This window comes from Cupressus sempervirens, chromosome 9 (assembly GCF_028749045.1).
Source record: "Cupressus sempervirens isolate cs-2001-9-10 chromosome 9, ASM2874904v1, whole genome shotgun sequence".
NCBI classification, from domain to species: Eukaryota; Viridiplantae; Streptophyta; class Pinopsida; order Cupressales; family Cupressaceae; genus Cupressus; species Cupressus sempervirens.
In genome coordinates, this window is record NC_143126.1 from 452,234,906 (window position 1) to 452,379,084 (window position 144,179).

At 34.8% G+C, this 144,179-nt stretch overlaps 1 protein-coding gene across 1 annotated transcript; it reads right to left on the reverse strand.

Moving 5' to 3' along the window:
• Positions 1-24,070: 24,070 nt before the first annotated feature.
• On the reverse strand, positions 24,071-119,404 carry LOC149539268 (uncharacterized). The gene is made up of 8 exons (XM_089800598.1): positions 118,961-119,404; positions 117,041-117,985; positions 116,551-116,854; positions 116,117-116,396; positions 95,871-95,978; positions 95,444-95,722; positions 46,565-46,708; positions 24,071-24,704 (listed from the first exon to the last, which is right to left on the reverse strand). The coding sequence occupies exons 1-8, from the start codon at positions 119,256-119,258 to the stop codon at positions 24,516-24,518; spliced, it is 2,547 nt and encodes an 848-aa protein (XP_089656724.1). The 5' UTR covers positions 119,259-119,404; the 3' UTR covers positions 24,071-24,515.
• Between the last annotated feature and the right edge of the window lie 24,775 nt (positions 119,405-144,179).

A 144,179-nucleotide genomic window follows, 5' to 3' on the forward strand; every position in this document is an offset into this window, starting at 1 on the left:
TATACCTGACCATTGTGATGTAGTCACATGTCCTCTATGATTAGTTTGATCCAATGATTGTTATTGCTTTCCAATTTTCTTGTGTAGAACTAAGGTGAATTGTGTGACTTTTCTGGTATAACCTTTGAGTCTTCAATCAATTATTTTTTGATGCTTTCTAGTTGCTTGTATAGGATTGAGGTGATTGTTGTGTCTTATCTTCTGATGCTTTCCAGTTGCTTGTATAAGACTGAGGTGATTGTTGTGTTTTATCTTTGGATGCTTTCTAATTGCTTGTATAGGACTAAGGTGATTATTGTGTTTTATCCTTTGGTGCTTTTCAGTTGCTTGTATAGGACTGAGGTGATATTGAGATTGGTTTTTAGATGCTTTCCAATTTTTTGTAAAGGACTAAGGTGAATATTGTGTTTTATCTATAGGTGCTTTTCAGTCGCTTATAAAGGGCTGAGGTGAAAATTGTGATTTTATGAGTTGTACTATTATGAGCCTAGGGTAGGTAATCTATGTGTACATTGGGAAGTGGCTTGCAATGGAGGCCAGAGCCCAAAGTGGCTTCCTTGGTAACTCATTGTAAGTTGTTTTAATAAGTGATAACATTTCACTAAATGGGTTTAAAATGAATTAATAAGATTTAGCATTTTCCCTCACCCATGCTATGAGTGCTAGCTCAGGCTAGGATAGGAGTAGAGAGGATGCTTGGTTACGACCTTGCTTTATTAATATGTCTTGTCTATACGAAAGGATATTGGTGTCACATAGAGACACTAGGGGGCTAGAGTTTAGAGAGGCTACAAAGGTAACCTTAGATTTGGCTCATGCAATGACACTTGCCCACTTGCATAGTGGACTTCCTAGTGTCTTGTTGCATGTGGAATTAGTTGATACTTGTGTCTTGATACCTTTGAGATAGTTTTCTTTTAGGTGTTTCCTTGACCTAGATGTTGGTTATGACTTGTGTTTTGATATCCATTTTGGACTTGATTTTATCTCCTCAATACAGTGGGAGTGGGTCATTTAGGTTCTATAAGGTCTGGTGGTAGTGCATTTTTCTTATACCATTGAGATCCAATAGTTGGATGTCATTGTTGGATGTGTTTGTACAAATGTTCCTTTCTATTTAATCTTGTATTTCTATTGGATGATTATACTCTGTTGTATGTGTTTGATTATCAAAGATCTTATGAGATCATGTATTATATTCATGATGTATATTCTTTGACCTGTTCATACCTTATGACTTGTACAGTAGATGATTAAGCATTTTGATTATGCCAAGTGGCATCCTGTAATTGTATGTTATTTAAATAGATTTGTATTTGTGATTATTCTTTGATGTGGATATTGTTTGTATTGGATATAGTATTAATAAACCTTTTATATTTATATGTGATTCAACATCATGGGACCCTTAAGATATGTAATCTATTTTGATAGTTGTATGTATGTGATTTATTGCTTCTGTTGTATTATATCTATTGTTGTTAAGTTATTATCTTTCAAAAAAAATGTTTGACAAACTTAGTGAAACTTTAAGTTGATTTATTTCGGGTTCCCTAGCAGGGTGTCACAAGTGGTCTTAATTGACTTAACCTATATCTGGACATGATATTTTTGAAAGATGCCTCTAAGGGGAAGTAGTTATTGATGAAAGGTGCTCCCATTAATACCACAAAGAAAAATTGAAGCAAAGAACAACACAAATTGAGAGAATAAAATATGGGCTTCTTATTATTTCTGCAAATGCAAAATTACAAAATTACAATATGAAACCCACATGGGCACCTTCCTTAGAACAGTCTGCAAGACAAAGTTGCAACTATCACCCAAAACTTCCCTAGACAACCTATTGACCTTCCTTATATAGGAACGTTTACTACTCGAGAAGGTTATAGACACTAATCCCTAATCCTTGAGGTCAACCAACCTCACATTATATCATTTCATTACACTTTATTACATAGGATAGACTCAAGATAGTTTACAAAATATATTTTTGGATGGGTCCACTTCTGGAGACCATAACTAGAAAACTATTGACCCAATGGGCTATTATAACCCCATTCTGAAATCCTTGACTAGAGATCTACATTGGTCGATTACTCAAGTGTCCATCAGTCAAGGTTTTGCCTCATTTTGGAGCCATTTAGGCTTCACCACTCAAACTAAAGTTTGGATAGCCAAAATTCATATAAAATATCTACAATAACGGCACCAATACATATGATATGACAATAAAACTCATCTAGCATGATGATATGTCAAAGATGAACCTCCAAAAATGAAATTTAAAAAATCTAGGCACATAATACCAACTCACAAAAATTAGCAAGATCCCTCAAATGGAAACTTTGTACATGAATAGCCCTTATTAAAAATACAAAAAATTAGAAAATTGTAAATAGAAATATTTTTAAGTGATGCAAGATCGACCTTGTGATGTGGGAAAAGAGGATGGAATTATTAAATGAATTTTGAAGGGATCTCTTTTGTTTCTTCTATACTTGTTTCTCTTTGCTCTTTCTTAAGTTCATTCTCTTTTCCCACATCTTTTTCAACTTCTTGAACCCCTGAAAAATTAAATTCCACATCTCCCTCACCATTTGCAATTTGCTGCTCTAGGATTTTAAGAAGTGCCTCCAACTTCTTTGTATTCTTATTTACTTCTTTTTCCAATATTCTAATCTCCTCTTGTCTTTTCTTTTTTTCTTCCTTCTTCTTTTGTGAATCCATACCCTGAAATTTATCATGCATAAATTTCATAAACAAATCCATTTTCAAGAAGCTCTCTTTTACCTTTCTTCTTCTTGTCTTTGATACCCCTCCTTAGGCATTTCTCCTCTTTTCTCTCTTGGCCTAGTCTCTTAGTATCCAGGTTCTCTCTCTTCAACCTATAAAAGACAAGCAAACAATCACAAAATACCTTTTGCCCAGGCCTTTTGGGCTCTGATACCAATTTGATGCAAAGCATCCTACAAATCAACCAATCAGTGGGATACATGTTGATCCCTTCAAAATCCATTAAATAATTACATTAATTAGAGGCATCTAATGAAGTAAAACAAAATATTTTTCAACACAAAAATATCAACCCTCCTCCATTTACATATCCTAATCTCTATATCTAATTCCATTGTTCATAACTTCAGTTCTATATGTCTTCTTGAAAGTTACTTTGGTGGAATTGTTTCAAATTAGACCTGATAAAACATATCCAAATCTCAGTAGAATCCAATACACCAATTAAAAATTATGTTGTCTACACCAAGACCCATTTTATCTATCAAAAACCAGAAGTAAAATATGTAACCCTGCCTAGGGCATCCAATATCTTTCAGAAAACAACTTCAAATGACACAAAACCAATTCCACCTTATCAATTTGCAAATCTAGTTTCCAAATTTGTAAGCCATTAATTTATCCAATACATGAATCATTGTATCAGCACAAATATTTTCCCGCAACACCATTGAAGGCATTTAAAAACTAGTTTTCTCTCAAATCTTCATAACTTTCACAAGTCTACATAAAAATGTCCCAAAAAAATGAAATGGAAGGTAATAAAATATATTTCCAATGAATACATTTAGACTTCCTAAACCATCCATATGTGTTCATACCAAATGCTGGAACATAACTATTTGCAAGAGTTCTCAAATCTGAAAACAATAACTTTCACCAAAATGGTCATAACTTCCTAAATATTGAATGAAATTAATCCAAAACAAATAAAGAAGAAAGATAACTCATACCACTATCCAAATATATATATTATACAGGGTTTCCATGCCTTATATAGCTATACAAGGCCTGGAACCAACATGAATCCAGAAAAACCAATCAAAATAGCAATAGTAGAAAACACCAAAATTGCTTCAAAATGATTCCTTCTTCTCCTTATTCTCATTAATTGATTTAAAATGACCATTGCAATTATTTTATAGGATTTTTGATAGTTGAGAACTTCCTAACCAACTTTTGAACCAACTTATTACACTCTTTAACCCTTTTTGCACTTTTTGCAAAGTTTTAAAGTTGCAACATTTAAGCAACTTTTACATTTTAGAAATTTTGACCTCACAACCTTTTTCTAACCTTACAAACATTTCATGATGGAATATTAATCACCATTTACAATATTTTTACTTTTTATTGGGTCTACAAACACATTTTGACCTCTTGACCAATTCGTGGCCTTACTAGGACAACTAGGGCAAATTGACAACTTTTACAATTTATGGCAAAATGGCTTCATAGCCTTTACATCTTGACCCAAATACAACATAAATGAATCAAATTGATTTAAATATATCATATAAGTAATATTAACCTTCTCATGTTCTTGTACTTTAGTTGCTCCAGCACCACCTTACACCCATGATGCACCTGCATCAAACATCCAGGGTAATTTGAGAAGTGACCTTGTCACATCTCAAGTAGTCAAATGAAAACCAAAATGGTCAACCTCCTCCCATGCTAGCCATGATGAATCCTCCACTGGCCTCCCTTTCCATTTTGACCAGATACTCTTTATATGTTATGTTATGTGTTCTTCTTCCCTCATGACTGTCGAATATCTTCTCAATCTCCTATGTAATTGAAGTAGATGCTAGAATACTCCACTATGCTTCTGCAACTTCATCTCCATCACCTCCCTCATAATATCCCATCAAATTTGAAATGTTAAATATTGGTGAAAAATTTAGTTCAGCTGGTAATTCTACTTCATAGGCATTTCCAGAATCATGCATTTTCACTATTTTGCATGGTCCAAACTTCTTCATTTTAAGCTTATTATATGTACCCACTAGGAATCTCTCCTTCCTCAAATGATCCTTGACTTCATCTCCAATATAAAATTCCTCATACTTCCTTTTCACATCTTCTTTAGCCTTGTACTATGTATTCATCTTTGTAATGTGCTTCGTATGTCCTCATGGAAAGCCTTTGAATGTTAAGAAAAATCTTTTGCTTCACCACTACTTATCGCTCCTAAACCAAACTACCTTAATTCAAAATTATTTTTGAGACTAGTCCCATATATAATTTGGAATCGTGAGTTACTAGTGCTCTCGTTGACATAATTATTGCGTGCAAATTCTGCCTATGGTAAAATTAGATCCTAACCTTTTGGTCTATCTCCAACCAAGCATCTCACCAATTTCCCCATACTCTAGTTTACAACTTTTGTTTGTACACTAGTTTGTGGATGATGGGATGAAATGAACTTCAATTTTTTCTTCAATTTCTTCCACAATCTATGCCAGAAACACCTAGCAAACTTATTATCTCAGTTAGAAAACTAGACTCTTTGGAAGAACATGTAGGCTCGCTTCTTCTTTAAAAAATAACTCTGCCACATGAACAACATCAATAGTCTTTTTGCAGGGAATGAAATGTGTCATTTTTTAAAATATGTCAACCGCCATAAATATTGAATAATACCCTCACTATGTCTTTGGTAAACCAAGAATGAAATCCATGTTGACATCTTCCCATACCTTCTTAGGTACAGGGTAATGGTTGATATAACCCTATATTTTTCTTCACTCATTTTGTCATCTAACATACTCTATAACACTATACGACTTCTTCATATCTTGCTGCAATTGTGACCAATAATAATTCTCAGGAACCAAAGCAATGATTTTATCTCTACCAATGTGTCTAGCCAATCCTCCACTATGCTTCTCCTTAATGAGATTCTCCCTCATAGAACTTTTGGGAATGCACAACTACTTCCCTTGAATAACATACCATCTTGGATTATGAAACCTAACCACTTTATCATGTCAAGTGTAACATGTTCTGTAAAAAATTTCCAAGCCTCACCAAAATTAGGATCCTCCAAATACAAATTATTGATTTCATTGAACCCAACCACGTCAATTTGCATTTTTGACAGCAAAAGTCATCTTCTACTAAGACCATCTATAACTCTATTAGATTTCTCACTCCCGTGTTTCAAAAAAAATGTATAACTTTCCAAAAACATAACCCACTTCAAATGTCTTTGATTCAATTTTCCTTGACTATTCAAATATTAAAAAGATCGATGATCAATATACAAAATAAACTCCTTAGGAAGAAGATAGTGTCTCCACTTCTTCAATGCCTAAATTATAGCATTAAATTCTTGATCATAAATGGAATACTTTCTTTTGGAATCATTCAATTTCTCACTAAAATAAGCAACATGTCTACCTTATTGGCTCAAAATAACTGCAATTGTAGTACCACTAGCATCACAGTCTACTTGAAACACCTTATTAAAATCTGAAAGTGTTAAAATAGGTTGCTCTATAAATTTTTATCTCAACATATTAAAACTTCTATCTCTTCCTATAGTCAACTTAAATTTTTTCCTATCTCCTCTCATTGTTTCAGCCAAAGGTCCACAAATACTACTAAAACCTCTGATAAACTTTCTATACAAACTAGCCAATCCATTAAAAGATCTTAGCTTTGTTACACTCCTTGGAGTAGGCCATTTAAGGATATCCTTCACTTTCTCTAGGTCTAATTTCAAACCTTATGTTGATACTACAAAACAAAAGTACACCAATTCCTTCTTCACAAAACTACACTTCTTCAAATTTATCAATAAATTTTCCTCCCTTGACTTGTCAAACACCTTACAAATATGCATCAAATGCTCCTCTCGTGTCTTACTAGAGATCAAAATATCATCTAGGTAAACAATGAAAAACTTACCTAGAAACTCCTTTAATACCTCATTCATGAGCCTCGTGAAAGTGTTCAATGCATCAATTAGCCCAAAAGACATGAATAACCACTCATACTATCCTTCCTTTGTGTTGAAGGAAATCTTCCACTCATCTTCTTCTTTAATACAAATTTGATGGTACCCACTCTTTAGATCTTTCTTTGTGAAATACACAGCTTCACTCAAATAGACCATAATATCATCCATCTGTGGAAATGGAAATTTGTACTTGATTATGATCTTGTTGATATCTCATGAATCTATACACATCCTCCATTGTCCATTCTTCATAGGTGCCAATATTGTTGATACAAAACATGGACTTAGACTCTCTCAAATCAACCCCTTCTATCATGAACTTGTCTGTTCAACTCTCCATTTTCTACTAGTGTCATTCAGTGTGTTGCCTTGTTTTGGAAATTAGCTCCTAGAATCAAGTCCACCTAGTGATTGATCTTCCTCACTAGGGGTAATCCATCAATTACATTATCTGGCACAATATCTGAAAACTCTTCCAAAAAATCTACAACTTTTAAAGGCACCTCCTCTACTTCTTTACTATCTTTTGGAATTATAGAAAAACACATATGTTCATACCTCATCTCCTTGAGAAATTTCTTTTTATCAACAAAAAATATTTTGGCAACACTAGATACTTTTTCTTCTTTCTCCTTTGATGACTTTAGCTTATGTTTCACTCCATCCATTGTCAAAGTGTAGGTATTTGTACATCTGTCATGTAAAGTATGCCTATCAAACTGCCATGGCCTATCCAGCAACATATGTCATATATCCATAGGTATGATGTTACAAAGAACCTCGTCCTAGTAGCTTCCTATCTTGAACTTCACTAGGGACTTCTCATTGACCATGACCTTGTGGTCATCCTGCACCTAAACAATACGATATGGATGTGGGTGTTTTTGCCTCTTCGGCTTTAACTTCATGACAATTTTTTCTGACAACAAATTGTTAGTACTTCCTCCATTAGTGATCACATCATGGCACTTATCTTCACATTTTTACCTTGTGCAAAAAAAACTCCTTTGATCAAGATTCATTCTCGCCATTCAGCAAGACTCTTATATTAACTAGGACTTCTCTTCTTTCAACATCTTCAAAAATTTGATGATTTGGCTTGACCTTCAATTCTTCTATCAGTCCTTAATTGGTGTTGAGAACACTCAAATGCTCTATGCACTTCTTCTCTGCAGTGAAAAAAAATTCATGGAAACATCCTCTTCCAGATCCCTTCCCTCTTTCTATTCCTCTTCCTCTCTAATCTCTATTGTTTTGATCATGGAAATTATTGGAGTTGTTTCCTCTCTAGTTTTGACTCCTACTTCTAGCCTCATCCTTGTTCTTTTATGTTAGAAAGGTTAATCTTTCCTTGGATATATATTAATTGGGATATTCCAAGGGTCCCTAAATGTAGTTTGTCCACTTGTACACATGTGGAGGACATGCCATTGTTTGTCCTTTATTCCACATGTAAGGAAAACTCTTGTTTATTTCTTTATTTAGTTTATCCTCCTTAAGAGGATTGTGACACTTTGCACACACCTATTATGAATGTGGCATTCATAGAAATGGGAGTTACAAATGCAACTCCTCTCTCATCTCTATATAAGAGATGCTCCTCCTTCTTTCTTCAACACACTCTTAGCACTTGATGTTATTGTATTGAGCTACTTTTGCTCCAACACTCTCTCTCTCTCTTTTCTCTAGGCATTTGCCTTCATTCATAATACTCACAAGGGGTTTTCTTTGCTTTCCCCTTATAAATCCTTGTCTCCATTGTTGAACCATCTTGGTGTATGCTCTTGGAGTTGCTTATCTTATGGTAACATTGTTTCACACTTAACTTATTTGGATTGTTTCTCGTTCCTTGCTCAACATTATCATTTCTTACATGGTATCAGAGCTTGGTTATCTAATCCTTGTTTTAAGTTTTGTGGTAAAGGTTGTCATTCATTGGAGCACACCTTATTTGGAGACGTTATTGAGAGAAGAAGTTTGTGTTGTGATTTTAGCTCTTTTTAACAAATTTTGTGTATGCAGGTTTCATATTTTTTTTACTAACCCTCTTTAGAAGGCTTGCCGCCAAAGGGTTTTCTTGTAAAGTTTCATATTTTTTTACTAACCCTCTTTGGAAGGCTTGCTGCCAAAGGGTTTTCTTGGTAAATTTCAATTTTTTTTCTTGTTTTGGACGGCATGCCACCAAAACAAAAAGTATTACATGAGTAAAGTTTTAAATAACTCTCTAATTTTTATACTCTTTTTAAACAAAAATTTTCCTACTCTTTAAAATTTTTAATATATTTTTCTATATTTATTTATTGTATGCTCTTGAAAATTTCAAGCATACAACATACATCTTTTTATAGGATTTTCATCCTTATAAATCAAATAACTTTGTTTTTTAAAACAGACATTCATTTTTTTTTACATTACTTTTGTTGGGCGGACGCGCCACCTGCACGCCACCCCCGCACCGTCACTGCGAGCCAGCAGCGCCTCCGCACCGCCGCGCGTCACTGTCGTGAGCCAGCAGCGCCGCCGCGCGACACCCTCTCACCGCCACGAGCCAGCAGCGCCGCCACGCGACACCCTCTCGCCGCCGCGAGCCACTGGCGCCGCCGCGCACCGCCACCAGTCTGCACCGCGGCCGACACCCTCTTCACTGCGAGTCTGCGTCGCCGCCTGCCTCCGCCGCGAGTCTGCAATGTCGCCGACGCCCTCTTCACTGCAAGATCTGCAACTCCGCCGACGCCCTCCTCACTGCCACACGTAATATAAAACTCGTTCCACCGCTTCTGCCGCCCCCATAACACCCGGCGAAAACATTTTGGCGCAACCCGCGTCCAGGTCACATGGCAACCGCCGCCTGCGCAGCCACGCCCGCATCCTTATCCAACTCCTCCGCCCGTTCGCCATGTGGCAGCCACCGCCCGAGCTCCGCTCCCCCTTTCTAAACCTTTTTAAATTTCCCATTCTTTGCCCGCTTTTTTTCACTTTTTTAAAATCTTATTTTATTTCTTAAAACAAAACCATTGAAAACAAATATAAATTTTAATTTTATAAATTTTAAAACAAATAAAAATTTAAATTTTATTAATTTTTTTTTCTCTTTCAAATCCTAATTCATAAAAAAAAAAAAAAAAAAAGATATATTCTTAATTTTTTTTTTTTTTTTTTTTTTTTTTTAAAAAAACAATTTTTTTTCTTAATTAACAAAAAAAATTTTCAATTAACTTGCTTTTCAAATTAAGGATATTTTTTAATTAAAAAAAAAAAAAGAGAATTTTTTTCTAATCATGTCAACCTTAATCTCAGAAATTAAACTTAATTATTCTAATTATCATTCTTGGAAAACTCATATCTCATTTATTTTTCGTTTTAAACACCTCTTTGAAATAGCCACTGGCCCTTCTCTTGAACCCGGTTCAGCGGCTACTCAAGACGAAAAAGATACTTGGAAAGCTAAAAGCGAAGAAGCTTTAGGGTTAATTGGTATTTCCATTATTCCAGATTTATATGTCTTAATCACTCACTGTTCTAAAGCTCATGATGCATGGTCCATCTTGAAAACCAAGTATGACAGTGGCGATGAATACCGCAAAATACAGTTGCAAGATCAACTAGAAGATCTCAGGTATGCAGATTTTAAAAGTATGGATGAATTTCTCTTAAAATTTGATTCTCTTAAAAGTCAAATTATGGCTTTAGGTGTTCAATTAGAGGACATTCGTTTAATTCATCTTATTCTTAAAAAATGTCTTCCTAGACAGTTTCAACAGTTTATAACTAATATTCATGCACAGCTTGCTATTCCTACTTTAACTTCTCAGTTAACTTATGTTATTTTTCAAACTTTATTAAGACAGGAAGAAGCTAAGCTAATTCAGTTTGGTACCCTCAAATCAACTGAACATGCATTTGTGTCTAGAAATTCAACTAATAATTTTCGTTCCAATAATAATAATTACAAACAATCTAATACTAATAATTCCAACAATAAATTTCATGCCAAATATAATAATAATACCCATCATCCTAATAATACTCGTAATACTAATAATCAAAGGAACCATTCCAATTCCAAACCTCATTGTTCTTATTGTGGCAAAGATGGTCACATTGTCAATAACTGTTTTAAAAAGCAAAATGATAAAAAACCTATGAATCATAGTAACAATCATCAAACCTCAAACCATAAAAAAGGTAACTCGACTAGTTCTAATCCTCGTCATGCTTTTACTTGTAGCTTTAATCTTTGTAGACCTTTAGAATGGATTGTTGATAGTGGTGCATCACAACATGTCACTTCTCATAAAGAAATTTTTGATTCTTTACAACCTGATATTGCTAACATTCCTATTCAGTTAGCTAATAATCAGACTTGTAAAGTTGAAGGACTAGATGATGTTACTATTCCTAATGGTAAATTGCATGATGTTTTATATGTACCTGACTTGAAAACTAATCTGCTTTCTGTTTCACAGTTATGTCAGAACTATAAAATTGAATTCTACAAAGATACATGTTATATCATAGATCCTCAAACTCTCAAAGTGATTGCTCATGCTAAAATGGATAATGACAATTTGTTTAAATTCCATGAATTTGCTAGTTCACGATATTCTTTACATACTTCTATTGATTTCAATATATGGCATGAAAGACTTGGTCATTTAAATTCCGATTATATTACTTTCATGCAAAAGCATAATATCGTTGATGGCTTGCCTCACATTATTCCTTCCAAGATTGCCTGTACAGGTTGTATGGGTGGTAAGATGCATAGGGAGCCCTTTCCAAGTGGAAAATCATGGCGAGCAACTCATAAGTTGCATCTTGTCCATAGTGATCTTTTGGGCCCCATGGAGAATACCTCCATCCAAGGTTCTCGGTATGCACTTACCTTTGTTGATGATTTTTCTAGACGAACTTGGATCTATTTTTTGCATAGCAAGGATCAAGTTCTTGATATATTTATTGAATTTCAGTTATATGTTGAAAGGCAATCTGGGTATAAACTTAAAATTCTTAGAACTGATAATGGGAAGGAATATGTGAATAATGCTTTTCATTCTTATTTGAAATCATGTGGAATTAAGCACGAGCTTACTATTCCTTATACACCACAACAAAATGGTGTGGCAGAAAGAAAGCATCGGACCATTGTTGAAATGGCTAGAAGCATGTTGCATGCTAAGAATCTGCATTATAAATTTTGGGCTGAAGCCATGTTTTGTGCAACTTATATTCTTAATCGGACTCCTACCAAAGCTCTCAAGGTTATCACTCCAGAAGAGGCTTGGTCTAGTAGGAAACCGAATTTACATCATTTACGGATATTTGGTTCTATTGCTTATGTTCATACACCTAAACAGAAAAGGCATAAATTAGATGCTAAGTCATCTCCTTATATGTTTGTTGGGTATGCTGAAAACACTAAGGGTTATCGTGTTTATGATTCCACTACTAACAAAGTTCAAGTTGCTAGAGATGTTTGTATTGCAGAAAATGGAGTTCATGATTGCTCTACTACACAGGATGAAGAATTCAGTGGCACTAAAATTGTGCTGGTGGAGGACCAACCTCCTTCTCTTAACCCTACTCTTTCTCTTAATCCTTCAAATCAAGTACCACCGATTATTTCTGCTCCTACATCTCATGATACTCAAGTAGATACTAATGATACTTTTATTACTAATGATTCTTCCTCTAGTGATAATTCCATTACAACTAAACGTAAACCTAAATGGGCTCAAAACCTAATCAATGAAGCTGATGATTATATTTCTAGATCTGGTGGAATTAAACATAGAAGGATTAATTATTGTAATTATGCTTTGATGACTACTATTATGAATTCTAACGATCCTAAGTCTTTTGATCAAGCTAACTCTCAACCTCATTGGCAGAAAGCCATGCAAGAGGAATATGATTCTTTACTTGCTAATCAAACTTGGGACTTAGTCAAATTACCTCATGGAAAGAATATAGTTTCATGTAAATGGTTATACAAAACAAAATTGAATACTAATAATGAAATTAGTAAATTCAAGGCTAGACTAGTTGCTAGAGGTTTTTCACAAATTGAAGGATTAGACTATAATGAAACTTTTGCTCCTGTTGCTAAGACGCCTACTATCAAATTAGTTCTTGCTTTAGCATCTAAAATGAATTGGCCTATTCATCAAATGGATGTTAAAATTGCCTTCTTAAATGGTGATTTACATGAAGAAATCTATATGGCTCAACCTCCTGGATTTGTTAAGAAAGGCAATGAAAATCTGGTTTGCAAATTGAACAAATCTATTTATGGTCTTAAACAATCACCTAGAGAATGGTATTCTAAAATTAATTCTTTCTTTGTTTCTCAAGGTTTTACTAGAAGTAAGAATGATCCTAATTTGTATATTAAACATACTAACGATGATATTATCATTGTTATTGTTTATGTAGATGATCTAATACTCACTTCTAGTTCAGACGCTTTGATTTCTGATATCAAATTCCAACTTAAACAAAAATTTCAGATGACAGACTTAGGTATCTTACATTATTTCTTAGGTGGAGATCCCAATGATGGGAAATCCACTTGTGGTTATTTTTTCTTTGTTGGTTCAGGTCCAATTTCTTGGAAAAGCAAAAAAGAACACTCTATTTCCCTATGCTCAACTGAAGTTGAATACAAAGGTTGTACCAATGCCGCTAAGGAAGCTTTGTGGATTCGAAGACTTCTTGACGATTTGGGTCTACCTCAACAATCACCTACACCTATACATTGTGACAATCAAAGTGCTATTGCCTTGGCAAAGAATCCAGTTTATCATGCACGCACCAAACATATTTCACTTCAACATCACTTCATTCGAGAACAAGTTGAAGACAATCAAATTATTCTTCTTTATTGTAAAGGAGAAGATCAAGTGGCTAATATTTTAACCAAACCACTTTCTAAAGAGAGATTTCAGTTCCATTGTAAAAATTTGGGTTTACAACCCGTTGAAGTAAACTCCCCAAGTAAAGATTAAGGGGGGGTGTTAGAAAGGTTAATCTTTCCTTGGATATATATTAATTGGGATATTCCAAGGGTCCCTAAATGTAGTTTGTCCACTTGTACACATGTGGAGGACATGTCATTGTTTGTCCTTTATTCCACATGTAAGGACAACTCTTGTTTATTTCTTTATTTAGTTTATCCTCCTTAAGAGGATTGTGACACTTTGCACACACCTATTATGAATGTGGCATTCATAGAAATGGGAGTTACAAATGCAACTCCTCTCTCATCTCTATATAAGAGATGCTCCTCCTTCTTTCTTCAACACACTCTTAGCACTTGATGTTATTGTATTGAGCTACTTTTGCTCTAACACACTCTCTCTCTCTTCTCTAGGCATTTGCCTTCATTCATAATACTCACAAGGGGTTTTCTTTGCTTTCCCCTTATAAATCCTTGTCTCCATTGTTGAACCATCTTGGTGTATGCTCTTGGAGTTGCTTATCTTATGGTAACATTGTTTCACACTTAACTTACTTGGATTGTTTCTCGTTCCTTGCTCAACATTATCATTTCTTACATTTTAATAATCATTTTGGCCTCCATAAGACCATCTGCCAAATCTTCTACCGCAACCTCTACCACTATTTTTGTTATCAAACTTTTTGTTCATCCTTTCCTCAACTCTTAGGAGAAAATGGTTCACCTCCTCAATATCGATCATTTGAACCAGACTTAGCTCCTCCTAAATGCTTGGCCTAAACCCATTAAGATAATGAGAAAAATTATCCTTATCATCTTCCCCATGATCGATACTAATGAGAACTAGGTAGAAATCTTCAGTATACTCTTGAACAAATCCTCCCGCTCACTCCAACCCTTGCATTTTCTTCAGTGGATCAAGCTCATAATCCATGGGAATGAATTGTCACTTTTCTTTAGCTATCATACTGTCTTATCTTGTGATTTTGTCCTTCCCTCTTCTATTTCACTCTAACGAAATCTCCTGCCACCAAATCTTTACAGGGCCCTTCAGTTTGACCTTCACGAATTTGACCATATCCATATCTTCATACTCAAAGTATTGCTCCAATTCATTGATCCACTTGTTCAATTCCTCCAAGTTAATATATCCCAAAAATGTGGGAACCTCAAAACTAGGTATTTTTCCAATCTTGGGAATGGACCTAGAAAGCCTCTCTTCTTCTGGGTTCAAAATTGCATCTTCATCATTTTCTTCTTCTTCTCCTTCATCCTCACTTTTATCTCTTATGACAAGGTTTATTCCTCTGTGCATTTGTTCTTCCAATGTTTGCATCTATCTCTAGAGGACTCTAAAACCCTTAGATGTAACATCTATGGATCTTCCATCATGCTCTCTTTGTGAAGGTACTTTTGTGCTTCTGTTGAAACCCTAGTGCAAACTACCTCACAATCTATGATCTACCCTGATGCAAGAGCCTCTTTGTTCATTGAGAAATCTTGCATCAACCAAAAATATTTCATGTTTCTTGTACAAGTTTGTTGTTCATGAAGTAGATATTATCGCTTTTTTTTCATGTTATGCATAGTTTTTCATCATGTCGAGGACCTATCCTAGATCCTTTTCCTAAGTGTGTGAATTCTTATGTTGTATATTTCTCAAGTTTTATGTCATTATTTGCGGTCCTATTTTCCTGCTATTTTCATCTTGTGTAGTGTTTTGTTATTGTTAAGTTTCAGGATTTGCACCCTACTGAACTGGCAATATTCAGTAATCCTTACTTAACATGGGAGTCATTTCATTACATGAGACTGGATAATGAAATGAAACCTCCGAATTCTAGGCCGGCTCCTATTATATCTTTCAATAAAACACTCTAAAACTTAATGAAAACTTAGAGGGAAAAGGTAAGAAAGTGCAGAAAATAAACCTAAAACCTAAAACTTAAGCTAAGAAAAGAGGTGATACACCAGAAGTTACTATGAAGACATAACACACATGTAACTAAGAGGATTATAGTTCTATGAAATACAGATGAAGCACATTTTCCTGTAAAGGCTTGCACAAGTGATTTATGATAAGGTTTCAAAAACTGAAACTACAAAAAGAGGATAAATTACTATATCACTTTGACTAATTTCATCTATAAACACATATCATAACCTACAAGCAGACTTACTTTTCCACAAAAAGGTGCTGGAATGAGACAGAAAACAAGGAATAATGTAAACATTCACAGGTTAACTTATCAAATCATTCAGAACACTTACAGAATTTGTAGAAAGGAAAAAGAGCTTAACAGTTTACTTCATAAGGCATAATCACACTGCTGTCACTAGCATTATTTCTTCAAAATGTTGAATTATAGACTCTATAACAAAGCTCAGGACTCCAAAGATGTCTCAAAACTCAGTCATAAAATCAGAACTCCTCCAATTGAGTTAGAAAACTCATTAAGTACAATTTCATACCCCCTTGGGTCGAATGCATAAAGATAGCATAAAAACAAGGACTCAATAACTCACAAAATTAAGTCCTACCCTTGAGAAAACTCCATTACCTCATAATGAATCCAATGACTCACTCAAAACTGCCCTTAAAATGCTCCAACAGTCAATAAATACCCTTCAACTGTCAAAAAGACACCTCACCTTCATAGACCTAGTCACATTTTGACTTTTCAACTCCTTATTTCCTCAAATCCAAAAATGGACTTCATCATTTGAATTCAAATTTGCACAAATTAATAATAATTAATTGATTTATAATGACATCAACTAATTATTATTATGTTTGCAAATTCAAAAAATAAAAAATAAAAAATAAACTCATTAATATTAAATAAAATAATAATATATCATGAGTTTATGAATATTGATATGGGTTAATAAAACCCGATACACTCCACTTCCATCGAATTCCAAATGTTATGAATTGTGACTTGGGGCTGCGGCTAGGGTTTCAAAACTATTATACCATAAAGACATATCCATTCTTTGCATTTGCACTTTGGAATAGGAGAAGAACTATAGCTAGGGTTCTACACATGCCGCCTTGGTGATTTTTCGTTGGAGTTTGTTGGCATTTGTTGTTGTTGTGTCTTCTCTTAATGCCTCACTGTCGTTTGAAGATAATGACCCGGAGTATTTGTTGCATTCACAGAGAGGTATAACAAAACATTTCTCTCTTCCTTGATATCATATCTGTACATATTTTGGTTGCCGCACAGCACCATTGTGATTGCCGTGAATGGATTTTCGTTTCTTAACTCATCACAGTGACAGGGAATTTTGTTTTGTTTTTGCTTTTAGATACTTTTCTTGGGACTTAACATGGGAATGCTTTATAGGTTACCGTTATCCCCTCCACATTGTACTTCTCATGTATTCGTAATCTGTTCTCAGTCCACCATTCCTCTGCCTCTCTTTCACTGAAATGCTTTTGGCTAAAACTCACACGCTTAAGATCTTTTTGACCATCTGCCAAAGTCACGAACGTGAAATACACACCAAGCTTATCTTGTTCTACCCATTCCGTGTAAGGTGGGTGCTCATTCTCTTCTTGACACACCTTATTAATGTTTTCTTTGATCTTGCTTCCTGTACATTGAGCACCTTCTGTTGACCTAGCTGAGTTTTGATAACCAAAACCCCTTCCCACAGCACTTGATGGTGTGTCACGTGTGATAGGTGGACTACGTGAACCATTTACTCGTATGTCTCTAAGAACTCGAGTAGTAGGACTTAAATAAAACTTATGGTCATTGAATTTGATATCTTCTTTTTATGAAACCTCTGCAAGACCAGGATATGTTAGAGATAGTAGTTCATGCAACACATTCAGATGGGGTGAAAACGATGTGCTCATATTGCTTGTTTGCGTTTTCATTGGGAGTTTATCAGCCATATCCTTCAGTTGTCCAGCTAAGACTCTGATAACCTCTTTTACAGCTTTACACCTTATAGTTTCCTCCCTGGGAAGTGCTTGTGCTTCTTCAATTTCACACTCATATTGCTCAAATTTAGCATCTTTTCTTTCACACTGCTGCTTGAGATTCTTTACATTTGATCCCGACTATGAGAACTTTTCTGTTTCATCCACAAAAGAAAATTGTTGCTTCCTTCGTGTGTGTCCAACAGGGCTGCTAGCATTAGATTGAAGTCCTCCATCACTCCATGAATTGGCATAGAGTTTGTGAGACTGAGTCCCAAAGATTAACGCCTTTAGGCCAACAAACCATATTTTTGCCTGCTTCTTGTCCTTGCAAATCAAATCAAGCGATTGTTCCCCATTCCCATATATTAAAAAAAATGATTGATACTCCTTTTCAAGCCGAGGTTGTCGATGGAAATTTGAAGTACGCTAGCCTGCAATGATCTTAGAAACAACATTCCACCTCAATTGTTTTTCCTCCTTCCCAGAGAACCAAATCAAAGATCTTTCATCCAAAATCTTTGTGAGGCATCCCTTTCTTAGTGATCCAGCGTACACTTCCTGAGTGCTTGACACATCTGCCTGCATTGCTAGCTTTACATAGTCAAAATTATCATCTTTGTCCAGCTTTTGCTTCATGAGATTTATTTGCATATGATCTTTCAGCTGTTACTTCTTCCTTTTGTGTATATAGTACATCACTTTAATAATATGATGAATGCACAATTTTGTTTGCATTATAGCACAGTCTTAAACTTTGAATGTGCATTCTTCTTTCATCTTTTATTTCATGTGTTACAAATCCAAATTTTGTAATCAACATTGTGATGGCAATCATTATTTAGCTGGATGTAATCCTGTAGCATCTTGTCCTGTGAGGTTCGAGCACGGGCTCGTGACACTCACAATGACTTTTCTTTCTTTCTTTTCAGTTATATTCTTTGAAATGCATCAATAGATAGAATATGTCGTTGTAGAGATAGTTAGTCATTGCTTAGATCCTTCGGGATCTAACATCAGTTGCTTCCATGTTTTTGCAAATGCTGGATATCATGGAGCTCGGAGCTGGATGAGTGCGCCAGAAAAAGAGGGTTTATAACCAGTCAAAGCAACAGGCAATGACTGGTTATCTCTACTCCTCTTTTCTTTCATTCATATGTATCTTGTTTATATATTTCCTTATGAAAGAAATTTAATACAGTGAGCTATACTCACGGCTTGTGTGAGACTTTTTCCTGTTTAGTATATCATTTCATTTCATTGTTTGAAAACATCAATGTATATTTGAAAGTAAATAAATACAAAGACATTTCTATTGTTTGAATGAAATGAAAAGCACTTTTGTATTTTCACTGCATGTATACTTGAAATTTTACACATGTGCAAAATTTTAGTAACAGTTATAATTGGTGCAATTTCTATTGATTATGAGGCATCTTGCTTAGTTAGGAGTCGACTACTAACACACATGTGGACCTACCTTCAAGTGTGCATGTCTCATATTGTAACTTGCATGGACTTTGGTTTACTTTTTTTAGTATGGACCTATATTATAATTAAATTATTGACTAGCTGACTTTTGACTTAGTTGGATATAAAAGAAGCTTGGTTAGATGTAGGAGAGGAAGGATAAAATAAGAGGATTAGAAGATAAAAGAAGGCTCTAAGATTGTATATTTCTTATTTTCTATAAGGCCACAACCTAGAAGGCCTCAGAGCCAGACATGTGGTTTCTTTATATGTGAAGTGAAATATTTACACCTACAAATATGTTGCATCTAGCCTTGTGTTTCTCGTGATTTCATTAACCTATGTGTAGCTTCCATGTGCATCTTTAAGTGAGGAGTGTGGGATGCTTTAAGTTGAGTTTATTCTACATGGTGCACTTTAATTCCCCTGCCTTCCTATGTCAAGTGGTATCAGAGTGAGTTCTTTCTTAAGGCTTGGATCATGGAGAACATTGTTGAATTTGTTTGTAGGGTGACAGATCTGAAATCTGACCTATAACTTGCAAGGTTATGATCTTGCAAGAATTATTGTCAAGATGGTTCCTGGTAGAGGAAATGATGATAATACTATTATGGACATCTTGAGGCAGATTGCAGTGAGACTTGAAGTTTTGGAGACAATCCAAAGAAGAGGTGTGCATCTTGAAAATGTTAGTGATGATGAAGAGGTAGCCCTTAATCCTAACCCTGAACCTAAGGTTAAACAAGATGAGAAAAGGCTTCCAAGAGTTTTGTTTAGGGAGAATGCTAAACTTGTTGAAGTTGCCTACTATGATGGAAGACTTGAGACTAATGTTGTATTAGATTAGATTGTTAAAGTAGTAGTCACAAGTTGAAGGGTCATGCTTCACTTTGGTGGGATCATTTGCAAACTAAGAGACAAAAAGGGGAAAATAAAAGATTAAGACATGGGAGAAGTTGATTGGAAAGATGAAGAAAAATATAATCTTTGATGATTATCAAGTTAATTATTTGAGAAGGATGCAAAATTTGAGACAAAAGGACATCAACGTGAAGAAATATACTGAGGAATTCTAGAGAATGGCTATCAAATCTAGACATGTAGATGATCGCTCAAGGCAACCAAAGAAGTAATGTTACCATTTATGCTCTTAAACTTAGCTTCATTTGCCTGATTCTCCCTTCACAATTCTTCACCATGGCGTTCATAGTTTCATTCATCTTATTCAAGTGTTCAATCGAAGACTACTTCTCGGCTTCATTCCATAATATCACTAACTTTGTAAGCGCCCTAAGCTTAAACTTAGTCTTCTTAATATCAACAAACATTCTTTTGTTCAACCTAAAAGCTTCCATTACAACATTATGAGCTATAGCTCAAACATTGTCCGAATATTCTTTCTTAAGGTTGAGGTTAAGAGAAACAAAATTGAGGTCCATAAAGAAACTAGTTCTCCGTTCCCTATCAATTGTAGGATGAGAATCTTCAAAGGCATTGTGAGAAGAAGGGTCTGGAGTAGTTTTGTTTCTTAGAAATAAGGGAGATGTTATTCTCCACTTTGGACTTCCCTTTCTTCTTTTCCATCCTCCTCCTAATACCTAGTCCCTAACTCCTCATCATATAAACAGAAAGCAGTGAGGTATTGGAAGGATAGGGTAAGGATTTCAAATGTTCATAAATTAACAACAATAAACCCTCATGGAAGACCAGAGTCTTCGTAGAGAACTTCATAAGTTTCTTAATACTAGCACTAATCAGAGAAAGAAAGGAAACAAAATTCTCATTTAGTGTCTAATATGGTTAAGAAGCACAAATTGGTGGCCAAAAGAGCTAGTGAAGCAACCATCTAGAATACAATAACACATAACTACTTTAAGTACCGTGCACCAAACTAGTTTAATCTGAGATGTATCAAAAACCCTCTAGGACGCTTTCACCAAATCCTTTCTCTCCTTATCGTCTTTGGGGAATTTCTTGATCGTTGATTCTGAGAATTTCCTATCCATAAATAATTTTGCACCTATAGACACCTAAAAACCTTTAGAAAATAAAGTATTTTTATTTTCTGAAAAAGTCCTGATGACATCATCCTTTATTAATTAATTAATTATTTAATTAATTAATTAATTTTTATGCCATTAAATCCCTTTATCTTAATTAAAAATATTTAATTAAGGAATCCCTCCCAAAAATGTTTAAATCTTATTTAAACATTATTTCCTTATTTATTAATTATTTAATTAATAAATTGACCAAAAATCCTAAAATAAATAAAAAATTTATTTTTTGCCCAAAACTTGGCCAATTTCCTTATGACCAATAACCTCTTCCAAAATCTTCTAATCCTTCTTTAATTTTAATTAAAGGCTAATCCCATCATTTCCTACCCCTAATCCCAACTCAAAATATTTAATTAAGATTAAATATTAATCCTCATGTTTATTAAATTTGTTTTAATAAATATCTCCTCAACCCAAACCCTTGAAATAAATAAAACTTTATTTATTTCTTAAAAATCTAATTTATCCTCATCCTAAGAAGTTCTAGACTCTTCTAGAAAGTCTTTATCCTCATCTTAGGAAATTCTAGACTATTCTAGAAAGTCTTTATCCTCATCCAAAATCTAAACTCTTCTAGAAGATGTCTTTAAACCTATTCCTAATCCCCTCCTAACCTTGTCACATTCCCTAAACATGGGTTAAAACTTACTAACCCAAGCCAAAGTTAACAAATATCTCCTCCTTCACCCACCCTCATTAAATGCCATCCACTTGCCTATCCCTAAGCTAATCCTAAACCATCCTAATCCATCCTCTAATCATTTTCACAAGCCTAAGCAAGCTTAAAACCTTCCTAATCAAGTCCAAGTCGAAATTGCTCTCATCACCCTCAAAATATCTCAACCATAAAACTTTATGAAGTCCACTAGGTCATAAATGACTCTTACAAACCCTTTTATTGCTCTTACAAGTCATTATGAGGGTCTTTATGAAGATTTTATCCCTTGAGCCTCCTTTGTTGACTCATCCTTCCCCTTTCCTCCATCCTCTCACCATGTGACATGTGTCACTCCTTGATTGGTTGTAAAGAAGCACAATCCATGTGCTCTCCTCTCATGCAATCTAAGCCCTCCATGAGCTTTTTCCCATCCTTGCATCTTAGCCCTCAATCCCTCAAGCCTCTTGCCTATAAATTGGATCCTTCCCCTTTGCAAAATAACACAATCCATGAAGTAAAGTCATAATGCCATTTTGAGAAGCCATTTTACATCCAAACCATACACTCACATCCAAATTCCAACTCCATTTGAAGCCCTTTTTGAAGCATAAGCTTGAGCATACATCCTATCTATTTAGACAAAGCCACTCAACAAGAGAGCTTCTCATTGAGAGAGTCCATTAATGGCTCATATTCTCAATTGAGAGTTCATCTTAGTCTATCTTGAAGTTTATGAATTTTTTTTAGTTTGTAGAAGCTTTATTTAAATTTGGTTTCTATTAGCATACTAACATTGCTCATATACAGCACCAATAGCAAATAACCCACTAACCTCTGCAATAAGATTCTCATCAATGTTAAAATTTCTCTTGAATAGAGAATTTTTCCCATGTTTCCAACCCTTCACATACTTCACAATACCCTTAGGATCCCACCCATGGAGCTTTTCAATAAACGAGGTCACTCCTCCCTGCTTCAAGATTCTCCAAATTGTGATGTTATTCCTCAATTCCTCACACTTAATAGGTTCAACTCTTCTTTTATCACTGCCCATCCTCACAGAGTTGCTAACAATTCTGACTAAGACCAACAAAACTACATTAGAAACCTGCGAAAAACAAACAAAACCTCAAACAACACCCACAAAGCATGGGAAAGGATATGGAAACAATCTCCAAAAGATGCCATGATGCCCTCTTCAGTCCACATAGCAGTGGTAATAAAACCAGAACTAGCATTATAATTAATTCATCGGAAGATGGACACTGTGGATGTGTCCCATCATATCTCATCAAAGAAATGACCACCTCCATCATACTGTCTTCCCTTTGCCACATCAGCTGATCATCAGGACGAACCCCCTCATTAGCAAAGAAATCCGCCACCCTCTTCACGCCATGGAAAGCAAGGGAAATAAACACCTTATCAAAGAATTGATCATCTCCAGAGGTTTTTTTTATCCAAATTTCAATGGTTCAAGAGGAGTTATGGACACCTTTAAGCCACTGTATAATGTTATCGGAATCCCCTTCTGACCCTACCGTTTTACAATTAAGAAGTTTTGCAAGGTTTAATCCATGAAAGGCCACAATAGCTTCAGCTAGGTGGTTTGTCTGACAAATAGTATTGTTGTATGCTCCATTGGAGCTGTTTTGGTCTCATGAACTACTAAGACTTTATTGAAGCTGTGTAGCTGTCATTAGTGTATTCTTTTCCTATTGCTTGATTCAATAAAAAAATGTGGGAGTCTGATCTCCTCTGCAAAATTATCAATCCAAGGACGACCTCTTTCTCTTTATGTACCGGCTTCCAAACAAATTATAAATCACTCATTGATTCCCATGTCTACAAACAATCGTTACTCTTAGTTGATGATAAAGAAATATCAGTATCATTGAGCATTCATAGTTGCATTAAACAATTTGTCAAAATATTAAATAGGTATGAACATCAATCAAAATACAAGAGAGATATCAATTTGAGGTACCTATAGAATCCTATCGAACAAGCTTTTAACCAAGCTTCATCTGCAGGAATTATGCTCATATAAATTTTGTGTATAATCCAAATACATGACAAATAAATACAATTTGACAATTATCAAAACTATATTTTACGAAAATTACATTTACTGTCAAATGCATAACAAAAATATCTATTGCAATTGCAAAGCAAAAGTTTCATCTGAGCATATCTATAATAAACTATTTGTTTCATGGCAACAATATTATTCTGTCAAAGTGAGCTAGCTGTAACAGCCAATATTTATTAGTCTTCAACTGGTTGATCATTACACTTAAGACCATGCTGCAATGGTAGGACTAGTGGACATGCAACACTTGTTACTATGTACAAAAGAATATTTCCCAAATTATATTAAAATGTTCTCTCTCCATGGTGCAATGAAAACTATAACCCTCACATCTGGTTAACATATTGACAGATTTCACTGTAACAGTTGACATTTTCCAAAGAAATTGAATGGACGTTATTTGACAACAAAGAATAACCCAGACCATTAAATTACACTAACAGCCAATAAGCCTATTAAAAAATACATTGAGGACCAGGTGAAAAGCCTTGTCAGTTTCAGATAGAAATATAAAATATTAGAAATTTAACAAGCATGGTGCCCTGAAACAGATGAGGAAGAGAGCCATCAAAGAAATAATTCAATACGAATTTGGGTCATAAGGGTAAGAAATCCATGGATGGTTTAGTGCTTCTCTTGCACTTGGGCGGTGCAGTGGATTGATCTGGAGGAGGTATCCAACGAACTCAAGAAAACCAACATCCCCTGTGGGCAGACAATGTCTCAGGGAGCTTCTCTTTGGAAGGATGTATTCCAGGTGATCAGTTTCCTGGAGACACAATGAAAGACAATGAATATTATAAATGATTGTAAAAACCAAAATAAAAAATCCAATATCTCAAAACAAAAAAGTATATAAAATGAATATAAACATCAGGTTGAAAGAGTCATCAAGAGAATATATTCACTGTTCCAACCCTACTAACAAATATTTGAGGTTAATGTCATTTGATTTCCACAATCCATTAGTAATATCATGAGAATTTCTGGAGTTTGATTGTGTCGTAATTTTTAAGCATCAACGTTTCGGATCACACACAGTGATCCATCATCAGGATGAGGAGTGCAAGAGAATAGAGAATAACTCAAAGGGTACCTTGTAGATTTGTCAAAATTTATGAAGAAATAACTCATTTATGTAACAACTCTTCATCATTCCGGATGAAATCAGTATTTTGATGTCTAACATATGTTCAAAACTAACTTCCTATCATGAAGTCCACACACATTCTAATTTCTAAACCATTAAATATCCTCAATTTCAAGACACACAATTCTTGAAGTTAAATCATAAAGTTCAGATACAAATTTTCTCAATAAACTATTAGAGAAAAACAAAATTAATATAAATATTAACAACTCAATGGCAAGTAAAATTCAGTGTGTCTAAAACAAACCATATCCCTGGATGCAAATGCATGAAGAAATTAAACGTACTTGAAAATTTAAAGCCTTCAAGGTTTTCTCAGTATAATAGGTAGTAGCAATACTATATGGCTTTTACAATGGAATGTCTGCAATGTGTTACTGTATAAGAATATTTAGGCTCAACTTTTTTGAGTGATTTGAAGCAGATTTTTAAAAATAGATAATATGAAGTGAACAAATAGATGTGTTAAAGAGTATGCCTTCAACAAATTTCATTTGATTCACTTCCATGCCAACTTCATAAAAGTCAAAAGTTCTTACTATCATTTTAAGCCAAAGGTTGAGAGCTTGCAAGGGTTTGCATAACTATATATACTTGCTACATATCAGTACTCTCTCAAATCTTATTCACAAAGCATGGAAAAGGAAAGGCTACAGGATTGTCATAGAAATCTACTTTAGCTTAAGGTATAAGAGTGTACCAATCATTTATTTTACATCATTGCCATCATGTAAAAGTGATCCCTACTTGAATGTGTTGGTGTTTTTTAGACTACCAGGCAGAAAAGGGCCTGATACCAGTATTCAGAGAACTTATCTCAGTCTAAGGACTTAGCTACTTCCTATGTTTAACTGAGAAAACTTCAGATCTGGTTCCAACTTCAACAGGATCACCAAGATTCTATACTCTTCAAGCTCTGCAAAGCTTAGGCGGGTGCACTTTAGAGATACAATGGTTATATAATTGATTATTTGGCAATTTTCTCACAATTCATTCAACTGATACTTCTCTTTTCTAGATCTATCCCTTTAAAGTATTACAATGGTCATATATCTTCTATATTTTGCAATTAATCCTTAACAGTCGTAGCTCAAGAGATTACTGCAAATAAGTGTTGACCAGCAATTTGATTATTCATACAATAAAGTAAAATTGATTTCATTTTATGTTTATGGATGCAACCCTATGACTTCTTCAACATGTAATTGAATGTATGATCAGTGCCCTATCCATTGGGATTCAGAGTCTACCCAGCAAAAACATTTTTAACTAATTAATTGCATTATAATTAATCTTATTAGCAATTGTCCCTAAACCCATTCTTATGAAATATCCTTGCTATATAACTAGAAACCCTATCAATTTATTGGAGCATTTACTTAATTCCTTGAATTAAAAGCAACAGCAAATTGATGTACAACCTATCCTAGTTGCATTAAATTGCATAAAACTTGCTTAACCAGTACACAACAATGGAGACAGAATTCAAAGACAAATATGGCAGAACTTCCTCCTTTGCATTAATTTTCATTGAAAATTGCAAGAAAGCTAGTAAAACTATAGAAACCTTCACAATAAAGCAGTAAATCCTTCAATATTCACTTATATTCTCAGACTTACAAGAGAATACATCATAAAGTTTACAAGAGACTCAATGGACCGACAACAATAGCATAATTCTCAAAATTACAAGATCGAACCTCTACTCCACATCTTGGGAATCCTTTTATAGAAAGGATTGCAACAAGCTTTAGATGGGAGGACACTTGTCAAAATCTTAATAAAAAACAAATACAAAGACAATCCTATTCTATTACAAACAAAATATTCTTGGTACTTGGCCTTAAAATTAAAATGCAACTGCAAAACTGGCAGGTGGCGCTTCTCAGCAAATTCAATTTGTCTTTGGCTCCTGTCACCATCCATGCCTTTTCTTCTCCTTTTCTATTTTTGAACTGCATCTCAACTGCATCTAATCACTATCACTAGTTGGCAATGCCTTGATATCTGCGATCAGCTCCCATATGGTGATATTTGTATCAATATCAGGCCAGGTGACATCTCTTATTGTATCTAGTTCTTCTAGGCATTTGGTCCACTTAGCATTAGTTATAGCTTTTATCTCAGCAGCCACCTTAGACATCTCTGCCTCTAGCCTATAGAGCATATCCACCATATCATAAACAGCATTGGCACTTACTTCATTGTCACAAAAAGATAAGAACTTGGGATGATCAAGAATATTTTCAAAAGATGATGACCACTCAACCCAATCCTTTATTTTGCCCTCACTGTCCAAAATTGCAGGCACAAAATTTGGTGTCTCAGCAACAATTGTCTTCATCTTATTTTGGACTATTGCATCTTCCCCCCAAAAGAAACCATTTAGATCTCTCACTTTATGAATTGCTTTTCTTGTACTCACAATGGTTGTCTTCGGTAGGTCCTTCTTCTGGGAAAGTATAGTAATTATACTATCGAACAATTGAATGTAGGGGCCCCATGTGTTGAATAGTGGAGATAACAAAGCAATGGCCTCTGCACATTTGTTTTCCACTCCTTCAAATGCAATGTAGCTGCCATGTACATTTGTGAAACTGTCTTCAATGCATTGATCTTATGAATTAAAAAATTTGCCATAGCTCTGATTTCTGCCTCTTTGCTAGCTTCTAGCTTTTCTACATCAATTTCCATCAGCTGGCCTGATTTTTCCCTTGTTTCAAAAGTTTGGCCCTCTATTTACACATTTTTTTCATGAACTTTTATGATAGTTCTGACAGCTTTCGTCAATGATGCCACCTCCATCTCCAACTTAATAACATTTTGCTGTAGGACAAAAGTTCTCTTCATCTCTTCTTCATAACTCCTTGTCCCAATAAATTTTTCATATGTCTTTTCAAGTTGGGCCTGAAGAGTGTCCATCTTGTGCTTACCATTAATTCTACCGAAGTATGCATCCCCAAAATCTAATCATTGGAAGTAGATTGCACATGCCAAAATATAACATTTCCCCTAGGGGACTCTTTGATTTCCATGAGAGTGGGCTTATCATCCTCTGAAGCTAAACTCTAAATGGCCATTGTTTGGGCATCCACATTGAACCTTGATCCCATCATTTCCCCATACTGATTTTCATCCTCAAAAGAAACTGACTTCTCTTGTCTTCTTATTTGATCTAGCAAAAAAGAAGAGCTCAGATCCCATCCTGGGAAGATAATCATTCCACTTCTTGTTACTAGATCTCTAGCCTCTTCAGCAATAAGTGTTTCATTGGCAAGGTCATACTCTTGCAACTTTTGCACCAACCCAGCAATTACTTCATCTGAATCTCCAGGCTTCATCTGCAATTTTAATTCATTTCTATTTATTTTAAAAAGGAAGTATTTGAATTCATTTGACTTGATAAATTGTCACCATTCATAAACTCCTTAGCCTCAATGATTCTATCATCAATCATTTGTGCCTCTAGTTGCAGTCTTTTTTTTCTCTTCTCATCTCCAAATGCCTGGGATATTAAGAATCTTCTTCTAACATCATCAAATATTTGCTCCCCCACGGCAAGATCTGGAGAGCCTTTTGCTAAGCCTTATCTAGTATTTCTACCATTTTTTGCTACTTATGTCTTTGTTTTGCCCATGCAGAACTCTCAAGAACATCTTGTTTGAGTTGGTCATCTTCAAATTGATCTTGTTCATCAGATACCTCCATTGTGTATTCATCATCAAAATAGTTTGGGTCAATCTTCTTTCTGATTGCCTCTCAGACTTGAGACACCAACTCATCAAAATTATCTACACACTTATCTAATCTGGCCCAATATTCTTCATCAAGATAAAACCCTTTAAAAGATGGATTTGCCTTTCTCATTTCTTGTTCATAGCCAACAATATCTCTACACTTAATCATTCTTTCTCTGCAGACATCCTCACTCAGCACATCAGCAATAACATCCTCTTCCCACATAGGCTTTGTAGGGGGCAAATTATATCCTCTCATATTCTTCAAGGCATGCCTTACTAACATTACAGGGATCATAGGTTCTGGCTGGCCCAATTGGCATTTTATAACTTTGCAAAAATGAATTGGCCTGCTCAATGACATTCTTGCTAATTTCAAAATCCCCTACCTTAGTACATCTGCATAGAAATGTTCCTTTCTTGACACCTTTCCCTAAATATTCCCTATTCAAAGAAATCAACTGCCAAAATATTTCCACCAACCCTAACCTCGCAAGAACATATTTAGGCAAAATGTGGGGTGGCTAAGGACATCCAAAAACTCTTATAACAGTATATTCTTCAAATAAGAAAACACTACCCCAATCATGAGTCAATTGTTTTCCAACATCAAAACACCATTGAGATCTAACAACCTTCCTAACATTTCTAGGAATTCTTTCAATTATACATCCTATCATTTTCAAAACTGGACGAACAAAATCATTATAGAAAGAGATAGCATTTGAATATGGATAATACAATTGCCATATCTGTGTCCATCTTTGCACTGGCAACCTCTCTCCCCACTCTTGTGTTGACTCAAAGAAGCTTTGATCAAATATGTCAACATTCTTTGACAAGATAAGGTGCATGATCAAGGAGTAATGAGGGAACTTGAAATCCTTTAGTTCTCCTTGTTGGGCAGTAGTGATTTCTTTGTGAATACTCTCTATGATGTATTATACAAAATCATATCCTACATGGTGATTTGGATCTTGAATATTCAAAGCCATGACATAGTATGCCCCTGTAGCATTCATGGTTCCATTTGTACCTAGGGCTTTGTCAATCCCAAACACAATATTTAGAAAATACCTCTGAAAGAAATCTAAGGGCATGATTTCCTCAATATCTCTCCTCTTTGGAATCTCTCCTACATCCTTCTTCACCTTGGGAATGTGTTTGGTCATGTTTTTACCCATATAAAAACTCTTATGTTTTATGAAATTCTCATTCAATTCTTTAATATCAATGGGCAATGACATAGGTCCACCCAAATCAAATGCCTCCATGAATGTATCCTTATCCAATGCTAGAAAAACACTTTTATCCTTCCTGTGGAATGACTTACTAACAGGATTATAACATTTGATTAATGCCTTGACCAAATCTACGTCCACAAATACTTCTAGCACTATCAATTTTCCCAAATTTCTTACCCAAGGGTTGCAAATTGGAACTTCTTTCACTCCGTTCTCGTAGAAAAACCAAAACAATTTATATCCATTTCTATCAAGGACAATCGCATCTCTACACATTGCATATGGGTCTTTGAATGCAAGGTCATTGGCATTCTGAGTGTTTGTGGAACCAAGCAAGATGTGTATCCATTCTTCTACAAATGTGTTGGAAGCCTTTGGTGGTGTAGTTGGTTCTTCAATTACTACCTATGCAATCAATCCTCCTTCTCCTTGGGCATTTCTGCAAGTATTTTCGCTGACTTTGTATGCTATTTGGATAAAAATCACTCAAAGATCACTTCTACACTTAAAATCACTCAAAAAACTCAAACAATTAAGAAAACGGTAATAAAAACCTATCTCTTTCTAGGTTTTATCAATTTTTGAGATGAGAGCGTAGTTTAATTGGCATTTAAGGGTGGTACTATTAAAAACCTATCAATCTTCGAAAAAATAGGTCAAATCTACGCTTGTTCAAATTTTTGTACATCCAATTCATCCCATCTTTATCCAAATCAATTTTTTGTCATTGAAAAGCCATTTTATGCTTTAAAACTTATAGGTGCGACAATTGCGAACAAAACCATTTCGCCTCTTCACACCAAAATCTTTCTTTGCTACAATATGGCTTGCAATGTTGCGAACCCTTTGCTTCTCATTCAATTGTGGCTTCACAACTACATTTAATCATACCTTTGTGATCACTGCAACCTTGCAACAAGCCTTTAACTTCTAACACTTCGCAACCTCACCACAGTCTAGCCCTTGGAACATTTTATGCTTGCAACCATGCAATGCTTAAGATTTCACTCTATTGCTCCTTCGCAACTCCGAAACCGGGCATTCAACTTAAGCGTGCGATAGTGCACTCAGCTGGCTAACTTAACATTTCTTTTTCCTCACAACTTCACAACTTAGTTTTTTAATTGTTTATGAAAGTTTGCGAACGTGCGCTTCACTATCAATTGCCACTTCCCAGCTACAACATCAACTTTAACCGCCACACATATCTTGTTCCCATGCTCGCAATTCAACTTGTTCCCTTTTGATTCTGACATGCGAAGGTGCAATCAATGCTTTATTTGACTTTCATCTTACTTTTGTGGCTTCGCATCTTAACTTAAGATATTACTTCAACTACATGCGAGCATGCGATAGCCTTCAACTTAATTGCCCTTGCCACTTCGCAACCTGAAAATCTTATCTGCAATTATACCCTACGACAGCGCGATTACAAGCACTCGCAACTTCGCTTCTCTAACCCATGGTTCATTTATACTGCTTGTGATGATGCACCAAAAACTTTTAACTCAACACTAACTCCTCACACCTTCATGGCTTATCTTTGACTGTCTAATTGAACCTTTGCAATGCCGCACCAACAGTTTCCAACAATTTCTACTGATTGTTTTCCTTCATTCGTACAATCGCAGCTATTAATGCCTTAAGCTGATATAAGCATGCGAACATGCGCTCTTCTTTGCTTCGCACAGTCACAACTTAGCACATTTGAAGCTTTCATGAAATATAATAGCAAAAATATTTCAAAACTTAGGATAACAACACATGCATGGAAAAATACATACATCTTTTAAAGATCAAAATTATATTACATGAGTTTCAAATGATCAAAAAAGAAGTTGCCTAGGGTTTTTCTTGAGGGCTAACAAAATTTCACAAACCCTAGCTTATTCTCAACACATTTCTTCCTGATTTTTTTAGAATCTTGCACAAATTGGGAGAGGGAAAAATCAGGCCACCAGAATGTTATATGGCAAGGATTATACCTTCCATGGAGACCACTCTCCACTAGTAAGTATTAAGCGATCAAAAGACTTGTATTCAAAATTTTGGAAGAATAACATGCATGGGAATGATCTCATCTCTCTTGCCAAACAAACACACACACAAACCAACTAACCAATAATAGGCAATAACAGGATCAAACACCAAACATCAATCATTAATGCCCTAGGTTTAGGTTTAAACAATTTTTGAATAGCAGACTAGATTCTTTGCTCAAGCCAATAGTAGTTAGACGTTGCTACAAACCATAGTTACACTATTGTCAAGAATGGGGGGAGAGGTGGATCGAAGGGTCGGATTTCCAAGACGTTGTGACAAAAGGCCTCAATTTGGGGATGCAAACGAGGAAGGGGGTTTCTGTATATACTATATACTATACATATGGTACTTAAAATGCTAGTTATGTAAAGATGTATAAGACTATTAAGAAGTAAAATAGCAAAATTGCAAATGGTAAATACTTGAACATAGAAGTTTTGAATATCAAGTTACGAATTAGAAATTAGAATACTCAGTGATAAATAAAATTTTAAATTGTCGAATTGGCAAATGGAAGATTTCACTCCTCCAATCACTCTACTCTCAGCTCTTCACTCTTCTTCTTCTTGCCAAAGGAAACAATTAGAACTGAAAATGTGAATCAAAGTAAAGTCTCGAGATCCTTTTGTAGTCTTGGAAGGTCTTTGATAGGCCCCCCATCCACTTAGGATTTGAATAGAATCAAAAAAGAAATTAATTTTTTTTAACTCATGGCAAAAAGCATACACTGATGGGGGTCAATCAAGGGATGCTTAGGTATCCTCCTTGATGTCCTAGGGACACCTCTACATCCTGGTGGCGATCAACAACTGATGGCCAATGCAACTAGGGACTTGGGAACGACATCCCCACGTCCTAAAAGTGTCCCCATTCTGGGAATGCTAGGGTTTGGGGGAGTCGTATCCTCACGTAACACTGCTACAAACCCTAGAGCTTTGGTGCTAGGGCTCATCAAATTATTATACATGCATTCTTAATCATTGTAGTCCATGAGTTCACTATTACCAATAGACATCATTTTGAAAATCATGAAATGCATGGCTCGGAGAACTTATCCTATCCACCCCCCACCAACTATGCTCCCGTAATTAATCTACCTTTGCATACACCAGGAGGGGAAGCGGCCTGGGAGATTACTATTCTATATGAGGGTGGGGTGATTATAAAATATATTTGAGTGGCCCCCAATGGCAATTAAGAAACCTGCTCCATTGCTGAATATATACTGAACTATTATGGTTCAATATCCATTATTTATGAAAAGGTACTTTGATATTTAAACAATGAATAACAATACTTACAAAGATAAAGGAAGGGCCTTCAATGCCATCAAAAGGATGCATATAATTAAGGTGGTCATAATGGTTTACCTTAGTGATCTGATATTATTCTATTTGTGTAAACATGTATTTGTTCTTTGACACTAAAAATTAACAAAGATCAAGAATGGCAAGGCAAAAGGACGGGACCAAGAAATTCACATAGACAGAATTGGACCAAGTCAATGGCATTTTGGAATGTAAAAGGGCCCAATAACCGATTGGCAATTCCAGAGTTGACAAACAAGTTCATCTTGATGGGTTTGTGTCATGCTAGACTTGTCATCCCGTTCTCAGCAGAGCAAGCAGCCCTTGTTGAACTCGACTATAAGCACTGGGGCTCTTGAACAAGAAAGGGAAAGCCTTTATGTGATCCCACATGTCCTCCAAGCTGTCATGAGGAGAAGGGAATGGCTTCAGCTCATGCAAAATGCGTCAGAATTAAGATAGATGTAATTAACTCTGGAGTCTCCAAAGGTACCTTTCAAATGAAGAATCTCCCCTCCAAGTATCTCTGATCATCTATCATCTTATAACCAGTATAAATATGTATGAAGAAACCATGGAAATCTTGATATTTTTTGTGATATCCCCAATTTGAAATAAGATTTAATAACAATAAATAATTGTAAATTATAAATAATATAATTTTGAAAAGCCTCTAAGAGCATTATTGATATGAATAAAAACATTGATCATTATGTTATCAATATCATTGACCAATATATGTAAAATACTATTGATGAATATCTATAATAATAAAGCATGGTATAATATAGCAAGTTTATTGAATCATAGATAAAACAATAATGACTAAGCAACGACTTAGTAAATATTAATATTCATGCATTTCACAAGAGAAGGTACAAGAATCAGGAAGCAAAGATCATGTTTGACAGGTTAGCAGATTGATTGTTTATAAATAATGATAGCATACTGTTCGTATCATCAATGTGGTTGACAAAAGGAACAATATTGTTGCTGCACCATGAAGATACGAATGAGCAACAGCCAGCCATGGAAACAGTGAGATGACAGATATAACCACAATCATGGAGACGATATTAGTGGAAAGCAAGAAGATTACTAATAATCACAGTGACTATTGCCCATGTTGATAACAACTCCTTAAAGACATTGCAGATGTTAGTCCTCCATCAATCGATTAATATAGAACAATTATCTATCAAAATGTGCATTCTCAAGATGGCAATTTGCCTTGTGATAAGGAAGATAAATAACAACATCAATTAAGGCAACTACTTGGTACAGGAGACTAACCGGTCTTCATAATGATTGAGTGCTAAAAACCAATCTTGATATCAAGACGAAAGCATGTGATTTATTGATAAATACCAAGTTAATGATACGATTAGTATGTGTTATACAAGCACATCTTATAATAACCAAGGCAGCAGTTAACATATGTTAAAACAATGATTACTAATTATCATAAAAAGGTATGTTTTAAGCAAAGATTAGCTGGATTGGTATTGAAGCGGTACATTTTGGAAGTGACACATCTTATGGGTATTCAAGAGAGGCAACTGTTGTGTTTGTAAGATATATAATGAACATCTAAACCATTGTGAACAAGTGGGAATAGAGATCGTTAAAAATATATACTGATTACTGTTAGAAAAGAATTTGGATCAAATAGAGAAGGAATATAAAATATACCTTGAGCGCCTTGCGGCATAGGCCCAAGATAGGCTAAGGGCTTGGATATCTAAACTTTGAGGGAGCCCATTGCAGTTAGTTTCTAGGCACCCTGGTTTTACACCTAATCATTCCTTCAACAAGTTGGAATAATAATAAGGTCAATATAGATTTCCATAAATATAGATAAATAACTTACTTAGATTAAATGAATGAATAATCATTTTTACTTGATCAACTCTTTTACTCATTTGGCATGGACATAAATATTAGAATTGGGTTAAACTGGAAATGACTAAGTCTAAGCCTGATACAAGGCATTACATTTTTAAATATGCAAAAGTGGAAGCATTTAACTCGAGTACTATTTCATTGGAGAACAAGGGTGAGGGCATTGTATCATTAAGTTGTCATCCCACAATGTCATATTGAATGCTCCAATGTTCATCTTGTCTTGTAGTCTTGTAACTTAAGTGATTTGCTGAGGAGACAACCCCATATTTCATGGATTTTTCACTACTAATGGTTTCACCAGAGTTGACCTTGTGTTAAAGGTGATGCGAGGCTTTATTCTCCTTTTCCATGCATATTCTTCATTTCCTTTTCTGTTCCTGTCATTTCTAACATACAGCAACACAACTCTATTTAATGTTGGTTTCATAAGCAATGTACTTTAGAATAACAAATTTCAAATTGAATTCAATCACACATAACTAAAAGCAGTTTTGGGGAAATCAATTCAATATAAGCATGCTCATAACATATCATATTTTTATATTTCAGATTAAGGACTTCTTAAAATTAGTCTAGATTAAGAAAATTTTAAACTATACATGATGAAGACGGAGGCCGAGAGAGAAAGCAGGGACAGGGGAGGATGAGGGTGAGAAGGGGGAGGGATAGGGCCAGAAGGAAAAAATGTTGACAAAAAAGAGGGACATTGTTCCAACTTCCGATGATGAGATAATTACTCTTATAAATGATGTTAGAAACCACCATGCATGAGTGCTTGATAGTTAATATAATGAATTCAAATGCCAAAACTTATAATGATTCTCTACAGTTAGACCGAAGGTGCTCTACGGTTTTGTTGTGTGGGGACCTTCTCTCCTAGACACCGATTGGACCTTTGTCGAGAGGGCTCAGATCCTTCTCCTTCGGCATACCATCAGATGTCATCAATCTACTCCTCAAAGCATTATTTTGGTTGAGTTCGATACTCATCCCTTTAGGCTTGGAGCCATCTTTGACCTAGTTTGGTTCTTTCACCGTCTTTAGGGTTTTGCGAAATCTACTAATAGAGCCCGTTGTTGGTACGCCCAAGCTTTTTCCCTGCTGAGCTCAATTAGGATCATAAATGATCACCCCTACCTTCTAGTACTCTTTGGATGTTCCCCCTCACCTCCCCTCGGAATGAGAGCTGAATGATCATGTCAGATTAGACATCTACATACAGTACAGTACCACGACCTCATGCAACCCTTTGGGTTGTCTTCGACCAAGGATGGCCTTCTATGCTGAGCACTTTTTGGACATTCAGGCTATGGTCATTGTATATCTTTCTACTTGTCTCAATGCTAGAGTCATGCCTTTCGCATCTCCATGGGTTCCTTCCGCATTGGCTCCCACTAGCTTAGCTACCAGATCGACCACCAAATGACAGAGCTGACCGTATTTGTTTCCTTTGTGGCTTGGCTGAGGTTGAGATTAAGATTCACTTTATCTTCCGATGCCCCACCTACTATAAGATTAGGGGGAGGCTTCACTGCATGTTCAGGGAGTGCAAGTCTGTTTCATCTTTCTTTAGCTACGTCAACCAATGGTGCTTTTCTTTGTACCTCCAAGAGGTCATGCGGCTTCATGATCATACCTTGCAGGATCTATTCCCATTGGGCTAGACTTCTGATCCACTTATCACTTCCTTTTTCTCACCATTGTCTCTTGGCTAGGGCATGAAGCAACCGCTTGATCCTCTGACTTCTATTCACACAAGGTTTGTGAGGCCTCGTAGTGGTTTCACTTATCAGCAACACTCCACTTCCAACAAAATTATGAGACTGTCTAGGGCTCACCCTCACCCTGGACCTTACCCTTCAATGTTGGACTTTTTCCCACCTAGGGAGGACCTTTATTCTTCCTCTATGAGTCCTTTGCTTTCTCGTTTGTTCCTTGTTTGGTCACTATTTGGTGTCCTGCTATAGGCAGTTGCCTTTGTCGTATGCTTTCAGTCCCTTAGACCACTTTGTGGTCTCTTGTTGGACATTAATAAATTTATCTTATGGACAAAGCAAGTAGCAATTACCCATTATTTTAAATCTAGTAAAAAATATCCTTTTTTCCTTTCAAAGAAGGTGATTTTTAATTTATCGCATGCCATTTAGGTGAATAACACATACAATAGGAACTTGTGCTTAGTGTGTGTTTCTACCCATGTATTTACTATGACAAGCATGCTATCAAAATCATCTTTAGTGTTTCCTTAGGCAGGTTAATCGACAAATGAGGTTGGCCTCTTACACAATTACCCTAGGTCAATAGATTGCATAGGAGACCCATTCAAGGGCTTATGGAGATATATCGGGGCTTTGTGAGCCAGTTTGACCAGATCAGGACAGTCTCCTAGATTTTAGGTGGAAATCCTATTTTTTACAAATAGACTAGGAGTTGACCAAGACACACCAAGAGACCTCCAAGATCAGCCTTGAGACTTGGCACGATTCCTATTTTTCAAGAGAGTTCCTAAATTTTAAAGATTGTCAATTAGCTAGCAATTTTCAAACAACATTAGTGGAGAAGTGCCATCAAACATAATTTAGATTGAAGTCTAGACGAGAAAGTTATAAATAAATTGAAAATAATTTAAATATTTTCTAAATCAAATGTTGATTAAACAATAATCAAGGGCGATTATTATAATCGTTTTATAATATTCAATATGTTATAATAAAGAGGCTTATGGCACAACTACCTACACAAATAAAGTTAAGTTAGAACTTAAAAGAGGATTAGTTTAGCATGACAAACACAGACCCCCATATGGAACGATTCCTAGGTGAGAATTTGATTAAAAATTAAACATTCTAATGTTTTTATTAAAATAAAATACTTCAAACCCTAAAAGCTTCGATCCAAGACAAGGAGGAAAAAGAAAGTGAAAAAAGAATTGGGTTTGTGTTTCATTCATTCCATGTTATTATGAAAACTGAGTTTGAAGGCAGAGCTTTCAGGAAGAGCTTACAGCCTCATACATCCTCTGAGAATGAAATGTCTTAGAAGATTTAAGACCTATAGGTGTGAGAGACCATCCAAGGGTTTTCATTTGTATAGATCAGTTGGGTTTCTTTTAGTGGACATCAATTTGTGTGAAGTTTCTCAGTAGTATCAGATTGGATTAGAGAAGAGATCATTTTCAGATTGCAGATAAGAGCATAAACTGCAATCTCAATTAATCTGTTGGTCTCCTAGAGGCAGTCGTGTGGACCAGAGCTTCCCCAGCAGGTATCAGTATTGGTGTGGACCTTGGTGGAACCCAGATCCCTAAATCATCATTCGGGGGGTATACAATTGTAGTTACCAATCAGCATGGCATTAACAGCAGATCACAGTGAAAGTACACATCAAGTTCCAGCCGTACATCAGCATTAAACTTCTTCTCCACATCAGATCTGGATGTCTAGTACCTATAGAGGACCATCACAAGCAAAATCAGTCATACTTATCCTGCAGGTCAGCTCTTGGGCGTCGGAAATGAGTAAGAATTGCTGCAAAAAAATTTTGCAATCATTCATATGCCTGGTAGAAATTGTAGCGGCTTATCTGTTGGAAAAAAACCATTTTTTTTCCTTCATTGGGTGTTCGAAGTCCATTGTATATTCCAATTCAGCATTGTTTATTTGTTTGTGCATTGAAACCATTAACTGTCAAAAAAATGTGAAAAAACACAAACACACAGAAAAATCAGAAAACAAGCAAAAACAAAAAAGAAATCAGAACTATGGCAAAATTCAGAGTTAGCAGAAAACTCATGTCCTGGGGTGTTCATTACAGTGTTATTAGAGCTCAGACAATTCTTTCCATGCTCTGAAGAACATATAGTCATTTGATGAGTGATCAACACTTTCTAGCTTATACTAAGAGAGGAATTCACAGGACAGACTTCAAAGTTTATAACACTCTTACAAACACCATGGCTGAGAAGGAGAAGGCTAGGTCCCTTTAGCCCTAACTCTAGAATTGAGAGGAAATTTGATACCATGATAGATATGATGTCTCAATTATTGGGACAAATGGCTAAGGAGAATTAGTAACGAGATGAGCAGCCTCAACATACCACCTATACAGGAGAGACTAGCAGGCCACAGGGTGAGCGTACTACAACCTCCCATTCAGTTTCAAGACCCCTACAGCCAGTTTTCACTCCACGGGAGGAGTCACCTAGGGCCTAAGTTACAAATTTCAGTGGCAGAGGATATCTGACATCATTACAAAGAGTATATGACCCTACAACCTAAGGTCAGGGAGTTGTTGACCCTTGATCAATTCATTAGACATAAAAGACTCAGGTCAGGTTCAGTAGGCAGAGCAGATTGCAGGGCTCCACAGGGGAACAAGGATTTCCAGCAAGTTGTGGGAAAGTTGACCTTGCCACGTTTTGATGGAGATCAATGTTCAGCTCATGTTTGGGTACATAAGTTAGATAATTACCTATCTTTGAGGCCTATGTCAAAGGAAGCCATTAGGTTCACTATTTTACACCTATATGGCATGGCACATGAGTGTTGGTACCACAAATTGATCACTTTGGGACATCGCTATATTACCTCCTATAATGAGTTCCCTAATAGACTCGTCAAGCACTTTGATTGTGAGGAGTCAAAGATGTATCTCAGGTAGCTTGCATAACTCAAGCAGTACAGGTCTTTAGAGGCATACATAACTAAGTTATAGAGGTTAGTAGTGATGGTGACAAATATCTCTGAGAGGAGATTGACATTTTTTTGTAGAGGGGCTTTGAGATCCTTTGCGCAGTTGCGTAAAGAGCATTTGACTCACCCACATTACAGTTTACCATGAAGAAAGCTAGGAGTATGGAGCATCTTGACTCGAGGGACAAATCTTCCTCCAAGCACTTCCCAACAAATAAGGACGAGAAAAAATTTCATAAAATTCCAGAATAGAACAAGAAACCACTTTAGAACCTAATGATGAGCCTTTAAATGACCTAAGACACAAGAATTTATGCTTTAAATGCAAGGAACCATAGGATCCTAAGCATAAGTGCAATTCCAGGGGGGGTGCCTTTAAGGAGATGTTACTAGTTTTGTATTCTCAGACCAGCAGACTAAGAATTGTGACAATGAGAAGGAGTGCATCAGAAGGGTCAGTTAAGGAGTAGGAAGATAAGAAACCAATAGCACGCCTTTCTAGCATTTAGAAAGATGGATCATTCAGGATGAAAGGAGTCTTAGCAGGGCAGTGATTGATCACCATACTTGACACAGGTGCTACACATAATTTTATTGATGAGGGACTCGTGGCTATGCGGGGAATTCAAATAGAGGAGATTTTGGGATTCAAAGTGATAGTGGAAAATGGTTTTATTCTCACATTAGGAGGATTCTCAACCTCCCCTTGATGTTGAATGATTATGAGTTTCAGGCAGATTACTATGCTTCTTGTTTGGGTGAGATGGAAAACGTGGCTTCATATGATTTAGGTGTTCTACCTCTAACATAGTCAAGGAAAGAGAACCTCCAAAGGAGACGTCTTAACCTTGTAGCTAAATATGCTACAATGGAAATGCCCAAACAAACAAATAGAAATGAACATCAAAGAAAAAAATATCATTGGATTATCATCAAGTTGGCCTGCAAAACAAGATACTATATCGCCCTTATCAATATACAACTTCTAGCAAGTCAAATACATTCATTGCCTTCAACAACCTATTTGCAGATGATCATCCCTCAAAATTATGATACTTCAATAGATATTAGTTACCCCTAGTTGCTTTTGCCAATTCTTCTCCCTATTCTTCTCTCCCTAAATAAGAACCACTACCCTACTTACATAAAGGATCCCCAGCTACAAGTCGACTTATCCAATCATTAAATCCCAATCCAAAGGAAACGTATTACAAGCAGATGGGTCGAGGCCCTAATCCATAAGAACAACCACAAATAGATAAAATGAGCCATGTGAACACACAAGAGGGTTGATCAATCATAGAACAATGCACCATTAAGCATCGCATATTTTGAAACTTCATCGCAAGTCGAAACCTATCACCCTAACCATTAGAACAAGAAAACCAACGTAAGACTAGATTGATCATAAGATAACTTCATCTGGAAACCTCGGAACAAGATGTGAAGTTAGACATAGGATCTCCATGATACCTGACCCAACCACAATGATCATATGAGATAATGAGCCAAGTGGACCAATCACAACCTGAAATAACAGGAAAACTATCCAAATGAACAACAAACAGACAAATCGAAAGAAAATATTTTTGGGTGATGCAAGATTGCCAACGACCCAAGGACGTTCTTGTATTAGTCACCCAAGGTGAATAAAAGATGTTATGTAAGATGAGTTTATGAAAATTTGACAAGATCAAGAAATAAAAACCATGTTCATTCTTGACCCACATATCCTCTTCATCAGGAAAGAAATCACTGTGTCGATTTTGTAAATCCACAAATCTAGAAGAACATCTTCCATCATCAAGTACTTCTTTGCTACTACTTTCACAACCTCTATTCTAATCAATCTCACCACACCTAGTGTTTCAGCCTCTGTCACTTTTGTAACCACAAACTAATGCCCACTTCAACTTTTGTTGTTTGACTCCACCTCTGACATCATTCAACAACTTTTCATTTTCCAATCTACTCACAAGATTATGCTACTTATCTGGTACCATTTCTATAGTAACTTGATGTAATATCATCATTCGGTTGTCACCAGTCTTCAATTTCACCAATTCATATCCACTCATTGAATCCTTCAACAACTATACCAACTTAATAACCTTCCCAACCACCTGCTGCAAATCCATCACCTTCTAACCCAAAGCAGTATGATCTCCTAAGGTGTAAGATCTCAGATTTCATTTCCTTCCTCCTTCAAAAGAAGTAAAGTAAACCTATGGCCATCTTTCACAGTAGAAACAACATTGCTTCAACAATCATGAACAACCCCAACATCATATTGCCAAGATCTACCCAAAAAAACATGGAAAGCATTCATGTTAACTACATCACATAATACCTCATCCTGATAAGGTCCAATAATGAAATTAAACAAATACTATTCTTTCACCTCCACCATATGATCATCTTGAAACCACCTTGTTCCATAACGAAAAGGATGTTTAAGTCTCCTAAATCATAACTTTTGTACTATTTCCTCAGATACAAGGTTATCACTACTTCCACCATCCATTATCACCTTGCAACATTTACCTTGTGGTTTACAAATGGTCTAAAACAATTGCCTTCTCTGTATAGGCTCTAGTTTCTTCTTACTCAACATAACTCTCCTGAACATCACAGATTCTCCCATTGCAAGTGCAACTTCCCTTTCAACAAGTTCATCTTTCTCTAGTTGTTCCTCATGTGCCACTAGATTTTGTTTTCCTTTGTTGGAACCAACCAAACATTGGAAAGCTCTATGTCCAAAATTCCCACATTTGAAACAACCACCTTTAAAATCTTTGTTGCCTCTTCCCTTTCCATGAATCTTTTGATCAGGTATTTCTTCAATCACAAGTTTATCTTTGCCTTTATCAACAAATGGTTTATCCCTAACCCTAGGGGTAGCTTGTCTTTTCTTCAACTTATCTTCTACGTTCAGAGCCTACTAATAAGCATCCTCAATTGTACTAATCCTCAATATACTTAACTCGTCTTCAATGTCAATTCTCAAACCATTAACATACTTAGCCAACTTTTTCTTAGATGACTCTCGGTGTACAAATCTGATTGTCATCTTGTACAATTCCTCTGTATACTCCTTAACTGTCAAATCTTTTCACTTCAAGTTCTACAATCTCTTTAACAATTCCAATTCATAATCCTTCAATATGAACTTGGCCTTAAGTCGAGAAATAATAGCTCTCCATCTAGTGACCTTTGTTCTCCATTAACTTTCCTATCTTTGCAGTTCCTTCCACCATAAGGAAGCATGACCCTTCAACTTAGTATGTGTAACCTAACTCTTTGCAGATATCTAATATCTTCAAACTCAAAGTAATCCTCTAGTTCCTTAATCTAATCTATCAATTCCTCTGGATGTAATGAACCAGAAAAGCATGACCCTTACCCATTTATACCAAAGCCTTCAACAATCTTTCTTCCTCTACCGAAATCTTAACTTCAGTTGTCTCGAGATCTTTAGTAGCTTCCTCAAATTCATTGCCCTAATCTGATCTAGCAATCTACCAACACCAACAATTTCCCTCAAGCAACTAGGTTTGTACGGTAACTAGGTAACTATCAAGTTATCAACCAACCAATTAATTCCTTTCAATTCCTCTTACCGTACTTTCCAATAATTCTGCTACTTCTCCTCCTAAGTTTTGTTCCTCATCCTCACTGGGAGTATGCTCTGGTCCTTGTACTTTTTGGGCAAGGTTGTGAACTCGCCACCTCCTCTGTCCTTGTTGCTATGCCAGCAACGCCTACCTTATGTCTTCCTTGGTGATTTCAAATGGGGCGTCCTTCCTCCTTCGTTTTTATTTATTGGGTAGGAGGGGCATTAAAATGTGGAAGTAGTAGTTTCTTCTGTGGTTCCTTGTGTCCCGTAGCTTCTCCACCGAGGATTTGTGCTTTGGTTACTAGTATCTCTGGAGGACTGCTCTCTTTGGGTCCTTTGAAAGAACCATTACAATGTCTATTGTCTCCTTTGAAAGAACCATTGCAATGTCTATTGTCTCAGGTCTACCTCTCTTTTCTTCTCTATTGCTACCAACCAATGGGTGAGCAGTCTTGGAAGACTTCCTAGAAGATCGTACACAACCTCGTTCACCATGAGTTCAGCACATATCATGCCGGTGGGGAGAGCCCCCTACTCTGCCTCCTACCGGACATACTCATCAACCGCTACATCCCTCACGTGCACAAGGTCCTGTGTCAATTGATCCTCTCTGGTCACTTCTTCTTCCTCGATATCACTATTTGTTATTATTGTTTGCTGATCGAAGGGTTGACAATGGACACATTATACATCCATCTTCCTTCCGCCTATCGTACCCTGGGTTCTACTTAGGCAATGGCGTCAGAAATGTTTATGCCAATATGGTAGAATAATACAACATATGCAATGTATATAATTCACAATATTACTATCACACCTATTTAAGTAATTGGAACAATGCACAAAATGGTAAAATATGTCTTTTATTGATTGTACCAAGCCAAGTTACATACCTGTACCAAAGATAGTTCCAAAATTACCATGCCATACTATTCCATGTGCGTGATACATATAGTGCATAAGTTGGTTACTAATACCAACGGACACGACTCTTGGTACAACTTATCCTAACAACTATTTAAATGCAACTTTACTCACTACATGCTGGCTACTTTGAATTAAAATCAGAACTGGGGTTTCTATGTTCGCAATTCATGCAGTGCCACTGTCATATTTTTGATATAATATAAATCTTCTATTTGCCAATTCGACAATTTTATTTGGTATTCAAATTTCTAATAGTAATTAGTAATTTGATATTCAATGGATAAAACTTCAAGGTTCAAATATTCTATAGCCTGTGTTTAGTATTTGGCATTTGCAGTTTTGCTATTTTACTTATATTGTTATACATCTTTTCATAACTACATCTCAAGTACTATATGTATAGCATATAGTATATACAGCACCACCACACCACCCCCATCCTGCCAGCATCCCCAAATTGAAGCTCTTTTCCCCCATCCCAGAAACTCGTCCCCCCGTTCACCAAGACCCGTGTTACGTTGGGAGAAAGGTCACCCATGCACTCATGGTACCATGTCCAGGTTGATTAAAGCAGAACTGTTGTTATCTTCAAAGATTTGTATAGTCAATGCAGGCACTGGCCCTTCAGAAGCTCAAGTTGAATGTTAGCTTCAGAAGCTTTGTGCAGTTCAAGTCAGGGATGTTGCTTATTATGTTATGGATCATGGACCCAGTTCATTTGTTTTTTTCCTAGATGTGGTACCTATTGATTTTTCTTTGAAGTGATCATGCATGTTTTATCAGTATGATTAGAGCTCTGGTTTGGTCTCCTGTAGCTTTGACACCAGTTCAGTAAGTTTTTTGGATAAACTTGTTTTTGCAAAGATAGTAATGGTGGGAATCAAGCTTAAGTCTGTCGTATTTTTATCAATGGAGGACACGAAACTCACAGAAAAACCTATTTCCATAGCTAATTAAAGAACAAGCTATAAGTTTATAGTATGAAGATGGAATAAAGAAAATAAATCCATGTAAAGATACAGCTTACTTTAGGATAAAAAAGAAACAAAGCCATGCAAATCCTAAAGACTATTTTACAAGGAGTAATAAGCATGGCATAACTTCCTCAGGAAAAAGTGTGAAGATGTACTGTGAATCTGTGATGAGAGGTCTTTCCTTTATGCATAATTGTGCAGCCTAACAAGAAAATTAATTTATATTCACAATTGGCGTGCTGTTGGTGTCCAAGTAGAGTAATATTTTTACAGTGCAGATGGCATTCATCAATAAGGTTTTTACTTCCAGAAACTTGCATTTTATTATCTTCTCTTATGAATTATCTTTGCATAACTGTTTGATTTTATTATTTAATACAGTTCATTTCATCAAATTCTTTATACATCAGTAGGCATTTCTCATGTCCCTACACAAGGTTCATGCTTGGAGCTCATACATGAAGATAAAATTCTGTTCCCAATTCAGGTTCACTTCTGAAGCTTCTCTCTAAACCAATAAATTCCAGCAAATTGCTGTTAAAAAAATGAGGCTCATTCATGGTCCTTAGAAATTTTTAACAAAAAAGAAACATCAAAATTTTGAAGTCAAAGATGACCTCTTCAAGCATTTTCTAAACTATGCAGTATAGCAAATTGCAGAAGTACAATTTTGTTTCAGTGTTGCGTGGCACCCCATAGATAAGTTCTACCTGAAAATCTTTCTAATTAAGAAAGAAGAGAACTACTTTAGGAGATGAGCTTGATGAAAGAAACAAGTCTTGAAATGAAATTCATACATTTCCCATCACAAGTGAAACTTATATGAAAGAAAAGGGTTAGAAAAATGATTATCTCATCACCATTCTACAGTGCATAATAATGCTTAGATAAATTTCTTAATAAACATGAAAGAAACAAATGCTGAAGTTCATCAAAATAATCCATGCGAATTTAATTTTTCTATCAAGATTCAGAATTTCTTTTTCGTAAAAGATAAGATTCATTTCAAATAAAATCTCGTTCATTTAAACAAACCTCAGTCCGTTCATACAACACATGGTTCTTAGTGAAATACATGTGTGTATCTCGTCCTTGTGCAAGCATCTCGGGATCTATCGGACCAAGTATACCTATTATACGTGCAAGCAATGTTGCCAAGGAATCATTTTCAAATAGAACCTACAGTGAAAAATCATTTCAGTCAGACACAAATGCTCTATAAAGTTGAACTAACAACTGTGTCAAGAAAATGTCATGGGTCCACTAATTATGATACAAAATCAGATGCTCAAAAATCTAGAAAAGGAACAATACTAAGGATCTTTGTCATTTATTTATAATACATGAATGCTGAAACAGAAAATGGGGTAGATTTTGTAATATTGCTGTCAGGATTCAACTATGTAATTTTTAGTCAAACTCATTGACCCATATTTCACGAGTAGTAATTCACAAGAACCATTTCTCATGAGAATGAATGGAACACTTTGCACTCATTGCATCTAGGTGATGGCGGTCACATGATTATAGCACACTCATTTTTTATGTTGAAAACATATTGAATAACTTACCAAATATTTCAATTACAGGTTTAATAAGTATCACCAATACTTCTCTTTATGTTTTTACCTTATTGCTGCACAGAATTAATAGATAATAGAAGTGAATAAAGCAACACCGAAAAATGACAGAATGTGAAAGTATTCATCAAGTGCAACCACCATGCAAAGAACTATCTTAGATTTCAGTTTACAGCTCAACTTAGAGAATTGTTTCACTCAAAAATCACATGCTTAACGCCAAATATACATATGCATTTCTTTTTAACTTAGTCTTCGAGACAAAAGTACAACGCAAAGGAAGATTTAGTACTTTTCTCATAGGGTTACAGTACATTAGATGTTCTTTAAGTTATGCTTTGAATTTATCTCTATTAGAAGTTAAATTTCAAAATACAATAAGGATTTTCCTTTTACTGTGAAAAGGGATTAGGTAAAGAAAACATGGCTGCCCATAATATAGTGGGTCATGCTTTAGGGGCAGCCACTTGTTTTCTAGGTTTTATATAAACTCTCTCAGATGAAAGTAAAATATATGTATATCTTTAAAAGTACCATGCCATTTTTCATAGTGTATAAAGCATAATTGCCGAACTTAGCATAATTGCCGAACTTGGCAAGTCGTGAGGCAAGTGATCCTAAACAAGTCCAGTGGGGAAAAAATAGGTTGCAACTAAGTGTAAATTTTGGGGGGTTTGTCTTATATTTCTCTCTTTCACCCTGAAGGCAACTTGATTTCATTTACAGGCCAAGGAGAAAGAAAAGTAAAAGTACTTTTGAGCCAAATTGGATTGTATTCAAAGGAAACCAGCAAAGGAGATTGAGAAAAAATCGGTGGCTGAATTACATTTGGGTAGATTTGCAGCTACTTGAGGTGCAACTAGAGGAGTCTACAAACGATTGGGAAGAGCTCACCATTGATTTCAAGCAAGATTTAAGAGGCAAGCTTGTATTTGAAGGATTTTTTTGGTTTTTTAAATAAAAACTTCATTTTTCTTTTTTTCTTTTTTGTTTATTAGGACCAAATAAAAAAACCTAGATGTTATTTTTTTGTTAATTAACCCTAGGTGTCTTTTGTATTAAAAAAAAAATAGTTTTATAGATTCTCTACAGAAACCTCAAAGTCTGATTCAATTCTATACAAAGTCTGGTCCTTGTCAAATTCTCTTGCAGACAATGAATTTGTGCAAATTCTGTCAAAGGAACCTGGGTAGAATTTGAAGTGAATTTTGAAGAATTTGCTGCCCAGTGGCTGAACCTGGGCTGAATTTTGTATCAAAACATTTTGACTTCTTTGAAAAAAATTTGTGCCTAATTTGGTCTATTTGATCCTCTCAACCCTCAAGTGACCACTAAAAAGACCAAAAAAGATGGTCTATATGTCATTTATGCATTTGTGAATGAAAATGAACACTTGCTTATAGAGGAAATCCAAATTGACAATAGTAGCATCCAAATTGACGATTATAGAGGAATTTCTTTTAAAAATATATGGTATATTTGAATCTAGGCTTAAAATTTGAATCTCAACTTTTGATCTAGCCTGGTTAGAAATCCTCTAACCAATACAAAGCAAAAATTCAGATAATTGCACTTATCTTTTGACAATTCCTTTCATTCTCAAACTATCCCCTTGATATGGAAATATGTTCCATGCATGTGACCAAACAAGTCTATCATGTTGTATGTATGGCTAAATGATGCAATTAATAGCCTATTGAACTGAAACATAAATATGGTGGTGTATTTTGCTATGTTGCTTTACTATTAGCATAGTGATGTATAGACTTATTTGTTCTTGCATATATATGCACACACATATATTTTTTAAAAACATGTGTTTTTGTACACGGATGAACCCAAAACTAATCCGAACCCAACCCCCAAAAAATATTAACGAATTTTGAACCCAAATCTCGAACCCACATCCGTACTGGAATCCGAACAAGCAACTTAGTTGCAAACTGTAAATTTTATTTATATAAGTTTAATTATAAAACGTAATGTTAATTGTTTTTTTATTTATATGTTATTGTAGCATTCTTTATATTTCTATATTATCTGTCACAATATCCAAAATTAGGGGAACCTTTTTGAATCATGGCATCGTTGGGGAAGAGAAAAGAGAGTTAACTTGTATTTATTACAAACAAATTTTGCAAGTGGCATTAACATATTAAAACACCATCTTACACATACCATGTAGAGATGCTCAACCATGCCCAACCATACCTGTGGATGTTATGCATGAAGTGCAAAATACAATTAGATAACTTTGAGCAGAAGGGGCTTAAAACAAGCAAAAAGAGAAAACGGTGGCCTTTGGTGGAATTGGAGTGTTGTCTTTCTTCATTCCTCCACTTTGTCCATCCTCGAGTAGAGATAGTGGTAGTATTAGTAGCAGTTCCAATGTTAGCATTGGGCCTAGAGTTCATGAATCTAGTTTAGAAACATATATTTTGCCACAAACTACTTTGACTTCCCAACCGTCACCTGAGAGCATGGGCTGGACTTGGAACAAAGATAAACATGATGCAGCCAAAACAGCAACTGGAGACTTATGGTTCTATTACACAATTTTATTCCATGCAGCCAAGTAATTTGTTTTTGTTTTAAAATACATAATTTCATTCTTGGTCTCTTGATTTTGTAATTTTACTCTCAATTTTACAACACTTGTTTTTTATTTAATTCATTCACAAGTGTTAAGTCTCCTTACTGGCAAAATATGGGGGATGCTAATAGATTTTATGAAGCAGGATTCAAAGCCCCTAATGCTAAGGAGATTAAGGGTCTCAGTCTGTCTCAAAAGGTGGCTGATGCAAAAGCCAAAATTGATGAGCAACAAGAGATGTGGAGGAAGAAAGGTTGCACCATCATGGCTGGTGGTTGGACAGATAGACAAATAGAAAACTGCTAAATTTTTAGGTTTGCTCCTCAGGTGACTATACTTCTTGAAATGCATTGATTTAGTGATTAAGATTTTTAGCTTATACTTCATCAGATTATTGATTATGTTATTTCTCAGCTGATAATGATCATAAAATATATTGATGCTTGGGGAAACTCGAAAAATGTCAAATTCATTTGTAAAGCTTTGGAAGGAATCTTAGACGTGGGTGAGAAGAACATAGTGCATGTAATTATGAATAATGCAGAAAATTATGTTGTTGCAAGTAAACTACTATCATTATTCTGAACTCCTTTTGCTGCTCATTGCCTTGACTTCATAAGTTTATAAAGAGAAGTTATATTGATTATTTAATATTATTTCTTTAATTGGAAATGATGAAATAATATTAAATACATAATGTGACTTTCAAAAAATTAATTAAAGTCACAAATATAGCATAACCATGTGGGATATTGTTGGGATTGAAAACTATTAAAAAATAATAGGCTCGAGATTGGTAAAAGTCATATTGCTTCAATAATTTTATTCTCTAATGTTTTGAGATCTTTTTTTTAAATTCATATTCTCCGAATCGGAGCCAGGAACACCATTTTCAACATTGGGAGACCTGTCCTAGGTGGTCTTAGAGAAATTAATTAGATATCTTGGTTGGGATTAGCTTTAAAACATTTGTAGTGTCACGGATAATGAGTGGTATGTAAACATTTATATTTGGTTGATTTCTATGCGATTATTTGATGTTTGGCTCATTATTTGGATATACAAGGGTTTTTATTGCATATTCTTCATCGTATAAAATATATTAGGAGTCAAAATTAAAATATTATGCAAGATTTATATTAATTATTGGAATTACTAGAAACTTGAACAAATCAGAGAATCTAAAATCTTATTATTATTCATCCTATTAATTGGACATGTTCCATATTCTGCGGAAACTTTTGGGCATTCAAAATCAAAGCTTATTTGGAGCAATTCATGGAGGCTTGTACTATTTGACAAGAAACTATTATGGTAAATTGATGTTGCTGTAGTTGTATTAAATAAAGGAGATTGAAGCTCCTTATAAAGATTTACAAAGAAAATGTTTCTAAAAGAAACAATCATGAATGAAATGTTAAAATACAGCTTCTGGTGAAGTGAAATATACATCTTTCTAGATATATATATATATATATATATATATATATATATATATGTTTTGGTGACTTCACCATTATTGTGTGTGTGTGTGTGTGTGTGTGTGTACATACACACACACACATATGTAATGTCCCTATTTTTAGCAAGCTCCTACAATTGGCTAGGTCAGTTCACCATCACAACCCTCATGGGCTAATGGTGGATTTGAGGGTCTCAGTTGTGTGGTTATAGGCTTTCCAAAAGCCTAGGGTGTGTTTTGGCTCTGTTTGAGAGACTTACTATTTATAGTAAGTCAATCCGTTGGTTCCAATGAGCTTAGTTGATTTAAAGGAGTTGGAGGATGCTCTCAATTTTTATTTCAGGCTTCCAGTTTGAGCTCCAAGAATCTTGGAGGGAGCATCTATTTATAGTCACCCTGTCAGGTCCATTCATCATCTTTCATCATCAGGATCACTTTGGTGTTGTCAAATTTTGATTCTGATGACTCTTTAGTTGTTTTCGCAAGACGGCTGAATTATTATTATTATTCATCTAAATAAGCTAAGGTTGCTATTTTTAATAGTGTTGTTGGTTGGTCACCACAGTATCATAGCTCGTTGGAACCGGAACGAAAAGTTTTAAATTATGGGAACAAGAAACAGTGGTCTTACCGTCTTACGTGTCAGAATTTTAAGTTATGGTGGAAAAGGTCATTTTTGGAGCCAAAAGCAATTAATAAATCAGATTATAATGGCACTTTATTATATTTTAATGTTGTGTGTCAAAAACTTCTTAAGTGAAGTTCATTTGGGAAACTTTGTGCCATTTGGAGATTATAAATATGAGCCCATTTGATGAGTAAAGCATCCAATTATTTGATTGTCTTTTTTTGCTCTTATTGTCTATGTGACATTTCTAAGTCTGAAGTTTGTGCCCTTGCTATAGTATAAGGGTTTGCGATCTATAGTTGAAGTATTATAGATTTAATTCTGAGAATCCACATCTAAGGTACTGTGGACTTTTAAGTTTTATTATAGTCTCCTCTTGCTGTATTAACTGTGGTTGAGGAGCATTTATACAATTGAATATTATAATTTCTCTATTGTTGGACGAGGGTTTAGTCTGTAGATTGGAGTTTGTTTTGGGCAGTATTTGTAAGGGTAGACTGTGAACGCCAAATTGAAATTGGACCAAGCGGCTTTCAGTTTGACTTTGCAATTACATTCTACAACATAAGACCAGATTCTTAATTTGTAAAATTCAGTTAATATTACATAATTTGAAAGTAAACAGGCTGGCTTCAAATTCTGATTTATAATCACCCAACAATTAAATTCCCTTTTCATTATATTGCTATATGGTTTGTTGTTGAATGAATTCAGAGGTTGGTGTGAATCATTTCAGAATTGTTTATTAGCGTTTGGTATTTATTTATGCAAAACTTATAAGGCCAAAATTAAATAAATTTGTGATCAGTTTCCTGTACATCCTAATATTGTGTTTGAAAATTTAAAACGTCATATATTCAGTGGTAATTGGGTTGCTTGCCAAGTGTTTGACAAAATGTCAAACCATTGAAATGTGAAAGAAATTGATGCTTGATTAAGCTATAACCAGACAAGATTATTATAGTGGTATTAGAGCAATTTCCTGTCATCCTGTGGGGTAGGAAAGTTATTTCATTTTCAGATCTGATTATTTGTTTATCTCTTTGCTTATTGTCTTTGTGACAATTCTGAGTCTGTGGTTTTGTGCCCTTGCTGAAGTATATGGGTTTGAGACTTTGTTTGTGCATCAATCCACTGCTCAAGTAAAGTGGTATTGATTTAATTTTCAATCTAAATTGAAGAGACTTCTCATATTGTGTCTACTATGGCTGAGAAGTGACTGGCTTGCTAAAGGAGATTTAATTACCTTCTGATCTGCATTTTGGGAGTTTGATTTGGAGTTGTTTTTATATTTCAAGGCCAAGGGTGTGTTCATTTTAGAGAGGCTATGATACAATTCTGAGGGCCTGCGTTGCAATTTCTAAGGCCTGCGAGTGATATGAAAGCCTTGTGATTAGATTTCTTGAGCCTGCAATTTATTGCAAAGCCCTATTGAATGCTTGACGAACAACAATAAGGGCCAACAGTGGTTAATTAAGGACCTACAATCAGTTATTTGGGTTTGCATTTCATATCTGGGCATCAAATGTTTAATTTACAAGGACTGCAGCTAGTAACTATAACCATTGCAACTATGCAAGGAGCGATTTCATTTCCAAGTTCTTGTAATTTTTTGATATATTGATTACTGGTGAATGTGATGTTGTAAATGCAACTATGTTTTAGTAATTTGTTGGTCTATCGCCAATCTGAAATGGAATTCTAATTCAAGTTAACAAGTGAAGAATCATAGTGTATTGTAATTCTTTTCTTGGAATATATTTGTTTTCATATAGACATTACTAGGGAAAAATAATTAAAACAAATACATCATAGTTGATTGCTTGCCAAGTGTTTGACGTAATGTCAAATCATTGAAATATGAAAGAAATTGATGCTTGATTTAGCTATAACCAGACAGAGTTTTCATAGTGGTATTAGAGCGTGGTTTCCTGCCAGCCTGCAGGAATTAGGCTCAATTCTTATTTTGTCCAGTGTTGACTTTGAAGATTTTCAGATTTGATTTCTAGAGTGACCAGCATTTGATTTTCTCTAGCTACAGACAAAAATAGGAGTAGCAGTTTTAGAAGTCAGTGGAGTAATGAGGAAGTTAGCGTAAAAATGAATGCCTTGCAGGAGAGTTTAGAGAAACTGAAGCTTCATCAATAGATGTTGGTGGAGAGCTTGTCGGATCTCATGACAGTTGAGAGGGTAGCGAGGTATATGGTTTCTGCCTTTAGAAGGCCGACATCAAGGTTGCAGGGAAGGAAGCTTGAGTTATCCCTGACAGGTGTCCATGATGCTGATGTACCTATATTTAGTACAGCGCTTGCTAGCCCCATCTGAAGTGTTGATGATGGACTCATTTCACAGAGATCAGTAGATGTGTCAGTAACCCTTGGTGGATAGCAGCATTGAGCTTCAACAGGTTGAGGCTCCCAGAGTTGTTGTAGCTAGTACAGAGACAATTGATGCAATTGTTACTATTGACACTTCTGGCTCTCTCAAGGAGGGAATTATTATTGGAGATTTGTATGTGAGTTATCATAGTGTTGCTCCAGTACAGGAGGTAGTTGCTTCCTCAAGTGGGACTGAGGCACCTATGGAGTCACCCAACTATGATGTTGGTGATATAGGTGTTACAACAAAGTCGAGAGATGTGGATGAAAATACTATGAGCTACATCGTGTATGATATCCCTTATCAAATATTGGCTAATGACTCTGAGGAGGTTTTTGCTAAGTCCCAGGATCGATGTTTACATGATCTTACATTTGAGGTGGAAGCTGAGACATGCGAGGAGATTGATATTGTGAGGGCTTCCATTTCTTCAGATGAGGAGTTGTGCGAGGGTGATGACACACGTATAAGTGATCTTGTGGTGGGCAGTTCTGATTTAGTTTCCTATCATAGTACAGTTAGCAAGATAGAGAGATTGCATAGGAGTCTGGGGTTACAAAGATATCATGTGACTAGTCAACTGAAGGTGAGTGATAGTGACATTTCTTCAGCTCGTCGGCATCATGATGCTGTCCGTCAGATGCTAGCTACATCTGGTTGGGGTGCTCCTATGTCTGATGAGTGCAATGATGGTACTCTTTCTCTAACAGAGGTTCATGCGCTTTGAGAGGTGTCAGGATCTTGAAGCATAATTACTTGCAGCTATTTGCTGGCCAGGATTACCTTCTGGAGTGGAGTAGCACCTGTCATGAGACATTGTTAGAGAAAGAGGAGGTGGTGGAGCTCACCCAAGAGCTTGAGGTGACTATGGACTCTCTTCAGCGTTCTCAGTGGGCTCTTCAAGAGTCACAGTCACAATTGGATGAGGTCACCATGGAGTTGGAGCATGTTCGGACCACACCAGCCCCTGATCCAATTCAATTGTATATTGTGGTTGGCGATGAGTTTGCTTCTATGGTTGGGGATGATGGATGTGATGATGTGGCTGACACATCCGTCCAAGATATGGGTGCAGTAGATACGAATGAGATGAGAGTATCAGGGGAGTTGGGCTCTCATGCTGATTTGCTTCCTTCTGTTGGAAACGAATCTATTTCTTCATCTCATACAGCTGATAGCATTGGATAGTTGTCAGTGCCACATTTTCAAAGGGATCAGTTGTGGGTCCCAAGGGAGCAGGTTGATGCTTCCACTGTTCCACATATAATTTCTATTGCACAGAGTCCTTCATGGAGTATCTATTGGAGAGTTCAGATGTGAGGGACGATTCATACAAAATGTCTGAGGGTACTCTCATCCGAGGCTCTCGTGCTATTTAGAGGTTGGTGGGAAATACTGTAGAGACTCTGTCTACTATGCTTCCCCACAAGGATTTCGAGGTTGGGTTTGCTGAGAGGGTTGCCCAGGATCCTCCTCGACCAATAGTTCAGAGTCAGAGATTGGAGCCATCTTTTGATTCTTAGTTTGATGATGATGAGCCCTTGACAAAGATTGGGGGTTTTATCGACATTACACTGTGAGAAGTGCTCATCACTTTTCTTTTGACCCACAGGTAGAGGACTTAGTTTCATGTCAATGTGGGTTAACTCCAGTTTCATACCATCCATTATGCGATGGGTTATCACCATCTTTTGTAGATGGGATTGACAGTTGCAAGTTAGACCCCTTGCAGTATGTACACAACCAAAACAGTTTGGCAGAGGTTAGAGTTGGTGATAGTGTTTCAGTTACCTATCGTTGTTACCATCTCCACAATACAGTTGGGTGTGAGTATCAGTTTGATGGGGACTTAGGTGTGGACAAAGTTGGTATTTCAGTTGGATTGAGTTCCGATGGATTGTCATCACCATCAGTGTCTACAGTCAGTTTCCAGATGATTCTATCATTCATATCAGTTATCTAGGTGCTGATGCTACAAGAGTTTCTTGTACACAAGGATAATACACAGTTCTAGCTTTGGGATCCAAGGGGATTGTGATGTTCATTTTGCTCTGGGATTGCTTGCGGACAAGCAATCTTAGGGAGGGAGGACTATAATGTCCCCATTTTTAGCAGGTTCCTGCAGTTGAGTAGGTCAATTCACCATCGCAACCCTCGTGAGCTGAAAATGGGATTTGAGGGTCTCAGTTGTGTGGTTATAAGCTTTCCAGCAGCCTAGGGTATGTTTTGGCTCTGTTTGAGAGACTTACTATTTATAGTAAGTCAATCTGTTGGTTCCAATGAACTCAGTTGAATTAGAGGAGTTGGAGGATGCTCTCAATTTGAGCTCCAAGAATCTTGGAGGGAGCGTCTATTTATAGTAAGTCACCCTGTCAGGTCCATTTATCATCTTTCATCATCAGGATCACTTTTGTGTTGTCAAATTTTGATTCTAATGCCTCTTCAATTGTTTTCGCAAGACAAGTGAATTATTATTATTATTCATATAAATACGTTGTGGTTGTTATTTTTGATAACGTTGTTGGCTGGTCACCTCAGTATCATAGCTCGTTGGAACTGGGACGAAAAGTTTTAAATCATGGGAACAAAAAACAGTGGCCTTACGTGTCAGAATTTTAAGTTATGGTGGAAAAGGTCATTTTCGGAGCCAAAAGCAATTAATAAATCAGATTATAATGGCACTTTATTATATTTTAATGCTGTGTGTCGGAAGCTTCTTAAGTGAAATTCATTTGGGAAGCTTTGTGCCATTTGGAGATTATTAATATGAGCCCATTTGATGAGTAAAGCATCCAATTATTTGATTATCTTATTTTTCTTTTGTTGTCTATGTGACATTTCTGAGTCTGAAGTTTGTGCCCTTGCTGAAATATAAGGGTTTGCGATCTACAGCTGAAGTATTGTAGATTTAATTCAGAGAATCCACAAGTGAGGTATTGTGGACTTTTGAGTTTTATTATCGTCTCCTCTTTCTGTATTAACTGTGGCTAAGGAGCATTTATAAATATGAATATTATAATTTCCCTGTTGCTGGACGAGGGCATAGTCTGCAGATTGGAGTTTGTTTTGGGCAGCATTTGTAAGGGTAGACTATGAACACCAGATTGAAATTGGACCAAGCAGCTTTCAGTTTGACTTTGCAATTACATTCTACGGCAAAGATTAGGTTTTTAATTTGTAAAATTCAATTAACATTACATAGTTTGAAGTAAACAGGTTGGCTTCAAATTCTGATTTAAAATCAGTCAACAATTAAATTCCCTTTTCATTATATTGCTATATGGTTTGTTGATGAATGAATTCAGAGGCTAGTGTGAATCATTTCAGAATTGTTTATTGGCTTTTCGTATTTATTTATGCAAAACTTATAAGACCAAAATTAAATAAATTTGTGATCAGTTTCCTGTACATCCTGATATTGTGTTTAAAAATTTAAGACATCATATATTCAGTGGTAATTGGGTTGTTCGCCAAATGTTTGACAAAATGTCAAATCATTGAAATGTGAAAGAAATTGATGCTTGATTTAGCTATAACCAAACAAGGTTATTACAACATACATAAACATATATACATATATATTATTATATGATATATATATATATATATATATATATATAATTGAAGTTTATAATAAATCATATTTTCAGATATATATTTATTTATTTATTTCATAAATCTATTATATATAAACTCCCGATAACCTGTTTCCATCGGGCAAGTTAAATGAACTGTGGACACTATATTATTATGTTTGTGGTCATGTCCCTACGGGAACATGACCCCGTGTAAAAGTATACATATAGATTAATCGCTGGTTGATTAAAAACATCAATCACATCGGCCATGCTCTGATCTTGGCAGCGATTTCAGTCTATTTCAACAATAATATTATCATTGGAAATTCAGATCTGTTCAACAAGTTTGTTCAGTATAATATTCTGAATATTATTACATATATTATGTTCAATATATAGATAGAAGGTTCACTATAGTAGATCCCTATCAGAGATCCTTCTCTCTTACATGGTATCAGAGCCACCCTAATAGAGATTTCAGTCAATATCATATAAAATTAAAATCTATTTTGATATCCTCTATCTAAAACTATGGTAAATCACGTAAGACTAGAAGACAGACTTGAAGGGGCCTCCTACTTTGCATCATGGAAAATAGGAGTATTAATTATTCTACGAGAAATGTAATTAGAAGGGTACATAAAGGAAAATAAATCTATGCCAGAAAATGATCCAGACAAAACAACCTGAAAAAGACATAACAATAAAGCTATGAAGATCATTATAGATTTTGTCAAAGATCATTATAGATTAAGGGTACATAAAGGAAAATAAATCTATGCCAAAAAATGATCCAGACAAAACAACCTGAAAAAGACATAACAATAACGCTATGAAGATCATTATAGATTTTGTCAAAGATCACATCCTCCCATCTATATCAAGCCTTAAAACTGCTTTTGAAATGTTTTCCACCATTAAGAATACCTTTGAAATTAACAACACTATTAGATTGTTAACATTGAAGTAAGATCTATACATCAAAATGAACAATGGAGAATCGATTACATCTTATTTTTTAATAATCTCAAAGTTGAAAGATCAACTTGCAACTATTGGAAATCAAGTAGATGACAAAGAATTTGGCATTATAGCACTAAAAGGAATACCTATATCTTGGGAAACATTTATTTGTGGACTAAGCTCACGACCTAACCTCCCAAAATTTGAACAACTCAAAAACGAACGTACTCAAGAAGAGTCAAGATTAATTTCTAGAGGAATCAATTTAAATCAAGAGGGAGACATTCAAGCTCTCCAAGTGAATAACAACAATAAAGGAAAGAAAGATAAATTCAAATGGAAAAGAAAGGAGTTCAACAAAACATACAAGAAATGAGATTGTTCAAAAGTACAATGCTTCAAATGTGACAAATTTGGCCATAATCATAACTTTTGCCCGGAAAGGAAGAAAATTCAAGCAACTCTAGTAGAAGTCAAAGATAAAAAAGATGAAAAATTTGCATTCTACTTAGCACTCTCAAGTGAACTAAACTCCAACAAAAACACATGGATTATAGACAGTGGAGCATTGTGTCATATCACAAGCTTTAGAGATAAATTCAAAAGCTTTGAAGAATTTTCCTCTGAAGAAGTATTGGGGATAACTCTACACATCCAGTAAAAGGTATTGGATCATGTTCAATACAACTGAATTGAGGTATCACACTTCAACTAAAGAATGTTTGTTTTGTACCTGGTATAAGAAGAAATTTGGTCTCTATCTCTGGTCTTGCAGACCAAGGGTATCGAATTACATTTCAAGAAGATAAAGTACTATCTTGGCCAAAGAACTCCAACATTAAAAATGCTATATCCATCGGATTTAGAGATGGAAGCTTGAACAAACTATGTAACCATCAAAAACTAGCCCTAAATCATGAAATCTCAAACACGAACGAAATTTGGCATAGAAAACTAGGTCATCTTTATTTTTCATGCTTTATCATCCATAGAAAAAATAGTAATAGGGTTACCTAGTTTAAAGCTTGACCGTTCTGGTATTTGCAAAGGATGTGCCCTAGGTAAAAACACCAAAGGGTCCTTCCCCAAAAGTGAACACAAATCTATATCTATACTTGAACTCATTCATAATGATCTATGTGGTCCAATGTTTGTACCTTCCCTAAGAAAATGTCTCTACTATGTGATTTTTATAGATGACTATTCCAGGAGAATTTGGATTTACTTCCTTAAACAAAAGGAATCAACCGAAGTGTTATCCCAATTCAAAGAAGTTAAGGTAATAGTTGAAAACCATCTGAACAAAAAACAAAACCCTAAGATCAAATAATAGGGGTGAATACATCTCAAAAAAATTTAAAGATTTTTGCATCTCTGTTGGGATTAAGAGGGAGTTTTCTGTACCACATAATCCTCAACAAAATGGAGTCGCACAAAGGCAAAATAGATCCATTATCGAATTATCCAGAGCAATGATGTACGATCAAAACCTTCACACCTCCTTCTGGGCTGAAGCCTCTAACACTACAATCTATATTCAAAATAGATGTCCTCACTCAATATTGGAAAATACTACTCATAAATAAGTATTTACTGGAAACAACCCAGATTTAAGTCACCTAAGAATATTTGGGTGCCCTATATATATATTCACATCCCCAAAGAAAAGAGAACTAAACTAGACCCATCAGAAAAGAAGAGCATATTCATTGGATACAGTTAATCATCCAAAGGTTACATGATTTACATTCCTAGACAAAGAACTATTGAAATCAATAGAGATGTAAAATTTGAAGAAGACATTGCTTCTAACCTATCCAAGAAGATTGAAGAATCATACTTAAAACCTACCACTAAAGTAGATGAGAATCCTTCAGCTAAGAATGAGAGGGAGATTGATATTGGGAGTCTTACACTTCCTAATCCAAACTCAAGAAATCCTGAAAACACTAACAATATAAGGAGACCACTTTGGGCAAGAAAAATGATAGAAGAAAATCATATAGCACCTAATAAAGTCATCAGAGAAAACAAGAGAACAAGAAATCATTCATGCTATGTAGCACTTCTCTCCGAACTGATAAAAACAAATCCTACAAATGTAGAAGAAGCACTTTTGGGTCAATATTGGAAAGACACTATGATTGAAGAATATCAATCCATACTAAAAAATGATGTGTGGGATATTATACCCCGACCCAAAGAAAAATCAATTGTCTCTTCTAAATGGCTATTTAAAATCAAGGATGCACCAGATGGTAGCATTGAAAAATACGAAGCTAGATTTGTAGTTCGCAGATTCTCACAAAAGGAAGGAATAGATTATGAACAAACTTTTGCTCCAGTCACCCGTTACACTTCGGTTAGAACCATCATAGCTATTACAGCATCCAAAGGATAGAAGATACATCAAATGGAAGTCAAAACTGCATTCTAAAATGGTGAAATTGAAGAAGTATACATCGAACAACCTAAAGGGTTTAGCACTCATGACAAAAATTCTCATGTATGTACATCGTAAACTGAAAAAAGCATTGTATGGTCTTAAACAAGCACCCAGGGCATGGTATGAAAGAATAGACAACTCCCTCTCAAGATTAGGGTATTCCAAAAATGAAGTTGATCCTAACATATACTTAAAATAGTTAAAGGTGATGTGATTATTCATGTATTATATGTTGATTATTTACTAATAACAGGTGAACAACATCTTATAGCAACATGCAAGCAAGAACTAATAGTAAAATTCAACATGAAAGATCTAGGGCTTCTGCATTACTTCCTAGATCTAGAAGTCTAGCAAAAGGAGAAATATATCTTCTTAAGTCAAGGAAACTACATTGTTGACATTCTGACTAAGTTTGGAATGATGAATTGTAAACCCTTAACTACTCCGATGGAAGCTAATTTACATAAACCAAAGAATAATGGATTTGAATCTAAATCTATTGATCCTACTTACTATAGACAAATTATTGGATCATTGATGTACTTGGTAAACACTTGCCCCGATATCTATTATGCTACTAATGCCTTAAGTCAATTCATGTCTAAGCCAAAGAAGATACATCTCATGGCAGCCAAGCACATTTTATGATACTTAAGTGATAAAATTGGTATTGGACTCAAATATGATCAAGTTGAAATTAATCTTCATGGATATTCAAATTCTGATTGAGTAGGAAGCTCTACTGATCGTAAGAGTACTACAGGGTGTTGTTTCAGTCTCGAATCTACACTGATCTCCTGGTTTAGCAGAAAACAATCATCTGTCGCTTTAAGTTCTACTGAGGCAGAATATATAGCTTCTCCCATGGGAGCCAGAGAAGAAGTATGGTTAAGAAAACTACTAGTTGGATTATTCGAGAAACCCTTGAAACCTACAGTTATCCATTGTGACAATAAAAGTTGCATCAAGCTATCAGCAAATCCAATCTTTCACAATCGATCTAAGCATATTGAAATACCTTATCATTATATTAGAGATATGGTAGATCAAGATGTTCTCAAACTAGAATACATAAGTACAAATGAACAGAGAACAGATGTATTTACCAAACCTCTTGCCAAGCCCAAATTGGAATATTTCAAAGGCACACTTGGTATGGTTAAAATGTAATTGTAATCATTGAAATCAAGTTTCAGTTTTTTTCTTTTATTTATGTATATTCAGTGTTATATGCCACTATTTTATGGTTGCATTAGATATGTAATGAAAGGTGACGATCTTTCATTGACATTTATTATCAAAAGGTAATCATTGTAAGGTGAGGATCTTACGAATGATAGACCTATTATCATAACAAGCGTATGTTGTTATTCCGGATAACTAGAAGTCATGATAACAAACATATTACGATTAGACTTATTTTCCCAAAGTGTCGGAGATCATAATATTTGTCATGATAAAGTTCATGACATTGGGATTTCAATTATCTGATAGACTACTGGTTCTATGTATCAAAATCAGATAATTTATTCTCCTGATGGGTATCACTGAAAATGATACCAGTGCACACATGAAGAGAATGTGGGAAAAGAAACTTTTGTGTTTCACTTCTCGCTCGCTAAGAGGGAGTGTTAAAGTATAGCTTCTAGTGAAGTGAAATATACATCTTTCTATTTGTATGTTCTGGTGACTTAATCATTATTATATACATATATGTATGCATATATATACATACATAAATATAAATACATATATATTATTCTAATATATATATTATTTATTTATTTTGATCAATAATGGGCGAAGCCTAGATTCGTTATTATTATTTGGTTTAATTAATTATTTTTGTGTTAAGCTTGAGTAGACTTGAACCTAAGACCTCCCCACATGAGAGGCTCACAAGTTACCATTGTGTTTTAGGCTCTTGCCTCTTATGTATATATAATTGAAGTTTATACTTAATCATATTTTTAGATTTATTTATTTATTTATTTATTTATTTATTTATTTATTTCATAAATCTATTATAATAAACTCCTAATAACCTGCTTCCATTCGGAAAGTTAAATGAACTATTGCAGTGTATTATTATGTTAGTGGTCATGTCCATGTAGGGACATGACCCTATGTGGCCATAGGTCATGTAGAGTCATGTCCCTACGTGGACATTACCCTTTGTAAAAGTATACATATAGATTGATCACTAGTTGATTAAAAGCATCGATCACATTGGCCATGCTATGATCTTAGCAGCGATTTCAGTCTATTTCAACAATAATATTATCATTGGAACTTCAGATCTGTTCAAGGCAAGTTTGTTCAGTATAATATTCAAAATATTATTACATATATTCTGTTCAATATATAGATAGAAGGTCCACTATAGTAGATCTCTATCAGAGATCCTTCTCTTTTACACGAAAGACAGAAATAGAATCTACTAATTAAACTAAAGACTAACTAAGATGACCATTAAAGAAACATTAGAATATTCTAATACCCACCCTTAATGGTCATTGTCTAATTGTTGTCTTCTGGTCACAAATTCTACAAAACATTTTGTTGTTGCTAAGACCCTCCTTGGATTTGCAAAATGTTAATGAGCAATAAGCCAAAATTCGCTCATAATAGAATAGGGAAGGGTGCCCCCTTCTTCTGAATGTTTTCCAACAAGAGACAGGAGCCTACCATTGACTCTACCACAGAGATAAGTTTGCCACTAACCCTCCTAGAATCAGCAAAACATCTGACTAGAAATCATCACAAAATATCCAACCTAATGTTGGACAACGAAGCTGCTCTTCCTTGGAGACAAAGACAAACACTAAGGACAGCTAGCATGTTGTTGAGGAAAATTTAGCAAACCCTCCAAACTTTGCAGATGAGCATGATGTCCTAAAACAAACCGCAAAATCCATTATTTGGAGGAGAAAATCGATGAAAACCCAACACAATTCTAAGATGAAAATATGATCAAAACCTAGAATGATTTTTGAGGTGAAAAATCAATCAAAACCAGACAATAAAAAGCTTCATTTTCGAGAGAAAACGCTAAAAACCAACAAATAGTTTTTGAGAAAAAATTATAAACCCACCAAGGAATCTTATGCAACTTTGCAAATTATAGAATCAAAAAAAATTAAGGGAAAAATTATAGAAACCCATAAGAAAAAATTTTAAGGGATAAAATTATGAAAACCCATCAAAATATTTTAAGGGTGGCAAAACACGAGACTTTGCATGGTAAACCAGCACATGCAAGTACATGCAAGTACATACAACCCTCAAAAATTAGAAACATTTGTTGTAACCAAGAAATCGCATGATCAAAACCCTTAACCAAGCTTTGCAATTTCCAGCAAAAATCCTCAAAGATGAACCACAAAAATTTCATAAAATACCTCTTAACAATTTTTTTTTCTAAAAATTGAAAAGCAAACTTCTGGAAAAATTTTAGATCAAAAGAGGCTTGAATTTTTTTTTAAATATGCCAAATTTTATGAAATCTCATCAACCTACTCTGATACCTATTATGGTAAATTGATGTTGTTGGAGTTGTATTAAACAAAGGAGATGAAAGCTCCTTACAAAAATTTACAAAGACAGTGTTTCTAAAAGAAACAATCGTGAATGAAAGACAGAAATAGAAACTACTAAATAAACTAAAGAATGACTAAGATGATTATTAAAGAAACATTAGAATATTCTAATAGAAACAATGCAGCACGAAAACAATCATGTATATGCACTCTTATTGGGAAATGGGAGAACAACACTATGTGCTTGGATGACAATGAAGAATTCATTTGATAGTGTGTTTCACGACAAAACTAATGTCATAGAGAACTATACCCTAATCATTAGAAAACGATTGGGCACTAAATGCAGCTAATGGTTATCTAGCCGCACAATATAGTGGTCCAGTTTAGCATGAATCCTTTCTTGGTATTAATATATACTCATTTCATGTGTTGTATAATTGAAAGAATATCTATATTCTTTTGCGCCTTAGCTGCCGATTCGTGAAACTAATCTGAATCGGGAGCATGAATCGGATCCATGGATTCAAGAGTTTTTTATTTTCCCAATTATGATTTGTGGAGGATTCATGTGTGTGTGTATATACACACTAAAAAATAAGAGAAATATATATAATTCTAAAACTATGAGAGAGAAAAACCAATAATAAGTCATTGTACTTGCTTTGGCATTTGTTAAAAAGCAGTTATTTGGTTGCATAATAATTGTTTGATTAAATGCCTTTGTTGTAGCTATTCATTTTCAGTTTATAATAAATCAATAATATGCATGTCAAGTTCTTGTGAAAAATGTCCATTGCCTATAGGTGCATATTTGACATGTAGAAATCATATGTATGCATTCAAAAGGTCAGAAAGGATTGCATTTGCATTTTAAGTCTTTGCCTAGATATCTTAGAAATCATTTGCAAGCATTTAAACTTCATTTGAAACCACTCCAAGAAAGTGAAAACAATTTGAAAATAAAAGACAGCAAGATAGAACTTGCACGCAAAGTGTTTGACAAAATGTCAAACATCTGAAAACTAAAGCAATGTGGTGTTTAGCAAAGTTAGAACCAGCAGGACTTCTCACAGAAGAGAAAAGAAGAGAATGGAAAAAATACAGTTGCACTATTCTTTTCGATGGGTGGACGGATGGGAAAACCTGCACCATCCTTAAATTTTTGGCTACTTGCAAGAATAATGTGGTTTTGTTGAAAATAATGGATGCCTCCAACAAAATGAAAAATGTTAAAAGCTTTGGTTTTAATGTTGAAGCAAGTCGCAATGGAAGTGAGGATTGAACATGTGTTGCAAATAATAACTGAAACAAAGAAGCATATGTGGTGGCTGGTAAAATCCTCTAAGAGAAACACTAGACACTTTGTGTAGCACATGTTCTTAACCTTCTTTTGGAGGACATAGGAAAACTAGATTGAGTGACAAAAATTCTAGAGGATGTAAGAAGGATCACTAACTACATCTATAATCACCCTTGGGTTCTTCACTTGATGAGAGAACACACCCAAGGTAAAGAGTTGGTATGATTGGTTATCACAAGGTTTGCAATGATTTTCTTTACTTTGCAAAGCATTATTGGTTCATTGGTGATTTTGAAACAAATGTTTATGAGTCAAGCATGGTTATACTCAACTTGTTCAAAGAAGCCTAAAGTAGAGGGTGTTGCATGCATAGTCTTTCACAACCTATTTTCACAAAGAGCTACAGAGATTGCCAAGGTAATTCCAAAACTTGGAATTTTTTTTAAATCTGTCTTTTATTATTAATTTGTATTTTTAATGATTAATCATTCATATTTTTCAGTTGTAACTGTTAAAACCCTTGGTTAGAGTTTTCTACTTGGTAGATGGGGAACAAAACCCAATAAAGTATCTTTATGAGGTTGTGGACAAGGCCAATGAGTCTATCAAGAATTACTACAAGGGAGATTGCCTCAAATTTGATCCCATATAGAAAATAATTAATAGGAGGTGGAATAATCAGCTCTACCAACCCCCTCATGCAATAGGATACTTTCCTTAGCCTGTAATGTCCCTAGTTTTAGTAGGTTCCTACAGTTGGCTTGATTAGTTCACCATCGTGACCCTCGTCAGCTGACAATGGGATTTGAGGGTCTCAGTTGTGGGGTTATATGCTTTCCAGCAGCCTATGGTGTGTTTTGGCTTCATTTGAAGGACTTACTATTTATAGTAAGTCAATTGTTGGTTCCAATGAGCTCAGTGGAGTTAGAGGAGTTGAGTGATGCCCTTAGTTTTTATTTTGGGCTTATGGTTTGGGCTCCAAGAATCTTTGAGGGAGCATTTATTTATAGTAAGTCACAATGTCGAGTTCATTCATCATCTTTCTCCATCAAGATTACTTTGGTGTTGTTAGATTTTGATTCCGATGCTTCTTCAGTTGTTTTCGCAAGACGGGTGAATTTGTATTATTATTCATCTAAATATGCTAAGGTTATATTTTTGTTGGTGTTGTATATTGGTCACCTCAATATCATAGCTCATTGGAACCCGGATGAAAAGTTTTAAGTCATGGGCACAAGAAAAAGTGGCTTTGTGTGTCAGAATATTATGTTATGGTGGAAAAGGTCAATTTTGGGAACCAATAGTAATTAATAATCATATTATATGGCACTTTTTTATATTTTAATGTTGTGTTGAGGAAGCTTCTTAAGTGAAGTTGCATGTGGGAAACTTTGTGTCATTTGGAGATTATAAATATGAGCCCATTTGATGGGAAAAGCATCCAATTGAGCATTATTTTTCTCTTGTTGTCTTTGTGACACTTCTAAAGTTCTGGAATTTCGTGCCCTTACTGAAGAATAAGGGTTTGGGATCTACAGCTGAAATATTGTAAATTCAATTCTGAGGAATGCATTTTGCAGTTGTGTTGAGGTATACAAGTTGCTATCTCTCATACTGTTATCTATTGTGTCTAAGGAGATATTTTCTACTGAAAATCATTGTTTGATCTAAGAGGAGTTTAATTGGAATTATTAATTCGAACCTACGACTACTATATAGAGCCACGTTTTGGACATTTAAGGTTGTTGATTCACCAGGGAGGCAGCATTAGGGCATTAGAGACGTCTACAACCTTTATGAAGGTTGAGATGCCATTGATTTACCAGGGAGGCAGCATTATGGCATTAGATACGTTTGCAACCTTTATGAAGGTTGAGACGCCATTCATTGGAGATTGGGCATCATTCTCCAAGACCTGCGATTATTATTTTGGAGGCAGCAAATTACAACAAGGCCCACATTCCATATCTGGAGGCCTGCGGCTAAAACCAGAGACCTGTGAATTGTTATGTAAGCTGGGGTTTATGTTCATTGGCTGCAATTTTGAGTGAATGCACCTATAAATCGATTTCCGGGTTTCTTCTACTAGTTATAATTATTTTGTTAGCATTGTCATTTTGTTAAAAAACTGAATTGAATAAATAAGTATTTGCTATCCCAAGTTTGATGATGAATTAGAAATTGTAGTATTTGCAAATTTGAATTGTGTTGGAGGTTGTAACTTTGAATGGTAAAACAATTACCAGCCTAGCATCCATAAATTTGTATTGGTGTTGCATATTCATTGGAGAAAAAGAAACTCAAGTTATACATATTTCAATTCAAATTGAAAGAGAATTAAGGAAATTATCAATAATTTTGCCAATTCAGTTAAGAGCCAACCTAGGGTTATTACGGTGGTATCAGAGCAGTTTCTTGCCATACTATGGGGTAGTAAAGTATTTATTAATTCAGATTTTCTGTTGTATTGGGAGTGATCAGCACTCTCACATTTTCTAGCCATGGACAGACACAAGAGGACTAGTAGTTCTATGAGTCGATGGAGTAGTGTGGAGAATAGCAAGAAAATAAATACCTTGAGGGAGAGTATGGAAAAACTTAAGCTTCATCAACAGAGGTTGGCGGTGAGCTTGTCAAATCCAAAGACGATTAAAAGGGCAGCAAGGTATATAGTTTCCGCTTTTAGGAAACCAACGCCGAGGCTGCAAGGAAGAAGGCTTGAGCTCTCTCCAATTGACATTCAAGAGGCAAATGTACCTGTGTTCAATACAAAACCCACTAGTCCTATATGTAATTATGATGATGGACTTTCCACACAGAGACATGTGGATGTGTCAGTGCCACTAGTGGACAACAACACTAAACATCAACGGGTTGAGGATTCCAGAGTTGTTGCTGTGGGTGGATAGTGCAGGTGCTATTAGGAAATTAGTTACTGTTGATTGTTCAAAAATTCTCTCAAGGGGGTTGTTATTGGATATTTATATGACAATTGTCATAGTGTTGCTCCAGTATGTTGTCCTGCATTTTGTCACCACAAAATGTTGGTAACAGCACAAAACTTTTCAAAGTTAGTTTCACGTTTCTCTAAGCTTGAATTTGATATTTAATTGCTTAATGTTGATTGATCGATCCATTTCAACTCGTATATCGAATCATTTTACTGAAGGCCTTTGTCCAATCTTTTTCGTTTTGCTTTCTGTCGAGCTTTTGCTTATTTTTGAAGCCTTCATCGTCCTTTCTTTGCTTTTGAGTTTGCGCTTGTTGGTTTTTAGTCTTTTGATTTTGCTTATGTAATGCCTTTCACTTTTCCCTTCGATTCGGTCTAACCTAAAGCTCAATCCGAGTTGTCAGTCAAGAGATATGTCCATTTTAGTGCCTCAAAAGTGGACCTTTTTGGTGCAATAGCACGAATTAAAAATATGATGTGATAATTTTTTCTTGAATTTCACTTTTCGATAAATATAACTTCTATTCACTTTTTGTTATGTTTTTAAGTTACTTTAACTTTAAATTTTTAACTTAAAGTGACTATGGTGCACTTCATGTTATAATTTTAAATTGAGTTACTTTTTAATTTTTCACTTAAAGTAATTGTATAACTATATAGTTCCAGTTTAATTTTTTATTTTTAAATTAAATGCTTATTTAAATGTTACTTATAAATAGTGTTTATATGCTATATTTTTTAATATGATTGATAAATATTGTTTATGGCCTATTTAGTAACATTTTTATAAATTTAAGTGAATTAAATGACTTAAAGTCATCAAAAGTGGACATTTTATATGCAATTACCTGTAAAATCCATCAAAAGTGGACATTTTACATGTCACTACATATAAGTTCATTTTGGTGGACCTTTTTGATGTCATTACATCAAAAGGCTATCATAAGAGGACCTTTTTGATGCTACTGCATCAAAAGTGAAGTTTTTATGTCTTTACATCCAAAATGTGAGATGTATTTTAAAACATGCATCCTCCTCCAAAAAGTCCAATTTTGCTTGTATGCATATTTTAAAACATGCACCTCCTCCAAAAAGTGAGATTTTGCTTGTATGCACATTTTAAAACATGCTTTTGACTCAAAAGGTCTGATTTTATACTAAAGCATGTTTTAATATATGCCTTGGCCTCCAAAAAGTCCCATTTTGAAAACTACATGTTTTTGCCCTCCAAGAACCTGATTTTGATCATAAGTAGAGATTTTCCTGATGGAATTACATGAAATTTTTTCCATTTGAGGCATTTTTGGTGGGCAATGAGTTTTCTTGCATTCAAAATGGATTCAACAAGCTAAAAAAATGTTTTTGGAAGTTCCAAACTAGGGCATGTTTTTGAAGAAATCAGCAAATAACTTCAGTTTTGGTCCATGTTTTTGCTCCATTCCAAATTGATTTGACTTTATTTGATGTTTGCATGGCATGTTGGTGCACGATTTGAAGTTTAAACACCAAATCGATTTGCTCATGCACCATGGTGAAAAACATTTTTTGCTAAAACTGTCCCAAGCATATGCATTTTGAAAACGTTGAATTTTGGAGCAATCTTAGGGCACGTTTTGGCATCTTTAAACAACTTCTTTGCTTGCTTCCCTCTTCAATTCGAATTTGTAAAAAGTTGAAAGATTCAAACATTTTTGGAGAATTTTTCAACATTGAAACATCTTTCTCCTTCATTTTTGGCACTTAATCTTCATATAATTGGACTCTTTCTTTCTTGCTATTTAATTTGTGCTTATCTTGCTGATTTTATGCACGTAATTGCTTGATGATTGCCACTTGTTGAAACCTTTGCTATGGAAAGTGCATTTTCCTTTAAAAATGAAGAAATTGCTCATTTTCATGTTTTTGGTCCTTTCCCAAATCCCAATTTCAAATTTGAGTGTTGAAGTGTTGTGCTTCTTGGCATGTTTGAGTCACTTTACAAAGGTACGTTTTTCTTTGTATTTTTGTGTTTTGTGTTTGCCTGCTGGTTTTCTCCACTGTGGAGAAGTCAGAAGTTCTTTCCCAAGAACTTCTTGTTGCTTCACCTCATGCAAAAGTATATCACATTTTACATTTCGTTTCCATGTCACAACACCTCACCTCTCATCTAACAAATGCATTACATGTTTTCCATCTCATTCACCATCCGAACATGCATGTAATCTCATTTTTTGTTTCCATTTTCACTCATCTCACCTTTTGCATCTATTCGCACAACGCAATTACATGAAATGTCTTAGGTGTAATTACATCCAAAAGATCTGATTTTGATTAAAAGTCACATTTTGAAAAATCAAAAAGATGTCATTTTCATCTCCCATGTACTTTGACTTCCCCTTTTCATCAAAAGTGACTATAAAACTCATTTTCCCTCTTCCATTTTCCATTTCCGTCCCTCCATATGCATTTGCACCTCCATAAGAAAATACATATTTTCAGTTCTTTCCATGCCTTCCATCTCATCCTCCATTTGCACTTACATTTGAAGTGCATCCTCCATTCGCATTCACATCTCATCTCACCTTTCATCTCCCATTACATGTTGCACTTACATGTATTCATTTTTCATGCAATAATGCCTTGAAAATACTAAGTCACTTTTGAAATCAGCAATCTTCATTTGCACGTATTCCCATGTGTTCCACCTTCACATATTCTCATTTCATTCCGTTTCACTCCATCTTCCATATTTTTACTTTCATAACACTTCATTCCACATTCCGTTCATTTCATTTTCATCCATTGCATATGCATATGATTTCTTTGAGATCAATTCGTTAGATCTACCAAGTCTCCAATTTGTTTCCAAATCTTTGTTGATCACAAATCAACTTGTATGGCAATTCCATCTGATGATGTATTTATGTTTTGGGATTTTTGTGTTGCAGTACAAGCACAAGAAATATCCTCACCATCAAAATCCAAAGACAAAATGAAATATCAATATGATAAAGAATTGGCTCGTGCAGCTCCTTCATCAGTCATATCTATTCTAGATAGCGTGATGGACACAAAGATTGGTCATGTGGACGTGGTTGATTTTCTACAAAGAGTTGAAACTCTAGTTGGTCAAGAAATGAAGCGTATCAAGAGAAGCAACATTCACTTGGTGTCTACATTTCCTATGGCAGCCATAGAACCTAATTTCATTTTTGGATGTGCACGGTGGTTTACTCCAAAGATGAAGACTATCAAAGACATTGACGGCAAGGTTATCATTAGCCTTGATCCTGAGGTCATTGAACAAATTGTCAAGGTTCCACATAAAGCAGAATGCGCAGATTTGACCAAAGAATCGTCTTTGCAATGCTAGAATGGGCAAAAAGGTGATTATCAGAAGTATGTCAACCTTTACTAGTTAGACACTAAAAGAAGCAACTTCTCTAGATGGCAAAAAATTGTTCATTAGTTTGACTTTAAACAAGAATATAAGGATCTGATCGTCCTTCTCGGCAGAATTTGTGCACTTAAAGATTCTACTGATTTCGAACCATGGATGTATAAGTTCATGTTTCAAATCATGGATAAAAAAGAACACATCTTTTGGGGAGAGCTCATCAATGCTACACTTTGCCAGCAGATAGGCAACGTGGGAACTTTGGTACCCTTCTACATGAATTCTTACCTTATTTACATTGTTGCTGCCATGGGATCTTTCTCTAGTCTTTCTACCAAGGGAGATCGTCTTTAGGTTCCTATTTGGGATTACTATGACCAAATCACTTTGGCAAATAGTAAATTTCATTATAAAAGAGTCCAAGATGCTTTCTTTGAGCATTTTCGATGCTTGTTCAATAAACAATTATCTGTCAAAAGAGTATCTGATGCAGCATGGGAGAAGGTGAACTATTACAGCTATATTTTCATTTAGTTTTCTACTTTCACATACTTGAGAGTTGGATATTTCAAAGGTGAGCCGTATACCTTACCTAGGTATGCTACAGATCGAATCATCTTGATGGAGCTAGCTAGACAGCTCATGGACATGCAGAGTGATCAGCATGCTATGCATAGGCCTGGTTTCGGCATTACGTCAGCTAAACCTTTGGCTATTGGCAACTATTCGATCATTTTTGTGCCTAAAGCAAAAAACATGGAAGCAAAGTTGCAATTGATCACCTTGAAGAAGTTCAAGGCCAAATTTGACTTTGACTATCGAGAGATGAATTATCAAATGAAAAGAGCTTACACTCATGTTCATCGCATCGAGGACATCTGGATTGATATGAGGAAAGAATTTAATATCATGAAGATAGACTATTGCAAATTGACCCTACAACAAATAATTGATCTTAATATGTTGGAGATCCCTTTAGATTTCCAAGTTGAAGACAATGGCAGCATCCTTGATTCGGAGTTTCATCAAGCCGACTTTGATAAGAAGTGCCCTTTTCCTATCCAATGGAAACAAAAGGAAGGTACATCTAGACAGATTTCAATCCATCTCAGTAAACACCAATAAATTGTTGAAAAGTAAAGGCCTTCAAAGAGTAAATCCTAAGATGGGCTTGAATTATGGAAGTTTTGGTCCTCCTGGCAAGAAGTCACAACTGGAAATCACAGGGAAAGATAGTGCTTCATCTTTTGATGCTAAGGGTTCCCTCAAATTCAAATTGAAGGGCGAAAAAGGAGCTAAATCATCTCAAATCTCTAAACCAATTCAAGAATCAGTGGAAGAATCAGAAGAGGAATTGGAAACAGAATATAATAAAGAAGATTCAAATGAAAGGGAAATCATGATCATATCTCCTCCAAAGCCTGCACAAGCGTGTACATCTTTTATACATGAAGAGCCTTTTCTGCATGAAGTGGATGACAATGTGGATTCATTCTCCACTATTTTTACTCCTTCCATTCCAGTCTCAAAAGTTAATACCATGGCTCTTCCTATTTCCTCTACTGCTCCTTGCATCCTTGCAAATGAACTATATGAACATTTAGCAAATGTGTTTTAGGATTTTCCAACTCTTACCAGTGGTCAAGTTTCCCAACTTGATACAGCTTTGACAGGGTTCGATTTTTTCATGATGGAGTCTTCTCAGCATGTTCCTATGTCTTTAGTTGTGTAGACTAAATCTTCTTCTATTACAATGGATATACAATGGGGATCAATGCCAATGGTCTCTAATGTATCTGCTTCTACGGATGAAGATTTCAACCTGCCTACATGGTTGGGCAGAGTATCAACGAAGAGGAGAAAAGTGGTTGTTCCTCTGGACAATCTCCTTATTAAAAAGGCCAAATCCAAATCTTTGAAAGATAAGATTGTTTCTAGGATTTTGGTTGATTCAGATAAAACCAAATTTGTTGAAGTTGTTGAGCCCCTAGTGGACAAACCTGTTGAGGAACTTACTCATTCTAATTACAAGTAAACTTATTGCATGTAGTACAGTAGGATATAACACAAAACAAATACTTTATTAATATACGCAATATGCACTCCAATGCTTACAATATGATTATGATGATGTCCCAATAGTCCCTTCCGTATGGTGTACATATACTTTCCCAAAGGAGTGACTCAACCGTCACGCGCTCTTTTGGATACAATTCTACCCGTCAGCTACAATATAGAATTTACCGACAACATTATCCCACTAAAAAGGAAAGTCATCTCCAGACGACAATTACAAAATATCCAAGACAGATTAACGAAACAGAATAGATCTTTTTCCGTCACATCACATTCACATTCCTCCCATGCTACACCAAACTGGTCTCCAAAACACATTGTATCTCTCGCCTCTGCTAACACAATACTGTCTCCTTTGCCAATTTGACCTTGATAACCACCTGTGCTGCCTTCTCTGCTTCCAACTCCTAGGTACGTTGAGCCAAGTGTCGCTCTACTGCCTCCAACTAGATGGTCAACTCCTCCCAAGCTCTCTATGCATCCACCAAGACAGCCTCACGTCCAACACCTACTCCGAGTACCTCAAACATAGCACCCCTCTCGAAAGGCTTACTCCAGTGCTCTCTCCACCTCTCGTAGATAGACACTCCATGCCTGTAGCAGCTTCAGGTCTCATCAATTGGTTGCACTTCCCACGACCGATAACTGAACTGACCAGGCGTCTAGGGGACAACATCGCCAGCAGGGTCGAGGGGCAGCACCCCACGAGATCTTAGGGCCAAGACCAAATTAGAACCCTCAAACCCACACAAAAGTCCATGGAACACACCATTGTTGTGATTTTCCTCTGATCCCATACTCTTTCTGCCAACCACTTATGTTTTCTTCACTACTTATTTACGTCTTTCCCTTCGGTACCATGCGTTATGCATTGTGAATTGTTTTGACTTGTCATTGTTTTTTTTTTTCTTTTTTTTCTTTTTTTTTTAAACCTTCATGTCGCTATAATTATAGCTCTGTTTTCTTGATTGTGTTGGTTGTACATTACTATTTTGTGCTTTGACTGGCTTCATTTCTACTTAACGTATGGTACCCAATGTGAGATGTGCATGTCGTACGGTGTTATTGTTGTTCTCTATGTACCTTCCTATTGTCGTACGGTCGTACGCTAACTTCCTTTGATCAACCTTCTTGATCATACAATGCATCTAGCACATGTTCCCCTTCTAACTTACCGTGCTTCACATTTCAACTGTACAATGGTCTCCTTCTGTTGAGGACCGTACGGTATCAATTTGGTCGCTACTTCTTTACCATATAGTACTTCACTAATTTGAATTGGACTATATTTGCTAATACCGTACGATGTTTAGAGTGTTCCCTTCTCTATGTGATCCATAAGGCCATACGGTAGTCCTTCCTTCCAGTCCGTACGGTAGGCCTTCCTTCCAGTCCGTACGGTATTGTTTCAGTACTCTTCAACTCCAAAATCTTCACTTGCAAGCCGTACAGTATCCATCGTGCCTTCTTTTGTTCTGTACGGTGTGTAGGTTCCCAAAACTACAGATTGGAAATCCAAGAGCCTGCCACTTTTCCAATAGGACTTCTCAATCAGTTTTGGCCAACGAACGGGAATACTTCAATTCCCCTGCACTTTGGGCTTTGCTATACTCAGGCGGGTAAACCATTACCTCAAACACTAACTGTCTGATTCAAGGCTTTTCTATAGCAAATTTATAATTCTTGAGTTCTTCGGTTGGCAAGGCCCTCGGACTCGATCAAAATGAAACTGGATGTTGAATCCTTGATAATTGAATGTTTTGTATAAATTTTGTAAATAATGGAATTGATGCTTGTAGAAGGAATATGTAGATTTTTTGACTTCAATAAAAAGACCAGTGCCTTTGCTCATCCAAGCGATATAGTCAACTTCCATGAACTTTCATGTACAACTTCATAATGTTCAATGCACTTATACTGCCAACAATTTTAATAATCCAGATGCGACAGACCAATTATAATGCAATCTTAAATTAGTCCAGATTGAATTTTAATTCCGCTGAGAAGGAGACAAACTGGATAGAGGTATAGAAACAATTTAATATTTCACAACACCTATGATGATCAAATCTAAAATGCTAATTGACCACATCCACTTATCTAATATCAAAATCATATACAAAATTCTAAAATATAATTATGAAGGATGATTCGCCTGCAGTTTAAATCTCCACGCCATTTTAAAATAAACAAAAGACATTTTATTTTATTTTAAAAATAAAATAATGGACTTTATATTACAAAATTATAATAGACCCCTTATTCCTCCATACAATAATAAAATAAAAATACTTTTCTCCTAAGAGAATAAAATGTAATTGTTCGGATGATGAATATGTCCTCTTCAAATCAAAATATCTACACTTATATTACATCTAATGGATGACGTGACTTTTCAAAATAAGAAGTCATATCTCTCATAATATAATTAACACCCTTTCATTTGTATTTTCTCATCACCATAATCGCAACCTATTAATAAAATAATAGGGCATTTGATTATTAATGGTTCTGCTTATAATTTCATCGTGGTATTATCACCATCTCTTTTCTCAAAATCAAGAATTCATTAACGGTTGTGTATGACTTTGGTGTTATTATAATCGCGTGGATTTTATTTGTTCCACCGACTTGTCTATATAATTTGTCCCTAACTTACGTGGCTTCCAAATGAATTCATGTGCCTTCTAAGATGATTACCGTCATTGTCAAATTTCTTGTTATCCCTTATGAAGGAGCCGTCTAGACCATTCATCGAACTCTCAACTCATCCCAATTAGGTGGCTAGCATGATTCTTATGTTTCTATATTCACATCTACAATGCTAACAACACCTATCAGGGATTTGACATTGTTTCTTTCGCTTATGACCATTTCTTATACCGCAAATACTTCTCTCGGGCTTACTGTGGAAGTCATCCCATCATGTCTTTTGCTTTATGCGCATTTGATTGTACACATTTTACTGCATATGTGAATTTGACGTGGAATCCTTTCATTCTATTAAATCCTTATTGCTGACTGGAATAGAATAATGACAATTGTTATGTTGATTTGAGGATTATATCATACGTGTACTATGGATTTGTTTATATCACTGCAGACGCCTTGCGTACTCTCAACTCCAGTACACAACTGTGCGACTATCTTTGACTCCAGTGATTGGCTCTTCACAATGTTTATTATTTCATACTCCTCCAGTGACTTTTCTTTTAATTTCAGTATATGTGTTCTGCTGCCCTTGGTTATTGGTCCATGGTCCACGTGTGTTGACTTGCGAATAGGGAAGTTCAATACTCCTCTAAACCGATCTTCATATGTCCCCGTCAGACATTTTGACTTCAGCAATTGCTTGCATTGAAGAATCTAGAAGACTACTTCCGAAGCCCAAGAACATGAGATATACAGAGGATGCTAGCAATGGGGTCTGCTTATTTGAGCTCTCAATGATAATAAACAACAGATTCATAATTATTCTCTGACCTATATGTATTATATTGCAGACACACAATTTGGATATGAAGCATCTCCATTAGTTTCGGCAAATACACTACTAAAACTTCCAGATTGTTTGCACGAGAGGCTCTCTTCTAGCTTTAAATTTCTACACATCCCGTGTTTTGAAATCTTCTCAATATTCATAATGACTTCGAATGCCTCGCATAAATTTTCAGGCTCTTAACAACTGAATTCATAATTCCCTTTCAAATATAAAATTTAAAGAAACTTCCACTGGCAGAGTTCTTTCTTCAATCTTCTATCTTCTGTAACAAATCCTTTCAAATCTGAAGGTAATTGTGAAATATTTAGAACAGCTAAGCAATCGCCATTTATATTTTCATGGTCATACAAGAGAAAGCGCAAAGTATGATCTGCAAATCCCCAGGCAGTATATATGGTGTATGTGTTTGGAGCTGCAGATTTAGCAGCACATGAAATATCTATCAGCCCACAAAAGCAGGCCTTTGCTGTCTCAAAAGCTATACCATCAGCATCTTCTACACGAAGTGCTCAAGAAGAACTCCAGTCACCAATTTGCATTGTTACTTTGCAAGCTGCTTCAAGAGCAAATGGGCAATGTAAAGCATATCTAGGAATTAAACTCAGCAGCAAGTCGTTGAACGCTTGCACAACCTCCTTGTATTTTCTTAATCTGAATAAGTGTGAGAAGTTATTGGTATTGCCCTTTGGATATATGGGGTATATCCTGTTATATTTGTTTGTTGTAGATTTTTGTAAAGCCTTATTAATAACATCTTTTGATTGCAGTCCGCATGTGTTCACCGCGATAACATCATGTACTATTAGATAGATATCTTCAGTTTTGTATATTCTTGAAATGTATATATCATAATCAATAAACAATCTTCTCCACCATCATTTCTTAAATGTAGACTCTAAAAATTAGAGTTCCATCACGGTGGTCTATTCGACCTCTCCCTTTCTTCTAGCAGTCGTACGGTGTCAGCTCCTATACTATTAAACCATATGCTAGCATTTCCTTCCTAATCATGACTATACGGTATGTTTATATGCTTCTAATTTGTGACCGTGCAGTATAGTTTTTACTCCCTCGTTTTCCCTGATGTCGTATAGTATGAATTACACTCTTCCTTGATTGTTGCTCGGTGTCCATACATTATGCTCATTTTGACTGCTTCCTATTGTACCTACTTGTTATAGTTAGTTATATTTACATATATACATCACTTATTATTATGTTTATACTCTTTTTGAGTTGTTCAGAGGCACATTATTTCTTTAATGATAAACTTTCAGCTTCGACCCATTAACTGCATCGGGTACTTCCCTATCGAGCGTCCTCAATTTTATTGCTCCATTATCGCCAACTTCACGGATCTTGTATGGTCCTACCCATTTCACTGTGAACTTTCCTGGTCTGATCTCGTTACACCCATTATACTTTAAAACTAATTGGTCCGGTTGAAATTTGTTCAATTTTAAATGCTTGTCATGCCATGCCTTACGTTTATTCTGTGTAACCTCCATGGCTCATTGTGCCTGCAATCGTTGCTCATCTAGTTTATTTAAATTGTATAATCTCTCCCTTAGACTTTCCATATCTCCCAGTTTGTTCTCGATCGCGATCCTTAAACTTGGTACCATGAATTCTATCCACTACCACTCATTTCCTTCAATAACTGTATTCTTGATTTTAGAACCTTTACTCTGTACTACAAAAGTTTTTATTAAGGCCTTCCTCTTTGTTTCCTCTACAAACCATACGATGTGTTTTCGTTGTTGTCGGCACCTTTCTACTAAATCTATGGTGCGGTGTAACATTTTCTTTCCGCGCGGTCCATTCACCATGTACTGTACGATGGAATCTTTCCTTTTGTTGGATTCATATGGTATGTTCTTTCTCTTGTATTGGTCGTACGGTATGTTATTTCCTTCAACTTCAGCCGTAACTACCTTTCCTTCTTTCACTTCCTTTGGGCATTCATTTTCCTCTCTTTTACTACCTTTGATGACCCTTAACATATTACAGCTCAGAAAGAGCTCATAGTCCTCTATCTGCCAATGGAGTAGGTCATTCACTGAGTCCAAGTCATCATCATTAGAGCATCCTTCCAGTCTCAATACTCCCTCTTCATCAAGTTTCATTCTCTTCTTCCCCTCGTCATCCCCTCCACCTTCACCTTCGGAATTCGATGACGTTGCCTCCTCACCTATCATCTATGTGTGTAAGTCGATTACAAATCTTCAGCCTCCACGTTCTATGGACAAGGTATTTCGTTTCCAATCATACTTCACCTTCATCTGTACTAGCCAGCCCCATCCAAAGCTAGTGTCATACCCTTTTCTTTTTAACAAAATGACCACGAAATCCAATAAGAATGGTTGTGTTCTGATGGTTATCAACCGCGCCATCAGGGTTCCCAACGGCTTAATTCCATGCTGATCTACAGTGAGTAACTGAAATGTAGGTGGCCACAATGTAGGTTATCCCAACTTTTCCCATATATCCTCTGATAACATGTTTACACCTAACCCTCTATGATTGTGTCCATAAGTACGGTTCCCAAGATACCCATCTCTACTACTGTCGGATGTCTTCTTGTAATGAGTGCCAATAGCATTGGGTCTATTGCAGTCGCTTCGCTGACATCCTTTCCTTTCTCTTCCATTGCTTTCGGAGTGGTCTCATGTTTAGTATCGTCGTCCACAACTGAGGCATTGTAAGGTCATTTAATTTCATAGGAACTTCCATTTGCATTACCTGCCTTATAATATTTTGTTCTGCCAGGTTGCTCTTCGAGGTGCCAGCAATGTCTTTCATTTGTAATTTTTCGACTTCCATTTGTTTTTCCAACTCTATTCATGCTTGCTGCAACCTCTTCTTTTCTTCCTCTGCATCCAGGTACATTGCCTTCTTTGCTTGCCCACAAGTGATGGCTAGTATCTTCTCATCACATGTTTCAATACTTAACAAGTTCACCCCTTGCTTATGGCATGTTTCAATGCAATAGAAAGAGTAAACTTAGAACATACAATCAGGATCAATTCTGATGTAGATTCTAAAAACTTTGGTTCACACATAATGAACAAGTTTGTCTTGCATAAATCCTCGACGAAACACTTGTTGGATACTATGGAAGCAAATTCCAAAGTTGTAGAAACAGCATATGCAAATGCAATGAGAGTAAAAGCCATATCGGAGACCATGGAAATTGTTGATCTTCCGACAATGCATGACATCATTGTCAAATTCAAGGCACTGAGAAACAATCTTTAAGATTGTTGTTTTTGTTTTTATTTCATGTTAGTAGTTGTAAAGGATGCATTACATGAAAAAGTGTAATTATATGTAATATGAGTTACATGTATGTAAAAAGATGTAATGCGCAGTTGCATATAACCTTTTATTTTCTCCTATAGTTAGACTAGGTCAAAGTTGGTTAAGTTGCTCCCACTTTTTCCTCCACCTTTTTCTCAACTCATGTGCCTATATAAAGGAGTACCCCCTCATTGTAAAATCATCATTATCTTTATGCAAAAGAGCTCTGGAGAAATTGTGCCAGCAAAACTTTGTTTGTGTAAGCACTATTTTGAGAGAAAGTGAATACAAAGGAGCATTTGAGACTTAACTTTGATCGAGTGAGATTGTTACTTGCATGAGTTATAAGCTTTATCTATAATTCATTTAAGTTATCTTTGATTCATGTTATCTTGTGTTTTTGATAATTGTATCTCGTGAATTGAATAGAAAAGAGTTAAGAAGCAATTGGAGCCAGAGCTTTGACCAAGAGCAATTGTGGAAATATATAGCTAGAAGCTTTGTCTGCAGCTTATACTTCTCCCTTAATTCGCAAAATAGTTAAGTTATTTTTACTTTTAGAAGCCTTTGTGCCCTAATTGTAAAAATTTTCCATATAGAAGTACGATCCGACTTAGAGTCAAACAGGTACATCTTCAGCTAGCCTTTGAGTTGGTGAAAGTTTATCAATATCACTGTTTCCAGCTCTTGATAGAAGTGTAGTTAGAGATTCACCCTATCCATTACTCGCTCTACAAGTGAGTGGATTCTATCTTGAAAGATAAGAAGAAAGGATATTGGTAACACCCATTTTATAAAATCTCTCAACTTCTTGCTTATCTTGAGTTAATCCAAGGAACAGTGAGGAGGGAGAGCCTTCCCTTTAAGGTAGGAGAGACTCTGTCTCACACACTATGGCTGGTCATCCTATTTTGTGACTGGATTTTTACCCAAAACTGTCGGTTGCAAAATATCCACACAACACAGTGCAGGAGGCAGTTGCTTCCTCAAGTGGGACTGATGCATGTATGTAGTCACCCAACTGTGATGGTGGTGATTTGGGTGTTACAACGAAGTCAGTAGATGTGGGTTCACGCTCTAGCATTATTGATTCACAACCTCACATTGAGTCATATGTGCAGAGTCAGGTGATGTCAATTGAGCATTTGTTAGGAGATGTGGATCAGAGAGTATGGACACCTTTGATGATTTGTTGGATGATCCTATGAATTGTATCGGGTATGATATCCCTTGCCAGATATTAGATGATGACTCCAAGCAAATTTTGGATGGGTTCCAAGATCAGGATTTACAAGGACTTTCTATTGAGGGGGGAAGTAGAGTCATGCAAGGAGTGTGATACTACGTGGACTTCAGCTTCTTCAGAGGAGGTTTCAATTGAGGTACCGAGAAGTTGTATCTCACTTGTAGATGTATGCGAGGATGGTAGCCAACATGTGATGAGCAGTCATGTGGTGAACAACTCTGATTCAATTTTCTATCACAGTGCATTTAACGAGACAGAGAGCTTGCATAGGAGTCAAGGATTAAGAGGCATCATGTGGCTAGTCAGTTGAAGGTGAGTGATGGTGACATCTCTTCAGTTTTTGAGCATTGTGATGCTATTCATCAGATGTTAGGTGAATATGGTTGGGGTGCTCCTATGTCAGATGAGCACGGTAATAGTAGACTTTCCCTAGCAGAGATTTCATCCACTTGAAGAGGTTGTTAGCATCTTGAAGCATAATTACTCACAATTAGTTCTTGGCAGGATTACCTTATGGAGTGGGGTGACACTTGTTATGAGGCATTGTTAGGGACAGAGAAGGAGCTGGTTAAGCTCACCCAAGAGCTTGAAGTGACTGTGGACTCTCTTCAGTGTACTCAGTTGGCTCTACAAGAGTCACAGTCACGTTTGGATAAGGTGATCGTAGAGTTGGAGCATGTCCGATCCAAACTAGCTATAGCTCCAGTTTAGTTGCATATTGTGGTGGTTGTTGGTGAGTTTTCTTCCACAGGGATGAGGGGCATGATGACGTGGCAATCACATCCCTCCAAGATATGGGTGCAGTATGGAGGAGGTGAGAGTATCAGCGGAGAGGAGCTCTCATCATGGTTTGCTTCCTTTTACTGGAAGCAAGTCAATTTCTTCATCTCATACAGCTAGTAGCATTGGACAATTGGTAGTGTCACATTTTCAGAAGGATCAATTGTGGATCACGGGGGAGCAAATTGATGCTTTCACATATAATTTCTACTGCACACAATCTTTCATGGAGTATCTTTTGGAGAGTTCGGATGTGTAGGAGGAATCTTATAGTCTCTGAGGGTACTCTCGCTCAGGGCTTTCGTGCTATTCGGAGGTTGGTGGCAAAGATTGTACAGACTTTGTCTACGATGCTTCCCCACAGGGATCTTGTGGTCGGTTTTGCTGAGAGAGTTACCCGGGATCCTACCTAACCAGTAGTTGGGAGTCAGAGATTGGAGTAGTCTCCTAAGTCCCAATTTGATATTAATGAGCCATTGACAGAGATTGGGGCTTTCTACTAGCATTATACAATGGGGTGTGTTCATCATTTTGCATTTGACACACAGGTAGAGGATTTGGTTTCATATTCAGCATTGGTTGGCTCCAGTTTCATACCATCCATTGTAGAATGAGTTAGCACCATCTTTTGCAAATGGGATCAGCAACTGCGAGTTAGACCACTTGCAATATCTACACACCTACAATGATTTATCAGAGGTTGGATTTGGTGATAGTGATTGAGGTACTTATGGTTGTTATCATCTCCATAATGCAGTTGGGTGTGAGTGTCACTTTGATAGGAACTCAGATGTTGACAAAGTTGGTATTTCAATTCAATTGAGTTCCAATGAGTTGTTACTGCCATCAGCGCCTACAGTCAATTTCCAGATGATTATGTCATTGATATCAGTTATCTGGGTGTCGGTGCTCTAAGAGTCGCTTGCATGTAGTAGAAAAAGTAAGCAGTTCTACCCTTGGGATCCAGGTGGACTGTGATGTTCATTTTGCTCAGGGATTACTTAGGGACAAGCAATCTTAGGGAGGGAGGATTGTAATGTCCCCATTTTTAGCAAGTTCCTACAATTGGCTTGGTTATTTCACCATCACAACCCTTGTGAGCTGACAGTGGGATTTGAGGGTCTCAATTGTAGGGTTATAGGCTTTCCAACAGCCTATGGTGTGTTTTAGCTCCATTTGAAGGACTTACTATTTATAGTAAGTCAATTGTTGGTTTCAATGAGCTCAATGGAGTTGAGGAGTTGAGTGATGCTCTCAATTTTTATTTTGCGCTTCTGGTTTGGTCTCCAAGAATTTTGAAGGGAGCGTCTATTTATAGTAAGTCACCTCGTTGGGTTTATTCATCTTCTTTCTTCATCAAGATCACTCTAGTGTTGTCAGAATTTGATTCTAATGCTTCTTCAATTGTTTTCACAAGACGGGTGAATTATTATTATTCATCTAAATTGTTGAGGTTGTTATTTTTGTTGGTGTTGTATGTTAGTCACCTCAGTATCATAGCTCGTTGGAACCAAGACTAAAAGTTTTAAATCATGGGCACAAATATAGTAGCCTTGTGTGTCAAAATATTATGTTATGGTGGAAAAGGTCATTTTTGGGAGCCAAAAGTAATTAATAATTATATTATATGGCACCTTTTTATATTTTAATGTTGTGTTGTGGACGCTTCTTAAGTGAAGTTGCATTTGGGAAACTTTGTGCCATTCGGAAATTATAAATATGAGCCAATTTGATGGGAAAAGCATCCATTTGAATATTATTTTTCTCTTGTTGTCTTTGTGGCATATCTGAATTTCTGAAATTTTGTGCCCTTGCTGAAGTATAAGAGTTTGGGATCTACAGCTGATGTATATGAGCTTGGGATCTACAACTTAAGTATTGAAGATTCAATTTTGGGGATTGAATTTTGCAATAGTGTTGAGATATACAATTTACCATCTCTCCTATTGTTATCTACTATGTCTAAGAAGATCTGTGCTACTGAAAATCATTGTTTGATCTAAGAGAAGGTTAACTAGAATTATTAATTCCAACCTGCGACTACTATATAGAACCACATTTTGGGCATTTAAGGTTTTCAATTCACCTGGGAGGCAGTGTTTTGGCATTAGAGACGTCTGCAACCTTTCTCAAGGTTGAGACATCATTCATTGGAGGTTGGGCGCCATTCTCCAGGACCTGCAATTATTATTTTGAAGGCTGCAAATAACAACAGGGCCCAAGTTCCATATATGGAGGCCTGTGGCTAAAACCAGAGACCTATGAATTGTTATTTGAGTTGGGGTTTATGTTCATTGGCTGCAATTTTAAGTGAATGCACTTACAAATCAGTTTCCAGGTTTCTTATTGTTGAATAGCATGGATCATTTTCTGCAAATGTACTAACATTGCCATTGTGATTGATGATTTCCAAATGCAGATTTAAAGACTCACAAATATGAGCAAAGACATGTCTCTGTAGTTAATCATCATTAGTTAATATATTAATTATATAAATAACCATATGTATAATATATATATATATTATATATGTAATATATATTATATAATATATATGTATATAAGAATATTTATCTAGTCATGATTTACCAGCAACAATGTATCTCATGATCGAATCAATCTAACTGCAACTTCAAACTTAACACTCCCTCTTAGTTAGGGAGGACTGATATAGAACACATTATGTTCTTGAATATATGAAGAGATATCATCTCAATATGATATTCTTGGAATGGCTTATTTAAGGATATCAACATAAATCCATCAAATTAGAAGATGTTTTTTAATATAATCTTAACTTTAAGTATGATTCAACAAGAAATATCAATCATATGATATTTCATCATACGTATATTCTTTTGGTACGTGCACAGGCATCAAATCCTTGATGCCTACCAAAAGAATATGTTATATACTAGAAGGATATGAGTTATCTGATTTCCAACACTCTAGGACAACAATTTAATATAGTCTATCAGATAACAAGAAATCACAATGTCATGGTCTCTAACATGACAAATATCATGATCTTTGGCACCTTGGGACAACAACTTAATGAAGTCTGATCATGATAAATTCGTTATCATGACTTCTAGCACTCTGGGACAACAACTCAATAAAGTTTGTCATGATAACAGATCTACCATTTATAAGATTATCACCTTACAATGATTACCTTATGTCTAATCATGATACGTTTGTTATCATGACTTCCAACACTCTGGGACAACTTAATGAAGTCTATCATGATAACTGGTCTGCTATTTATAAGATCATCACCTTACAATGGTTACCTTTTGTTTATATAAGTCAATGAAAGATTGTCACCTTTCATTACATATCATATGTGAAATAGTAACCACCATGAACCAAGTCAGAGGGTGGTACAAAGGCTTTCACCTCAATTCTTTCTCACAAAGAAGAATGCATTACAAGGAATTTAAGTCAGAATGTCTCCTCATAGAGAAGATATCATTCACAAAGGATCGCACCTCAAAATGCTCCTTCTGAACAATGATCCTGGAAGTTCGATCCTATAGTTACTCCCTTTGAGACTCTCTTCACCCAAGGATGCTTGTTGAACTTCCTCTAAATCTGATATTAATCTTTCAACCTTCAGGTGACAAGTAGTGGATAGGAGGAAAGGATACGAAACTAGACATGATCACAAAAATAAAATTATTTGACTCTCAAATGGTGATGGAGATACCCCTTATTACACAAATTAAAGAAATTATTGACAAACTCATATCAGGAACAATAATGACTCAAGGATCATCACAATGGTATCGAGACCATTCAATATTGCACACACAAATAAATATCAAGAGCATCCAATGCTTAAAACCTTGCAATATTACAAATTCTTATATTGAAATATTCACTGCCAAAGATCGAGCAATAGCAAAATATATTTATTCCAAACTTCAGACGTACAAATAGCTTGAGTGTCCACATCTAGTAAATGTGCATGGAAATTCAATCACCACATCAATACAAGGGCAATTTGTATAAGAATCTCATAGCCCAACATGAAGATTCAATTCTACTGAATGGTGTCAATAAAATGAATAAAAGGCTGACTACGTTACAGATGCTATTAGCATTGGTATCAGATAAATACAATCATAATCAAAATTGCGTTGTTGTAGAAAAAAAAAATTTTAAATATGTGCCAGTCTAATTAACATAATAGAAAACATAACTGATTGGGGAACATTTGGATGGTCCTCTTCCATATTGAGGCATGACATAACTCGCATCAGTCAACAAGTAAATGACTATTTTTGGCAACTGACATTCTTTGATCAATGCAGAACCTTGTGTATCATTGTAAGAACTTTCTCCCCGTGGAGATTATCAAAGACCCAAACTTTATCATTATTGTTGTTGCAATCAAGACTTTATATTGTGAGAAGATTGTCTTTACTCCCAAAGTATTAGTCATTACATCTAACAAATATCATTAAGGTGCAAGATTTATATTTCCATATACAATGATGATTTTGATGATCCTACGGAAGCCCAATATCAAGGACTAACATTAGATTCCCAGAAGGCTATATAGAACCATTGAATGCTTATCCTCATTCCTTATCTTGTGAGGGTTAAAATATATACGAGATTAGAGAAGATAAAAGTGGATAGAATGTGTATTAGACGTGTGTGGGGCCGACAACAATTCTCAGCCAGTAACTTCATTAAAGACTTAGCATTGAAAATATAAAAAAAGAAAGAGAGAGAGAGAGAGTGCGTCAAAATGCATATGTTAAAGAGATTTACAAAGCATCAGGGGTGTATCAGAAAGTAAAGGAAAGTTCAATCAAGAGTAAAGGGAACAAATGTTTGTACTTAAAGGGTTGTTCGGAAGCATAGAAAAAAAAAATTTAAATAACAAGTAAATTGGTGGTGGTCATTTGGCATGGCCTACAATGAGGATATCAAACCTACCCACTAATGCATGAATACAAGAAGCACATGCAAACAAGAACCATCCAATGATATGATTTTCAATCTAAATCATCTGCAAAGAATTCAAGAGGCTTACTGGACTTTATATGCCAAAGAAGAGAGCAAACAATTAATAAGCGGAGGAGACAAGGGAAAAAGACTAAGTATGGTACATAACCAAACATCGAAAATATGGGAATCAATGCAAGGACTCCCTATGTGGCACCGTGGAAACAGATAGCATAAGGTACCGATGATAGGAAATGTGGGCCCCATTTGTATGGAGAAAGGTGCCAGAGATAACATGTAAAAGATAAAGAGGCATGGTTAGTCTTTGACAACTATTCAGAATATTGGTCATATTAATATATGAAGTAGAGGTATGCTTCTAATATTTCTTTATTGTTTTTTAAGTATAATTATAACATGTTCAAAAAAAACTTAAGATTATATATAGAACTAATAATTATCTTATATATATATATATATATATAAGAGATAGAATATATAGTATCTAAATTATTAATCATATTTGAACATTTGGATGAATATCATAAATTAGGTGTAATGTTCCATATAAAAGATTGGAATATTTATGATTACATATACAAGAAATAATAATACTTGTGTTTTATGCGCTTGAGGATCAAACTATTAATAAACTAAATATGAAACCATTTGTGTCTTATTACGTAACAAATAGGGAGTGTACACAAGGGAGGAGTAAATAGCTCATGTTGGGGTTAGATAACTCTACATAGATTGTGTCCAAACTCGAGCAGCTTTAAATCTACCATCCATTTTGTAATTTGACAAGTAAGGAGAAATATCCTTATTCAGTGTTACTAATAGTACTAAATGATAGGGATTTAGGATTCTCTGATAATGAAACAAACATAATATAAACCGTAATTAAAAGAGACAGTGTCAATATATTCATGGTTCAACTATTTATAATGGTAGCAAGGCTTGAAATGAAGAAAGTATTCTAGAGTCTCTATTTTTGAGGATTCTATTGTGAGGATTTGTAGTAAGAGATACATTCATATCTGGCAATTGATGGTTTGACTAATAGGAGCAACCATAAAAGAAATATTGAGGGAAGAAGTTTTCCATATGTGGTGATACAAAATTGTTAAACAATATTTGAATGGGAATTTGACATTGTGGGGGGGAATAATAACCAATGTTCCATTCCCATTGATAAATATATAGAGCCATCTTCTAATTTGATGTTGCATATGGACCTTCATTAGAGAAACTTGTATCAAGGATACTAGTGTACAGATAAGTATTTTTATCCCTAGGTATTACATTTATCTACTTATGGTATTCTCTCTTATTTATAATTCTATACTACAGTAAGAGTTATTTGCCTTGATCTTTTTCTTTATGTATGAAGATGTTCTTGTAAGAAAAGAAGGTTGGTACTTTACACATGCTACCAAATATTATGCAGACTCAATCTTATGCTAGTAACTTGAAAGAAGTTGTGATCTAAAATTTATTAGTCATCTAATGATCTGGCTCATTAAAGTGAGGCTCAAGAAGCAAATATCTTTGATGATTGAGATTATGAGTATCCTTTCATATCAAGAGGAAGTTCAATAATTCATCAAAAACAAATCTAACATACCTGTGTATGACTACATGATTGTGATGGGGCCTACTCTTGCATACATCATGAGGAAGTAATAACTTGTCACCTAAAGGTTGAAAGATTAAAATCAGATTCAAAGGGTGTTCGACAGGCATCATTGGGTGAAGAGAGTCTCAAAGGGATTAACTACAGGACCGAACTTCCAGGATCGCTGTTCAAAAGGAGAATTTTGAGATGCAATCCTTTGTGAATGATATCTTCTCTATGAGGAGACATTCTAACTGAAATTCCTTGTAATGCATTCTTCTTTGTGAGAGAGAATTGAGGTGAAATCCTTTGTACCACCCTCTGACTTGGTTCAACCTAGTTACTATTTCGCATGTGATATGTAATGAAAGGTGATGATATTTCATTGACATATATAAACAGAAGGTAACCATTATAAGATGACGATCTTATAAATGGTAGACCAGTTATCATGATAGATTTCATTTAGTTGTTGTCCAAGAGTGTTAGAAGTCATGATAACAAATGTATCATGATCAGACAGAAGGTAATCATTGTAAGGTGACAATCTTATAAATTGTAGACCTGTTATCATGATAGACTTCATTGAGTTATTGTCCCAGAGTGTTGGAAGTCATGATAACGAACGTATCATGATCAGACTTCATTAAGTTGTTATCCCAAAGTCTCGGAGATCATGATACTTGTCATGATAGAGACCATGACATTCTGATTTCTTTTTATCTAATAGACTATATTAAATTGTTGTCTCGGAGTGCCGAAAATCAGATGACTCATATCCTTCTAGAATATAACATATTTTTTTGGTAGGCATCAAGGATTTGATGCCTGTGCACATACCAAAAGAATATACGTATGATGAATATCATATAATTGATATTTCTTGTTGAATCATACTTCAGATTATATTAAAAGATAACATCTAATTTGATGGATTTATGTTGATATCCTTAAATATGTCATTCTAGGAATATCATACTGAGATCATATCTCTTCATATACTCAAGAGCATAATGTGTTCTATATCAATCCTCCCTAACTAAGAGGGAGTGTTAAGTTTGTAGTTGCAGTCAGATTGATTCGATCATGAGATACATTGTTGATGGTAAATCGTCATTATATATATATATATATATATATATATATATATATATATATATATATATATATATATATATATATATATATATATATATATATATATATATATATATATACACACACATGGTTATTTATATAACTAATATATTAACTAATGATAATTAGCCATAAAGTCATGTCTCTTCATGAGACATGTCTCCTCCTTTCATATTTATGAGTCTTCAAATCTGTATTTGGAATTCATCAATTACAATGGCAATGTTAGTACATTTGCAGAGAACAATCCATGTTAACACTTATAGTGGTTATATTTATTTTGTTAGCACTGTCATTTTGTAAAACAACTGAATTGAATAAATAAGTATTTGCAATCCCGAGTTTGATGATGAATTAGAAATTGTAGTGTTTGCAAATTTCAATTGTGTCGGAGGTTGTAGCTTTGAATGGTAAAATAATTATTAGCCTAGCATCAATAAATTTGTATTGGTCTTGCATATTCATTGGAGAAAAAGAAACTCAAGTTATACATATTTCAATTCAAACTGAAAGACAATTATGGAAATTATCAGTAACTTTGCCCTTTCAGTTAAGAGCCAATCTAGGGTTATTACATAGCCCTTATTTTTCTTCTCAGATTTCTACTCAAATCCCAATGGAAGGGTCATGTAAACCTTGCTGCATGCATTTAGAGGATGATACCCAAGCCTAAGATGAGAGACCTTGTTGTAGCTGAATTGGATTATAGGGAATCAATCAGTAAGCTATTCTCTTCAGAGCTAAGTAAGAGAGGAAGATCCACTCAAACTGTAATGTCCCCTTTCAATATATCTTAGAATATTGGGGCAATTACTTCAGGTCCTCACACTCACACTATCTAATCTTTGAAGTTGAATTATGTAAGGAAGAATATGAACAATTGAACTTATTATATCTCATATATACAATAATATTTATGTTAAAAGTAATTGATATGATTCGCACTAAGTGCAATGATCTTTACTATGTCAAGTATAACATATGAAGATGCAATGAGATATGATATTGCTTATACCAGTAAGTATTTACAGTCTCTAATATGACTCTTAAAACATGCAATACAAAAGATATCCGCTACAGCAGTAAAGTTGCAATGTCTGATCTGATAAAATAACTTGCAACGAAACAGTTGATGTTGTTTCTAATTTATGATTTCTTCACTTGCAATCACTGGTGTTGTCTCTGATTTGTAATTATCTCAAATGAGCACATCCAATACATTCAACTCCTAATCAATTATTATTGATTACTAATCTACCTAAGCAGTAGTTCGATTTCATCAATATTACTAACTGATTCAGTGCATATCAAGGTCAAAGCTTGATTGATCAAAATTTGTTTGAATCGTTGCTTGGATAAAGAATCATGAGCCCCCACTATAGAGTCTATTCCATGTTGGAACAGATTACAATCTCTGATACAACTAACTATGGTTTTTGTATCTTTTGTTTGATGGATTGTTATTCATCAAGGACTCCACTATGAAGAATTGGCTCTCCTCTACGCTATTTGATACTCCTTAATCAATAGCATCAATTATTGTTGGTATTAGTGTGCTGCCTCTTGTTTATTGATTGGTTATAAATTAATGATAACAATGATCAAGGCTAATTGTTAATCGATAGTAATATCTCTTGATGCTTATACTGATTTGTTTATCTCCTAACCAATATTGGTGACTAATCATTATCTAAAAATGTTGATTATTATAATCGATGGATGCATGCAATGTCTCTCTCTATAGTGGATCGGGCTCATTCATTAAATACTCAATGCATACTATCTAAGATTCTTTATGGCACCAAAATCAAGTTGTTTCAAATGTTCATCTTTCTTGTATATGTTTCTTAATTGATTGCAATTGATTGTGTCTTAGTCATTTAACTTGGTTAAGGAGACCTCCGTCTGCTGCAGTGTTTGTAATGGTAATCATTTATGATTGTTGTTTTTATGGTTATTAGCCTTATTGATGCAAAGCTGAATCTCACATTCAAATTTGTCTCCATAGGCGACTTCCTGAATTTGAATGGTCTCAAAGAGTTGGTGGTGACATTACACACACCAAATATGATATTTGGAGTCTTTCACATACATCTTACAAGATCTAAAAATCAAATTTACAAGTTTACAAAAATTGATAATTTGATAATAATAATAAGTTTTCACTTCTCTTTCTAACTCTTCAATTATGCAAATTATTGGTGAAGAAATAAATTGTGGTGGAAATACCCAAATCTCCCAAGATTTGCCCTTTGAATCTTATACTAAACTTGTAATTCGACTAACAATGAGCGCAATTGGAGTTTGTTCAAGGCCATCCACATGAAGAAGAGGAATAAATCAACTCCGAACCTCAATGACCTTGTCTTTGTGTAAAATAGTCTTTCATTGCGCACAAGGCAGGTAGAGGAAATATTGGCTGCTCCAACTGATTTTGATGATATAGATCCTTATAGTGGCTGGATAGTGCAGGGGCAACCTCCATTGCTTACTAAGAATGGTATTTATTATTTGGAGAGGTGGGCTAGGGCGGAAGGGTTCCGTTTCCAATACCCGCATCTGTATTCAGAGCAGAGGTCAAGCCACAGCCTGTTATACCAAGCCAAGAGGCATAGCCACATCGGACTCCTAGGACTAGACCATCTAGTTCTACCTTTCCCTAGATTTTACTAAAGTTGGGAAGAGGAAGATGTAAAAAAAAAATTGAAGCTGTATTTAAATATAGTTTTACAAAAAGAATATGCTATTTGAATTTTTCTTTAGACTATTAGGCTACTAGCCATCGGCATTCCACATGAGGTTGTCATTCTGTACTCAAATTGCATTTAAATCAATCAAATATAACTGGACTTAGCTTGTTTCTCTTATGTGCTCACTTGCTGACTCATTGTATGCATTTCTAATTAAATTTAAGCAAATTTTTAAGTTGTCAAGTTTTTAATGAATTTTCCCCGGGCCTTGGCGAGATTTTTGTTATGGACGACTTTTTCAACTATGGTCTCACTTTTCCTAGACCTTAGATAAGCTATGTGATGAGCATTTGATTCTCCATTTTTTACTTCATCAGCATTGTAATTGGAATGGAACAAGATTTCTAACACATAAAAAAGCCTTTCCATTGTGACATTGAGTTTCTAAAAGGTAGTGATTTCAGGTTGGCTGAATATACAAATTCTGTCTGGGCTAGTCATCCAGATGATAGAAAATCTACAACAGGATGCATTATTTGTTTCAAGTCAAAATTAATTTCATAGGGATGTACGAATTGCGCCTTGAGGTTCTTATTTGAGAAGATATAGAGCCTATACAGAATATTCGGTGAATGAAATTGTTTGGTTCTCAAGAACCCCTGAATATTTAAAGATATATCACCATTATCAACCAGGGTGTTATCCTATGTGACAACGTGTCACTAACCAATCACACCGTTGACATTGAACTGTAAGCTAAATCCTTTAGACTACAGGATTGGTGATGCTTCCGACCTATCTGACATTGAGTGTCTGTCAATGAAATCAATCCTTTTAGGCTATAATTTGAACCTCTTATATGTTGGGGATTAATAATTCCTTCCATCATCTACAAAATGTCATTCATCGCTTAGTCTGCAATAGTCCTTAGAATGCTAAATTCAATTTGTGGGGCATTCATTGTAGATTTGCAGGTCTTATACAACATAAACAAACTCAACCATCAGGAGCAATTGCTAAGAAATTTCATCCACTGTAAATGCAATGCTTGAATGTGAACACATTACACTGCTTGTCACATCAATAATACATAAATGAGATTAGGAATAACTTGACAATGAGCCTCATTTTGTTGGTAAATGGTAATTCCTCTAAGAGAAGATCCATTGTAACCAAATGGCTCACATACTAAGCCATCCTAAAAAATGGAGGAAAAGGTAAGCTCTCCCACTAAGGTTCGGTCTTATGCTCAAGTTTGAGCTTTCAAAATTATATTCACTAAGCTCATACAAATTTCAGAAAACTATAATGTTAAGAGATTTAAGAGCTAAGAGAGGCTGTACAGCTGGAGCACTACTGAAGACCAATCCAATATCCAAAATAGTCCTTTATTAAGTTTTTTTTCCTCCAATTCTTTATTTTCATCTTAATCCTAGCTTATACTTTCAAGTCATGGTGAGATATTCTGGTCATCTGTGGTTGTTAACATTATCCTGGAGTATCTACTCCTTGCTCAAGAACTACTAGCATTCTAACCATTGGATGTCAACCAACACTATGATGTTCCTTATATAATGATTTAAAGTAGCAGACAGATAAATGGAAGTAAATCAGATGCATATACTGACTACTGCTAGATAGAGGGCTATCAAAAAATTTCCTTTTCTTCCAAAGTACAGACCAGTGCTAGGCAATTCTAGAATGTAACAAGAAAGATATGTAAGAATTTTTTTTCTCTTACACAATTTATTGCAAAGATCATGGATTAAGCAATGAAGACTTCTCAAAACATGAAATCAAACTTACATTTCCAGAGCAAAGTTCAGCCAAGATACAGCCAAGTGACCAGATGTCAATTCTTTGATCATATGGGAGACCCAGAATAACTTCTGGGGCACGGTAAGAACGTGATTGAACATATGAACATAAATTATCCGTTTGGAAACAGCTGCTTCCCAGATCTATAACTTTTATTTCACACCGACTATAACTCTTTACAAGAATGTTTTCAGGTTTCAGGTCACAATGAATAAGTCCCAGACCATGCAAAAACTCCAAAGCCTCCAAGCACTGACGAGCTATTAACTGCACATGGAAATGTACATGAAGATTTTCAGACAAGCATATAATATGCCATCAGAAAGCTAATATTTGTGACACATTTGAGCAAAGACGCAATAAAGATAACAATATTAGGTATATTCATAGAAAAAGAGATATAAACAGAACTTACCTGTAAACGGGGCAAGGTAAAATAAGCTTCCCCTTCTGATTCATCATTGAATTTTTGAAATTCATATAAATTAGCTCGTAGCAATTCACATACAATAAAAAGATGTTCCTGCACATGTTGCATGTTCACTAGCTGTGTAAGAATTTGATCATAAAACATTCTAGCTCATTGGGGTCTCCAAGGTCAACAAAACACCACAATAAAAAAGAAAAAAGAATGCAAAAATGAATCAGCCTTACATTTCTAAAAGGGAAGAAAAAACAAATCAACCTTACATTTCCAAAAGGGAAGTTTTCTAGCCAGTGAAAGGAATAGTACGAGATTTCTACTCAATTCCAAGGCACACTCATCAAGATGAAAGCAATAATGCAAGGTTTATAGGAGCTGAAAGGAAGAATAAAATAGGAGTGATATACAAAGGAAAATTTGAACTACGTAGCAGGAGAGTCAGAGATTGATTCCACTTGTATCATAATCCATTAGAGCCCTGCCCATTTTGTGACTGCAACCAATTTTTTTCACAATGGATTTTGCTGGGTTAAATTCTTGAATTATAAGTATTCTTATATGCATGTGTATCTAAACTCACTTCCATTCATGTTCTTCATTGTCATTCTCATGGAACAAAAGGTTTCGTCGATGGTAACAACACTTAGAAGCATTTGTACAGGAAATAGTGGCTGAAACTGTTATTCATATAGCCTTATAGGTGTGAATATGTCGACGCTAATTATGTTGGGTTTCACTCGCAATATGATGAATCAGAAACATGGCTCATCTTCTAGATTTTCTGTGGCAAAGTCTTCTAAAACTTTACAGATCAGATTTCAACCACAATAAAAAGCTTGTTTTTCCTACATTTGGCATTGAGCCATCAATAATTTTTGGCAATATAATGAGGTCATTGCTATATTGTACTGCTATTAAGATCTAAGCTTGATATTAGATGAGATAAACTTGTTGGGATCCAAAGATATTGAGACATTAGCATATAAGCATGAATAGAACTTTAAAATATATGTCGCTTATTTTTCTCAGCCTAATCATGTGCATTGTCTTCACCTACTTTTTTCAGAGTTGTTGGTTTTGAACAGAAATTCACAAACAATAGTAAACAATTGACTGTCTGCAGTTTCATCCTTTTCTATGTTGAAAAGGATCAAATAGAATATTAAAAATCTAATGTAATTTACCTAATATTGCTAATACATTAGAATAAAGGAAACCCATCTAGATTAGCTCATTTGGAAGGATAAGTGGATAGACTTTTAAAGTTTTCTATACATTTAGATTTAAAAGACTATTACCCTCATAGACCATTGTAAAAAAATCATTTTCTTTGAATATGAAAACTCTCATGTCAAATAAGGTATCACCAATATACTAAAATTCCTCTATGCAACACATCTCATGTTCTTGAATGGTGGCTGGTATTTAGCATCAGTTATTAGAATAGGCTGTCTAAAAATAAACGAAACAAAGGGAAACTACATTGATTTCCACAAATGACCAAATTAAGCTCTTAGTATTTGAAGGGAAACTTGCGTGAAAATCTTGAAACTTGTGAGTACACATGAATCACATATTGGTACAAGTGACTTGCCCAATAACTCGATGCTGAGTTTTTCTAAAAGATCACATAATCTCCCTCAAAAATTGTCAAAAGCCTACAATTTTTCAAGAAAAACTCACACAAATAACTATATACTTTTTTTAACAACCTAAAGTCAAAAACTTCAGTTAGTTTTTGTTTTCACCAGTCAGCACGTCTTGGAGACCTTGTGTGTACCCAAAGACTTCAAATTTGGGTGGAGATTTCATGTCAAAATCTCCCAACGTCTCCAAGTTTCCTGCCATAAATCTTGACATCTCTCACGCATCTCTTGAGGAAAAAGCATATTAACAAGTATTAAAAACAAAACATTTTATTTTTGTAGTGCAAGTTTTGAACTATTTGACTAGGTATGACACAATATTAAATGAGTGAATGACATTACTATTAGCAATATGAATTTCAGATTTGACTTTTCCAATCAATGGTTTTAATGGTCACACATAAAACTTTCCATTGTTCTTGTTTTGAAAGCTCTATGTTATGATATTTCTCAGAAATTATTAAATTATGTCAAAGAAATCCATCTCCAAGTACCCATGTCACCTATTTTTGAAAAAATAGACATACCCAAATCTCCCTGTCTCTAGGAGACTATGGTTTTCACAATTTGTATAATACATGGTGCAGTGATCATAGGATTGGTGCCTAGCAAATCATTTTTTCCCTTTCACTTTAGCAATTTTGTCTTTCGTTCTGTTTTCCCCTTGCTTGCAAATCAATGGAGTGTCCCTAAAGACTTGAAATTGCATAGCTAACTTTAAACTTTAAAAATTTGAAGCTCAATGATTAACAAAGACAAGAGACAATAATCATTATATCCTTTGTATGCTGAAAGTTTAAACAACCTGCAAGATCTAATTTTTGTATTTTAATATCCTTTCATTAATGTTAAATGACCAGCCAAGACAAGAGAACATGATGGATAAATCCTTTCTATGCTGAAAGTGTTGATACATTGATACATGTCAAATGTTAATATACCTGCAAGCTGTAATTTTCAAAATTTAATAGCCTTTGATTCCTTTCTATACTAAAGCCTGAAAGAGTTTATTCAAAGATAAATAGAATGCTGGATGTGGATTATATGAAATTTTAAAGTTTTGTTCATAATATATATTGCAGGTTTAAATGACCTAAATGCTTGAATTCTAAGTTATAGCTACGAAAATTGAAGCTTGAAGCTGATTTAAACTTGCAATATGAATAAGATTTCAATTAAACAAGTTGCAAGCTTGAAGTTTCCAAGTTTTAACTACAAAAACTCAAGCCTACAAGTCATTTAAACTTGCACCGTGAAAAAATTTCAGTCATAATTTGCACATCCAGAAGACTCGCCACAAATAAAATAGGACGCTAAGCTGAATAATATTGAAGTAAGCACATGCATTTGGGGACATTACAAACCATGTTTGGGGTTTGGGTTCAGTCCCTTGTGGGTTCGGGAAAGAACCCACTCATAGCTTGTTGGTCCATCCCTAATGTACCCTGGCGAACTTCAGGAGAACTTGAGGCATTTCTACATCAAACAATAAAATTTCACTAAAGCACTTTTGAGTCCATGGGTTGTACAATTGTCAACATGGATAATCTTGACCATATGTCAGACGAGGCATTGATTAGGTGGAACCATGTCTTTCTTGCATTTATGGTATGACTGTTCTGGCATTAATGTCTTACCCATACTTGATCTTCCCTATTGTTTCCAATTCACCAAAGTAATTTGATTGGTGGATTTTGTTGGTTCTATGTCCACAACTTTGTTTCTTTGTTCTACTAAATCATAATCTTATACTTTCAGCCTCACACATTCTTCCATCGTCTCCTAATTAATTCCTCACCTCCAAACTGAATGCCAATGGCCTGGCTTATGTCTTGGATCTATGACTTTTTGTGTCATGGCATTACATATTTTCTTGTATTTAAAGTCTAGGTGGCATAAACCCTCTAGAACCAAGCTTGATATAATATCCATAAGCGAGTTCTCTTTGATGTTTGACTCATTTGCACTGGACCATTCAAACTGTAATGGCAAAGGAAATCTAAGGTGAAATGTGCTTAATGCCAGAAAAGTTATGGAGTCATATTTTGTGGGCTCAAAATGGTTTCAAGTGTATTTGGCTATACTATTTGACCATTCATATGGTTGTGTTTTGAACTTATTATTGCTGCAAATATGTATATACCTGTGATTTGTATATGTTTCTGTATCAACCAACCCAAAGTGAACCCCCGATCATGATTTTTTTTTTTTTTACTGAACCTATGAAACCAAACCAAAACCAAAACCGATAACTTAGTTCCAATCTGTTGGCTTCCAATGCCAAATTTGATAAAGGATAAATTTATTTTTTAATTATTACTAAAAGAATTATCACATAAAAATTAAATTTTGAATCTATATTTAAACACTTGGTGTGGCCCATAGATTCTATTTCCTAGCTAGGTGTATAATTCGATCAATTGATCATTTTTTAAGTATTGTGAAATTGGAGTCCCCAAATGATAAACCTGAGGGAGGATGCAAACCCTCATCTTAAATTGCATTTCCCTCCAGTGTTGTAAACAATGTTTACTAAATATCTTACATATTTCAAGGTAAGTCATCAGAAGGTCTAGTTGTTGCTTATTGTTAAGGTTGTAGCTTCAGTCGAATTAAATTGACCTGGAGATAATTCTTTTATGGTCATTGGTAAATCATCATTTAGACAAATACTCTTATATCTACTTATATATATATAATTGCTAATATATTATCTAATGATGATTCACCATAGAGACATGTTTCATGTCTTCTCATATATATATATGTCATTCAAATCTGCATTTGGAACACACCAATATGATGGCAGTGTTATTACATTTACAGAAAACAATCTTGAAAATTAACATGGTATTAGAGCAAGATTGCAAATGTAAGAAAAGATTAAATATATGAGATGTTTCTTTCAAAATGAATTAACATTGGAAAACATTCATATCACTGTTAAAAGACATGCAAAGGATATGATGGAGCAATGACTCTGCAAGTAGAAAAAACACCATCAAACTCGGAGAAACAATCGATAAAGCATTTAAAACATTATTTTAGTAAGAAACTTCAGTCTTGCGTATCAAGGAATAAGGACAAACAGAGAGAAAACACAGGGTAAAAGAATTCCAACGGAGATATACAAGCGATAAAAGCATGTGACAAAGGTCATAAGTGTGGTATGTGATTGAAGGGGAAGTAAACCAAAGAAGAGTCATTAGTGTCAAGCGTATATACAAGTCACAGGAAAGAGACCAGCATGAGGATTTATCTTCTTGTCATGAATCAGACTTCAGAAATTCTGTGAAAGATCCACTTAAGGGGATCAATCCACAGGCTCTAGCATATTGAATTAAGATGATTAAGGTGGGATGTCATCTATTGTACCGTTAAGGCCATTCAATACATAACAGAATTAGTATGTAATGTTTTTAATATTTGGAGATCGAGCAATAAGACTTGTAGAACAAAACACATACTCAGTGATGATAGAGGTTGGATATATGGAGATTCCATATGTTATGGATTCAAAAGTGGTTTTTTGACGGACTCCTTATGGACCAGTAAATTTAATTGGAATTGTAATGGACTTGAATGTAATAACCCCCAATCAGTTATAACTTCGACAAACACCAAATTCTTTTATAATTCAGTTGTTTGACATTTTGTCAAACACTTTGCAATCAAGCTCTGATACCACACCTGAGTCCCCATGAAATTGACACTCACACCCAACTGCACTGTGGAGACGGTAACAACCATAGGTACCTGAAACACTACCACCAACTCCAACCTTTGCCAAATTGTCTTGGGTGTGTAAATACTACAAGGGGTCAAAATTGCAACTGTCAATCCCATATGCAAAAGATGGTGCTAACCCATCCCATAATAGATGGTACGAAATTGGAGCCAACCCACACCAACATGAAACCAAATCCTCTACCTGTGGGTCAAAAGGAAAGTGATGAGCACTCTGCATAGTGTAATGCCAATAAAAACTCCCAATCTCTGTCAAGAGTTCATCAGTATCAAACTGGGAATCAGGGGATGGCTCCAATCTCTGACTCCGAACTACCGGTCACATAGGATCTTGGACAATCCTTTCAGCAAACCCAACGGTCCAACCTCAAAATCCCTGTGGAGAGTAGACAGAGTCTCTACAATCTTTCCCACCAACCTCCGAATGGCACAAGAGCCTCGGATGAGAGTAACCTCAAACACTTTGTATGAATCCTCCTACATATATGAACTCTCCAAAGATACTCCATGAAAGACTCTATGCAATAGAAATTATACATGGAAACATCAACCTGCTTCCCCACGACCCGTAACAGATCCCTTTGAAAATGTGGCATTGCCAACTGTCTATTGGTACCAGTTGTATGAAATGAAGAAATAGATCCGCTCTCGGCAGAAGGAAGCAAATCATCATGAGAGCTCGTCTCCACTGATGCTCTCACCTACTCTGTACCTACTCCACCCATATACTAGATGGATGTGTCAACCACATCATCGTGTCCATCATCCCCAGCCATAGTAGCAAACTCACCACCAACCACAATATACAACTGAACAGGGTCTGGGGCTGGTGTCGACTGTACCCGCTCTAACTCCACAGTAACCTCATCCAACAGTGGTTGTGACTCCTGAAGAGCCAACTAAGTATACTAAAGAGAGTTCACAGTCACCTCAAGCTCCTGGGTGAGCTCAACCACCTCCTCCTCTTTCCCTAACAATGTCTCATAACAGGTGCTACCCCACTCCAGAAGGTAATCCCTATCAGCAACTAACTGAGAGTAACTATGCTTCAAGATCCTAACAACCTCTAAGAGTGCATGAACCTCTGCTAGGGAAAGACTACTATCGCCATACTCATATGGCACAGGAGCACCCCAACCAGATGTAGCTAGCATCTAACGGATAGCATCATAATGCTCAACAGCTGATATCACTCACCTTCAACTGACAAGTCATGATGCCTCTGTAACCCCTGACTCCTATGCAAGCTTTGTCTCACTAACTGCACTATGATAGGAAACTAAATCAGAATTGTCCACTACAAGATTGCTCATACATGTGCTATCATCCTCACACAATTCTGCATCCAAGATACAACAACCATGTACCTCAACCAACTCCTCATCTGAAGAAATGAAAGCCCTTGCAGTATCAATCTCCTACCATATCTCAGCTTCCACCTCAATAGTAAGATCCTGTAAGCATTGATCCCGAGACCCATCCAAAACATCCTCGGAATCATCACCCAATATCTAACAAGGGGTGTCATACCCAGTACAGCTCACAGCATTATCAAATGGATCATCAGATATGTCCATACTATCTGCATCCACATCTCCTGACAAAGCCTCAACTACGGACACCTGACTCTACACGCATGACTCAACATCAGGTTGCGAATCAGTAATACTAGAGCGTAAAACCACATAACCAACATCACAATTGGGTTACTCCATCTGTGCCTCGATCCCACCTGAGGAAGCAGTTGCCTCTTGCATTGGAGCACCACTATGACAACTCACATACAAATCTCCAATAATAGTCTCCTCCTCGAGAGAGCAAGAAATATCAGTGGTAACAACTACATCAACTATCTCTGCACTAACTGCAACAATAGCTATGGGAGCCTCAACCTACTGAAGCTCAGTGCCACTATTCTCCGCTGCCAATGACACAACCACATCCCTGTGAAATAAGTCCATCATCAACACTGCAGATAGGACTAGCAGGTGCCATACTAAATATAGGTACATCTGCATCATAGACACCTATCGGGGAAAATTCAATCTTTCTTCCCTACAACCTCAATATCGACCTTCTAAAGGCAAAAACCATATACCTTTTTGCAATCTCAATTGTCTCAGGATCCGACAAGCTCTCTGCCAACCTCTATTGATGAAGCTTAAATTTCTCCATGCTCTCCCACAAAGCTTTCATTTTTGTGCTAACTTCCTCATTACTCCACTGGCTTCTAGAACTACCAATCCTCCTATGTATGTCCATGGCTATAAAATGCTACCGTGCTGATCACTCCAAATGTAACAACAAATCTAAAAATAAAATAACTTTCCTACCCCACAAGATGGCAGGAAACCACTCTAATACCACTATAATAACCCCCAACTTGTTATAACTTCGACAAACACCAAATTCTTTTATAATTCAATTGTTTGACATTTTGTCAAACACTTTGCAATCAAGCTCTGATACCACTTAGTAGTCCGATTGGCTCACACTACTATAATGTTGGATAAGATTGTTTTTGTTTTGAAATGTCTTGCAATCTTATACTTTTTTAGAATATATGAATGTTTTGGTATATATCAAATACTGGAATATGTTTTGGAGACTATAAATATGAGCCCATTTGATGAGTAAAGCATCCAATTATTTGATTATCCTATCTTTCTTTGTTGTCTTTGTGACGCTTCTAAAGTTCTGAATTTTTGTGCCCTTGTTGAAGTATAAGGGTTTGGGATCTACAGTTGAAGTATTGTAGATTCAATTCTAAGAATTGTTCTGCGATTGGTTGGTAAATTGTGCTGAGGTATACGATTTGTCATTCCTCCTAACTGTTGCTACTATTTCTAAGGAGAGGGTTTTAGCTCGCTGAATTTGTGAAGAAAATTCAAGGTATTATTGATAATTGCATCTGCTATATAGAGGCACGTTTTGAGCATTTCATTTTTGTTTTCTAGCGCCATTTTTTGTTGCATATTGGCATTGGGATTTTTAATTGTTGGTGAAATATATTGGGCAACATTGGATGGCATTTGTGTCTTGTTTATTCCCACACGGTTGTAGCTCCCAGACGTCATTATTGGTGCTTTCCCAAACTGCTGCAATCACAAATCTAGGCATCTAGAAATTGATTGTGTTACATCCCAATTTTTGACCTAATTTAAAATATAGCCATTGTGGTTCACATGAAGTCAGTTGACAGTTAAATTTGTTATAAACCTGCAAAATAGTAGGTGGTTAGTCGTCATTATTATTTATCACGAATTTATGAAATTGAATAGGCAGTTAGCCGTTATGAATGTTATGATTAAATAACTTGTTATGGAAATATGATTTAACTGGGGAGAATTTCCTTCTAGAAAGCACATCGAAAGAGTGGAAGCATTGTCAAAAAAGAATTGGACACAGGAGCATCACCATCACTAGGCAAATGGGTTGAGGACCTAGCAACTTGAACATCAACATACAATCGATGGAACCGCATGAGCTATTAAATAAATAATTTAAAACATAAAATAATTTATTTGAATTATAAAATGTACCTCAAAGGATTTAAAATGATCTTTCACCATATATATATATATATATATATATATATATATAAATGAAGTGGCACCATTATATTGTTTTCTTATAATAAAACGATGTCATCTCACTTATATATTTATATGTACATATATAAATATAAATTAGAATAATATTCGAATTATAACCTTCCAACTCTTTTTCCATCTTTTATTATTTTCCTTGTTTGTAACCGATTAAACACTTGGCATTCTTATTTGTTAAATATTCTTTAAGTTACGGAAGCCAAGGAGTCTCTTTAAAGCTTTTTATATCTTGAGTCGGGTGAGACAAGAAGGCAAGAGCACATTCCTGTTTCTTTTCCTTTTATTAACACATTCTTTCCTTGCTTATTGCGGCTCCATTTTACCATTGATACTCTGCTTCATATATATCGAGTACCTGCAAGAACATTGAAACCTTTTCCCAATTCATAGCAGCGCCATTCTATTACTCTGCCATATATGCTCTTTTCTCACTAAGGAATTAAATATTTTATACACTGAAGTTGCATCTACAAGCAACTGCAAAAGAGCAGATTACCAATTGGTTTGCAAGACTTCAGATAGATTCGAATTTATATCAGGTCATATGTTAATCATTTCCAATTAATATTATTCCAATATTTTTATTACAAATCGATTTCTATATCTACAGTGGTAGATTATCCTCATTTATAACTAAATAACTCTAGGGAGTTGCTTACCAATAAGCATAGTGAAGTGTCCATAATATGGAATGATAAGTTATCTTTGCCAAAAGACTTTGGAATCAGATGATATTTAATCCTGCAAATTTTAAAGAATATAATCTCTCAAATCACAGATTGTGAATAGCTAGAAGCATATATTCAATCATGTTCCAAGCATAGCAATATACATCTTATCATTTCTTATTGGTTTCCGATTTCCATGACAGCTAAATTGTAGATACAATCATCGAATAGAACCTCTTGAGAAAGAGTTATTGAAGATGCAATAAAATCATGATTTAAATATAAAATTCGAAAATCAGAATCAATGATATTTCTACTAGTTTTGAAGAACATATTCTTTCAAGTCACAGTTTGTGATAACTAGAAACATATAATATTCTTTTATAAGTTAAAGATCAATAGAAAGAGCGGGCTGCTCTGAGATTCAAACACCTGGGACCTACCCGACTATATAGCCAAGGAAAAGGGTGAAGAGGTGAGAGAAAGGAATCAGCAATAACATGAAACAAAATCAAATATGACATAACAATGTTTATCATTTTTAAAAGGAATCATTTAATAGCTCATGCATGGTCATGTTTAGTGTATTCTCCTACTGTCAAGTCGAGTGGTGTGATTGGATACCAGGATGCTCAATGGATGGCAAGATGTTCCCTGTCCATTTCGGGTAGGGAGGGCCTTTCTCGTTAGAGATTGTGCGGGGATAAGTTATGGTCCGAGGTTGGGTGGTTAAGCCCCTGACAATGTTTTCCCTCTCCACAAGATGTCGAGCGTCCATCAAATAAAGATGAGCAATTCAAACAATTGTCGAAAATAGGTATTTTTACTTTTATGATGTATATTCGAGTAGAAGATAAGATTAATTGAGTTATATCATCGTTACAATTATTTCTTTAAATAAAAGCAACTCTTATCGTCAATATAATTGGCAACTAGTTAGATCGGTTGATCTTCTAACTGAGCGAGGAATATATTTATTTGAGAGAGAGAGATTTATCTAATGGATTGTTATTGCAATCTTTCATTTATAAGAGTAATGATTATGAGCATATCATCTAATCTTATGTTATTGCCACAATTAAGCAATCGAAAGGAAAGGAATGATACAGTGGTATCTGATGCCCTAAATGATACAGTGGTATCTGAAGCCCTAAATGATACAGTGCTAATTGATGCCTTAATTGATACAATGGTATGTGATGGCCTAATTGATATAGTGGTATTTGATGATAATCATCATTTGATTTTGATATAGTGGTATTTGTGGACTAACCTGGGTGTTTGTAGAAGCAACCCTAGATTGATTTTGGTTTCGAATTCCATGGTATGTAGATTTTAATTTTCATAGTAAATTTATTGATGGTATTTTCAGATGTTAGTTATGAGTTTTCCGATTAAGTAATTGTTACTATTAAATCTCATTCACATGAACGTAACTGAATTAACTGTCTTCCTTTGAAAATGAAGTAATAACTGTAATAGTTGGTTTTACTGTCATTATCTAGGCATTTAAAGGGCTCTAGTATTGGAGGCATTGTTGGCATTGTTGGTGACCCCTAAAGGATGTGGGTCTTTCTTATACAGGTTGTGATTGGTGTCATTTAAAGCTCAAGGTGGAAGGTGGAATGTGTCAGTCTGCTGCAAATTGGAATTATATCAAACATTTCAAGTTTCCCTTATATTCAATTGTAATTTTCAATTTGTGAAGCAATAAATTTGCAAGTCATTAATTGCAAGATTGTTTAGAATTCAATATTTGGCATTATTAGTTGTGAGTTATTTACTTGCATATTCCAGTATTTGATATACACCAAAACATTTATATATTTTGAAAAAACACAAGATTGCAAAACATTTCAAAACAAAACAATCTTATCCAACATTACAGTAGTGTGAGTCAGTCAGGTTACTACATTGAAAGAAAGAAATCATTATATAGATCACTTTATACAATCAAAGTTCAAACTAAGACAATGACACAAAATGGATAGAAGAAATCACCACAGATAACCGGGGACATTCAACATGCATTTTGATATACAAACTAAATTAGTTGAAGACTAAGGCACAATGATTACACGATGTCAACTGCAATTCATCATATAGTAATCATCTTGACTAAGTTTAGGCACTAAAACAAAATGAATGGGAGGGTAACAACATCGTCCATCCACATGATATTGGACTCATTTATATATCTCCCATCATGAAAGAAGCGCATATGAAGGGGGATATACTCATAACATGTCAACTCCTCTTACTAAGATAGTGGCAGATATTGTCTTGCAGGGGAATGAGTTCACAACTTATTACATATATTGCAATTGTCGAAGAACACAGTATGAGGAGTTGAGGCTTAAACAGTGAGCATACGCAAGTGATCGATATACACATGTGTAGTCAAAGGAAGAAAGGAACACTGTTGAACAACATAAAAAGAACAAAGAAATCACATGAACAAAGTGAATTACATGGGGCATTGATCAAATGACTGGGAGAAATATAGAATGCAGAAAGGTGTGGCATATATATTATTTGGCAAACATATATGGGGACTTGTGTAATATCGTTGGACCCCCCACATAAATGAGTTGACATTGAAAAAGAGGGGCGAATATTCAAAATTAAGCAACTATTCCACATCATGGTGTTCAATAATATCAAATAGATTGAAAATATCTATTTTGATAAATATAATTACAAAATTGAGAATGTTCAATAATAATCACCACCACAAAATTAGTTAACATATTAGGAAAAGCCTAATAATGAGCATTGATAAGACATTGCTCTTGTAAAGGCGAACATAGAGAGGCTACAGCATGGGATAGACACATCTGCATGCTCATTATTGTAAAAGTATTTTACTTTGGAAATCTGATTGATTGAAATCAAGAGCTCTAGTGCTTGTATTTGTTCTTGTCATTGACCTTTCACAAAAGAAATGTTCTTGAGTACTTGGAAGTAAGTGACCCCAAATTTAAAGGTGACTGCCAAGATTTGCAAAAAGAAACCAAAAAAAAAATGCGCCCCAAGTAAACTATGTATATTGATCAAATGATCAAAGTTTTTGTTGAGGCTGCAAGTTATGTCACAGATGATGTACATGCCTTACTATTGTTGTTATAAGCAATGCAATGGGCCTCCAAGGATATATTTTGAGATTAATTTATCAGGCATCTCAGCATCAGAATGAACATGATAGTTCGTGTTACTATTTTGTGTATTGAGAGAAAATCAAAGGGTTGATAATTCAACAAAAGGAAGTGTTGCTGCTTGAGCTAGGTGTGATCAGCTACTGTTAATGAGATGACAAATATTAAATTCTCATGGATTTGTGTTAATTCCATCCAGAGCTGATGATCTGGGTTGCCATCCAAAGTTATCTTTGTTGAAGGGAAAAGATGCTAACCTTGAGTGATTGGCCTTGTGAAGGAATCGTGAGGACCAACCCCTGCCACTTAGGCATGGACAAAGTTTGAATTGACATTCCAACATTGACAAAATAACAAAGAAGTGGTAATAGTGGTACTAGAGAAATTCTTCATATATTACAACATCCCTATTACATTGAAGATAACATCCGGACTTGTGGGTGTCTATGTTGAGAAATGAGCGCTCCCTTTCTAGTTACTAAAGGGCAATGAGAACTTTTTTTACGAGTAAACTGCAAACAAGAAGAAAGGAATATGCATAATGTTGCCATAAAATTTTAGGAAAGGGGGATGTGCTTCTAGTCATTGATATAGGATCATGTATTTGTGAAGGGCTTTTGAAGTACCACACCCTTATTCAGATTCCTTCCTTGAGCAGCATTGTGGCAAGGAGGTTCATACAGATTTAATCAAACTTGGACTTGATTCATGTGTGGTTATAAGGAACTACTCCATATTTATTCACCACATCAAAGTATGTTGGCTTGACAATGACCAATGCAGATGAGATGGGAAATATATGATCTAGTTAAATATGTTTCACCACAGGGATGGAAACAATTATGTCCATATACACTAGGATCACAAATGGATTACATGCTCATTCCTAAAACAAATTGGAAGAAATGTAAATGTTCTGACTCTATAAAATGGAATGAGTGGGAATTTTACATTGTGGGTGAGAATAATCATAACCAATGTTTCATTCCCACTTGAACCATCTTTGGAAATGAGATGTTCCATTCTCAAATGTCTATGGATACTCATGTGCAGATAAGTGTTCTTATCTTTTACATTTATCTACTCATTATAGTTTCTCTCCTATTTATAATTCTATACATGCTAAGAGTTATTTGCCTTGATCTTTTCTGTTATGTCTGAGGATGTTCTTGCAAGAAAAGAAGGTTGGCTCTTTACACATGCTACCATATATTGTGCAGACTCAATCTTACATGACAGTAGCTCCAATGAAGTTGTGGTCTAGAATTCATTAGTCATATGATGATTAGGCTAGATCAAGTGAGGCTCTTGAAGCGAATATTCTTAATGATTGAGATTATAAGTATTCTTCCATTAAGAGGAAGTTTAAAACTTCTTCAAAGGCAATGTAGAAGCTTTGGAGATTGATATTCAGAGGGAGTCTAAAAATACATGTGTGTGACTGCATGAGTTTGATGGGCCTGCCCCTGCATACATCATGAGGAAGTAACAATTTGTCACCAAAAAGTCAGAAGATTGATATCAAATTCAGAAGGAGTCTAGCAGATTATCACAAGCATCCTTGGACAAAGAGAGCCTCTAAGGAAGTAGCTAGAGGATCCAACTTGCCGGGATCTTTTGTTCAAAGGGAGAATTTCAAGGTGCAATTCCTTGTTAAAGATTTCTTCTCCACGAAAGAAAAGTTTGAAGTGAGATTCTTCGTAATGCATTCTTCTCTATGAGAGAAGTTTGAGGTTAAAACCCTTGTTCCACCCTCTAGGAGAAGCTATGCTGGATCCACCCTCTGACTTGGTTCATGGTGGATATCATGTGAATTACTAAATGATTCTGTTGGAGAACATCATGAGAGGTGATGATCTTTCATTGATGTTTGTGTATGATCATTATTATAAGGAGACGATCTTAACAATAGCTTGACCTGTTATCATGATTGACTTAATTAAGTTGATGTCCCAAAGTGTCGAATATCATGATAACGAATGTGTCATGATAGAGTACATTAAGTTGCGTCTCGGAATGTGTCAGAGATCATAATACTATATTAGTTGTTATTGTGTTCTTGATCTATTATCATGATAGACTTCACTAACTTGTTGTCCTAGAATGTGTCAGAGATCATGATAACTAACGTATCACGATAGGCTGTGTTAAGTTGATGTACTAGAGTGTGTCGGAGATCGTGATATTGGAGACTAATTTGATGTCTCTAAGATCAAGATTGTTATCTAATAGACTACATTTAGTATTGCCCTGGAGTGTGTCGGAAATCAAATAACTCTTATCTTTCTAGGAATATCATATTGACATGAATCTCTCCATATGCTTGAGAGCATAATACGTTTTATAACAATCCTCCCTCGCTAAGAGGGAGTGTTAAGGTTGTAGCTTCAGTCAGATTGAATTGACCTGGAGAGAATTCTTTTACGGTCACTGGTAAATCATCATTTAGACAAATACTCTTACATGTAGTTCTACATATATTTTATTATATTATATATATAATATTATATATAATTTATATATCTATATATTACAAATATGGTTATATATATAATATTGTTAATATATTATCTAATGATGATTAACCATAGAGACATGTCTCTTCATGAGGCATGTCTCCTCTCATATTTATAAGTCATTCAAAACTACATTTGGAACATACCAATATGATGGCAGTGTTATTACGTTTGCAAAAAACGATCTTGAAAATTAACACTTATTACATCATATAGCTCCATGTCTACATACTTGGACTTGAACTAGAAGCAAGCTATATAGGCATATACATGACCTCAATTGAGCTCTCTCTAGATCTGCAGACAGAGACTGCATTGGATATTTCTATAACTGCATAAAGGTTCAACTAGGACTAATCTACAAGCATTACTTGTTAGTTACATTAACAGCCAATTCCTTGCACAAGGAAACTAGGACATGTATCGTAGGAGGAATTTAGCTTAACAAGGCAAACAAATCCAATAAGCAAGCCAGCCACCACCTGAACTAAAGGCCACTTAATTGCTCCGCCAAAGAGCAAACCATCACCTCACCATGTGTTCAGACTTTACTTTCAAAATGTGGTGGAGCAGAAAATTTTAGATTTGGTCACAGATCACACCAAATAGACAAATATTTACACCAATTAGACCCACCTGGACAAAGAGTTGTGTTTACATCAACATATGGCTGTTGTTTTTCTGAGGTTCACTACAAATGTAATAGAACTACCATAATGTTTGGTATGTGTTTTCAAAATGGCAGTGACCTCTTATTTAAATGGAGAGTGAGCCATGAAGAGACATGTCCCATGGACATGTCTATTCGTTAATTAAATAATTAATAAACATGTAATCATTGTTATATATAATATATATTAATTTCTCTCATTATAATAAACTTATATGTATATAAATTATATCTCATATATAATTATATATAGGTTTATCCAAGAGAAACTACCAAACATCAACACTCCCTCTTAGCTAGGGAGGATAAACGCATGCATTAGCTCAAAGTAATATCAACTTAGCAAGATTAAGGGTAGCTTGGATCATAAGAAATCCACCATTTTGATATCATGAGTCTTGGTCTCCTAGACTATTGACATTTAATATACACCAAGTACTCTAAAAGTTTTGATATCACATATGATATTGTGAGTATTGGCCCCCAAAATATCAACAATATTCTTTGAGTAATGGCCTTACAGAATGAAATTTATTCACCAAATACTATAAGTAATAGCCTCCCAGAACATCAAGATGTGTGATATTCACCAAGTAATGTATGAGTAATGGCCTTCCAGAACATCAAGACATGTGATATTCACCAAGTACTCTATGTAATGGCCTTCTAGAATCTCAATAACATTCACCATGCACTCAAAAAAGTTTATAAGGTATGTATAAATGCATTCTCATAATGCTTACCATATAAACATCCACTAAGCAAAGTATAATCTATCATGATCTACATAGATATCATAAGTTATCCATCATAATAGAAGATCAAGTTATTGTCAGATCGTCACCTTTCAATAACTTCTACAAATATGAGTGATATCATTTGGAAGTCGTCACTTCCTCATGATGTACACAAGGGGTAGCCCCATTAAAAATCACCTAGTCATGAGGTATATCATGAATCACAGTCCTCTTGACTACTACGATCTATTGATCATTGGAGAATCCATCACAACATCCCTCTGAATCAATATAGTCAAGATCACCGAAGGTTGACTAAATTATATCCTCTGTCTGCTCCTTCAGATGGATGTGTCAAACTCCCTCTCTACATCAATCTTCTTAGCTTCTTTACCTTTGAAGAAGTGTAAGACCCCCTCTTTTTACTACAAGAACATCCTCGGAAAAGATCAAGGCAAATAATTCTTATAGTACATATACAAATAAGAAGTTAGTAATTTAACTCATGCCTAATTACTAACAACATAAATGATTATAACATAACATAATACATAGTGATGTATAGAAGTCAAAATATAACTATACTTCATCCTTACCTTTTATATTCTCATAATGGATTTCTTTATGGTTGGCAAACATTATATTGAATTATCAAGTATCATTTTGAATAAATGTATATATATGAATGCATATTTCACAATATTCAATACAAAGCATATTATATATTCATTGACTTAATTTGAATAAATGTATATATATGAATGCATATTTCACAATATTCAATACAAAGCATATTATATATTCATTGACTTAATAATGTATAGAAGTCAAAATATAACTATACTTCATCCTTACCTTTTATATTCTCATAATGGATTTCTTTATGGTTGGCAAACATTATATTGAATTATCAAGTATCATTTTGAATAAATGTATATATATGAATGCATATTTCACAATATTCAATACAAAGCATATTATATATTCATTGACTTAATAATGTAGAGGAACCTCAAATAAAATATATATTATTAAATAATAATATCATAGAGAACATACCTTATTTATGTATTGTTGCTTAATCATGTATTCCTATATTGGATCGATTTTCTTTTGCTTCCTTCCTCCTTATTGGTTGGTAAAACGGAACCCCTATCTTATCGCGGCTTCCTTACCTTTTCTTTTATTAAATGAAAACCACCTGTGTTGTTCAATATTCCCTTTACTCTTATTGGGACCACCAATGCATCATATTCAATTATATCTAATGATTCAGGCTTCCTGATATGCACAAGATCCCTCTAATCAACGTGAAAAAACCTATCTTAATATTTGACCAACTTTACATCCCCTATCGACTTCAAACTTGCGCCTACAGGTGACGATTCCTTATCCAGGCACCGATGTGCAACAGCTTTCTATCTTAGTGGGCATTCACAGTATTTTGAGTTCCCCTTAGATCTGCTTTGTTTGCTCCTCTATTTATAACCGCTTCTCCTTAATAATCTTTGAAATCCTCATAAGATAATCTTTCACAGAAAAAGGGCGAGGGCCCTAGCTCGGTTGGCTAAATCTTCCCTGTTGTAGGGGGTTGGTCACGGGTTCTAGTCTCCCCCGTCTTCGTGTTACCGGTGGGCGTGTCGCGCCAGCGCTACCGGTCACGTTAAAAAAGTTTATCAGGCGCACTGCAGTTTAAAGGGGGGCCGTGTTGCACCGATTCCTGCAGTCTTTAAAAAAAAAAAAAAAAATCTTTCACAGAAAATATATTCCATCTGCTTAGATTCTTTCTCATTCATTTCAATATGCTCCCAAAGAACACAAGAATATTTCTCCAATACTGTTAAAGTCGGCCCACAAAATTATGAAGAATAAAATTTAAAGCAGCAGCAACAATAATATCTTCATATTACTATTTGTCCCACAATTTTGAAATGATCCTTATATGCTTCGATTTTTTATAACACCCTCGAAGATTAATGAAAGCTGCAATTGTAATCAACATGAAATTAACATTACATGGCAACATACTAGAAATAGATGCTAGGAGGCCAATCACAATCCTTGCTACCAAGAATAATACAGAATCAATGCAGATTGCGTATGCAAGGATGACATATGCAGAGATTGATATCACAACATGTCCCACATATCTCCTAGAACTCGCCTATTTTTTATTTATTTTAATTGAGGGACTTTCAAATACTGCAGATCTAGGCTGATGAAAGCACTAATAGACTGCTCACATGAATCACAGTTGTAGGCAAGCCACAAAAGCTTCGACCTCTATACAACCAGATGCTCTATGAATCTGCTAAGGGTTTATTAATTTGCAGAAATATATTGCATTCTCTAGAAGCTAATGTCATCTAGAACTGTAGGATAAAAAAGACCATACAATAGCTTGGTCTGCTATTTCAAATCTACAACACAGTCTCCGATATTCATAAAAGATGTACATTTTTTTTTTTTGAAGGTGGGAAGGCATTGTCCTCTTTCAATGTCACATTGTCTGTATCTAATTATTCCTCCCAAACTTTTCTCTTCAAATCAACCTTCTATAGCATTTGATCAGATCATATCATACACTTGTATTATGGCTCTGATACCATGTTGTTTTTCTGAGGATCACTGCAAATGTAATAGCACTGCCATAATGTTTGGTATGTGTTTTCCAAATGGCAGTGACCTCTTATTTAAATTGAAAGTGAGCCATGAAGAGATATGTCTCATTCATGGGACATGTCTATTCGTTAATTAATAATTAATAAGCATTTAATCATTGTTATATATATATAAATTTCTCTCATAATATTAAACTTATATATATAAATTATATCTCATATATAATTATATATAGGTTTTATCTGACAGAAGCTACCAAACATCAACAATGGCAACATGAAAGGAGCATGATCAGATCTTTGAGAAGTGATTAATCTGTCTACTACATTAACAGCAGCCACACTCAATTTAACTGTTCAATTCTCTGTTTCATAAGAGGTCTGAGTAATAAGAAAGCATTTAGTTGTGACTGAGTGCATATAATCAGCCAAAGCCAAAGGTTATCACATGATGTAACTGATTCCGATAGTCCTGTTCTTGAATTCCATTGGGATTGTGTCCTTTCCTTTCAAAAAAGTTGTTTCCCAACTGATTTGAGCCACATTACAAATTTCCAGACTACATAGGCGCTCCAAACACCATGTTAAAAATATTATGTTTTATGCGTTACTGTCCATTCAGGTATTGTGCTCATCAAGGTCATTGGTGTGGCTCGGTACAAGTAGTATTTTTTCATTGTTCAGCAGAAAATGTCATAAGAATTTCTTCTATCACCAAAGTCCAAATAATGATTCCATTTTTCGCTCTAAGTATACCTCACATTTATTATACGTATTTTAAAATAATTGATTACCCACAATACAATAATACATAACTCAATCACTTAGGGAAACATAAACATAAAGAGGTCTCAAAAGAAGCTTACTCTGTGGTAGAAATAATCATATAGACGCAGTATGTGGTATTTGTCTGCAGGATCATGTTTATTGACATATTTAAGAACTTTAATCTCGTCCAGGCTCTGGTCAAAAAAATCCTTATTGTTTTTTATTATTTTCATGCAAACATCTATTCCACTGTGCAAATCATGTGCCTGTATGGCTTTACTGAATGCAGCTGACCCCAGGTATTCACTCACATGATAACGACCAGCTATGATAGAACCAATCACAACAGAAAGATCTTTATCCTCTTCAAACCCAGTCCTGTAATTATATTACCAAAAGAGAAGATTATTAAAAGATTAGGAATATTGATTTGTTTAACAAATAACGTGCAGATACACTCTGTGTTTCCATTAAACAGCAATAAAGACTTTTACATCTTTTAATTAACACAGTAAAAAATAAACTGCCAGACCTGTTTTTCCTATGTATAATTGTCAGATCAAATTCTTCGTATTCTTCTTCTTCGCTTTCTGTGTTCTGAATTTGATCTTGCATAGTTTCTACTTCCTCTTCCTCATCAACTACAAATTCTTCATAGGCTAAATCTTTAGGTAAATCCTCTTCCACTTCGCCTTCCCCTTTTGCTTCCATGCAAAGATGGTGATCTGTGCTCTCAGAAGACATATTTGAATGTTCAAAAAGACCCATACTGAGAGCTTCTTTGCTACTTGCACTGCTGCTGCTTGGAGACTCATCACCCTTGCATTTCTGATTGGCTATACCCAAACAGAAGTTGAAGTATCAGTGTTTGGCTCATCAATCTCATCAAAATTATTCAGTATTTACAGCGGAAATCTGCATTCTTTATGATTCTGAAGGGTTTGTCAAGACTCAAAAATACTTCAAAGAAACTTAAATGTATATGATTAGCTCAATTAACAAAAAGTGAATATTTCTCTTACTTGTATTTGAATCTTGTTCGACCAATGGTTCATGCAAATCTTGCCTGGTTAGTTGCAATTCCAAAAATTGCTTTGATGACTTTCTATGACATGCATGGTCTCCATGTTGATTTATATCACCATCTTCACTAGGCCTTACAGTTGTGTTCTCTGAAATAAGGTGTTGTATTCCAGATGCATACAAACACTCATTAAAACATGAGCTTTGAAAGTATAAATCATGTGTCGAGTCTTCAATATCTAACTCTCCTCTTGTTGGATTTTCTATACCTCCGGTAATTTCTTTTCCAATGCATTCATTTCCTGAAACTCTCACACCACTGCTGATTAATATACTATCTGGTCTTGCTGATGCTAAAAATGTACCATACTGTTCTGTTGAGTGACGATATTTTCCTCTGCCACAGTCATCCAAAACTTTATCACTAAATTTCACCTGTTTTGCCTTGTTCATATGCTCCAAGGGATCACTCATCGTTAAAATTTCTATAGCTTCTGAATTTGTGAACTCTCTCTTATGGAACTGCAAACTATTGTTTTCAAGGATAGTCAGACTATCACGCTGTGATCTTTCTTTCCACAGATTGTTCAACTTCATCTCCTCTGCAGGGAGACGAAGTTCTTCTTCCACAACAGATTTGATATCTTCATCTGGGTTTCCAAGATTCTCATCTAAACTAAAGCCATTCTGCAAGTTTCCCAACTCATCATCACTAGGATGTTCAAATTCGTGGGTCAAAAACCATGCTTTATCTTCAATTGGCTGCCTGTGGTATCCGAGATCATCATCATTGTCATATGTATCAGAATCCCAATGTTGGCTAGGATAATCAATTGCAGATTCACTCAAACAATCACCATCACGGGCCGTTGAAAATCCTGATAGTCGGTCTGATGAATCTTCTGACATTCCCTGACTTGTTGATGACTTTCCGCATGTCAACCCTGAAAAATTGAAGGCATGAAATAAGCACCCAGAGACCAACAATCGTCACCATCTTGCCTTCAGAAGTGATCTATAAAAAAAAAATCTATATATAAGCTGTAAACCGGGGAAATTGAAAGGAAACGGAATTATTTTAGCATGTAATGGTTGGTGAATTCTCCAGTTAGATTTTTTTTTTTAAATATCAGCAGCAGAGAATCTAGAGGTTTTTACATAGGATTTGCTATTACAACTAGTATATATTGGATAATTCTTACAAAATAGGTCAAATTCTTATGTCAATCTTTATTTTTATTATTTGTTTTATGGGTAGAACTGCACTTTTCCTTACAATTTCGACTTCCAGCCCTTTAGGGAGGAATACTTTTTGCCATAATTTCCTTATTGAGCAAGCCAAGTTTGGAAAAGGAAAAAAATAGCCCAAGCTAAATATATCCCCTTTGATTCCCACACTGGAAGGGGATAGAATTAGCTTTAACTAACAGTATTGAAGATCGGACTCGCACTGTTTGATGTCATTTATAGTCTGTAAACTAGTTTGGTCGAACGATTTCACCCATTTTGAAACGACAACAATAGACGAGAGAATTCGATGTCATTGTGATAAAAGCAACTCATTCAACAAAGCCACAGGGAGTACTTTATTAACAGCATCACATCGGAAATCTCAACAAAGCCCGAGACATTAAAGATTCTTTAAGAAAAACAGAATTACTTCGTAAAAAGTAGTATTAGGCTGGTTATGAGGCAAATGTATTATGTTCAGAATTAAAGGTTTTAAAACTCCTTACACAAAAGTGGAACAGAATCCCATCTTTATTACGCCTTCAGCCATAGATGATAAAATTTCCATAATATGAAACAGAACTGTATTTTCACCAATTCTTACATAGGAATTGGAAGCTTTTAATATGATTTTATCCCACCTGATAATTGCATTGAAACGAAAATAAGAATAGACGGTGTGCCAGTACCTGTGCAAAATCCATGTTGAACATCCTGTGGAAAAAAGTCTTGTGGAGTATTAGCCAAGCTCAGAAATATGGCTGAATCGAAGCTTGTAGTAGAATTTTCCTCCATGCAAGAATCCAACCCGTTGCGATTGTTTCCCGTTAATTGAAGGCGAACGGGTGGCAATCTTGGAAGTTCATCAACAAGCGGAGGAGGTGTTAAAGCCTTCATTTCCAGCAGCTCCGCTCGTAAAGCGGACTCTGCATCGCTAAAATTGTGTGCCTGCAAAAATTCCAAAATCACATCCACTGTAGTTTCCATGGATGTTTTCCCTCATAACAATTGAACTGGTTTTTGATATGGTTTCGAAAGCAATGCACAGCGGTTGAGTAGGTGGTATACAGAACGGAAAAGAGAAAAAGCGAAAGGCTAAAACTACCGTCATGATTTCTTTTTCAAATGCGCTTGTCACCATTTTTCCCACCTCGTGAGGAGAAATCACTTTATTCGTTCGGTGCTGTCAACTGTCAATATTAACAATAACTTCGACTGTTTCATATCTGCCAGGGCTTCCATGACCGGTTGACATGCTCCTTTTCGAATTGTACGGAAACGTCCATCCAGCCATAAACCTAAATCTTATGAAGGAGGGACTGTGGACTTTTTTCCAACTCTTTTCCATAAGATCTAGGTTTTTAATGGCTGGATAGAGGTGGATTGTAATTTAATTGGTTATAATTGGAGGATTAATTTGTAAAAAAATTAGGTAAATATAATAGATAAGGAATGAGGTTGAGATTATGGTATTAGTGAGTTTGATAAAATTATACAAAATTGTGATCATATATCATTTGAATTATATGAAACTAAAATTAATATTATTTGAAAACATCACACTTATAATTATGGAGTCTACACTTGATTCATTGATTGGGGATTCCATGTCCAAAATTTAAAAACTTATACTCTGGCTCGTTAGTTGTGGATCTCCACACCTTTAGTACTTGCATTTGACCCACACAACTATCATGTGTCTAGTACAACATTCCTCATCCATTAAGATAGAGCATACCACAACTAACAATCAGTTGAATCTAATTGACCTAATTTATTGTTGTGATCAATCTTATGATAAAATTTTGGCAAACTAAAATGTATTTTGAAGAAAAGCTCAAAATCAAGTGTTATTTTGACATGTTGGGAGCAAAGAGATTAAATATACACTAGATCATTCTAATAATTTGGTTAGGGTCACTTTTATGACAAAAGCATCCTAGATTCAAATGTAGCACACAACTAAAATCAATGTCCCATAAACATTGTCTTATAAAACCAATTTGGAAGATTATTGTCCTCTATTCCTACAAGTAAAGTTTTTCCTTAGATTTTGCATGTAGTAAATGTATTTGTGGTGTAGATTAACACCTATGAGGGGCTTTCTAAATAATGGTCTTGTCTCATGATGTTAGCAAAACACCTTTTAGGGGCTTTATAGGCAAGTTGTTGATACTTGCTAAAAGATTGAAAGATGGTATATAATAAATGTCATCAATAGTAGATAATTGCTTGGTGACTTGAGGCTTACAATTTTGGTTCAAAGAGTTAGGCTAAGTTCCAAAATGCTCAAAAGGATATATAAAGATCAAATCCTCAAGTCACTCCAATAAAATGTTGCGCAACAAATACTAAAAATGAAGGATATGCATTGTTATGATGGTATAGAGTTATACATTAGAGTCAAGGCTAAAAATTATAATCGATCCTTAAAAATAAAATTTATAAGCATTAAATCGAGCTTCAAAAGCTATGTAAACTAGCCTAGTTTGTAACTAGATCACCAAACTTGTATCAACATGGCCCTCCAATCAAGGAAATAATAAGAAGGTCGTGATTTTAGAAAGAAAATAATCACATAAGTCATGTATTATATAAACAAAAACAAGTACATAAAGAAAAATATGTAATAATAGCTATTAAGTTGGCAACAAAAGAGGACCCCTATTATCAAGGTTTCCTCACAACCTCTTATTATTGTTCATCTAGTTGTGGTTTATCTAGCACACCTAATTGAGTATTTCTTTGCCAGGAAATGACAATCTAAATAATACAGTTACCTTGATCAACAAGAGGCCACCTATTCCTTTGAGAAATATCAAAAAGTGCTTATTGCCTACCCTGGCAACTATATGAAGTTCAACCAAAAGGATTTCCAAATAAATGATAAGTAAAACATTTATATCAACTATGAGAGTAATTTCTAGAAGAACCTGAGTGACCACATCATGTCTCTTAATGATCAAGGATTTGGTATAAGTGGGTGAAGAGGGTGGAGCTCTAAGAACATAGCAATAAGCATTCCCACAACAATCTAGATGGTCTAAAGTTGTTGGAATTCAAGATCCATTTTGTTGGCTTGAACTTATATCTACATTTTCATATTAAATATCACTAATGGTTGTGTGTGTCTCAAAATTATTGAATATAATAAGATTTCCATCATTCCATGTATATTAAAAAGTTAAGTTACTATCCAAAAATTGTGTCATGGTTTAAAAAATCAATTAGAAACTTGGGGTTATCACCTAAGTAATACATTTTATCATGTAGAAGTTTCAAGGCAAAATCATTGATCGAAGTCATGAGTCCATTGCCAAGCATTCTATATGCATGGGCATAAAATTAGAAATGATGTAGATTTTTTGTTTGCCTTGTAATGCATGTATGGGATTGAAAACCCCTAAAAGAAGGCAAGTACCTATAAGAAGACCCTATTTTATCATATGCCAAATAGAATGTCTAGTTTTGGGCTCCACAAATACTTTCCAAATAGTTTGATACTAGTTAATCATATAAAAGGATAAATACTAGAGGGACAATTTAGAAGTCTAAGCCTCTAAATTATAAAAAGTTGCAGAAATTGCCACATATAACCTTATTCAAGAGTATGATGACAAAATGGAGAATAACATACTACTTCTACTCCTACTAGTGCTTACAAAAGTACATAAAAAAATTATACATAATGGTGATGACACTACCTCGATTATCATTTAAAATGTGTTTGAAAAATATAATACCCTAATAAAATTATAAAAGACAATTACTAATATAATATATAAGCTATTATAAAATGACAAGTAACATATACACAATGTGTAAAAATGCACCTAGGAAAGCCCTTTTGGATTTAAAAAAATCCAACACAATAACCTTCTTTCTCATTACATCATCTCATTCATTTATAATACAATAATAAGTTATATATTGACCCGATTAGTGTATGTATATATAGAGGCACTTCAATAGAATTGTTCAATACTATGTGTACTAAAATCATGGAACGAAAGTGTTCCATAAAAGAAATTATTTTCCTTTAGAAGAATAATAGATATTTGATATCTAAGACTTTAGAACATATTTTAATTTTATCTACTAATTACTTGTTAATCCAATATAATTACCTTTCACTCAACAATGTTAGTAGCATTGTGACAATGTAGCTTGGTATACTTAGAAGAAAAGGAGGAACCAAAGGATTTAATGATCTTCCCATGGACAAAATGTTTCCAACTAAAAGATCAAGCTACATTTATTTTTAGAAATTTATTTTGCCTCAATGAATGCTAAAGTCGTCAACTATGTAGAAAGTATTGATACACTCGAAATGTTGTTTAGTATTTTCCTAGCCCTCAAGTACATAAATATTATTGTCAAAGTGATTCTTGATCAATTTTGATGGTTAGTATTTGAAATATGTTTTCCTTTATTTTGTAATCTAAAGTAGAATTAGCAAGAAGATGGCCAACCCCTTTAGTATAAAAACATATATAGATAAGGAACACAAGGGTAACCTTGGCTAATTAATCAATTGTTCAAAGTAGATGTCATAACTATAAGGTAAGAATAAGCATCCGCAAAAAATATTTGAATCTGATTAAATAGAGTTACAATCAAAGTCAAGATCTTTGAGCACATTGTTAGAATGAAAGGATACTATTTTTTTCATATGATTTCAATCTTAATGACCAATGACTTCAAGAGAGATTTTATGTCTCATTTTACACATTCTCAAATCACAATGGCTTCATTAGTTATATAATTACTTTGGATAAATCAATCTACTCAAATCAAATAACTAGTAAAAGATTTTTAATTTGTAGGGTACTAGTCTTAAAAAATATCTTAAAGGAGTCATTCAATAAGGTGACAAATCTTTACTTGCATATGAACTCATGACCTCTAACTTTTAGAATAAATGTCACGTTTTCTTTATTGATTAAAAAATCTAAAGAGTGAATATAAAAGGCTTTAAGACAAAGTTTTTGTATTATAAGCCAACATCATCCCAAAAGAATCTATACAATTTGCAAGGAAACTATCAAAACTAATAATATTATTCTTCTTCTTACATAGAACTATTTCCTTTAGGTTCTCTTCATAAAAGTGTTTGTCATGTATCATAACGTAGATTATAGAGAGATAATAAAAGATGGAATCCATGCCCATTTTGAGCATTTTCATTCTAAACTTTAAACACTTCCATATGATATTGCACAAAATCCTTTTTAGGACTTTAAAAATATATATAATGCATTGACTAGTTTAAGGGCCCGTTTGGTTCCTGGAATTTGACCAAAATTGACATTTGCTAATACTGGGTTTGTCAAATTTGGCGTTTGTGTCCAAAATGGAAAAATGGAATTAGAATTTCTAATTTCTAATTTTACCTCAAATTCAGGTCACTACTCTTCCATTGAGATATTTGGAATTGGAAAATGACTTCCAATTCCACTTTATTGAGCATTGGAAAAAAACTGCAATCTATTCATTTTTCAAGTCCAATAACAACATTGCTTTGCTAACCTAATTCATTTTACCATTCTATCATTCAAACTTGCTATGTGTGTGGACTAGGCCCATGCATTCTTTATAGATTATTGTGACACACACATATAAAGTCTAAAAGAGTGTGGCTATGGTTTTTTTGTATGTGAGCCCCCAATCTTAAGAGCCTTGATTTTTCTTTCAACATTGCATGAATAGATGTTCACATTAAGTAGAATTTTGCCAAAATTTTCTCAAAACACATGCAATATTATGTTTCCCACTTTTGTAGCAAAAAACCAAGTGACTTATTCATCCTGAAATCTTTCCTTTAACTTGCAATGCCTACAAATTACTCTATCAATTAGGTTTTACACATCTAAGATTTATTACAAAAGTGTCTTGTTCTTTGTGACATCTTTTCTCTAATTATTTGTATCTAAAAGCTTTCATTTGAAAAAATCTTGACTTCAACATTGATGTTGCAGAGTTTATATGATAATCAAATACATAATGCATGTTGTGGAGCGATACACTATATTGTTTCCCCTTTCCAATTTCATAAAATGGCTCATGTCTTGAATCTTCTTTTGATTGTGATTATTTTGGCTTGCAATCATAATGCATGTGAATTAGTCCTCTTCAAAAATTCAAGATCTTTGTGAACAAGTCTAAGAAATCACTCAATTTTCCCTTAATATAAGCATACACAAAACTCAAATAGTTCCAAACTCCATTTGAAATGACTATGGTGGATCGTCCATGAAAGCCCAAACTGTGGATGTCTACAACCAATTATATGATCTTACAACAGACTTCTTGACAAAAACTCTATCAATATTGAAGAATCTTCTAAGGAATGGAAAAATGTTGTTAATATTCAAAACTACCAAAGTCCATCTCTGACAAACAAGATCACCTACCTTGATGGCCTGGACGAAGAAATTATTGATCTCAATTTAATAAATTTAAAATTAAAAAATTATTTTAAAAAATTTAACTCCAATTCCAATTCCAAGAACTAAATTTAGAAGATGTATCTTCTCACTCATCTTCCAGGTGAACCAAATGGGTTCAACTATTTTCCCGAAACCTAATTTTGAATTATAAATCTAGATTTTGACAAATTTTGGATATGAAACAAAATCCAGTTTTGCTAATTCCATGAACCAAATGGGCCTTAAAGGTTTTAATTTTTTGGGGGAAGTAATTCTGACTTGTAAGGCTCGAAGTAATTCATTAGAAGTTCTATTGTCAACTCTTAGCCTATCAACTTTATCTTTGGTTGAAGTTTCTTCAAGAAAGAAGGCATACACATAGTGGTGAAGATTAGCCACATGGGGAAACAAGAGTTTATGAGAAGGCTCCACTTCTAACTAATTAGAGAGCACACTTAGCTCCATGAGTATGGCCAAATAAAACAACAAAAAATTTGGAAAAAGTATGTGGTGTAAGTGATGGCATCATTCCATCAGAACATGGTTTATGTTAAAGGAGAATTGGATTTTCTTAAATTTAGATTTCAAAGTATATCGATTGAATTAGAATCATATTAACGAGAATATAACAAAAGGTCAAATGTGAGGGAGTAGTATAGTTAATAAAACCAGAATGTATAGTTGAATTTCCAATTAAGAAGCTTTATTATTCTTTTAGAACTATCATGTAAGTGTCATGTATGCAAAACCAAATTCTTCTTATACTAGTTATCTATCTAAAAAATGAGAAATCAATTAATCACCTCAAAAACAAAACAAAAAATGCCAAGAACCACAACAATATAATATAAATAAGATTAAAAATATTTGCTTCAAACCAATCGCCTTTACTCACTCCCTCTTTCTTTCATGCATTTTTCCATATCACAAGAAGGCTTATATCAAATAGAAGAACAATATTAGTAATCGTTATTGCTAATTCCATGTGCTGCTTAACTCAATTGTTTATGTGCATAACAATTTAATTGTCATGTTGTCAGAGTTGTTATATGCCCAAAGATCAAAGCCTACAAATTCTAACTACTATAGATAAAAGTGAATAATATAAATACATGTCAAATTTGTTAATAAACTACTAATTATCATTTTATAATTTCTTTAAAATTAATAATTAAAAAATTACTTGAACAAAATATATAATCAATATATGAAACTGTTAGAATAGGGTTTTCGTTGTGTCAAAACATTAATCTGTCAATGTTTGATACAACCACTCAACTTATAGTACACAAGAGGTGGTTAAACCCTTGTCACAATTTCTGAGGGGAGCAGTGAACAAATTTTCAACAATCTCCCTCTCAATGTTAGCTGAGGGTCTGAGGATTCAAACCGGTGACCAAGCTCTGATATCACTTGTTAGAATGATGATGTCGCTAGACCAAAAGACTGATCTATCAATATCTAATACAACCACTCAACTTATAGTATAAAAGAGGTGGTTAAATCCACATCACGAACCCAAAGAAAGCGGTGAACAACAGAAACATAGTCTCAAAGTCTTCCCCTATACACCTATTTACCACACACAAACATCCCACCATTTAAAGTTACATCACCCTCCATTACCCTATTTGAATGTTTCCTTATAAACTAATCTTCTATTCACTTTTGCTATAAAAACACATTGCGTTTGTTTCTATTCACTTTTGCTATAAAAACACATTGCGTTTGAAAAACAAAGACAATTATGTAGATAATATGTTTAAACATCTATTCTATGATTTGACAGCCAACCTTAACTATGGACATTATTTGACGTCTTTGAGCTTCCATTTGAAAAGTTATGGGACCGCCCTCAAAATTTATCCCATGAATCGAATCACTTTTCTCTATTCTTGTTTCTTTTCCCTTTGTTCCACCCGATGAAGAAGAAAGGTGCAATTGCAGAGGTTTTGTTTGATGGTTGACTGTTAAGCTGAATTGAGGGGAACATTGGAACAGATACCAATATTCTGCTTGTGGGGTCAATAAATTTCAAAGTGCGCCCACCATTCATTCTACTTAGCTACAATTCAGGTCATTTGTCTTTTCAAACACCTAAACTGATCATTACATGTTTTTCAATCATCTCACCCATTAAGACTAATCCTAGGTGCAAATCACTACTGCCATGTTTGAACTTCCATTACTAAATCAAAATATATGTCATAAAAAGCAACGTAATTATGTTGCCAAGTAGTTAGGGTGAGCACTTGAATTCAATTTTTGTTTATGATTATGAATGAAGTAAATATAAGAATTAAAAAAATGAGGAAGAGTGGAATGTCAATAGGGTAGTTAAAGAATTTGTTCACATTTTCTTAGGTATGACACTAGTAGGTTGATATTGTTTAAAGAATAATCGGTAGATAAATTCTATTATTACTGTATTTCATTTGTTAGGAAAAAGAAATACTATTTTATTATAGAATGTAAAGTTTATGAAGATCGTTTGGTCAAATATAGTCACATTGAGAAAGTTGGTATTTTTTGACTACATTAATAAAAATGATAGACCTTTGATCACAATTGATAATACTACATGAACAACATCTAAAGAGAATTGAGTAGATAGAATGTCAAGTTTATTACGATTGTTCAAATACATTAACATTTTGAAAGTTGACTCTTTGACTATTCTATTTAAAAAGAAGAGACTAACAAAAACCATAGACTTTTGATCAAGATTGATGATACTTGATGGACAACACCTAAAGAGAATTAGGTAGATATATTACATCATTATTGTATATTAAGGTTTGAAAATATAAAATAAACAGTATACTAATAGAATGTTGATTTATAGGGCAATTCAATCAACTACTAGCATTATTAAAATTGACTTTTGGACTACTCTATTTAAAACAATAATATACTTTTAATCAAGCTTGATAAGAAACATCTGAAGAAAATTGGGATGGGTTTTTGATATTGAGGGATGGCATATGTTAATATATTGTCATTGTGTTGTGTTTCTTGTTGTTTGTGTGTGGTGAATGTTAATTAGTCGCTTTGCCACTCTTACTTCTTTTTTATAATGGCCAACCTCTTATTTTAATTACTTTAATATCAAAAAAAAATAAAAATTGATAAGATACATTGTATTATTATTCGATGCTAAAACTAGGGAAAAAAAATATAATATGAAATGTTGATTATAAGAATAGTCTAATCAACTACACCACCATTTTGAAAGTTGATTTTTAGCTATTCTCTAAAAATATATTAAAATAAAAATCAATAGACTTTGGATCACCATTGACAATAAGGAATCTTATTATATTTTTTAAACTACTAAAAACTAACACACCAAAAAAGTTATTATGCTACATGTACGAACTAACCATGGTTTTTATTTTTCCACTTTATTGTGTCAATAAAACAAACCATTATGGCCATTATTTGACAAGCTACAATGGAGTGAGAAGAAAGTCGCCCAAAGAAAATGATTTTAAGAATGGAATTGCTTATAATTTTGGGTTAATTATAGGCTGTATTAGTATTGTATTAATGGGTGGCATCATTTTCAAACGAATGCTCAATGTACATTTTTAATGAAGGCTTATTCTTAAGCTTCATAAACAAGGGTAAATAGCTTTAGCACTAAGATTGCCATAAAAGCATCTTTGCTATTAAAATAATAGTTGAAAACATATTTGTTTCAAATGTGATGTTTTTAAAGATAGATTAAAAACAAATTGCAAGTATACTCTCTTTTCAAAGGATCATTTGTTTAATGGACACGCATCCAATTCATTATTATCCTTTGATATATATAATACCACAATCTAAATTGATTAAGGGGCAAAAGAACATGAGCCGAATTTCATGACGGAACAAAAGCAACAAAATCTTAAAAGAGAAAATTAGTGCGAGAATACTAACCATTGTGCTATTCTATAATACATATGACGATGTATGAAAGAAGCAATAATTTTCGAGACAAAAAGAATATTTCAAGTATAATTAAAGAAATAATTACATTTAATAACAATTTAAATATAAAACTTTAATTGAGTTAACTTACATATTGTTTAAAAGGTTGAGAAAGATAAATCTAAATAGAACTTAGAATAAATTAAGGTAGGTAAAATTAAAATGTTAAGATGGAAATAAATATATTTTTGTTTGTAAATTATTAATAAATAATTTTTAATAGCTTTGTTCTTTTCTAAAATAAAAAATAAAAAATGTGAAGATGTAAAACATGGTTTCGATGAGACTAAAATTATTCAACTAATTCATTAGAAGATTTAAGATGATAAATGGTAAAGTCTAAAACAACCATATGAAATGACATCAAACAGAGAAAAACAATGACTATACCTCCCTTAATTAGGACCAACCAAATTCCTCTAGGAAGAAGGACAATGACTTAGCCTACCCTAACAATAGGGGTAAATCTGATTCCTTTGGGAAAAAGACATATTTCAGGTGGTAAAATAAATCATAGAGGCTTTAGAAAAGAAGAAAAAACCATAAACATAGTTGCTCTAAAAACATTTGAAAATCAACAATACAAAATAAGAAAAATTCTTAGAAACAAAATAGTCTAACATCTCTATATGTCAATTGGAGAATTCAAAAATCCATAGAACATAACCTAGTCCGCAAATGAAACCAACATGGAGAAATGAAAGAACGGGTTATACAACTTTTTTCATTCCAAGAGAAATAATGAATTCTAGATGGGATAATTGCAAAAAATATGGACTCTATGTGATTTAGAGCGGCTCAAGTTAGTCAAATAATAATATTGTAGATTGGTAGAACGACATCTTTTTAAACCAGGGAAGTATATCAACCCTCAAAGATATTTTTTATTAATAGTTGTAAAGAGGAATCACTTAAAAATGAAATTATTTATGGATAACCTTTAATTTTTAAAGGATTTAGTTTTCATTGTTTAGATTGGCAACTGCATTTTAATCCAAAAGCTTATAAACCCATATGATCTCCAAGATTGGTTAAAATTAAATATCTTCCAGTTGAATTTCTTCATATAGAAACCCTAACATCCATAGGAAATGCATTGGGTGATTTTATACGACTCAAAAAAATGATGTAGACACGAAGAGGTTAAAATGTTTATTAATATGGTTACTGGGTCCAAAATTCCTTAAGCTCTTCAAAATAATTAATGTCGATAGGCATTTTGCAATGGCAGACTGGGTGGAGTGGGATGGTATGAGCATGTTAATCTTAGCTTTTATTCTTCTAGGTTAAATTTGACAACCATCTACATGTCAAAAGTTTAAATCTTATTATAAATAGAATATTATATTTTTTTTAATTATAATATTTGGAGATATAAATCATCCATTTTTTAGAAATTAAAATTAAAAGCTTAAGTTGGTAAAAATCTAAATAAATGGAGATAAAGGAAATATAAATAATTGTAGATGTAGTAAAATAAATTATAATTATTCTGTAGTGGATATCTATCGACATTTCTTTAGATAGATTTATTTAAGATATCTATACTAGTTACAAAGCAATGGAGTTTTTTCATTAAACATGAATTCTTAAGAGGAACAATTATTGAAATTGTAACAACCATTAGGAATAAATAGTTGATATCAACACTAAATTTATGGAAAGGATTCCACATAATGAATGTATTAGTGGGTGAGTGCACCAAGTTGGTGTATAAATTAGTGGACACCCTATGAAAAAAAACAAAAAAACTCTTAATAACCCAATTGGGCTACTCAAAATATGAAATAGTAGCCAAGCTTGGATACCAAGCCTGGTCATATCAATATTAAAATAATTCAATCGGGTTTTATAAAACCCAATCAGGTTTTAATAGTTGTCTTAAAAACTCGATCAAGTTTTCAAGAACTACATATATGATGTTTGCATTTGAGGGCATTTTTTTACCCTCAAATTGTAGACCCAAGACAACAAGGCACTGTGCAAAGCACAAACCCAATCGGGTTTGTAAAAAAAATAGAGCTTTTGAGCTTTTTACTCCATGACACCCTGCAAACAAGGTGTGTAATCATTTTATCTATTGTTTATGTATTTTTTTCCTTAATAGTTTGTAATTTATTTTTATAATTTGTAAGCTTTGTAATTTGTTCTCATAATTTGTAAGATTTGATTTTTTATTTTTTTAAATTAATATCAGATGCATCAACAAATCCAAGAAAATGAGCTAGAGTCGAAAGACCACCTTTAGCACAAACAACACAATCAAACTCTCCCTTCAATGTTCCCCTTTAACAACCATTGTCGTTTATAAACCCTCTATGCATACCATTAGATCATGTAAATGCTACACAAGAGGACCTCATAAAACACCTTAGACAAAAAAAAACCTCTCACATTAGTCAAATGGTCATTAGGTTGAGGTCATCTACTCTTGCTCACCACTCAACCCTCACGGAAACACTTGAACAAATGACTCAAAATGTGAATGAGGTGTCCAGGGATGTGACAAAATGGGGTTCATGGAGGGATAGGTGTCATGCATTTTACGCTGATGGATTATCATATCAACAAGTGAAAGATAAGGACATCAAGAAAGCTACTATATGTGCTTTTTTCACTGATCCTAGCTCTAGAAACTTCCTATTAGAAACAACAAAACTTGTCTTATTCATTGGTGCACTTACGCTAGGATGAGATCATGTTTTTGGGATATGTGGTATATGGTATTTGACCTACCACCATGTAATAACTATGAGGTGTCTCTGTATTTTTTGAGAAAGCTATACTCTAAGTTCATCCTTGGCGAGAAGCCAAATTACTTTGAAATCCATGAGTTCCATGGTGGAGGGAGAGGCTCTGCACAGGATAGACCTAAGGCCTGTAGGGTGATACCACAACATGAGAGGAGACACACGACATAAAAAACCATGTCACATGTTGTGGTACTAATAGTTCTAAATGAGTCTATTGATTTACAAACTCTTTATATAGTTGCATCATTGACATGCCATCATTCAACATGGCTCATAGTTAGGTGGTATCACTTCACCTACGACACATCGACCATCATCAGATGCACCTTTTGGTCATTTTAGCCTATGGTAGCTCCATCATCATCACCTACACCACCAGTATCATCCTCGTTTGTGCCACCTAGATCATAATCACGTTCATCATTATAGACTTCAGGGCCCGATCAACATGTGTGTTTTAGTTGCTTATGCATGTGTGATGGGGTGGATAGTGAGGAAACTCATGATGGGTTGACATGCTATCCATATGTACATTACAAGAAGATCTGTTATGCATTTAGAGGTGGGGATTTCATACTCACAAATGCTTTGATGACGATGGTCTTTGGTGGAGATGAGTCACAGGTTTGTTTGTTTGTTTGTTTGTTTGAGTTTTCATGTTATTATTTAATCACCTAAATATCATAAAAGTAAATAATTTTTTATTTTATAGAACACTTTAGATTGATATGTGAACAATATCTAATGTAGGGTGCAGGAAACGGTACGAGAACACCACATAGTACTCATTCTGCTACAGGTGTGAGGCTAGGAGCAAGAACACCTGAGGTAAAGTTTTTCAAATATTCTTAAAAGTACAAAAATACACTAGCTTCAAAATATTGTTTCTTAATTGGTATGGCACTAACAATACAAAGTTCCCTAGATGTTACTTCTTAACTGTTATGACATAATTTAACCCTATTTTGTCCAAGGCTCCTTGCCAGGACTTTTTGGACTTTAAAACCTTACATCATTCCATCCATTTTATGACTTAAGATATAGTTTTCCTTTATATATCTTTTCACTATCTACATCTGCCAATCCTCCACCTCATCTAGTAACACCTAGACTCTAAGGAGTTTTAGAAGGAAGCCAATAGAATATCCATCTCCAAGTTAAGTTGACAAGTTGTGTCATCTAATTATATCATGTCATCTAATTACATCATGTGAAGTTGCTAGTGCTAAAACCTTTCCATCTCTTACACCCATCATTCTATTAGTTTGTGGTGACTAATCAAAGAAGTACTATACATACTTCACAAATTCTACTATTCACCAATTGACTAATATTCACCAATCTATGGCTGACATGTTATAACTAATTTTAACCCTAAAGCAGGAAAAACACTTGTATAAAATGGCTTAGGGTTAGGGATTGTTTTATTAGGCGTGATGCAAAAAATTGCTCCTTGCGGCAATATTGAGCTGTAAGGGATTATAGACTGTAATCAGGTTGTAATCACTGGATTGTAATACTATTGGACTTGTTGTTTGGTGGATGTAGCCTATGGTTTGGGTGAACCACATTAAATCTTCATATCTTGTGTTCTCTTCTGTGTGATCCATTTTATTTTTTGATATTGTTTATATTTGCATATAATTGTTATTTATGTCTGTGGTTTTAATCCTAACAACTGGTATCTAAGCGAGATTTATTTTTTAGTTATCCTCTGTAGGAAAGTCTCATGGTTGGGTTGAAGAAATGGTAGATGAGGGTAAGCTAAGGGTTGACAAGTTTAATGGGTAGAACTTTCAGTTATGGAAGATGCAAATGGAAGGCTATCTTTATCAGAAGGATTTATCAAAGCTGTTGGAAGGAAAAACAAGAATCAAGGATCTATGACAATTGATAACTGAGATCTTTTAGATAGAAAGACACTTAGAAGAATTCGATTATGCTTGGCACCATCAGTGGCATTTAATATTACAAAAGTGAAGATGATCAAAGAGTTGATGGAAACCCTAGCAAAATTTTATGAAAAGCCCTCTACTTCAAACAAGGTATTTCTCATGAAGCATTTATTTAATATGAAGATGGTAGAAGGTGGATCTGATGTAGATCATTTAAATGAGTTTAATACTATTACTAGTCAGTTATCTTCTATGGGTATTAATTTTGACGAAGAAATTAGGGCTCTCTTGATTTTGTGTTATTTTCCTGAAAGTTGGAATGGCTTAGTAATGGCTATGAGTAATTCCATTTCTGGATCTAATACTCTAAAATATGATGATGTGATCAGTGTTATTTGAGCGAGGAAAATTGTAGGAAAACTTCAAGTGGATCTACATCTAGAAGTGCTTTGAACGCACAAAGTCAAGGCAGAATAACTAAGAGAGGAAGTAATTTTGGAAATCGTGGGAAATCAAGAGAAAAGTCAAAAGGGAAGAGTTCTCAATCGAGAGGACCAAAAGACTATTGGTACTATGGGAAACTAGGGCATAAGAAGAAAGATTGTTGGACACGAAAGAAAAATGAAGGGGAAAAGCAAGATGGAGACAAGGAGGCAAATGTGGTAAGTAACAAATCCGAAGAGGATGCTTTGATTCTATCTTTAGAAAGTGTTGATGATTCATGGGTTTTAAATTTTGGTGCTTAATTTCATGCTACACGTCATAGAGGTTATTTCATTGATTATGTCCAAGGAGATTTTGGGCTTATTTATTTGGGGGATAATTAATGCTATTGGAAAGGGAAAAGTTAGTTTAAGTTGTAGATTGAGAATCATTGGCTACTACATGAGGTAAGACATGTTCCAAGGCTGAGTAGGAATTTAATTTCAGTAGGGCAACTATATGATGAGGGTTGTGTAGTTACTTTTAATGATAAAAATTGGAAGGTTTCAAAAGGTTCCCTTGTAGTAGCAAGAGGTGTAAAAGTAGGTACCTTATATCTTTTTATAGGTCATATTGTTCTTTCTACTTTAATTATTTGGAGAAAAATGAATGTTTAGGAATAGTTGTTTCAGTTGAGCAGAGAGAAAAAATAGTTATTGTACATTCTAATACAACAATGTGGCACAATGAACTTGGGCCCATGAGTGACAAAGGTATGAAAGTACTTCATTCAAAGAAATTTGTACCAGGTGTGAAATGTGTTAATATAGATTTCTATGAAAGTTGTGTGTATAGTAAACAAAAGAGTGAGTTTTGTGAAGACTGGGAAGGAAAATAAAAGTGAGAAATTAGAGCTTGTGCATATAAATGTATGGAGACTGGCTTAGGTATCTTCCTTTGGTCACTCTCATTATTATGTTACATTTATTGATGATGCAACTAGAAAAGTATGGCTTTATTTTCTTAGACAAAAATTTGGTGTATTTCAAACTTTTAAGAAATAGAAATGCTTGGTTGAAAATGAGACTAGTAGGAAATTAAAATGTCTCAGATATGATAATGGTGGTGAGTATTGCGATCATGAATTCAAAGATTATTGCTCTACTAATGGTATTTGTAGATTAAAAAACTATTCCAACGACTCCACATAAAAATGGAGTGGCTAAATACATGAACATGACTATAATGGAGCGTGCAAGGAGCATGAGGTTGCATGCAGGGTTGCCCTTAAACATGTTGGTGGATGTTGTCAATACTAATGTATATTTGATTAATAAAGGTCCCTCTACTCCTTTAGGTTGTGGTATTCCAGAGGAAGCATGGATTGGTAAGAAGGTGAGTTATTCTTTTCTCAAGACCTTCGGTTGTGAAGCATTTGCTCATATAGATTCCAAAAATACAACCAAGAGGGAAGCTAAGTCAAAGAAATGTGTATTTGTTGGATACAATATTGATGAATTTGGTTATAGGTTTTGGGATTTTGAAAATCGTAAAATTGTGAGAAGTAGGGATGTCATATTCAATGAGAAAGTGTTGTACAAAGATCTGTTGTAGCGACATGAAAAGAAAAAAGATAATTATATAGTGTTGGATGATACTCCAAAAGCTGATGTTCCAATAATTTTCCATGATGTGCAACAATTGCAACAACAAATACCAGACACACTAGTGAATGTTAAACAATCAACAAGGCTAAGTAGACCTCCAAAAATATTTTCTCCTTCTCTGTACTCTATTTTACTAACAGATGTTGGTGAACCTGAATGTTATGATTAAGTTGTGCAAGTGGATACTAAGATTTAGTGGGAGTCTACAATGAAAGACGAAATGGATTTTTTGTTAAAAAATAAGACATGAGATTTATGCAAGTTGCTTGCAAGTAAAAGGGCTTTACAAAATAAGTGGGTTTACAAGTTGAAAGAAGAGGATGGAGGTAGGAAAATATTCAAAGCCAAGTTAGTGGTAAAAGGATTTGCACATAAAAAAGGCATTGATTTTGATGAGATATTCTCTCCTATTGTTAAGATGACTTCTATTCACATTGTTTTAAGTATTGTGGCTATTGAAGATTTGCATTTGAAGCAACTTGATGTTTAAACAACCTTCCTTTATGGTGATTTGGATGAAGAGATATATATGGCTCAACCATAGGGATTTTAGGTCAAAGGTAAGGAGAACTTAGTGTGTAGATTGAAGAAAAGTTTATATGGCTTGAAGCAAGCACCTCGGCAATGGTATTTGAAATTTGATAGTTTTATGCACGAGCATGGATATAGTAGGTTCCATTCAAATCATTGTGTTTACTTTAAGAGGTTGGATGATGACAACTACATTATATTATGTTTATATGTTGATGACATGCTTGCAGCTGGGTCTAACATGAATCACATTAAGGAGCCAAAACGCCAGTTAGCACATACATTTTCTATGAAGGATTTGGGGGCAAAAAAACAAATCCTTGGTATGAAGATTTGTAGAGATAGAAAGAATAAGAAATTGTCATTATCTTAGGCTGATTATATTACGAAAGTGTTGCAATGTTTCTCTATGGAGAATGCCAAAGCTATCAACACACCTTTACTTGGTCATTTGAAGTTGACTAAGGAGATGTGTCCAAAGACACAAGAAGAGGAGAAAAAGATATCCAAGGTACCTTATGCTTCATTTGTAGGAAGTTTGATGTATGCTATGGTATGTACTAGGCCAGATATTGCACATGCAATGGGAGTCATTAGCAAGTATATGAGTTATCTAGGAATTGAGCATCGAAATGTCGTTAAATGGATTCTCAGATACTTGAGAGGAACATCTAGTAAGTGCTTACACTTTGGGGGCTCTACTACTAATTTACTGGGCTTTGTTGACTTAGATTTGGTAGGGGATATTGATACCAGGCAGAGCACTCTAAGTTGTGTATTTACTATTAGTGGGGCAACAATGAGCTTAGTTTCTAGTTTACTAAAGGTTAATGATTTATCCACTATAGAGGCAGAGTATGTTGTTTCTATAGAGGCATCCAAGGAGATGATATGGCTTCAGTTCTTCTTGGACGAATTGGGACACCCTCATAGGGATAATTATTTGTTCACAAATAGCCAAAGTTTCATTCATCTTGCGAAGAATTTTGCTCTGTATTCAAAGACAAAACACACTCAATTGCGGTACCATTTCATTCAATTAGTTTTCAATGATGCACAGTTAAAGATGGACAAGATACATGTAGAAAAAAATCCAACAGATGTGTTTACAAAGGTAGTGATAAGGGAGAAGTTGAATTCCTCTTCAGCTTCGATTGGTCTTTTAGACTAAACAAAATAAAAGGACAAAAATCTAGGGTGTTTTGATCCAGTGGGAGCCCCATCTGGTAGTGGTATTGCTACTGAATCAGTCTCCAAGTGGGAGATTATTGTCTAGTGTGGAGTCTAATCAATCCCCAAGTGGGAGATTGTTAGTTTGTGGTGACTGATTAGGGAAGTATTGTACATACTTCACAAATTAATTTTTTTGGGCTACTATTTGCCAATTGGCTATTATTTATTCATCAATTTATGGCTGACGTGTTGTAACTAATTTTAACCCTAAAGTGGGAAAAATACTTGTATAAAAGGACTTAGGGTTAGTGATTGTTTTATAAGGCATGATGCAAAAGTTTCTTCTTGCGGCGATATTGAGTTGTAGATTTTAATTAGGCTGTAATCACTAGATCATAATAATATTGGACTTGTTGTTTGGTGGATGTAACCTAGAGTTTGGGTGAACCACATTAAATCTTGGTGTCTTGTGTTCTCTTTTGTGTGATCTATTATTTTTTTGATATTGTTTATATTTGCATGTAATTGTTATTTCTATCTGTGGTTTTAATCCTAACACATTCCTCTTCCATCTCCCATAACTATCATCCCTCTTTCATCCACCCCACTTATAGACCCCCCTCCATTTACTACCATTACTGAAACCCCTCTTATAGATCCCCTTCCATCTCCTACCATCATTTAAACCCTCTCATTCATCAAATTCATCCAATTCCCATCCACATCTCCTACTCCTAGGATTACGCAAACCCCATCTAATGAACCTCATGAGTCCATCTTCCATATACCCATCCCCATCAAAGATTCTATCAATCTCGATATCATCTAAGGCATCTTGTAGGATTATGGAGGTCATGAATCTACACTTGTATTTCTTGAGTAGGTGCCAAAAGTTCATTTGTATCTCTATTTTCCTTCTTGGTCTCTTTGTTTTCAATTTAGGCCTTGTAGCCTTTTTGAGCCCCAATTATTCCTATCTTTCAACTATCCTTCTAATCTTGTCACACCTTATGTAAGCTCCATTAAACATTCTAGAACCATTGGTTTTTTACCTTCAGTCACCCACAACAAGAATCAACTCATTGTTATCAAATCCCTTATGTCAGTGTATACAAAATAGTGCTTGTGATGAAGAATGATCAATAAAACATTTAATTACCTTTATGTCCTTCTTGTGTATTCTTTCCCTCATATGACCTTCTTTTTGTTATTATGCATTCTTTCCATCTACAAAAATATCTCATATATACAAAATAATCTTAACTATTTTATAGGGCTTGGCAGTGGCTAAAAATTTTCAACTTGATGATGCCACATTTTTTCACCATTAACTTTAGCCTTGATAGCTATGCGGCATCATATTTTGCACACTTACCAAGTTTACAATTTGAGTTGAACTCTTGATGTATCTTATTGTTCCTCTTATGTTATTTTTGTTTCTTCTTTAGGGTACCCCACGTAGCTCAAGGTCAAGATAAAAGGGAAAGAAATCAGTAAGCACGCCCAAATGCAAAAAGGTATTAAATACAAGTCAAGTTTATATTTTGAAATTTCTTATGAATGAGTGTATATATATGTACTCAATATTGATGAATATGTGTTGACTTGTTTGTTGGATATATGTAGAAATAATTGAGTTTTGTAGAGTTGATGAATGCACCTAACACTGCTAATGTTCAGGATAGGGAAGAGGTTAAATTTCATATTTTCTTTCAATTACATTTCTACACTCTATCATAACATGTTATGTTTTTTCATCTAGGAAATTGTCAAAGTTGCCTCATCAGTGGTTTTGTCTCCTACAAATATAGGGCAAACATATGAGGTTATGGTATGAATTTGTTCTATATACATATTAAATAGTTGCATTTACAAATGAGCACGTATTGGTTTTCATTTTTATAGTAATTATCAACAATTTTGGGTTATTAACATGTGTTATTTATCTTTTACCTATAACAAAATCCTTCAGGACTTCATACAAGTCCTTTCTCATTTTATTTTGTTATGAGTCTTGAGCATTAAAGATGGGGTCAAACATGAAATAGGCCAGAGGTATGGATATAGATTCTTAGTTGAAGCCCTCTTGTGATCTCAATTTGGATTGCTTGTGTGTATGATAGAAATCCCTAATGCCTACTCTATAATTCTAACATTTTATTGCTTACCATATAGGTTGTGCCTCATACCAACACTGATTCATCAGGTTGTGCCTCCTACTAGCATGGTTGATCCATCTCAGGCTGCAACACACATTTATTTATTTTACTCTATTTAGAATCCCAAACGCCTACTCTACAATTCTAACATTTTATCGCTTACCATACAAGTTGTGCATAATACTAGCACTGATTCATTAGTGGTTATGCCTCCTACTAGCATGGGCGATCTAGCTTAGGCTGTAGTGCATATTAGGTTTTTCACTCTATTTGGAATCCCTCCACTCTAAAATTTTAACATTTTATCACTTACCATATAGGTTATGCCTCATACTAATATTGTTCCATCGATGGTTGTTCCTCTCACTAGCATGAGAGATCCAACTGAGGTTTCGGTGTGTATTTTTTTGTTTTACTCTATTTTGAAATCCCTAACACCTATGTCTACAAATCTAACATTTTATTACTTACCATACAGATTGTGTGATGTAGCCCAAACCCCGTTCAAAACAATACTCAAAAAATAATAACACAACATAGATTTTGAAACACCAGGTTCTTCATTCAACTTCTCCAACTCTATTCTACCTTACAATGAAAGAAAATGCCTACTTATTACAATTGTGAAAATTACCATATTTGGCATATTTTCAGAAAAGTAAATTTTTCCATTTTTGGTAATTTCTAAAATCCATCCTAGGAATCCCAATTTTTCCCAAGAAAAGCCCCCAACTAAGGCAAGATGAATTGCCAACTAATCTACAAAATTAGGAGTATGATTTCAGATTTATTAAAAAAACAACTTTGTAAAAAATTGGAAAAAAATACAAAAACTCAATTTCAAAGGTCAAGATGAAATTGTAGACTCCCAGAAAAATGTCAAAACACCCACCTATCAATTTGAGCTCGATTGAAAATCCAAATAACTCCTCCTCACATGACTGCCTGAAAAGTTTCAGCCAAAACCCATATCCGAGTCAAAAGTTATGACTCCCGAAAGTTGATACATAATTGTACCTCATACTAGCACCATTTCATCACTAGTTGTGCCTTCCATGAGAATTGATTCATCAATAGTTGTGTCTCCCATTGCCACTCTTCCTCATCATTTTTAGGAGTCCTACCCATCCATGAAGGAAAAGAAAAATGATAAATTAAAGCTTGTGCATACATATGTATGGGGACCAACTCAGGTATCTTCCTTTGGCGATTCTCATTATTATGTTACATTTATTGATGATGCAACTAGAAAATTATGGGTTTAATTTCTTAGACAAAACTCTAATGTATTTGTAACTTTTAAGAAATGGAAGAGCTCGGTTGAAATGAGAGTGGTAAAAGGCTAAAAAATGTCTCAAATTTGATAATGGTGGTGAGTATTGCAACAATAAATTTGAATATTATTGTTCCACTAATGGTATTTATTGGCATTAAACTTTTCCAAGGACTCCAAAAGTAAATAGAGTGGTTGAATGCATGAAGAGGACAATAATGGATTGTGTAAGGAGCGTGTGATTGCATGTTGGGATTCCCTTAAATATGTGAGCAAACATTGTCAATATTGTTGTATATTTGATCAATAGAGGCCCCTCTACTCCTTTGCATTGTGGTATTCCAAAGGAAGCATGAACTAGTAAGTAGGTGAGTAATTATTTTCTTAGAACCTTCGATTGTGAAGCATTTGCATACATAGATTCTAAAAATAGAATCAAATTAGAACCTATGTCAAAGAAAAGTGTATTTTTTGGATATGGCATTAATGAATTATGTTATAGGCTTTGGCATTTTGATAATCATAAAATTGTAAGAAGTAGGGATGTCATATTCAATGAGAAAGTGTTGTAAAAGGATCGATTGTATCAACATGAGAAGAAAGAAAATGATTATGTAATACTAGATGATACTCCAAAAGATAGTGTTCTAGTGGTTCCTTGTGCTCGACAACAACAACAACAACAACAACAACAACAACAAATACCACAAAACCCAATGAATGTTAGACAGTCAACAAGGCTAAGTAGACCTACAAAATGATTTTGTCCCTCTCTGTATTCTATTTTATTAACAGATGCTGGTGAACTTGAATTTTATGATGAAGTTATTTAGGTGGTACAAAGCTTCTGTGCGAGTCTACAATGAAAGATGGGATGGACTCCTTGCTGAAAAATTGAACTTGGGATTTATATAAGTTGTCAGTAGGTAAAAGAGCTTTACAAAATAAATGGGTTTACAAGTTCAAAGAAGAGGATGGAGGTAAGAAAATATTTAAAGCCAGATTAATTGTAAAATGATTTGCACGGGGAAAGGGCATTGATTTTGATGATATATTTTCTCCACTTGTTTAAATGACTTCTATTTGTGTTGTTTTAAGTATTGTGGCTAGTGAAGATTCACAATTGGAGCAACTTGATATTAAAATAAATTTTCTTCATGGTGATTTGAATGAAGAAATATATATGGTACATCCATAGGGATTTGAGGTCGAAGGTAAGGAGAACCTAGTGTGCACATTAAATCAAAGTTTTTATGACTTGAAGCAAGCACCTTGGCAATGGTGTCTTAAATTTGACAATTTTATCCATGAGCATGGATACACTAAATGCCATTAAGATCATTGTGTTTATTTTAAGAGGTTGGATGATGACATCTACATTATTTTATGTTTATATATTTGTGATATGCTGTTAGTTGGGTCTAACATGGATCACATTGAGGGGTTAAAACAACAGTTAAAACATTTATTTTCTATGAAAAATTTGGGGGAAGTAAAATAAATCTTTGGTATGAAAATTAGTAAAGATTGGAAAATAGGAAATTGACTTTATCTTAGGCTAATTATATTAAGAAGGTGTTGCAATGTTTCTCTATATAAAATGCCAAAGCTGTTAGTACACTTTTTCTTGGTCATTTGAAATTGACTAAGGAGATGTGTCCAAAAAGAAAAGAAGAGGATGATAAGATGTCTAAGGTATCTTATGCTTCAGTTGTAGGGAGTTGTTGGCTATTTTCTCCCCCATTTAACCTATTACTAATAAGAAATCTGAGAGATCTTCAATGGGCTAGATTCTTCAGTGGGTTAACACATCAGTTGACAGTTAACTTTTCATGTTGTCTGATGTGTTCTTTGGTCAAGTGCAGGCTCAATATGTTCTTCTCTCGAGTAGCTAAGTTCTTGGCTCAATCTGTTCTTTTGCCAAATTTCATGTTATCCCATTGTGTTATTTCACAAAGGTCATTTTTGGTGACTTGCAAAATAGTGAAAGTGTTTGCTATTTCTTCCACTGTGCATTGGGAAATGTGTCAACCATCATATTAAAAGGTTTCTTCATCAACAATTGTGTTTTAATCATTCATTGAGAGAATTTTGCAGCATTTTGGGCCATCCATTTTAAATGGAAAGACCCACATTGATGGTCCACCACTTTTTGGGGAAAATTTGATATTTTCCACACAGTTCAACTCTACAGGTGTACGTAGGTGGGTTAGCACTACATGTTATCCCTTTTCACTTTTTTTTGACAGTGGTACAATTTGATCTTTTGTGTCCAACACATGTCTTCAAGACCAATTCTTTAAATTTGGGTGACTTTTGGAGCCTTGTTTTGTGGCACTAATGTATTCCCATACCTCTTTATTGCTTGTAAGGATATGATTTTTCAAATTTGATCTTTTATCGGCTAGGTGTATTCTTTTTGGATTTTCCTCTCACTTCAAACAGGAAAGTTGCATTCATGATCAAATTTATTTTTTATTTTCATTTAATTCTCCTCTATAACTTAACTCCATTGTGGTTAGGGTTTGAACTTCAATGCTTCATTTTCCTGGTCTATACAGGCAAGTTTGGAAATACTTTTTAGGGTTCTTCTCTGGTTCACTATAACAACACTATTCTTTGTATTTGTAATCCGTTTTCCTTTCATGAATAGAAATATTAGTTTTACTTTATCTTGCTAGTCTAATATATTGTGCATTTTATGCCTTGTATGGATTATTTATTTTATGTCCTTTCAAGTTTGTATGTTGTGTTTAGCCTGTGGTTGAATGTTGTACCATGAACTTGTTTCATTTCAACATTTCATTAGTTTTAACCTTCATATGAGTTCTTGAAAGATAGACTAGAGTCAAGATTTGTATATTTAGTGCTTTATTCATGTTTTGTGCATCTATAGGTAGAGATTGTAACCATAGTTCAATCTGGTGCATCACCACCTACCCCTTTAACATTTTACTTTCATGAATCATTCTCCCTTTTCCTCCCAAGTAGTAGTTTAGATGCATATTGATTGTAAGGAAGCTAGCCTTCTTTAGAGATTTGACCTTAGAGCGCAAGTCCCATATTTGGAGGTTGTTTCCATGTTATACAAGGTTTCCTAGGGATAACATGTTGGCAAGGGGTGCAAAATTTTGTGTCTATGGTTTTTAGCATGCCTGGTGGGACAAGATTTCAGCTACATAAGTCTCTTGGTAGCCATTTTAATCTTATTCATTGTGAATTTGGGTGTTTTCTTAGTAACATTATCCTTTGGAGGAATTCAATCAACCACCATGGAAACTCTAGTGCACATCTACTAGGTTCAGATAGACCCAATGTTGGTATGTGTTGGTAAACAAATTATCCTTCTTCTATAAACTGTCGAATGCCCAAATTTGCAAGAGATAATCATCTAGCAGCAGTTGGATAATCCATTGTTAGGTTGATAGATTTCCTTTGAATTGAAAGGTACAACTCCCTTATGCATATTATTCAATGAATTTGTTTAGTTCCTAAACTAATTGGGTACATTCTTGACCTAAGAATGAAAGAGGAAAACCAAGCCAGTCATAGATAGAGCTAACTCGGGCAGTGAGTTTTAGATCCTAAACCTAGGCAATCCCAAAAATCCACACATCTTATGACTCCTTGG

What these genes read in the sequence shown, in the direction of transcription:
- LOC149539268 (XM_089800598.1), bottom strand. Translation starts at nt 119,258, where the DNA reads ATGGAAACTACAGTGGATGTGATTTTGGAATTTTTGCAGGCACACAAT. An exon ending in TTACCTTGCCCCGTTTACAG is followed by an intron (nt 95,723 to 95,870) that starts GTAAGTTCTGTT and finishes TTCCATGTGCAG; the next exon opens with TTAATAGCTCGTCAGTGCTT. An exon ending in CTGAACTTTGCTCTGGAAAT is followed by an intron (nt 46,709 to 95,443) that starts GTAAGTTTGATT and finishes TTTTCACTGTAG; the next exon opens with GTTCTATTTGAAAATGATTC.